The sequence below is a fragment of the Carettochelys insculpta genome, chromosome 2 (genome assembly GCF_033958435.1).
Source record: "Carettochelys insculpta isolate YL-2023 chromosome 2, ASM3395843v1, whole genome shotgun sequence".
NCBI classification, from domain to species: Eukaryota; Metazoa; Chordata; order Testudines; family Carettochelyidae; genus Carettochelys; species Carettochelys insculpta.
In genome coordinates, this window is record NC_134138.1 from 131,291,716 (window position 1) to 131,435,894 (window position 144,179).

At 41.3% G+C, this 144,179-nt stretch overlaps 3 protein-coding genes across 3 annotated transcripts in view; 1 reads left to right on the forward strand and 2 right to left on the reverse strand.

Annotated features, from left to right (window-relative positions):
* Window positions 1-280: 280 nt before the first annotated feature.
* On the reverse strand, window positions 281-40,134 carry LOC142009543 (uncharacterized). Its single transcript, XM_074987763.1, has 14 exons — window positions 39,386-40,134; window positions 27,234-27,324; window positions 26,216-26,690; window positions 25,311-25,405; window positions 22,789-22,894; window positions 20,127-20,220; window positions 19,217-19,326; window positions 18,143-18,284; window positions 15,456-15,526; window positions 13,964-14,092; window positions 12,787-12,939; window positions 12,347-12,425; window positions 9,317-9,392; window positions 281-6,758 (listed from the first exon to the last, which is right to left on the reverse strand). The coding sequence occupies exons 1-13, from the start codon at window positions 40,037-40,039 to the stop codon at window positions 9,345-9,347; spliced, it is 2,247 nt and encodes a 748-aa protein (XP_074843864.1). The 5' UTR covers window positions 40,040-40,134; the 3' UTR covers window positions 281-6,758; window positions 9,317-9,344.
* A 65,722-nt stretch (window positions 40,135-105,856) lies between these two features.
* On the reverse strand, window positions 105,857-127,230 carry LOC142009545 (myosin light chain kinase family member 4-like). The gene is made up of 3 exons (XM_074987765.1): window positions 127,114-127,230; window positions 108,737-108,995; window positions 105,857-105,991 (listed from the first exon to the last, which is right to left on the reverse strand). Exons 1-3 carry the CDS (start codon window positions 127,167-127,169, stop codon window positions 105,971-105,973), a joined length of 336 nt encoding a protein of 111 aa, XP_074843866.1. The 5' UTR covers window positions 127,170-127,230; the 3' UTR covers window positions 105,857-105,970.
* WRNIP1 (WRN helicase interacting protein 1) overlaps window positions 114,020-144,179 on the forward strand; it is a 31,337-nt gene continuing 1,177 nt past the window's right edge. Inside the window, exons 1-6 of the mRNA XM_074987764.1 lie at window positions 114,020-114,882; window positions 125,839-126,030; window positions 127,175-127,419; window positions 135,597-135,826; window positions 143,090-143,245; window positions 143,908-143,987. Of these exons, the coding sequence (XP_074843865.1) occupies window positions 114,163-114,882; window positions 125,839-126,030; window positions 127,175-127,419; window positions 135,597-135,826; window positions 143,090-143,245; window positions 143,908-143,987 (1,623 nt within the window). The 5' untranslated portion in view covers window positions 114,020-114,162. The remainder of the gene's footprint in view (window positions 114,883-125,838; window positions 126,031-127,174; window positions 127,420-135,596; window positions 135,827-143,089; window positions 143,246-143,907; window positions 143,988-144,179) is intronic.

Genomic DNA, 144,179 nt, shown 5'->3' on the forward strand with positions numbered 1-144,179 from the left:
TCCCCATAACAAGAAACCTACTCAAGAGCCTGTTGAAGGCAATAGAAAGATCTTGTTGACCTGAATGGTCTTTAAAATCAAACCCTAGCTGTACTTGCTGAGGGAATTAAGACTCTTATCAGAAAAGCCAAACAGGGATCTTCTGTGCAGACCATTATCTAATCTTACTGTCAGTTAGTCTTTATTTGCCATGTAAATTGCTTGTAAAAAAGAGCTTTTTCATTTTCTGATCCTCAGAAATGGACACACACATTAAATAAATACAGCCAACCAAAGAACGTCAAAGTAAACAAAACGAGCATTTATTCTAAAATGCATAATTAGTGTGCACAGTTGTTATATATTGTTTGCAACAGAACACATACTGTAGATACAAGAGTTACTCTACAAAACCATACTCCAAAAAAACCAAAATTAAGTGTTATGTAAGCATCCGCACATTTTTGAGTTCTAGCTCTGAGCATTACAACTAATGTTGAACTTTAAGAAAATGTTGCTGTACAGGATACAAACATATTCACTAATGCAGCTAAGTATGATCACACGAGTTTAGTGACTTTAACAATGTAGCTAAAACAACGTATTTACAAAGAGATACCTTTGTGCAGTTTTCATCTACTATTTTAAACAGGTAGGTAGTTGTTGAACTATAAGCCTTCATGGAAGGTGATACTGACAGTCTACTGTCACTAAATGGATTCATGAAATGTCAGCCTCATTCACACTAGACATTATCACAACTGTATGTTGATAGTGATCCAAAATGATGTGCGAAGATGCAGCATTCTTTCTGAAGGCAACAAGGTTGAATTGTTTTAACAGATTTTTGGAAGATTGGTGTGAGCTTATTACTGCTGTGGCTTTTGATGTTAAATGATAATTGTGTTTCCTGTATTTTGCTCACTTTCTCCTACTGCAAGTTCACAAAATGAGAAGCATTTATGTCACCCCTTAAGGTTATCAGATCTCTAGCAACTGAAACGTGAGGGTAGGAAGAGGTGTGCATCATTTTGCTGAGCAAGACCATCCTTATTTTGTGTGATGCAAGCAAAAACAGCTGCAAACTTGGGACACTGTAGAGTTTCGAGCCTGCTTTATACTAGCTTAACTACTGCAAAAATACATGTTTTAGTTAATCATTCAAATGAGTTTCTTGACATATTAAACAGTAAAGCTTCTTTTTTCAGACCATTAAATATGTACTCAGGCCTGGCATGAACTGGTACCTATTTCTGAACCTGCTTCCATACTGGTCGTGCTATAAAAGGTGGACTGACTACTGATATGATTTAGAACAGTGAAACTGCACTGATATTATTGTATCAGTCTAACTGAAAGCAAAATTTAATCCAGGATCTCAGCTCTCTATCATAAAGAAGCTGCTTCAAAAACAAGAATGTGAAAGCACTAATTTCAATAAAGAGATTCATCTTCTGTTGCAATATTCAGATTATCTCGTGGTCACTCTGTACTGTGCTAAACAAATGGCTAAAGGCTTTTAAAACAATTTTATGTTCAGTCTTTTTCATTTTTTTTTTTTTACTAAATCTCTTAGCTCAATATATATTTTCCTCATTCATAACCTCTGTGGTTTTCACCACATGTAACAAGTTGATAAGCTACCAGCATCTTGCCTAGCATGAGTGAGTCTGGGGGTTATAACCAATATGCTATTTTAGTTCTAATTCCAACTCTGCCACTAACTGATGTTCACCTTGGGCAAGTCACTTTATTTCTGCGCCTCTTCTGTAAAATAGAAATAAATAATTTCTAACTTGAGCTTCACTGAGGCTTAACTAGAGGCCATTTGTCATATAGGCTACATCTACACGAGCCCCTTCCCTTCAGAAGGGGCACGTTACTGTGTGAGTTGGGAATATGCTAATGAGATGCTGCCATGAATCTGCTTTTGAATCACACACCGCCTGTGTAGCTGGGGGCCTATTGAAAGGACCCCCAGACTTTGAAAGCCCCTTCTTCCTAAAACAGAACATTTTGAGGAGTAAAGGGACTTCAAAGTAGCCCAGGGACTTTGAAGTACCCGCAGGTTAGCCAAGGCTACACACAAGCCGGCACTTTGAAGTTGCTGTGCATGAGAACTGGCTTAATGAAGTGCTGCATATGCACCGCGGCAGTGCATTAATAATCTCCCGACACCCTACTTACCATGCTCCCTTCGAAGGTGGGAACTAGTATAGACACAGCCATAGTGTTTGAATATCTAGAGTACCATATTGTCTCAATCCTCTCAGATACTGAGCACGTTTAAGAGCCACTGAGTGCCCTTAACCCCTGTTGACTTTCCATGAATTGGCACCTCATAGTAGTTGTTCTGTAATACTATTTCTAGAATTGTCTAGATATGCATACGGGTTTTGTTTTCCTCTCCACAATCAAGGGTAGCACCAAATCCTCAGCTGATTTAATCAATGTAGTTCCCATAATCTGGAACTTAAATTTATTCACCTAGAAAAGGCATTGGTGTTTTGGGACAATGTGGGAGCATATATAACTGGATGCTGCATCTTGGTACCATTTGTTCCTTCATATCACTAGCGATGCTTCTTCTCCACTCTGTTTCCTGGTTACAACTACTGTAGCTGTAGCCATCTCTGCCCATCTGTGAATATACAGGCGAACGTAATTACAGCTACTAAAGTGCCCTTTGCACTCAAACTTGTACTCAACAATAGAATTCACAGTATCCAAATGAAACCTCTAAAAGCTTTATATAACAAAAAGCAACAAAAAGAAAACACAGACACTTGCTCTCATAGTCAGATTTTTAAATCCACTTTCTTAACCTAGTATAAAATAAAAAATTAAGTGTTCAACAAAAGAATAATTTAATGCAGCAATGTATAATTGTCACTTACTATGTACTAAAGCAACCAGCAAACCAGAGTGAAAAACAAGAGAGCATGCTCTATACCAAGTGCAATGAGACAAAACTGTCATTTCAAAAGCTCGACTCAAGAAGTTGCTTCATATTATTTTACTAACATTTCAACAGCCAGAAAACAAAATGAATCTCTCTAACATTTTAAGACACACCTTTATTATCACAAATGAGTTCTAGAAACTATTTAAGCCATTTTTATTAATCATAGTGAAAGCTATGTACAGATGGCATTTTTCTCAATAGCCCACACTCAACTGCAGAAATAAAAATTTATTTTATCAAACCTACAACCTCGACAACAGTGCTGTTGTTGTCTCCATGCCTGTAATTCTGAGGACCAAATTTTACTTTCAGCTGCACATATGAACAGCTGTTTGGTTCGCCCACCCAACCCTTCAAAATTTGAAGATATTGTTAATGTAAATTTAATAGACTGCAAAAAAAAAACCCCACAGCTACCAGAAAACTCATTTTTGTTCAGTAACTGTGGGATAATTAAATCCATACAATTTGTATTCAAACTGACATGTGCAAATGACACTATATAGCACATGGGACATAGAAAATGTGTGCTAATTTGTCTGAACATTGTCCCTAACAGGTTTATGAATGAAGAATAATATAATCTCTTGAACTTGTTGAATTCATGACCCTAGAAGTTATGGTGTTTGAAGGTGACTTTGGAACCATACTTTAGGTCAGTTCCTAACCTGCAATATCCAACTGCGCTGTTTGCAAGATACACTAAGTAGGTAAATAACTCCATTAGTACGCACAAGGATAATAGCAGATTTTCTGAGTTTCATGACTCAGTTCTGTGATTTAGGCTACACTACCATTTCCCTTCATTTCACACTGCTACTCCGTTGCTGGTACGGTCTCATCCGCACTAGGAGCACTAATGCACCCAACTGCAGGTGAGATACACGTAGTCAAACCCCCACCGATAGCAGGTTGAGATCACCCTTAGTTAAAATCCCTTCAGACGTCAAAAGACTGTTACAGCTTCCACCGTTGCCACAGAGAACAGGACATTTAAAAAAGGAAACACAAGCAAAGACAAAGCATTAGAATCTGGTCTTTACCTTGAATTTTAGCATCTGAGAGAAGGTCAAGTCCTTATAATGTATGTCTCAATATTAGGGGCCATGCTGGAGCTGGCCCTGCACACGTGCACAAGTGGAGACAACATTGACCACTTATACAGTCTAGAGCCAATCTAAGTCTTGGGCTCATAGAGCTCCAAAAGCATTTTAGACTTGATGTGGGCAGTGCTACCAGCCTTCCAAAGAGTGTGGAGAATGTTGAGGTCCCACACGCTTTCACACGCATACGGGTCCGTGCATGTCCATGTGGGGGGGTGATGGTAGTGAATTTTGTTCCCTGTAAAAGAGAGTACCAGAGACCACAGTCTCCTACCATCACTGTAAAAATTCTGGCTGACTCTTAATACAATCCCTCTACACCTGATTAATATGGGTCTGTTTCTTTACTGCCTTAATTAGCTCTTAATTTTTATTCAGCTGTATGCATCTTCAATCCCAGAAACACCAAATGCCACCAGCTGAATTTAGTATTAAAGCAGATAGTGGTTATAAGACTACCATCACACAGTTATTTCAGTATGATTATCTAGAGTCAAAATTACATGCAACTTTTGTAAAAGACTATTAAGAAAAAAAAACATACTGGCCCTGAATTGTAAAAGTGAACTTTCGTCATTCCAATTTAAACCTGCTGATCACTGAGTGAGCAGTAGTGAACAATATCAAGGATCTTACATGTAGCCAGAACAGCAACACATCACATACATTCTAGTTTTACAGAAAGGAGTTCTAGTGGCTTTCACTCATATTTTGCACGGACAAAAGAGAATAGAGACTGACAATAAACAGCTGGCAGGTCTCAAATCCTGCTTTATCTGAATCAGATTGTATTGAGCATTTTCACATACAAACTCCATTTGATGTCAGTGGGAATTTATTTGCATTAGAACTAGGTATGAAGATAGATTCACAGATTTCAAGTCCAGAAGAAGCCATTCTGATCAACTAGTGACCTCTTGGGTAGCACAAACCAGAGAATAGCCCCAAAATAATTCCTAGAGCAGATCAGTTAGAAAAATACATCCAATCATGATTTTAAAATGGTCAGTGATGATGAGTCCAGTAGGAGCCCTGGTAAATTGCTCTAATGGCTAATCACGCTCTCTGTTTAAAAACAAACAAACAAACAAACTATGCCTCATTTCCCATTTGAATTTGTTTACCTTCAACTTCCAAACACTGGATTGTGTTGCACCTTCTTCTGCTAATCTAAAAGCCCGTTGTTAAATATTTGTTCCCCATTCAGATACTTTAGCCAAGTGACCCACTACTCTTCTCTCTAATCCAAACAAATTGAGCTGTTTGCCACTATTACTATAAGGTATGGTTTCTAATCCTTTAATTGGGCCTCAAGATTCATCCTGTTGACTGGAAAGAGAAGGCTTGTACGTACACACAACTTTTGAACTCTGGACAAAACGAGATTTCTGTAATTGGCTGTCCAGGACAGCATACGCATATTGTTCAATAAATGTATGCATATGACTCATTCTTTGAAATTTTATATACACATCACTTCAGGAGGACAAAGATACGACTTCCATTATGTGGTGAGTATTTCCATTCTAATGTCAAACTGAGGGGCCTTTACTTTTCTGCCTTTTAACAAGATATGCCATTATTTCAAGAAAAATATACTGAACTGTGTTATGTTGCTTAATCAAAATCTGATTGTCAAAAAAAAAATTCAAACCCACAACAGTATTTCAGTATAATAAAGGAGAATAATAATGACATTTTGGATTTATCTAGTCTTTAATCCGAGAAGCCTTTGCATTTTACAGATGTGACAGTTGAGGCTCAGGTCGATTACATGACTAGCCCAGGGACAAACCGTGTTGGCAATAGAGAACAAATAGCCTGACTCCCAGTCCCCTCTTCTAGCCAGTTATTAGAATACCTTGGAATCTGGAGCTGCACCAGAAAAATTTTACTTTGAAATTTTTTGCAAGCTTTAAATGAGTGGAATTCCAGTGACAACAATGGAGTTAGCCATTTAAATACAGAGTAACTGATCTGAAGTTGTCTCCACTGAAGTCATGGGAGTATCTCTGGATTTATTCCACCCATGAGAATCTGGGTGCCCTGATAACAAAGTATTTTTTGGGTGTTATTACCTACTTAAATTAACTCAATTGAATTTATAACAGTAACAAAGTTATACATTAGGAGACACCAAACACATTCCTGTATGCAGCATATTGCAGTCTAAAGGTGTCCTAAGTACATTGAGGGGTAGTCTGTTAATACAGTGGTGTGGCTTCTTTAACGTTAATAGGGTTAGTCATTGCTGTCTCCACTGCGAGAGGATAATCCATTTTACATTTGCAGCCAGCTGTCTTTCAAAAGCAATTTTGAAATTGCTGCCATTGCAATTAAATGATCATCCATTTGTTGGGAGGAGATGAAAAATAAGTAATGTTATTTGAACCCCAAAGATCCATCAATAGCTAAATCAAGAAAGCAAAGACAATACAGATAATATTCTGAGCTCAAACTAGCATAGCAAGCTCAGACACAAATTACACAGTGTTCGGGCAGAGAGACACCTCCCTGTGAACAGCAGCGGTTGTTTTTCTTGTTTGAAAGCTGAACCAAGGAAAATGTAGCTCAGTAATGCTGGGACTTTCCTGCAGCTAGAGTGGTGTTGGTCCACTTAGTAAAAAAGCCTCAAGTCATCACAAGGTCAAAGCACCAGAACTGCTGATACCTCCAAATCTCTTACCAGCAGTAACCACACAGCAGCTTTTCTGCAAATAAACAAACCAAGAATCTAGTTAATGCAGCAATATACTTTTAATGTAATTATTCGGTTAAACTCCCTAAGAAAATCACTAGGTGGTTTCTATGTGTGAGAGAGAGAAAGCAAGGCAGAACGTCAATGCTTACAAAGAGTTCCAGCCACCTCTGATTGCAAAAGATCATTAAATACTGCTTACAAGAGGGAAACAAAAAAAGGACTAGGTCTTTTTGTTTAATGAAAACTGAGCTTACGAGCTCTCTCATGAAATACAGTAATGCTGTCATTTTGTCTCTACTGTCATATGGGATGGGAGTATGTGATTATCTCCATTTGCTGGTTCAATCAAATCAGACATTTACCATCCCATGTTTAAATCAAGTGCCATGTGAATATATTATCAGGGATTAAATGAGGCAACCCAAGTGGTGTTCTAAAAACAAAACAATGTAATGATTGAGTTCATGTGTGGAATAAATTGAAAAACTCAATTTTAAAAAAACTACCTGTTCCCATTAAGGTAGACCATAAGACTGTCTATGCAGCAGTATTATTCCTGAATAAACTATGCTGGAATACCTACTCTGATCTAGCGCAGTTACACACAAAACACATTTCGAAATAGGGCTCAGTTATTTCAAAATAAAGCATCTACACACACAGAGCCCATTTTGAAACAGAGCCATTGGATGAACTATGACTTATTTCGAAATAGCCTCTATTCCCTGTCTACACATCCCCTACTTCAAAGCAGGTGCTATTCCTCGTATAGCGATGTTTACCAATTTCAAAATAAGGCATCAGCAATTTCAAAATAATTTCAAAATAGCAGTTGCATTGTGTAGATGCTCACATGGTTATTTTGAAATAGCAGCTGCTATTTCAAAATAACTTTGCTGAGTAGACATACCCTAAGTTAGCTACTATTTACAACACTTTAAAAAGTGTGTGTGAACATTTTATTTTCTTTTTCATTGGGTAGCTGACCAATCATCAAGATGATCTCAAACTTCATTTCCTGTCACACAGATAATTGCTTTTCTGTAATAAAAATACAAAACTATTTTTCCATGTGTGGCTGTTGCACAGATGCGAGCTTCAAAAGAGATCTGAGCTTCCCAGGAAGCTCCAATGGAGCCTTAAGTCATCTATCTTGTAATTGATTCATAAAACTTCTTGAACACCACTAACTAAAAATATGCAGAGAATTAGGACTGATGAAAACTGGCCTTGTTCCGGTGATGTGAGGATCAGTACAAAGAAGGTCCAAAATGTCCCTCCCAAATATTTGATGCAACTACATTAACTTACTAAGACACCGTGTGGCTTTTGGAAAGAAAAGAGATGTTGAATGCAAAAACTGACAGTGAATCATAGTAGACTAAGAATTGTTCAGATCACTTGACCAATGCTTTATGTTTTTAAAAAAAGCTCACTGGACACAAAAGCAAATACCAATTACAGGCTATGTCTTAATGGATGGTTGTAACCTTAAAATTAGCACTCACCATGAAAAGTGGTGCCATTTTTATTTTGGTATCTTAATCTTGATTCATGGTGAAATTCTAAAAGGAAGTGGTTATTATAATGCATACGTTCTTAGCTTTCTTCGCATTGTGACCCACAACCAGTTGTCCTCAGATATGCCTCAAATCATTTGCACTGGTTCCCACAGTGCTTCAAAGGAAGCACCAGCCCTGTGGTAATTAATAAAAGAAGCTGTGGGAATTGGTACTGTGGTATATGAGAGGGAAAGGGGGGATTCTGCCATCTGAGAAAGCGGCTGAGTAAACTTCCAAGTGGCTGAGTAAGTATGATTCAGCCAAAGACAAGAGATGGACAATTAGAACAGACTTGTGTCACCCTAGCCCCCGTAGGAAAGGCACCTTCTAAGAACCACTGCCTAAGAACCACTAATGAAGTGTTAATGGAAGGGCAAAGACAGTGATCCGGGAAAAAGGAAAGAGACAGAAATGTCCCGCTCAAACGTGCTGTTTGGTACAGATTCCTCAACAGCACAGGACAACTTCATTTGGGGCTAGAGCCTCAACTAAGCTCAATCAGCTTGATCCTACTGAAGTCAGTGGAGCTATGCCAATTATACCAGTTGAGGTCCTGGCCCATAGACTTTTGTTAAGAAATTATCACACAAGCATATGACTATCCCCTTTTAAACCTGACTTGAAATCACTACAGAAGAAATCAAAAGCATTCAGCACTGAAACTGGGTGGAAACCAGGCTCTATTACAGTCAAGGGGATTTTTACCATGGACTTCAATAGAGTCAGATTTGAATCACTGAGTTTGCTGCATGTGCAGATTCATAAAAAAATTATGATTTTATTTCTCACTGTTCCTGCTCTTCTGTTGTGATGGTCATAATCAATGGTGCAAGCCTACAGTTTTGGTGCTTTGGTGACACACAGCCTGTCAAATGATTGTGCTGATGGTGCTGGTGAATGAATCTTCTAGCAGTATTAAATGTGCCTGGTGTTGGTATCCCACTGGTACCATCCAGAGATGCTGCACCATTTATTTCTGAAGGGAAACCTGGGAGCTGAGACAAACCTTCCACTTGGCAGCTTTCTTGGAAAGGTTATTGAGCCATAGGTGTTCGAGTCTCTGAGCAGCATTTCTTCTTCCTCTAGAAAAACAAAGCCAAGATTATTAGCAGAGTTAGTTCAGCTCCTTCACTTCTTACTTGTACAGAATATCATAGCAAAACACTGCAATGCATGCGTATTTAATACAGCCACTTTTTAAACACGTTTCGGTACATACAGGGAAACCATACGATGGAAGGTAGAGGGGAGGAAATCTCTGAGGTTCTCTGCTGGGGATAGGGGTTTCCCCCAACATAGAAGGAGCAACAGGCACCAGCCATTCATGAAAAGACCCAGTGGTGTGGGAACAATTTTTGGAGTGGGGGTGCTGAGTAGAACCCCCCTTACCTCTGTCCATGCCCCTCATTGCCTTTTAAAGCTGGGACCAGCAGCTGAGAACCTGCATATGTAACCGGTGGCCAAGACCCTGGGCCTGGCGTCTGGACAGGACCCTGCATGTGGGGCCTGGAGGCAGGGCCTGCAGCTGAGCATGGCCTGGAGCCTGTGGCCAAGCCCCTGTGCATGGGACAGCTGCTGAGTGGGTACTGTGGCTGGAACTGGAGACTGCAGGCAGGGAATAGAAGGGCAGGTGGCTGGGACCCTGTTTGGCAAGGTAATGGGGCAAGCAGCTTTGGCTGCAGGGGCACTTCCTGTGCCTATGAAGAGGTCCATGCTTCACACAGCTCTAGGTCACAACAGCCTCTTCCCCCATATCCAGGGTTCCCAGCTGCAGCCATATCAATGGGGGGTCACTGACCCTACTGTGCCTCAAAGTTAAAGTAAGCTCTTAGTTTTGATACTCCCTTCATATAACTTCAAAATTTGGTTTTCCATCACAACTTGTTGGGCACCTGCCAGGCAGTAATCAATATTTCTAAGTATCATCATTAGCTCCAGCACACCTGAGAATGCACATGTGTCTCTAGAGCAGCTCAGAAATTTTCCACGCAAGTGACAAAATGACAAGGAAAATGTATGTGAATTTCTTCCCTTTTCTGACCTGTTTTAGCTGTCACCAGGGGAGCTTTGGACACAGGGAAAGAACTCTGATCCACCCGCTTTAAAAGCGCAGAGCTCTGCCAATTGAGCTCAAGGAAGAGACCTGTGACCTACTAATGACAGATCTGATTTTGAGCTCTGATTCTGTCTGATAGAAGGCAGCACTGACACCTATCGGCTAGACTCAGTACCTTATGGTAATTTTATTTATTTTCATTTTTATGCTGTGTTTTCTTTGCTCTTTTCATGGAATCCTAGGGATGAAAGGACCTTCAGAGGTCATCTTTTTTAATGACTTTTGTTTTGATAACAAGCCTAGAGAAAAGCCAAACAAAGCTGTACTGTGCTCCAAATGCTGCAAAGGCTAACACTTTTGAATCCTAAATACAGTGCCTTTTTGTTTAGAAAAAAGAGGATCCGGTACTCAGCTGGCTCCCTGCTCCCTCCGCCAGCCAATCCTGCAGCTGGGGTGGCCAAGGTGCTGGTACTCAGTATTGGCAAATACTGGCAAGAAAAAACACTCTAAATGTATAACAGCCTCAGATATACTCTTCTGAAACTTTTCTGTTTGGGGTTATGAAGCCACGTGGCTCAGCCTCACCCTCACCCAATGATGAGACAGTCCAAAACCTACAAACCAATTAAGGGAGCTATAATCAAAAACAAATTTAAATCACATGACCCTATCTCAGCCCAATGGAATGGTTAGGCCAGGGTGTCTAATATGCTAGCTACTAGCCACAGGTGGCTCTATGGCGGGTTGAATGTGGCTAGTTGGCTTGAACAATAAATATATTTTCAGAATAATGAGGCTAGTTTGCTATACTGGTTGCTCTACTGCTGGTTGGAGACCACCAGTGGGGCCGAAAGCTGCTGCGGTCCCTGGGGCAAGGCGGAGGGGAGCCTGGCTCCTTGCCGTTCGAAGGGACAGGGTCAAGAGCAGGAAGGCCAAGCCCTTGGGCATCAACACTTAGTGCCACTGTAATTGCGGTGCTGGGCCCCCACCCCCTTCCTTCAGAGCCACGCAGAGGCGCGCTGTGGCAATTCAAAGGGGCCCAGATCTCTAGACGCCACTGCTGCCAAAGTAGCAGTGGTAGGGGGATAGAGCTGCAGGCCCCTTTGAAATGCTGGGTCCGGGGCAATTGCTCCGTCTGCCTCCCTATTGGTGGGCCTGGATACCAGAGTTTTAGAGCAAAGAGCTACTGAAATTAGCACAGGGCTGGCAAGCCCCAAACACACTGAAGTTGGAGAAGGTAAATGGTCCCCAGAAAGCTGTTTAAGTTAAATGATGTGTCTTGGCAGGAATTCCAGGTTCTGTTAGGAGGCAGGAAGGTGTCAGGAGGGAAAGAGCGGGATTATTTTTAAAAAAAAAAATTTGTTCAGGAGGCCCCCGAGTGAACCCAAAGGGGCTTTAAAAGTAAAACGTGCCCTTATTTGTTTGGAAACTGAAAGAAAGTTTTCAAACTTTGCACAAGCAATGCTTAACGCTTTGTTATAAACTGTCTGTTATTTTGCTAACAAATGTATCCACACAACAACAGACAATGACCTGCTGCATGTGCACTTCTTCACACAGCCAAGCAAGAGCCAGGGAACCCGCATACAGAAACATGCCAGGCTTAAAAAGCAAACAAATGGATAAATGACCAATTATTTAGCAGTATGACTGAATCAAGTGTCTCAGGGCAGGTCTATACTAGGAGACAAAGTCAAATTAAGTTACGCGACTCTGGCTGTGTGACTAGCCTGGCTGGAGTCAACGTGACTTAATTCGAATTTCTCATGACCCTGTGGAGTACTGTGGTTGATAGGAGCATGAGAAGCGATTGATTTAGTACATCCCTACTAGACCCGCTAAATCAACCCCCGGGAAATTGATCTCCAGAGCATCGCTCTATCCATAAGTGTAGACATGCCCTCTGACAAACACTGAGGTACCAAAACCAAAAAAGAATTGGCAAAGCTGCAAAGACCAAGAATATACAGAGTTGGAGACCTGATTGTACAGTCTGCAATGGAGTCTGCGGTCTGATAACCAAGGATGTTTTAAGGATGCAGTTGCACTCATTCTCCAGCTAAAGAAAAAAACAGAAGGCACGTAAGCCATACATATGGGATCTTGGGATTCCATAGTTATGCCCTCACTAGTGATGTGTGCTGTCTAGCCATTTGGTATTTCATGATCGTTGGGTTTGCAAGTTGCTTTGTGCCAGACAGCAGTTAAACAGTGGCAACTGGAACTGTTAACGCCTGTAAAAATGCATTCATGTAACCTCAGGGCCTTGTGTGGAATTTAACAATATTGTACACAGGCCTAACAAAATCACAAAGGCCACTGCAATTATTAAGTGTAGCAGTACAAGTGACAGAGCATTTTCGGTGTTCTATAATGGGATGACATCAAATGTACTTTTCAAATTATGGGAGTCCCAATACCTTTTCTCCTTTATTAGAAGCTTTGAGAGGAAGTCTTTGGCTTCTTCAGAAACATCTTGAAATTCCTCATTTTCTAAATCCCAGCTACAAGCCAGGATATTGTTGAGAGTCTCATTGTCATCATCACCCAGAAAAGGAGACAATCCACTGAGCCTAAAGTAAATGATATATCATATGATAAATACAGAGCCACAGAAAGGTATGGTTGGAAGGGGACTTGCCGACACACATTTGTCTAACCTGTTCTTTAAAAACAACCAGGGGATGGCAGTGGGGCCAAGAGCCACCATCAGAAAGCACAAGGCCAAGGGTGGAAGGGGAGGGGCTTAGGGCAGAATTTGCCGCTCAGCACCCCATCTCCCTGAGAGCCACGTGGAGTGGTGGAGCAGCACTGCAGTGGTGTTTCAAAGGGGCCCGAAGCTCCAGCCACCACTGCCAAGCCCCTGTGCAACTTCCTCTTTTGCTTCCCCCTGGCGGCAGGCCTGATGGATGAGGATTCTGCAACCTCTTTGCCTAATCTTGTCCAGGGCTTAACTATTATAACCCACATCCTCACTACTGGTGCCTACTTATCTGCATGGACACTGTTTAGGTTAATTCTACTGTGGTTCCTCTTTCCTACTCTTGATTTGTGATATTCTTTCTGGGATTGCTTCATTGCTCATGGTTGTGCTCCTCTCTCTTTACAGTAATTTTTTTTCCAATAAAACCTGATCTTGAGAGTTGCTCAGCACTGTTACAAATCAATGGAAATTTAGGGCACTCGGCACTTTGCAGGATTAGGCCTTAAATCATTATAGTTTTGTTGGAGTTGAATAAAACATGTGCCCCATGAAAAATTACCATGCACATTTGAGGAGCAAACTGTTACTCTGTGGTCTGCATGGCAGTTCTCTTCTCTAACTTGTGGAACCCTGCGCATATTCTGCACTCTGTTGTCTTGCAGAATTCAATGGAGCATGCACACAAAGAATGAATACAAAATATTCACTAGAGACCTGCCATCTGACAGGAGAGAACTGAAGTCAATGGAAGTCTTCCCCAGATAAAGACTTCAGAAAGACAAACAAATTTGCAACCCAGCTACAACTTGTGACAAAATTTCAGCTTAATAAAAAAAAAATTCTTCAGCAAGTCGATATAAATTACAGTTTGCACAGACAGAAGTCCTACTTACAGCATGTAGGCAATGACGCCTACACTCCACATGTCTGTGGGAAAGGAGACATAGTCATAGTTCACCACTTCAGGCGCGAGGAATTCTGGAGTGCCAAAGTTCACTTTAAGTTTTTCTCTGGGTTTATATCTAAATGATGGAAACAGAGAAAACCAGTGCCATTTAACGTCTAATACAGCTTCTAACATTGGTGCTTAGACTGCTGTAGGATTCAAAAAAGCACTGGACTTTTACATGGAAAACAAGAACTGTGGCACAACAGGGAGAATTAAAGTAGGTTTTCGTAAGGGATATAAATTATCATGCTCCACGGTAAAAGGCAATTTCTACGTAATCAGGTGAGAAAGAAAGTTAGGTGCCACAGATTCATGCTGAATGTCTACCTTGCACCCTTCTTTCAGAGACGTGTACTGTACGTACAAAGGCAGTCCGCTAGCACAGGAAAAGTCAGCAGTGTAGCTAGTGAGTTCCGGCTTAGGCAGGGAGACAGATTTGGGGGCCGGGCTCCAGAGCAAGTGGGGGCCCCGCTCACCACTGCTTGCTCCCCTGCAGGAGTGCTGGATGGGCAGACTGGGGCATGGGAACACCCATTTTTCTGGAACCCCCAGTTGACCTGAGATACCCTGTTGGGCCAGTGGCTAATCTGACACTGCTTATGCAAATAGAGCACAGATGCTCCTGAAAGCCTGTGGGCTTGTATGCACGTAAGTCGTGCCTCTCCGTCTCGTGTCTACTTTTTAGTAGGGTGGTGTCCTGAAGCTGGAGCCTTCCCCAGCTGCAGAAAAGGTTCCAGCGTCAGGGAGAGTCCCTGCCAGAGCCTTTCCTCACTACAGTAAATGGCTTCAGCAATGGGGAGCTGCTGAAGCCCTTCACCATGGCCTCTCCCATGCCAGAGCCTGTCACTGACACAAGTAGCTACACACCACAGTGCAGACACAGTGCACAGCTACCTGTACACAATGCACATCACCAGCGGTGTTTAATGCAAATGGAGCCATAAGGGCCATTGTGATAGTCTGACCTTCTGCATGTCACAGGCCATCGAATTTCTACCACTAACTCCAGCAGCAAGCCCACCATGAGCGCAGAGCTTGAGTTAGAGCATGTCTCTCAGAAAGGCATCCAATCTTAAATAAACACGTCAGGTTACTCCATAACTATGTACAGCAGGTTTCTGGCACTCTTCTTTGTAGTGGCGACAGTATTCTAGACTAGATAGACCATTGGTCTCATCTACTATGACTGCCCCTCTTTAGACTTACCAACTGAAAATAGGCTTTAAGCAAACATTTCTCTACATTCGTGTGTGAATATATCTTAACAGCTGTCAACTGACTATTTTAAGGGTGCTCCTCACTAAAAAAGCCACCTTAAATTTGTTTCAAAAGTTGTTAGGAAGTTATTCTGTATCAGCTTTGTCTTTCCAAAGCCATAACGCTTGAGATGGTTTCCAAATTCATGTGTTACGATGAGCAGGATTACACGTACATACCTTCTTGCCAATCCAAAATCAATAATTTTTATTTGATTAGCACCTCGATTCACACAGAGGATATTCTCAGGCTGTTGGGAGGAAAGAGAACACACTCAAATGAAATGACAAAGACAAACTGCATTTGTAGTGGATAGTAGTGGAATCAAAACTAAAAACATTGCAAAGCATAAAATAAGCATCTCAGCACTTTCATCTTTGGGCAGATTTCACTCTGTGAGCATTTCCTCCTGCAATCATGTGGCACTTGAGGTTTTGGATGCTGTGTCACTACTGCTTTTTCTTCTCCCTGGTGTCTCAGTTTGATATAATGCAGTACACCAGAGAAAGGACTCATTAGTGGGAGGGAGAAGCTGCTTCCAAAGAGGGCTTCAGGACGTTGGCGTTGTGATTTTACAACACTTAATGAGCTGACATTGGAACTTTTAAAAAATGATTTTATGGTGCTTTGAAGTTTATCTTCATGCCCTAGATGTCTGAGTTCACTGCTGTTCTGGCAGCAACTGCCTGATGATGCATTATACTAGTCAAATCAGCATTACACTTTGCTCAGATATTTAGAGGTGGGACTTGTAGGTTAAATCCTTCTCAATTTTATGGCATAAAACCACTAACATCTATGGCATTACACCAGAAGAAGTGTCAGCAGAATCTGGCCCATTATCTTTCAGGTACAAATGTCTACAATGCAGCCTTATGTTCATTGCCAGAAGTTTTATTCCCAGGTCTTGTTGCTGATGGTGTCCCCCTTGAAATAAAACAGCCCTAAACGCTGCAGACATTAGTTACCCACTGTCACCATTACTAATTAACTTTGAATTTCAGATTTAAAAAAAAAACCAAAAACCTTATTTCTCAGAATGGAATTTGTGTATCCCAGATGCTGGCCCTGATCACTCTCGTTAATTCTTCTGTTTTAACACCTTCCTATCACTAAGTAATCTTGGAGCAAGGAGAACTGGATAGAATCACCATTGAGGGCCATTATATGCCTGGATGAGTTTCTGTTGAGAAGTCTGGGGCTGTAAGCCTACCTACCTTTCTGCATTGTGAGTTCACACCAAAACCGTGCCAACACCAAGAAATTAATCTCAGTTAAGAATGCGGATGTCTTGATTAATCTACACAGTTAAAAGGGAATTTCTCTGAAACTGCAACTGACTTACACAAGTGTCTGTGAGATCCAAACAGGGTCTATGAAATATTTTGCTTTTAAAATATTGAAGGTACAATAAAGTCGCTTCCAGCTATTTAAGCAAATTACAAACCAAGAAAAACAAACTTCCAAACATGTTGTTTCTTTCTCCTTTGCTGTGAAGCTGGCAGATCAGTGGGAAGTTTTATAGCTAGTCATAAAATGAAGTTCTTCTCTTATTCCTGCTTTCAACAGAGATAACTGACAAATTTATTATTCAGCAAAAACTTGGCTTTGGATGGGGTGAAGATCTGCCGCAAATGTGTCTCCTTTCTAGACATCCTATGCAAGTATGGAGGTTTTGTACTTGACAATTAACCCAGTAAAAATGAACTGGTCTCTGCATATGTACCAGTTAACACACACATTACAGTAAACTCTTTCATATCTGGCAGCCCCAGGACCGGGAGGTTCCTGGATATTCAAATATTCTGGATGATAAGAGAGGTGTACCTAGCAATGCACAACACTAAAGAAAACAAGATTAGATTACATTAGAAAACAAGAAACAAACAAAAATATAAACAGAGTATTTTATTTTTATTACAACAACAGTAGTACTGTACACTGTAAACTTATACTGTATTTGGTGCATTTATTTGTATTTATTCTCACTATACTATACTTTTGAAAAATGTAACTAAAATTTACTTATGGTTAAAATGCCAAGTATTTTAGAGTTCAGGATAATAAAATGCTGGATAAGAAAGAGTTTACTGTAGTAGGAGTTTGTTTTAAATTGATCAGAGGCAATATACTGCAAATACTCTCTAGGGGTAGGTCTACACAACAAAATTATTTCAAAATAACAGCCATTATTTTGAAATAACTATCCTAGTGTCTACACAATGCAACTGCTATTTCAAAATAATTATGAAATAGTGGCTGGCTTATATCAAAATTGGTAAATTCATTCTTTGAGGAACAGCATCTATTTCAAAATAGGTACTGTTAAGACAGGGCAGAGAGCCTATTTTGAAATAAGCCACAGTGAGTCCCACGGCTCTATTTCAAAATGGGCTCTGCTGTGTCTACACTTGCATTCCCTATTGTGTTTCAGAAAGAAGGGCTCTTTTTAAGATGGGGTTTATTTTCAAAAGAGCCCTGTCTACACTGCTTTTTTTCTTCTGAAAGAATCTCTTCCAAAATGGAAATGAAGCATGAGATATGTAAATCAGTGCCTCAACTGCATTTTCAATTTCTTCATTTGCATTCCTCTTTCAAAAGAGGAACGCAAGTGTAGACACAGCCTATGTGTGTAGATGCTATACTTCAAAATAGCTAAATTCTATTTTGAAATACATTTTTGTGTGTAGCAGCTTTATTTCGCAATAAGGCTGCTGTATAGACATACACTAATTTAATTTAACCTCATTTTTGTCACTAACTACACCTTCCTTTGATGCTAGTCATGCCCATGGGAGGCAGTGTAGTCTAGACCTTAGACTAGGACACTGGGATTTCATTGGCTCTGGTATGTCTTGTTCTGTACCTTCAGGTCTAAATGGAGAATGTACATCTGATGCATGTATTGAATCCCTTCACAGATCTGTTTTGTGAACAAGATGGTATCCATCTCTGTCAAATTGTAGTTTTCATCAATAATTCGGTCAAATAATTCTCCTCCACCCACACTGCAAAAAAAAAAAAAGGTAGTATAATGAATGAATCCAAGTTCATGCCTTAAAATTAATGCAAAAGAGATACTGGTGATTAGTTCCAAATACCATTTTGCTAAGATGCCTTCACAGCTGAGCAATAGTGAGGGGGCCAAGAGGTACAATTTGCAGTTTGATCTGAATCTCCCTAGAATTCCCAGTGGGGTTAGTGCCTACAAACAGGTTCAGCCTCAAAGTGAGATGGCTTTCCTCTCTTTATACCCCTCCAGGCCTGACACTGGCCGCAGGTGAACCGGGGTGGGGCTGATTGGGCTAACAGGACTTGTTTAACCCCTGCCTTGCCTGGCCTCCCTTTCGCCCTCCTACGCTCCTCCATATGTATGATACATTAGGTTTGGCTTCTTCTAGAGTCTAGACAACCTTCACCCGACTACACGGTGCTCTGTAGCTGCTTTGTGCTTCACCACCACTGTAAACTAGCCCTCACAATAATTTAACCACCCTCAGGAGGAGCAGCTCGGTGTAAAGGCAATCCTCAGTGGCATGAAGCCAGCATGGATTTCTTGCCCTCTGGTAAGCCTGTGCATTCCTCTCATGTAATTGGAGATTTACCAGGCCTGTTTTCATGGATGACAGACAATACCACCTAATGGAAATTACAGAGAACTACATACCAGGGCACTCTCATCTAAAGCTCTCTGTAGAGCATGAGCGATGGTATACTGAGCAGGGTGCTTTAAATCATTGTAGCAGGGTTGAGCTAGGTGCATGAATGACTGCTCAGGAAAACTCTCTCTTTAAATATGATTCCCTGTAACTCACACTTTTGCATATGGCTATTTTTCATCCCTGGGAAGCTCCATCTCTAGTTTCAGGAGAAACAGGCAATGCTAAAAACCCAGGAAAAGGTGGAAGATCCAGAAAGGGAAGGCGAGAAATATACGTACTATTCCATAACCAGAACAATGTCATTTTTGGATTCAAAGGCATCATACAGCTGGATAAGGTTCACGTGGTTCAACTGGTTCATGACGTTGATTTCATTCTTTACTTCTTCCTGTGAAAAGGGTAAGGAATGTCATACTTGAGGCTTTAATAGCAGATAGTTAGCAAATTGGGGTGGGTTGGTGCTTGAAATGGGGGGAGGGGCTGGCAAATACATCATTTCCACATACTCACCTCTGTCCACCAACCCCAGCATTCTTCTTCGAGGGTTACTGTGGTGACAGGACTATCCAGACATGTTGACCATCAGAAGAGACCCTTAGGTCATTTGGTCCAACATGAATAGCACAGGTCATATACGGTGATGTGACACTCAGTGAGAATGGTAAACAGTGAGGAGAAAGAGCTCTTGGCCTTTGTGAGGAAAATGGAATAAGGCAGGCACTGGTAATGACACAACTGCCACACAATAATGCCTGCTTGATTTTCCTCATTAAAGAAAGTGGGGGAAGGACCCTGAGGTGCACAGAATGGCCAAACAAATCCCTCTCCACTCTTGCACACTGGTGACCGGAACCGAGAGTACCCTTGCTTATCAAGGACAATGCAACGAAATCAGATAATTGCAGCAGAGCATGCACTACGCTCCAGAGCACGCTTGCTAAATCAAAAGTTGGAAAACATTTTACTGTTTACGGAAATGATAAGAAGATTGAAAAAGGAGCAAAAAGAGGAAGATATCAAAAGACGTGAGAGTTGGAAAGGTGAAAATAAAAAGAAATGAAGAACTGAAAAGAAGGTTGATGAGCTGGTTCCAATCCCGGAAGAGAAGGGAAACGAATCTAAAAGCCACTTATTACCCAGCAGATCATCTGCTACTGATGGTTTGGGAGCCATGCAGCCTATGCCTACCTTTTCTTTAGCACCTCTGGCTTTTATAATTTTTGCTGCTAATTTGAGACCTGTTGCTTTTTCTTCACATCTGTGCACCTGACCAAATCGTCCACTAAGGGGAAAAAGAGAAAAAAAAAATCTCTCATTATATGGTGCTGACAATGAGATAGAGATCCAATCAGGAGTCTGGCTTTTCGACACTTCAGATTATTCTTTGTCCTTCACAGGAAAATCCCGACGTACACACTATGCTGCATTTGAGTCTTTGGACTGATGTTCTAGCCCACAAACAACATCTATATTACGTACATCAATATCACACTAAGGCCGTGTCTCTCACTAGCCCAAAACTTCGAAATGGCCATAGAATCATAGAATCATAGAACACTAGGACCGGAAGGGGCCTCGAGAGGCCATCCAGTCCAGTCCCCTGCCCCGACGGCAGGACCGACCACTATCTACACCATCCCTGATAGACATCTATCTAATCTGTTCTTAAATATCTCCAGCGAGGGAGATTCCACAACCTCCCTTGGCAACTTATTCCAGTACTTGACCACCCTGACAGTTAGGAACTTTTTCCTAATGTCCAACCTAAACTTCCCTTGCTGCAGTTTAAGTCCATTGCCTCTTGTTCTCTCCTCAGAGGCCAAGAAGAACAAGTTTTCTCCCTCCTCCTTATGACACCCTTTAAGATATCTGAAAACTGCTATCATGTCCCTCCTCAATCTTCTTTTTTCCAAGCTAAACAAGCCCAATTCTTTCAGCCTTTCTTCATAAGTCATGTTCTCCAGACCTTTTATCATTCTAGTTGCTCTTCTCTGGACCTGCTCCAATTTCTCCACATATTTCTTGAATTGGGGTGCCCAGAACTGGACACAATATTCCAGCTGAGGTCTAACCAGCACAGAGTAGAGTGGTAGAATGATTTCTCGTGTCTTGTTCACAACACACCTGCTAATGCATCCCAGAATCATGTTTGCTTTTTTTGCAACAGCATCACACTGTTGACTCATATTTAACTTGTGAGCTACTAGAACCCCTAGGTCCCTTTCTGCTGTACTCCTTCCTAGACAGTCTTTTCCCATTCTGTATGTGTGAAACAGATTATTCCTTCCTAAGTGCAGCACCTTACATTTATCTTTATTAAACTTCATCCTGTTTACTTCACTACCAGTGAACATTGTTAAATCCAAAAAAGGGATAGAATAATAACAATCAAAACTTAGGCCGTGTCTTCACTAGCCCCAAACTTCGAAATGGCCATGCAAATGGCCATTTCGAAGTTTACTAATGAAGCGCTGAAATACATATTCAGCGCCTCATTAGCATGCGGGTGGCCGCAGCACTTCGAAATTGATGCGGCTCGCCGCTGCGTGGCTCATCCAGACGGGGCTCCTTTTTGAAAGGACCCCGCCTACTTCAAAGTCCCCTTATTCGCATCTGCTTATAGGAATAAGGGGACTTCAAAGTAGGCGGGGTCCTTTCGAAAAGGAGCCCCATCTAGACAAGCCGCGCGGCGGCAAGCCGCGTCAATTTCGAACTGCCGTGGCCGCCCACATGCTAATGAGGCGCTGAATATGCATTTCAGCGCTTCATTAGTAAACTTCGAAATGGCCATTTGCATGGCCATTTCGAAGTTTGGGGCTAGTGAAGACACGGCCTAAGTTTCGATTGTTATTATTCTATCCCTTTTTTGGATTTAACAATGTTCACTGGTTAAGGAAAGCCAGCTTATGACCCGCTTAGTCACATGAGTACTCCAGGTAAGGCCAATGGGACAATTGTATGAGTAATCTTCCCCTAGCTGCACTATAACCAATCAGCTGAATGCACTCTTAATTTTTTTTTCCTTTGGAAAATTCTTTTAACAAAATGTAAAACATGCTCCTGTTTCATAATCTTCAGATAACCCATGTTCAAGTTCAGCACCTGCTTTTCTAAAAGAATCTAATGAATAGTCACAAACAGCACACTATCATTACAGCAGGCTGTGGTGATTTGAACCGTCGCTGTAGGATACTAGAGCTTTTTCAGTGTGACTACAAAACAGCAGTGAAGACTATGGAGACTACTAAGCTATCATTTGGGCACTATAATAGCTATAATTTTGTTTCCACAAAATGTCATAAAGCCAAAATATTTTGCAAAATTTCACAACTGTCTCTCTTCCCTTCTTCCTCTGCCACTTCCTTACAAGGAAAATGAAATGAGGCTGGCGCTTGTAGTTCTTGGACTGAAGGAAATAACAGTAATTTTTACAGCCTCTTTTGTACAAGAAGGGAGTGGGGTCAAGAGCCCTGTGTGGGCTGTCACAGAGTCCTGGTCTTAAACAGTGTTCTTGCAAGTGGCAGTCTGCCTGGAAATGCCTATGATAAAACCCTGTAGCAGAATGCACCATAATTCCCATCTGGCACTGGTGCTGCTGCCTCAGGAAATTGTTTACATACAAAATATAAACCAAAACATGAAGCCACCAAAACCTCTGCAGAACCTCACAAAAATAGCAGCCTGCTGATTTCAGTCCCTCTCCAATTTGCAATTAGACAGTACTTTCGTGAGATAGGCATGTGGCTTCCGTTCAACTGTGATATAAGCCTCCATTACAAGGCTACTGGCTACAATTTTCTGGAGCCCCAAGACAGCTTGTTTTTGTATTGACAGCATTAGCTCCACTTACCCTCCTAGGACTTCATTCCTGTTGACAAAATAAAAACTGCTGATCACTGCCTTTTTTGCTGAGACTATTCGGTGATCAAATGGTGCTGGAGGAGCAGGGCCATCATCTACAAAGGGCAAAACAGACAGCTGGCATGTTAGTACCCATATGCACCTACTAGTCATCACATTAAACCCTGGTTCCCAATCAATAAAATGATCTAAGGATATAATAAACGGGCACTTCAATTTATGACGTAGGGACATATCTTGTTCCCTGAGCATAGCCTGAATAAATGGGATGTTTGTAAGAGGGCTATCTGAGGGGTGAAAAGAACACGAGTCCACCCTTACAGATTATTCTGACCATCATGTTGCAGCAGCTAGCTTTTGGCAAATGGATCCGTGTAGAATTGGACCCCACTGGCTGTCCTTGTGCTCTATCCCAAAGTCATTCCTCCACAAGCCCACCGTAAAGCCACCATGGAAACATGTGACCCACGTGCTGCACCTTTTTACAGTGTTTCTGATATATTTGAAGCCCCAACCTACACCCTTTCTTGCCAAAGAGAATTTCTCCATTAGTGGGATGTCACTCATTTTGCTAACATACTGCCAAATTCTACACCGACAATATTTGTGTCCACCCCACTGAAGACACTACCCACCCAGGAGGGCATCTAGAGTTCATGTGTCAGCACACTGGGAGCATAAGTCATGTGAGGGCAGATAGCTGGCCAACACTACTTTATTCCCACAAGGAGCATGACCAGTGGATTGGGGGCATCACCATGTTTTCTCTCACACACTTACTAGTGCTTAGAGGTTTCCAGTAGGGGAACACCTTCTGCAACTTTTCAAAGGGCTAGTAAAAAACATTGTCCAACGTGCTCTCTTTTAGCCCCGCTTAGGTAATTGGCTTGCCTCTGCCATATAATGCAGAATGCCTCTAGCTTCTATCATTTCAGCGGTACAACTTTTCATTGTTCCTTGCATGGTTATTGTTCTGAAAGGCTGGAGAGTGTGCTTATCTACATTAAGGAGTTTGCACCAGATAGGTATGCAGATGTAAAGCTAACCAGTAGCATCTAGAGGCTCCAACAGTACAGTGCTTATACTGTGGATGCACATCCTACATTCCTGCCCTGAAGAGTTTACAGTCTAAATACAGAAGACAGAGAGAAAACTGAAAGGGACAGAGACACAAGGGTAAAATCACTTGCTGTAGGTCACATAGTAGGACAGCAGCAGAGCTAGAAATAAATCCAGGTCACCTGAGTTGCATTCTAGTGCACTAGCCATTGGACCATGCAGTTTGACTGGTACACAAGTCTCTTATGCAGACAAGCCCTTAGCCCCTATAGGGTTTTTAGATTTCTGTGGGGAAATAAAGTTTTATGTTTTATACCCACATTGTTTATCAATTGATTTATATTACTTGGAATGGCCTTTGGCTGACCAAGGTGACAAACATTTCTACCCAGGAGAAGAAGGGATGCAATGGTAGTGTTTCTGCATGATCTCTCTGGTTTGGAATGCTGGCTGTCTTTGCACGTGGACTTTTTAAGCAATTTTAAAACCATTCATTACTTCAGTGAAAATGATTTAAAAAAAAAATCCCATGACAGTATGTAGCTGGCAGGAATCCTCAGTCATTAATGTAAGACTAGATTACCCTTATTCCCAGGGCATGCCCATTTTTCCAGGACACCAGCTGTGTCCCCAGAATTTTTAGTGTGTTAACAACTTACATGAGCAGTGAGTTTAGTTCATGGTCAAGGAACTGTGGAAAGCGAGGGCTCCTGGAATTCTGCCATTTACTTTGGATTCTCCAGGATTTGAAATGCAGACTTTAAACATGGGTCTTTGTGTGTTACCTTGGATCATAAAATGCAAAGAAGTTCTCTTCCTTTTGAGATGGCATTAGACCCTGAAGGGCTACAAATGTCCAGTGTACAATTTATAACAACATAAGAAAGCAGGATTCCAAAAGAGATGGTCAGACTCACAAAACATTCCCATTTCTGGGCTAACCAATGTTAATTTCGTAAGTATTAAATCCTGAAAGAATCAGTCCAAGCCTCTAATCTGACCTGCAATGTTTTCAGCCAAATTTCCCCAAGATATTTTTGCTTTCCAACTCCCAGAACAAAATGCTATAAAAATAAAGGTCAGATCAGATCCTCAACTTATAAAAAAATTAACTTTAGCAAAGTAAATGGAGTGACACCAATCTGCATCAACTTGGGACCTGGCCCTGATGAACAAGTGGTTTTGTTCATAGTTACCACACATATTCCCTTTTTTTTAAAAAAAAAAATAAAAGGTATTTCCTACCAATTACAGTCAGTGAATCTTCTATGGATGCCTCTGCTTGCTTATCAATCTCTGTACAAGTGGAATCATCTGGCTTTGGTTTGTCTTATGGAGTATTTGTTTTAATGGCCTCTTTATATTTAAGTTTGTCACCAGCACTCTCTGCATCTACCCTGCTCTTTTTATTGTCAGCTTTGATTAGACCATCATCATTCACTGGACGCTTACTGCTGCCACTATGCTCAAGCTGGCAGGTCTGCTCAGACTTCTGGGGGAACTTCCCAGATGGCTTGCTTCCTGTGCCCTTTTCACTGTCTTTGCATCTGCAAGACAAAGCATTGCATTACATTGGCATAAACTTGGAACACCAGGTGAAAAATTCCAGGAGCATGCTGCATTTAAATAACATTTTTTTTTGTTATTGCGTAAAACAATAAGGGCAACTAACTAGGTGAAATTTGCCTTTGCAGAACAAAATAGTAGTTATGTTAATCCTGACTGCAGCCAATTTCCTATTTCTGAAACAGGTGCCTGAATTTCACTGATTTCATATTTGACCATCAACCTCATCTTTAAAGTAGTGGGAGAACATTAGGAACACTCTTTGTTTAGACTAATTCTTGAAAGCGTGAACTACTTCTCACTGATGGACTATAAAGAACACCACATAGAAAGAATTACAGTAAACCATCTTATCAATTCAGTTCTCTAGGCTAGTGTCACAGTTTTTGTTACCACTTGCATTATTAGATATTGAAATTTTATTGCAAACCAGCACACAGTCTAATCTAACCTTACTCCTGTCACAAGTTACGTGGTGTGGAACGTAACCATGACATAGAAAGGAAGGCTGCTTCTTGGAGATGAAGAACTGTTGAATATCCAGCTGTGCATTCTTTGCTCCAGACCTTCTTTTGGAGCAAATGGCAAACACAGAAGAAGGTAGTGGTTGTCCCACCATGGCAGGTTGTCAATTTGGAGCCATAGCCAGACCGCTAAACCCATCTTAGTTTAGATATTGGGCTGGATTTATGACAGCTCCCAAATAAATATTACTAATGTTTGAAATAAACAGCTATCGGGAATAGAGGTGTGTAAGAAAAGGCGAATGTGCTTTGAGTTTTACACCTTACCTTTGAAGCTGCGTGTCTTGTCCCTGGCTTTCTGGTGGACTCTCATCATCCTCTGCCTCATCTTTGTTTTGGGATGCAGTTACTGATTCTTCCTTCTCTTTTCCACAGTGGCCAGCTTCTTCCTCTTCCTCCTTTTGCCTTTCTTCTTCAGGCACTCTCTGTCCACCAGCCCTTTTCCCACCTTCCAGGGATTCACTTTCCTTCTCTTCATCTTGCCCTATTATCCTTTGGCTATCATTATCCACAGCTTCCCGTGCTCCTTGGCTCTTTCCTGTACTTAAAGATGTTTGAAAAGAGCGCTTTGTGTGCTCCTCCTGGCTTTCCAAAGCTAACCCCTTGCCCTTGTCCTTTGGCCCTTGAGATTTGGGAGAACTCTTTTGAACCAAAAAAGCACTTGCCTTTTCAGTATTTTCCTTATTGAGCATATGGATCATTTCTTTGTGAGAACAGGACTGGTTTTCCTGGTTGGCTTCCTCTGGAAACAATCAGAGAATATTAAGCATATTAACTAAGGACTTATGTAATTACCATGATTTCAATCATTTACAGAGTAGCCACCTGCTTTTCTCCTTCTCTTTACAAGGTCAATGGAAATGTTTCTTAAGCAAGAGCAATGGTCATGAGCTTTCAAGTAAAGTATAATTTTTTTTTAAAACTCATTTTAAAAAGCACCTACAGATGCTTGGCCTCTAGATGTAGCCCTTTCAGACATTTTTCTTACTTAAACTCTTGGTGAACTAAGTATAGTTTAATAAAGTATTCAGGCAAAAGTGCCTCCTTGGAAACTTTATGACCCCAAAGGCAAGGCAACACCTAATGCACAGAATGTAATAGAGTGAAAGAACTTTAAATATTTAGCTGCCAGCTGGGCAAGCTTAGTCATGTTGGCGAGCACCAGTTCACAAGATGAGCCCCGATGATTTCAGATGGAGTACTCACTTGAGCAAGTGCTCACCTATATGAGAAAGTAAAGGTTCTACAACTGGACTGAGACACCGAGCAGAGAGAAAGCTCTAACCTGCGGAATCAGGAGGTTTCTTCTTTTTTATAGACTTTGTTCCCTTTGCACTTAAACATGACTTCCCCTTTTCTTTCTGATCCCCGATGGCCTGTAGAAATGCAAGCAATACAGTAGTCACTGCGTACAGCATTCGTATTGTACTGTTTTTTGCAAAACTGCCTCTCTCTTACCAAGAAAATGAAACACTTTGCATGAATTAATTCATAATCAAAGCTTAAGTGTCATTGACAGTACTCATGACAGGTCCCATCAACCTGATTCTGTTTTTGCCCGTGTAAATCAGGAGTAACTTGCAAGACTGAAATGGAGTTACGCTAATGTAAAGATAGCATATAAAAGATCAGAATCAAGCCTCATGGGCTGACAAATAATCCACAAGGAAAATGGTTTACTGGCTTTTAAAAATGAGGTTGGTTAGTCTAAAACAAAGTTGTTATTTTTTGTACTGGTAAAATATTCAGTCATTGTCTTACTGATGCTTTAAGTAGATATGTGTGGTAAATCAACATCTGACAACTTTTATTGTTGAGAGAGACAAGTTTCCAAGCCACACAGATCTCTTCTTCACGTTTTCTTCAACAGACCTGGAGAAGAGCTGTGTGGCTGGAAATCTTCTGTCTCTCACCAACAGAAGTTAGTCTAATAAGAGATAGTACCTCACCCACCTTGTCTCTTGAAAATCCTGGACTAACACAGCTGTAACTACACTCCCTACAACATCTGGTAACAGCATTTTTAATAATTTATTGCAGGCTGATAAAACAGTTACCAGGAGTCAAAGCATACAAAGCCACAATCTTAACTTTGTAGCCTACCATGTCTGTATTCTACAATGTTATACTGACATCTGGAGGACTTCAGTACTGAACACATTTCCCATAAATCTTCACTGTTATTATTACAGTTATGGCTATGTAGTTTGTACATTGCCTTTTTCTTTAAACATTCTTTGCGTACTAGTAAAATGGGAATATCACAATCTGTGACATAAATAATTTACCAATATTCCATTTCCCTCTATCTCCCTCCTAACCTCCGCATTGTAAGAAAAAAATGTGTACATATAATTAATCATACCAATGGAGCAAAAAGAGTGTAAAGAATTAGACATTTCCAAGTAAATTTCAGAGGGATTTCTTCCAGACTAGAGTGTTACTCTGACTCTTTCTCTTTGATTAACCCTTTAAGACAACTTGATACTGGACCAGACACCTAAATAGGCATATCTTATTCATGCAAATAGTCCTATTGTTTAGTCATGGCAGCAAAATGAGCATGATTTATGCCAGGATTATATTCACTGTTTGGTAGATTCTTTACAGGATATTTATATATGTAAAACTAAACAGAACTATGCAGATAACAGGAACAAAGAAAAACTGGATGTACTTTCTAAAGATATTGTATCCAACGCATACTGAACTTGACAGGAAACAATAAATAAATAAATAAATAAATAAATAAATAAATAAATAAATAAGATGAAAAAATTGTGTGAAAGAAGTTGGAAATGATGAGATGCAGTTTGCAGCTAGCGGTAGGAAACCTATTTAAAAAAATCCTTATCCATGACATAAAAGTCAATCAATGCTATAGCACTATAGAAACCATGACTGACAACTGTTTTAAATACTGTTGTTCATATCAGGATTCAAGTTTTAACATGACGAGGGCTTAAATACAAACATTTAACTCCCCTCAGGAAACAAGCTGGAGCCTTGTCAGCTTAGCTGCTCCAGGAACCTAACTTTAAGAATGTTCCATGAATCTAAATTCTGAACTGATCATAAAGAACCAGTCATTGCTTGCTTTGGCAGTGAAAAGTGCTAAAAGAGGTAGGACAAAAACCTTATGTCAAGAAGTTAATGGTGTTACTAATGCACACTGATTCCTGTAAGTATGCCCGCCGTGCAATATTGATGAGAATACGGACTATAATCAAAGATAGTTAGCTGAGCAAATAACCATACAAATTGGCCTCCAGGGACTTTTAGACATCAAGACAAATTTCATTTCTGCATCCAAAAATAATTGCAGGCATACAGCACTTTCTTACTAAATATTCTTGCAGTCTGAAGGTGTGAAAAATGGTAGCCCGGCTTTTGAAACTTTGCCTGGAAGAGATTTGGACGATGCTGAGTACTTGCAACTGCCTGACAGCTGCACAAAATACTATATTGTTTATACAAACTTAGCTTTTGAATGACTACATTTTAACAAGGGTTGAGGATCTCATATCCTTTTCATTGAAAAAAAAATATCCAGCTAATAATGAGTTGAAGCCTTTACTTGCATCCTTCAGACTTAGTAAGTATTATCTGTTTGTGACCAATAAGGGGCAAATTGTAAGGCCACTAGAATGAAGGACAATTAATGACAAGACTGGAAATATGACAGAGAGTACCCATACTCCATATAGTAACTGAAGCTGCGCACCTGAGGTTTTTGCCTTTCAGGTAACCGGTGCCTCTTGTGTTTGACTTGTCAAATCTTAGCTCAATGGTAAAAATATGAACGCTCAGTTATTTTGCCTTTTCTCAAAGGGTCAGATTGTGCCTTGCTCCTGTCAAGCTGCCTGGGACCAGAGGGGAATAAATGAAGCATTCTGCAAAAAGGGTGGACCAGTTTCATTGCTGGTTTTTGATCAGAAAGTCTGGTTGAAAAGTGGACCTGACAGCGTCCGGTCAGATCTACTGACCAGACATCAAAATCTGGTTACTGCAGGTGAGAGAGGAAAGGAGATACTGCATAATCACATGGGCTAGCTCCTACTTGAAGTGAGTGGCAGCAGCTCCCAGACCTGGCTGTGTGGTTAAGTCCCTTTAAACCAAGCCCTTACAGGGAGGTTTTAGTCCTTCATTTGAGTAATTTCTTCTTCTACCTTTTCTACAATTACAAGAAACTGTTTTCCTAGTCTTAGGTTTCTAAAATCTAAAGTTTCCCAGACTGGCATGGAAATTATGCACAGAATTTATAAAAAAAGAAATTTATATGCACAACTAGGTTTACAACAGCACCTGTTCCCCCATCCACAGGAGGCCAAAGTTTCTAACGCTGTTTTCACTCTTCATCCAGAATTGCCCCAAAGGTAAATATTAAAGGCTCTATTTTGTGTGCCTAAAATTGTTCACAAGTAAGAAGATATGTGCAGCAAGACAAGTTGGAGTTATGCAGTTAAAAAACATTTTCCAGGCATTAACTTGTGGTTCCAGCATCCACTATGTTCAGAGTCCATGTCACACAGACAGTGGTAGGGCATACATGAGGGCCACTGAATAACACAGTAGCAGAGTTTCATTAGGAACTGTGTGATGAAAAAAATCTTAGCAATTAGACATTAAGCAATCATAAAAGATATAAATTCCATGTATTTAATAGCAATTTCACATTCATTGAGGAACAAATATCATATTTTATTAAATCTGACTTCTTTTTAAAGAGCTGTGCTGTACTTTACACTGAACCGGGATAACTTTGGAATGTTTTTCTAACTAACTTTCAAATTTTCTTATTCACATAATAAAACCCTTTGATTTTCTTCCCATTGCAGGCAACCTTATAATGAATGGCTTCATGAAGCAACCCTAAGGTTTTAGTTAAAGTTCCTTTATGACTCCATCACATTTTTTCTGATGCCAAATGGTACTACTATTTCATTGCTTCAGTGTAAACCCATTAAATAGATTACAATATGTAGAAATTTGCAAATGCAAAGAATACATTTTCTATCCATTGATTCCTAGGCTTACAGATTCTAAGGTCAGAAGAGATGATCATGATTGTCTAGTCTGACCTCTTGCAGGCCACAGAACCTCACCCACCCACTTCTGTAGTAGGCTATAACCAAAGATACAATTCAGTCCTCAGTATTTTTCGTAGAAGTCAGGGACCGGTCATGGGCAATACACACAAATTTATGGCTGTGACGTGTCGCTGCCTCACGTTATAAATACTCCTGACTAAATCTGAGGTGGAGTTTCGGGGCGGGGGAGGGCCGCTGCTGGGGGGGAAGCTGGGAGGCTCCTGCTGAGGAGAGGGAGGACAGGGCCAGCAGCACCATCAGGCACCACCAGCCACTGTTCCAGCTGCCCATGGACTACTGCTCAGGCAGTCCCCTGAGCTCTGGCTGCTGCTTGGCTGGTCCTGAGGTCAGCTGCCCAAGAACCACCTGAGCAGCTGGCAGCTGGTGTGGCTAGCCCTAAGGCTGGAGTGGCCAATGTGGCCGGCTGCAGACACACTCCAGTGCAACCCGTGTGGCAGACGCCCAGGCTACCTGAGCAGCTGGTCCAAGAGCCAGCTTTTTGGGCAGTCCTGGGGTCAGCCACGCAGGCTGGCTTCCTAAGGCAAACACAGAACCCTACCAATAACCTCTGGTTGAGTCAATGAAGTCCTCAAGTCTTGGCTTAATGACTTCAGGCTACAGAGAGTCCACCATTTATTCTAGTTCAAATCAGCAAGCAATCCATGCTCCATGCTGCACAGGAAGGAAAAACCTGCTAGGGTCTCTACCAATCTGACATGGGGGAAAACTCCTTCTTTGCCCCAAAATAGTGACCAGTTAGCCCCTAAGCAAGAGGGCAAGATCCACCTAGCCAGACTCCTGAGAAAGAATTCTCTTTCATGACACAGAGTCCTACTCGTCTAGTGTCACAACTCCAACAGTTATAGATATTTCTTAATAGCAGTAACGGATGGGCATATCATTAGTGCCTGTATCAGGGAAATCCAAGATAGTTCACGTAGGATTGGATATCCAAATTTTATGAGAGATATGAACCTCACCAATGAATAGACATGATTTAGTTACTTGAGCTATGCATTAATACTCAATAATTGAGTAAAGCATTATCACCCACTGTTACATCATGGATTTTGATATATAAGCAACAGTTTGTAGGTCACTCTCCGCGTGGACATGTTTCTAAATGTCACAACCTGTTGGATGTGACAGAATCCTCAACAGACTAACTTTTGGCATCAGAATGTGTAAAATGCCTGCTTTGCCCGCGAAAGTATTTGACTCCATAATTCTCTACCTATCCTGAGAACAGCTGCCATCCACTTTCTCCACTTCCATTTCCCTTCTCAAAGCACTCTTTGGCTGCAAAGATGGGCACTGTTAAATGACCAGTGAATGAAATACTGATTCTTATTTTATACATGAAACAATACACACATCAGCGTGCGTGCGCACACACACACACACACACACACAAAGGAACCCTACTCTACTGTCAAATGTTGAATCTGCTGCCATGTCTGAGAGCACTCAGAATCATTATTTACTGCCTGTCTACAGAGCCTGTAAGTATGTAAGTTTGGTCTTCTTCTCCCTTCCATGTTCTTTATAGTGCTGAGTGCACCTTCAAATAAATAATAATTCTGTATATGCCAATCTCAAGTCACAACATGTATGCTGTCACATCCAAGAACATACAGCCTGGTAAGGACAAGAGAAGGCATATAAACTCATCAACCATGAAGGAGTTTGGTGATAACAACAGAATTTACTATGCAGATAGTGCTGCAAGGCAATTTGCATCGTCACCCATTCCATACGAAGAAACCTCTGAATGTACTTCACTGTACTCAAATATCAAGAGGACAAAACAGCAAATATCTATGAGAAAAACAAAGATATTGCACTTCCTTGAGACTAAAATGATTCTCCTCTCTTGTTATTAAGGGTGTTAGTTCATCAGTGCCACGTACTTCTAATGCTGTCACAGTAAAACCACAGTTGGAATCACACCTAATTATAGCCCAATAACTCAAGAAGGAGGGTAGCAATGAGGCTGTGATATCAAAGATAGCCTGAAAGGAAAATAAGGACTTTTAGGCTGTGCCTAGATTGCCGAGACTGGGCTGCAAAAGATACGCTAATTGCACAACACCCTTGCGTATCTTTTGCCTACAGTTTGTCAAGAGAAGCTTTTCTGACATTTGGCCCGTCCCCATAGGGCCAAATGTTGGGAAAAGTCCCTCTACCAAGACATACTGTCTTCCTGGTGGAACAAGGTGTACAGGGATGTTGACAAAATGTTTTCGACCAGCAGATCTTTTCCATGAGACCTGCAGTCTGAATGAGTGCTCTGTGAACAGAAGCTTTGCTAACAGAAGCTGGCAGTCTAGATAGAGCCATAGTAAATTTGAACATGCCAAGATAACAATTAGCTCTATAATATTGTGTGTAAAGACTGTTTGATTGTGAACCTATAATTTAGACTCACAGAGGATGGAATTGGCACTTTGCAAAGCGGCTCTAATAAAGGTCAGCGCATAACTACACTAGGATTTGAGCTGGGACCGAGTTAAGAGTGAGAGTCACAGTTCCAGATCCAACTTGAAGGTCAAGCAATAGTGGCCACTTTCCTATGGTAGTATACTTAGCACTGAGTTTCATTTGGGAGATCATCCCAGGCAATCGTTTGCTACAAAAGCAATTAAGCAGCTGGCCTTGCTGTTAAGAGACATTTCTCAGTTTTTCTGATTCATCTGAGTCAGGCATGCATTCTCATGCATGGCAGGTATCTCCAGACTTCTTTTTCTGCACTTCATGGTTTGTTTCTGGGCAAGCTTGCTCTTGGAGTTTTCCAAATGGTTACAGACGTCAAAACCACCCCCAAGAGTTTTGATGATTCACTTTTAACTGGGTTTACATACACAGGCTGGGCTCCTAATAACATGCTCTATTTCAATAGAAAATGTTTGGTTTCCTTCTGTCTTTGCTTGTTTAGATGTGGGATTTCTTTCTTTTCCCTAGATATGCACACTTTTTCTGGCAGCACTTCACCATGGAGGCACCAAAACTCCGAATGGAATTTATTGGAAATGGCTTCAGGATCTGCTGAGGCTGCTGCCTTGCTAGTCTTTGTTTCTCATCAGTAGTGTCAAAACAAAAAAGAAGTCCAGTAGCACTCTATTAGGTGATGAGCTTTGGGTGTTTGTGCAGGAGGAAGAATGTTGCCAGAATGACACCAGATTAATTGAACTCAAAGCAACTACTCTTGTAAGTGAATGACAGCACAGTGAATGAGCTGAAACTGCACTGATAACCCAAATAAAGATGTACATATAGAATGAAATATTCAAATGTATTCAACATCACACACAGAGAACTGGCTCATTTCCAGGTGGACAGTCACCTGGGAACTGATTAAGTTCTAATAAAGAGCTGGTGGCCTGCTAAATGAGGATTTCTGAGAGGTGGAGCATATCAGGACTCTTGCCTAGACCAAGTCCATCCTTCTCCTGCCTCCTCACTTCATGGAGCCCTCTGTTTCCCAACTACTACTCTCCTGACATAACCTCCCTGCCTTCATTGACAGCTCCCTCAGATTCTTATGTCAGACTCTTACCTCAGAAGGGCACTAAAGGCTTGAAGAAGCATCACAAAGAACCCCAACAAATGGTGCCCATTTTCTCCATGTGCTATAAATTGTTTCACTGTGATGCCTCATGAAAAGCGAGGGAAATGAGCTCATAATCTAACTCTTCTCATAGTTTACTTATTCTTAATGTATGTCATAAGAGAAACTGTTCATAAGAGCGACATGTCCTCACATCAACATACAGAGATTAAGCAAAAGAATAAATACAGGCTGAGTCTATATTAAATTTCCCACAGAGCCATTTGGTATGCTGAGAAGACATTAAGGGAGTGGGGGGATTCTGAGGAATGCCTCAGGACATGGAGTTAAGCAATGTCACCAGGGGCTTTGAAGTTGGTGTGAAGACACAGCCAGATCTGAAGCTTGTGGACTGGATTTTCACTACTTTGGTGGTAAAAGAAAGGGGTAGTCTCCAACCTTGAAGAAAGAGTTTGAAGGAAGTTACCCTTTTGTCCCTCTAGTCTGCTTCCATTTAAACAAAACCAAACAAAAACCAAACAAAAAAACCCCAAACACAACTCACTTATGTATATAATCAAATTGTCTATTTTCCTGTCAAAGTAATCTTGAGACAGTCATTTGTTCTGTTCAAGAAAATTCTTCTCCACTGCTCAAAGAGTAGAGAGAATATATGTATTTTTCCCACAAATAATTTTAGCCAATCAGTGCATGACTTAAATTAGATGATGAATGAGAAGAGAAGAGTTTCTAGACACATTGGAAAGAAAAATAAAACATAACCTATCACATTGGTAATACTTCTTTACTGATTATTTTTCTAGTGTAATTTCTTTTGTTCTACTTATATAGGGTCCTGCATGGCCCCCATCAGTGTAGCATCTAAGCTCTTTCTCTTCTCATTTCTTTTAAAATATAGACTTCAGCTAGAAATAGTCCTACAATATATACCTATGAATACACTCTGCTTACTTTTTCCTCCTGTTATATGCTTCAGCCTTATCCCTGTTGACAAACATTGTGAGACATCTCAGCTGCCCCTCTATCACTGGGTAATGTCAAGTCATTAATGCATGTCACCACTACACTCCTTTTTTTCCATAAGCCAATATGTTACCTGACAAATTCATGGTAACTAGAACCTGGGGTTTCTTACCGAGTTCAGCTGGCAGTGATTTCTCTGCTTTCATCCATCAGAATTGGGCTCACAGACATAGAAGTTTGGATTCAAAATAAACCTGATTGTCTCAATGCCTGGATGTCCTTGCTACCTCCAGGCTCCCAGGGGGTTGTAAATGTTTATTCGTGTTCATAGGGGTTCAATGAGAGCAGAAATACAACTAGCAGCCATTTTGAAAGAGGAAAAAGGTCTGATGACCATGAAAAGGTACGATCAGCCAGTGTTCATCCTGTTTGTTCATGAAAGATTTGCCCTGGTCAAATTCCCAGTGCAGCCTAATCACTGACACATTCATGTGACTACTCTGACTACTCCTTCATTTAGGGGAAACTGCAGGGTCTCTAGAGCACCTGAGCTTTCTGCCAATTTCACCTGGATGCATAAAACATCTCTGGCTGCTCTCCCACAGATATTCATGGCTACATCTTTATAAGGCATAACCCTGGGCATGCCTGAGGGTAAGTAGTTATTTCATTCTCCATCCCATGACACCTTTTTTGGGAAATTTTCCCTTTGTTTTTGCAAGAACTTTTTAAGACCTAACTTGTGCATCCATACTCAATACACAGTGGATAAATGAGATAAACAGTGTTGCTACAATGCATGCTGCTCCGCAGCATTCAGTGAATGTATTTGTGCCCTGTCTAGGGGAGAGAAGATTCTATTTGCCCCCCAAAATCAATAAATGCCAATCCTAAAGTGACAATCCTACTCTGCAAAAGAAATGCGCAGCTGAAGGATCCTTTACGTAGTTCCACTATACTTAGCACAGAGCTCATTTAAAAGGTGCTTATTAAGTTCTGCCACTGTTTACTGGGTTGCTTAGTATATTTATGATGATTGTTTTATAATAAATCATGCACATGCATGGAATAAGGCGACAACAAGCCTATATAACATGATCTTAATGTGATCAGGGCATATCCAGACGTGCTTACTCGGGACTTAATCAAATTCCTATCCATTCCAATTAATGTCAATGAGTTGGCCTGTATACAGACTAAGTGTGGGAGTAAGGGAAGGAGATGAGGTTTGATGGACAGTGAGAGTCTGATGGGACAGACATATGACTTTTTGCTCCTTCTGCTTCTGGCAAGACAGGGTGCTGATGACTGATGTTAGGTAAAAAGTACAGCTGTGAGCTGGGGATGAAGCTCATTAAAACACCTCTGCTGGAGCAGCAGTAGACTGTCTTCCAAACAGGGTTTTCTCTTTAATACTTGGAAGTGAAATAGTGATCATGTCATAGTCTTACTCCACTGCTTCCCGCATTTCCTCTGGTTATGGTGGGGCAAGCCAAAGCAATACCTGTGACTGAGAGAGACTGGCAAAAGTCTGAGGAAAGGTTCTGGGCTGGAGCTTATTGTGAATTTTCAATATTCCTAAAACATCCATGCACTTGTTCCCAAATTTCAGACTGTCCTCATGACATCATCTGAGTGTCTCAACAGCAATTTCAACTTAGCATGACCAAAGCTGAACTCTTATCTTTCCTTCCAAGCCTCTTGTGCATACTCCCTCTTGCTCAGGCATCTAGCCTGTATGCTTATCTTTGAGTACTCCCTCCCTCTTGCTTCATACACCCAAGGAATGTCCAAATACTTCCATTTCTCTCTCAGAATGTTTTAAAAGCCCCTCAAACACACACACAGCTAATGTTCTTATTTGGGTCCTCATAATCTCCACCCATCAGCTCTCCCTAACACAACTCCTCGCCCCATCCATTCCATTGAAACCTTGGCTGTTGCTCCATCTTCCCGACCCTTAATCTGACCACATCACTCCACTCATGTGGGCCCCTTTTCTGGCTCCCCTATCTGACTGCATCCAATTCAAGCATCCATCCCTTCAAGGGCCCTAGCATCTCATCCTCTCGCTGCACGTCCTCCATCATCTCTTTGTGTCTTTCCATCTCATCTCCCTCACTCTGCCATGGATGCTGGGCTCACCTAACCATTTGTCATCTTCTTTCACACACATCCCCAGCCATCTTCCATGCTCTCCTTAATGTCTGGAATGCATCTATAAATTCATCAGTAAGGGCCACTATTCTCTCATCCTTTCTCTTACTCTTACTCCAGAAGACTTGGCATCACGGGGCTCTGATTCTAATTGGGCCCTATGGACACTACTATATTTTTTAGCATCTTGGGTCTCATTCTATTCTCACAATGATTTTACACAACTGTGTAATTCCACCAGCATCTATGTGGTTTTTCTCTTGGTTTACACTGGTATGTAGACAGTCAGGCCCTATGCGTCTCATCTTGTATCACTGCATTTTATGTATTTAAAAAAAAAAACTTGGAAAACATAAATAAGTAATGTTTCTTCACTCCACCAGCTTAGTTCTCATTAACAGTGGCTACTATATCAAGATGAAAGTCTTTGTAGAGTATTAGAATTTCTTCAGTTAGGGAGGTCAGTCCAACCTGACACTCAAAAATAGCCTATAAAAATAGCATTTGTTGTTCTATTATTTTATACTGCAGTAGTTTTCCAAATGAATTATGGATGTTCTGAAAATAAGTTTGCACAATTACACAAGGGAGAACTGGATTAACTGACGGAAAGAAAGAGCTTTATGAGTGGTCCCTCTGTGATTCCATTAACTTCCACTAAGTTACATATATTGGCTTCAGCATTACTTATTTAACTTGGAAGTAGAACTGTTTAAAGATAGCCAAGCTAAGAGCCATCTGGTTAGCCTCTCAGGGTATATTCTGAAGTAATGTGGGTTAGTTCTTAACACAACTAGCACCATTTCATGTTAATAACTTCATACATTATTTTCCTTTCCTTATAAGCTTGTGATATTCAAGAATGCTTCTTCTGATGTATGAGGTATTGAAAAGCTTTATACCTTTAAACAAAATAAAATACAAGACAGCAAAGGATTTGGGAATACTAATTTTAATTAATATTATTGTGGCTAATGTTGCAAAATAAGTTGTCAAAAGTAATTTTATAAATTGTCTAAATTTAAGAGGCTAATAACTAACGTTACCAGATCTAAGCAAAATGACACAAGCTTAGAGGGGTGATCCTAAACCCATTATTGTCAAGGGAAGCTGTTTCACAGACTCCAGTGGGCTTTAGATCAAACACATGGAAAACCTAGTGAACATCCATTTCCAATGAAGAGGAGTGAAAAGTTTTATTTCAGAGGATTGAAGTCAATTTACAGAGAATCTAACTTTCATAGGGCCAAGACCTGGGATTCTTACTCAGGTAAAACTCCTTTGGAAAATCACCAAGAGTGTTCGTACTGCAGCATAATGCATGTAATTAAGTGATTTGCACTGCTGCACAATATGGGACTGATCCCAAGCGCACCGAAGCATGTTAAATTCTTTCCATAAACTTCAGTGAGCTTTGAATCTGAGCACATAAGTTCTTCACTGGCCTGCTTTTCCCAAATAATTATAAACCCCAAAAATACCATTTATTATTGACTAGATTTTCTGTCTCATTTCCATTTTGGGCTGAGACAGTGCAATTTTGAAGCATACAGATTTGGTTGTGTTAAGATTAAATCAATTAAAATACCAACCACAAAACAAAATACAACCATACAATTCAACAGTCCTCAACAGAATGAAAAGCAAACCTGGGCTCACCTTTTCATTTCCATTGCTGGTCATGCCCGCATCCCTTTTGTCTGAGAATATCTGCATCCTGAAATTGTTTCCAACTTTGTATTTTTTTGAGTAACCACCAACCTTAGGAGAAGCTTTGTTTTTGAGAATTAAATCAGTTATTTTAAAACTTTTAAACTTCTCAGCCAAAAACCCCATAAGCTCTTGCAACCCCAGCACTATTTGTTCCATTCCTTCTAGCCTTTTAGCTTGCTGCTCTGCACTCTTGTTCATGCCAGAAAGGGTATTAGACATTTCCATGCACAGCCCCTTCATTTCAGACTTATTTAGTTCTTCATTTGTTTCTCTGGTGGGTCCAGGTTCAGTTGCTTTTGCCTTTAACATCTTAATATCTTTCTCAATGCAACACATTTCCTGGGAAACACTGTTTAGCGTCTGAAGGACATTGTCCTGCACAATCAATAACTTATCTATTTTCTGACCAAGGGAGGCAAACTTCACATCCAAGGTGTTAAAACTTTCAGAGGAGCTGACGGGTTTGTTTGCAGCAAGAGGAATTTGGGTGGTTTCCACTTCATTAGAAAGCCCCTGGTTTTGTAAAGCACACGGATCAAATATTTTGGCCAAGGAGTTTACTCTGGATGTAGCAGACTTCGTCCTACTGGAGGTGATCATTATGCCGGTTTCGTTAGGGGAACAAAATACTCTAATGGTCAGCTATTTAATACCAATATCTGCTCAGAAAGCTCCACATCCAATCTTCACAGACACAAAATCTGGGTTTGGCATATCAGACTCGAGCTATTTGAAAAACATCTGAACACATTTGACTACCACAAAGTCATGAGACAGCTGAACTACTTAGAAAGGAGAACTCTCCTGTTCATTTTTTTATTTGTTTTAAAGTGAAATGGATATAGACATAGACATTTGCTGAACAACCTAAATGCACTCTGCTCAGTGACGTAAACCGGAGGGAAAGGGAGGGAGAGAGGGAAAGAACTATCTGCACTTAAATGGAATTTGACAGTGTAAAGGCTACAAGATATCTGAGAAGCCACTATGGGTAAAGACACTTTGGCAGCAGGGTTACTGCTTGTCAGAAACATGCATCTAGTATGCAATGTGATCTCTGTTCTGAAGAGAATATTGGGCCCTTAAGGGGAAGCTAAATTTGGGCTCTTGAAATTTTTACAGCTTAATATAAATTGTTCAGATTCAACCTGCAGTTGCATGAGAAACCACTTATCAAAGACAGGATGAGAGAGAGAGATTTGATATACAAGTAATACATAAGAAAAAGTGGGAGAGACACTGGTACATAGTCACTATCACAGCCTTTTCCTTTGGGCAATCATCACAACCAAAAAGACACACTGTACAAAGACAATCCATAGTCTAAACGGCCTTTCCCTTATAACCAGAGCATTAGTTTAATCCTGTGCTTTATCCATGTGGTTAAATTTAATCCCAATGAAATCTCTGACCATTTACAATGGTCTGACTACAAAATTCAGAAAACGAAGTTTCCGAGCAATGATAGCTAGTTCTAGTCTTTTTATTGTCTACTACTACTCCCTTAACACCAGTCATTATATTACTATCACTAACAGTTTCCCAAAAGACTTCCATTCTTCATACCATTCGTGTGAGGTCTAGACAAAGAATTGCATGATAGGGATCTACGAAATCCCTAGGTTGCAATCCCAGTCCAGCTATGCATATTGGCTACAGGCATAAACAATGAGCAACAGTTCCAGTCCCAGTTTAGCTACACTACTAATGTGCAGTCAGAGTGGTTTTTTTTTGGGGGGAAGAGTATGGCAGGGCAGGAGTGTGCCCGCACTGATCAACTTGCAGGCTCTGTGCCTTATTCTGTGATGTGGATAAATCATTTCCCTTCCCTGCCTCAGTTTTCACATATGTTAAATGGGGGTAGTGAGGAATAGTTAGTTACCATGAGCAGAAACTATGTACATGTAAAGTGCTAAGTATTTTAAACTTGCCTTGTTTTCTGCCTGTAGTGTTTAAAATGCTATTTTTAATTGCCTGAGCTCTCTCTCATAACTACTCACAAATGGATTTTTGAAAAGGTTTCCACTGAAACCCATTTTAATTAGTTAAGAATTAACACACACTTAATGTTGATAATGCACTGAAAAATGATTCAAGATCTTTTACTTGCTTTCGAATTATCACATTTTTAAGAAAGGTTCCAAGGTACATTAGCCCCCTGTCACAGCAACTTGTCACCCTGACTGAAACCTGAACTGAGGCTAGGCATGACCCTGAAACTTGGATCAAGAGCCCCCTTTACACAGTCAATATTATTGGGAGATAGCAATCAAATGTTATAATTAACGGTGCCTCCTCTGCATTGATTTAAATGAGTCAATGATTTAAAAACAGGCAAGTGGATGGAAAAAGAGAGCTTGGGGATCCCTATTTCATGGAAAGAATAATACACCAGACATCACTAAAAAGAATGCTGAAACATGGAGATTCCAGCAAAGAACAGTTATGTTCCAGGCTTCAATTCTTCTTTCATTCATCTCTGCTAGAAACATAAACTAAATTCTCTTGACAGTTACACATCCGCAGAAGCCCCTATTAGTTATAAAATCCAGCTGAGATGTTCGCACCCCATCTACAAAATGGCCAGATTTGCAGAGCCATTCATCTCAGCTGAAACGTCTGTGCAAAGGTTCACAGTTGTAATTTCGGAGCTCTTTCCTTCTGCACACAGCAGACCAATGGTTCATTATATGTCATCACCCATCCAGCCAGGATGGCTGTGGTGAACGTCTCAGTCAAAGCATGTCAGTCATGAGTTTCTTCTTTAGAATGGATGTTCTTTGGCAGGAGCAGGGAAATGATAGAAAGAGGGGTCAGCTACACTGCTACTAATTCTAAAGTCTAACATACACTAAGCCACACGTACGAAACATTTAAATCTCTCATAACACTTGCCTGGGGAAATATCACAAGAAATACATCAAAATGATCCTTTACTGAGTACTTTAATAAAATCAGCTTAGTAAGTATGTTTAAAAACTTAGTAGGGCAAACACACTAATAAACCAACATGATGCACTTAAGCGCCTGTGGGTGGGGACACTATTTTCCTGTATAGAACTCTTATACGGATTGTCATTGTAATTCTGTCACCACAAAGTAGAAAGGTTGTTTTCACAAGTGCTCAAATCAGTGAACTCTATTAATAAAATAACATTATATATACTCTTTTATATATATAAAGCTCTTATATATACTTTCCATCAGCAGCCTCAAAGTGCTTTGCAAGCTCTTTCTTAATTTAATCCTATTACTCCTAGCTATGCCTGAATTTATTGTCATATGAAATGAATTTCCTTCCTGGGTGTTCACATCTTTCAATATTTGTAGGCTGTTCACCTTGCACCCTGAGTCTTTGCTTTGCTGGTCAATGTACAATTGACTCTTTCCTTTCGTGCTCATAAACTAACGCTTACAATCAACATGTTGCTAGCTCCAGTATTTTTGGGAGTTGTCCCTAAAATGCCACCCTTGTCAGTACCTTTTGGTAATGAAATGCCCAGAACTGAATGCAATGTTCCAGATTGCACCAGAGTCATATAGAGTGGGGCCTCCCTCTCCTGAGAGGCCTCCCTGTCCCAAGGATGCACCCCAAAATTGCAATGACCTATGTTGCTACCCAACACATTGCCCTATCAGCTCTAAGTCTCTTTCAGTGTTGTTGCTTTTGGATTTCTCTTTCCCATTGACTACTAGTAAACAATTTTTTTTAAAGAGACAAAAGTTTTACTTATTTACACCTGTTTTCATGCAAAGTAACTCCAATGATTGTTACCTTCCATGCTGCAAGCAAAGAGCAGAATCTGACTCATTATAGTCTTTTTTCTGCTGATTTCCTAAACTTAGGTTTAAGGGTATAACATTTGAATTGTCTGCACTGTCAAATTTCAATTATCATTTTTGTTCAAATGTTGCACTTTGATGAAAAAAATGATATGACATACCTCTTTTCATCAGGGGTGCGTCTACACTAGCCAGCTACTTCTAAGTAGCCGGCACAACGTCGAAATAGCAAGCGTCGCATCTACACGCGCCATGTGCTATTTCGATGTCGAAATCGACGTTAGGTGGTGAGACGTCAAAATTGCTATTCCCATCTTCAGATGGGAATAGCACCCTACTTCGGTGTTCAATGTCGTAGTAGGGTGTGTGTAGACGATCTGCGTCCTGCTACTTCAAAATAGTGGGGTCCTCCATGGCGGCTGTCAGCTGAGGGGTTGAGAGATGCTCTGTCCAGCCCCTGCGGTGCTCTGTATTCACCGCATGCAGCAGCCCTTAGCCCAGGGCTTCTGGCTGCTGCTGCTGCAGCTGGGGGTCCATGCTGCATGCACAGGGTCTGCAACCCGTTGTCGGCTCTATGGATCTTGTGCTGTGCAGGGCAAGTGTGTCTGGGAGGGGCCCTTTAAGGGAGCGGCTTGGGGCTTTGCTGGCCCCTTATTTCGACGGGGAGCGCTTGTGTGTGTGGACGCTCCACATTTCCTTCCGGGGCGGCTCCTTTCGACGTTCTCCATCGCTACTTCGACGTTGAACGTCGATGGCACCAGCCCTGGAGGACGTGTAGATGATACGCTTTGAAGTAGCCTATTTCAATGTCCTTACTTCGAAATAGGCTACTTCGACGTAGTGTGCTAGTGTAGACGTAGCCCTGGTGTAGGTGACACTAGTGGTGTAGTGCAAAAGCAGTAGACAAACTTCTAGACAGCCCATAAGAGATTAACTTTCAGCTTTAGCGTTGGCTGTATTTTGTGGATGTTGAAACAAAGAAGCTAACCCATATGAATATCATTTAAAAGAAAATTTTCTGTAGGTTTTGAACAAGTCATCCTTTTCCCATATGTTTTATATTATAGCTCAGAATATTAACACTCAGCCACCACAGCATAGAGGTGACAGTGTTGGCTGGAACGCTAGGAAATTTTCCACAGAATAGCAGCAAGACCCATGCTAAATAATGTCGTGTTAATTAACTGTAAAAATTCACAGTATTTAATACTCTTCTAAAAGATTTTACTTTCTTCTCTATATTTGGTGGTCTATTCCTGCTGCATTCTTTCAAATAGCTTTAATCTACAGGTTGAATCTCTTCTAGCCTGTTAGTCTCTCATCCTTCAATATCCATAATTTGGCACGATTTTAGTTAGCCTGAAAACCACTTCTTTTCCATGGTCCCATAAAGTTTGTTTACAGCCACCAGTCCTGGCTATCAGTGTTCTGTGCTGTTATTTAGCTGTAAGGTGCCCCTAAACATCTACTAAGAGCCCAGTGAGTAGTGGAAGTGTTGGTAATGCTGCTAGACAATATTGACCTCCCATAGATGATTGCCCAGAAACTTAGAGGTATTTTTGTGGTGTCATCTTCCTGGGTTTATCTTATTTCCCTCTGAAGGGACTATTCCAAAGTGGGTTCCCTCCCTTCTTCCCCCATTCCCCATGTCCTTTCAGTTTAGTTATTTCCTATTCATTACATGCTTAGACAGAACACCTCATAAATTTATGGCTGCTGGCACCAAACATCATAAACAAGGGCTCAAGTGGAAATGTTTGAGTAGTAGAGTCTGATTCCAATTTTCTCTGGCAGTAAGCCAAGCACTGGCGCGTGCTATAATTCGTGAACAACTGCTGTCTCTATACCTTATCATAAATAGAACAAAATGCCTTGTCACCAATACCAAATTGTTTTACACAGTATCTCTCCAAAGTTTCCATATCCAGCTCAATATTTTACTGTTCTCTTTCCCTTTCCTTTTCTCTTTCTTTCACTCCTCACCATATATATACACACACACAAACACAACACCAACACCTGTCACTCATGAATTTGCAGCACGTGTATGGTACACACCGCACAGTCCAGCCATGGCTTAGTCATCTGTGCAAGCAACACAAATCCGTCTGACATTTCTGTTCCTAAGTTCTGTCACAGATCAGTTCTGGAGGGATGTATATTAAGGAAAGTAACACAAGGGCAAGTAGCTCTGGTTTACAAGCCAATAGGCCACTATGACCTCTGCCTTCCACTCCTCAGAAAGACGCAGCAAGAGAAAAAACTCAGTTGCATAGACTTGCATTGATCAGTATGTTGTGACACTCACAGCGTAGATAGAAAGGGCCTGATCCAGCTCACATTGACTTCGATACCAAGAGATCAGGTCTATAGTTCACAGTTATGATCAAGGCTGTTAGGGAGAACCTTAGTAGAAAACATGCGCTTTTTAAGGAGCAAAAAGATACTGCACAACAGGTAAAGTATCTGAAGTACTATAACACACGCAACAGCTCTGGATGGTTGTACTGCATATAGTGCACATTTAGGTGCATGTATCATATGTATACTACTATTGGTCAGAACAGGTAAAAATCTGCCATATAGTCATTTTTAATTAAGAATATGAATTTTTAAAATATTTTTAAGGTTTCATATTATGCTTTCCATAGTCCTGCCCTCATGCACAGTTCCTTGCTCAGTTTCTGATGACTTCCCCTACTCTTTTCAGACCTTCCATTTCACTGCTCTCTGAGTCTTATTGTCAGTTCTGTACCTTTTATCATGCTGCCCTATATACCTAGAACAGCATTCCTCTTCTCCATTTAAAATCCAATTCCTTCAGCAATCCCTACTACCCCTTTCCTTCTAGCTCTTACCCTATATCTTGGTTTGTATTTTGTCCATTTTGTGAGGCCTCAGTTACAAACTATTCAGAAGACTAAATGTACCTTAATCTACCTTTGTGAAGTGTGGTATAAATAATCAAAATATTATAATTAAAAATTCTTATAGACGTAGGTAGTCTTTTCTTTAACTTTATCATCTTCCAATAAAAAAAGGAATCTACATTTTGGAGTTTTGGGTGTTCTTGGTATTTTTTAAATTTTGAAAAATTATACTAACATCTATAATGTTAGAAGCCCTAGATGTGTTGCTTGTATAAATTAGGGCTCTGCCATATTTTCCTTGGTCACAAATTTTATAGGTATCTTACAAAGAAAACTGTTTCCTTTTACCTTCATAAAAGAGAAAGACATTTCTGAAAAAGCCCTCCATATGTTTTACTGACTTGGTTACAGAGAATTGTAGGGTCTCATATGAGAAGTTCATTTGAACTTTTAAGCACAAGTGATCCACTATCCAAAAATATAGAGTTGTATATGGTGGAGCAGCAGCAGGAACTATATACAGTAGTGTCATAAAGATAGATTTGGTTAAAGCATGTCTGCTCTTGCTGTAATATGTGGCAACGGCTCCCTGAACAATATAACCTTGCAGAAACTGAAAGATGAGAAAGAAAGTATGAAAGCTATGAAGCAGATTCAGAAAGTCATGCTCTTTCCTGAATGTTCACAGATATCGTCAGCGTTCTCACCCCACCCACCCCCGAAATCAACCAGCAACTAAAACAGACCAATGTGGATCAAGGAATTGTCTGTCCACATCAACTCATTTCAAACACCAACAGTTATATGAGGTATCTCAATATAGAGGGTTGAAATAATCATACACCTATTGAGTCATACTACAGTGTCACAAGTGACATATGTTTATGGACCCTGTGAGATCCACCCAAAATTCATCTGGAACTCCAATTAGGATCAGATGATTCAGGAGCATATAGATAGAAAATTTTGGCACTGAGCTCCATGAGGTACGACTAGGGAATTTACAGCCCTGGAAGGCTCTCTACGTACGTCTTTATTTATTACCAGTTAATTATGAATTCTGACCTCTCTTTCCATTATCTCTCTGGCAACAAGGTATCCTACAGATACCGTTGGTGTCAAATCACAACAGCAAGCACCTGAAACAAACTTAAGGGGATCATCATTAGAATGCTCAGATGAATCTTTAGAAAACACCTAATAACTGGAAGACAAATCTTTTTTATTGAAAAGTCCCTACATTAATAAATAGGGAATAGTGTCTGGTAATCGTTGTCAATGCAACTGGCTTGATTTCCCCATAACATTGTGTCTTTATTGCCATGGTGTCCAACATGCTAGTCACTAGTCACCTGTGGCTATTTGGCCAGTTTTGTGTGTGGCTAGTTAGCTTGAACAATGAATATATTTTCAAAATTATGTGGCTAGTTTACTAATGGCTACTGCTTCAGAACTGGTTGGACACCATGACTTTATTGACTCAAATCAACTTTAAAAGGCAAATACAAAGACACATCACTATAAGACACAGAGAGGAGCATCCTTGAAGGATACGCTTGTTACAAAATGCCTACATTTAGCTTCCGAATCCTTCTAAAGGCTTTTAGAATATAACATTTTACAAGAAGATGTTTTCATAATATGTACTTCTCTTGAGCAAATGCTTGGCTCCCAGAAGACTATAACAGAAGATACTGAAAGACAAGCTATCCTAAGAATATAGTCTTCTACGGCCTAATACTACAAGTCTAATGCACACTGCTTTTACTCAGGTGACTTCCACTGCAGTCACACCAAGAAGTAATTATTCAGTTCAAGCAGAATTCACGGACACTAGGCACTCTACCGAAGTAAATGGAACTCCTTGTGCGAGGAAATGCTGCAAAGGTTCAGTAAGGATTGTAACATCAAGCCCCTAATCAGCAGTTTTACATACAGAAATAAGCTAATGTCTGATACTAAAGCATAAATGGACAAGTTGGTGACTCCTTTATTGCAAGTTAGCCTCCACTAATGATGTCCCCAGCCACCTGAGATGGCAGAATCTGTATGAAGATTCTTACCTCTGCGTAGTACTCTCTGTTTTTCCAGCCATTAAAAAAAAAAAATCTCAAGGCTGAAGAACGTAGTGTGATAAATTACCCAGCATAGTGCAGAACTCTATTTCCAGGAAGGCAGTTTAAAGTAAAATTACTGACTTTTTGAGGCTAAAGCCATAGCTCTGAAATGGGAGAATGAAAGCAGCAGTGTCTCCAGGTGCACCAGTGTTGTACTTCATTTCATCTGCTAGGGAGACTGGTTAAAATCTTTGGTTGCCTTCCAAAACTTTGCTGGCAGTTAGCATCCTGTATTAAAAATTTATAAACCACAAAAGGCTTTTTCTTACCAAAAAAAAAAATTAATGCAGGATGGATAGCCTGAAAAGACTTAAAAGGGACTGTCATCAGAAGTGGTTATATGGAAAATGGGCTGTAAATAACTCCTTTCACTCCCTCAGAACAGTCTAAAAACACAGTGCAAGTGAAGTCAGTGAAATGGAAAACTAGATCAACGAACGTTTCTTTAACACAACTGTAGAGAAAAGTTTCAAAACTGCCTCTTAGCCTTTTGTGGGGCAGCCTCTTTCACAAAGGAACCTAGCTGCTCTTCAAAAAGAAATACATTGGGGAATATCAACAGTGAGTTTTTCATTCATTTTCAAAACGTCTTCACTCTCCAGTCCATAACTGTGCAGCCAAATCAAAATTTATGGACACTATGTAATGACCTTTTACACACAGGCAGTTGTAACAAGTAAGGGTGATGCAGACAGAGCCTCAATCTATTTTAGATTATCAATCTCTCTCCAGCTGGCTTTGTGCAACAGTGAAATCTGCATTCACTGGAAACTCCTCTGATACCTTCAGTAGCTGTAAAAATACCTGAGACAAAAACTACCTAAACCAGTGGTTCCATGAGAACTGCTCAAGTGTGCCACCATAGGGAAGGGGCGTGGAGGAGGGAAGGAATTGATGGACCTCACAACAGTTGGGGATCAAGCAGCAAGGCTGCCTGAGTCCCAGGTGGCATGTGGTTTGTCAATTCTCGCCCCCTCCCCCCGCCCCCCAACAGAGTGACTCTTTGCAGAACTACTGTGAGGGGAAATGCCAACCCCACAGGATCCTGTTTGTGCTGGGAGGCAGCAGAAATGCTGCTTCCTGGACTAAACAAGCTGGCAGGGAGCCCACCCCCCACTCCCTGCTATGGCAAGCAGGAGGGAGGGTGGGAACCCATTGGAACTGGGATGCAGTTTAAATTCTGCATCCTGGCTTCAACTGTCTGGTGGGAAGGGGAGCCTGCTTTCAGTGGTTACTTGTTAACTCAACATTCCTAGCATGGTGTTGAGCAGGTTTTAAAATGTATCTGTGCTCGCTGTCTAAGGTGGTGAACTCTGTGGTGGATTTGAAACATTACTGCATTTGATCCTTGTTTAGCTTGTCCTATGCACTACTATGTTGCAAACCTCTCTAGTAAGACTGTAAACTATAGTAAATGTAAGTAAATATGATATTTATGAGCAATTGATTCAGCTGAAGAAAGGGGGTGTGCCATGGAAATGTTTGTCTCATTGAAGTGTGCCCTGTTACTGAAAAGGATGATAACTACTGACCTAAACAAGCAAAGGTATGTGGGTGTGGCAATACAATGCCATGCCACCAGCGGGAATTAGTGCTCAACAATAACAAAAAAGACCAATTTCCAGGCATTCTCTGAAATAGTTCTTCACCTTGACTCTATCTGCCTCTATATTTATAATATATTTTGAAGAGAGTTATGAATTGTAATAAAACAACCACATTTCAAAATGTGTGTGTTGGATCACAAAGGGGAATGTATCAATCCTGCAACTGTGTGGCAAGATAGTTAGTTTACTGACAGAAGCTAAGTTGATACAAATACCTTTATATATCAGTATGACTGCAGCCACAGTAGGGAGTTGTGTCAACTTAGCCAAATCATTTTTTTCTACCAACTTAATTAAATCAGTGCAAAAAATGGTGTGCTATCTAACTACCATACTTCACCCCTTCTTTGTATGGAAAGTCTAGTGCCAAAAAAGTGCAATAAATGACACATTCATATTTTACATAGATGTCAGGGAACATGATTTAGTAGGTGGTGGAAGAAGAGCCATTATTTTAGAGAAAGGAGAAGGGTAGCCTGATGCACACTTAAATTGAGAGGGCTGATGGCTTTGGTGTATCTTTGTATGCAAGGTAGTTGTAGCTATGTCAATCCCAGAGTATTAGAGACATGGTAGTTAAGATAATATTTTTTACTGAACCAACTTCCATTGGTGAGAAAAACATGCTGTTGAGCTACACAGGGCCCTTCTTTAGGTCTGGGGACAGATAAGGTTCAGGTCGATATACATTTGTTATTTTAATAAAACATAACTTGCCTCTGAAGGAATAGATTTATTCAGCTTGAGGAGGAGAAGAGTGCACTACGCTATAATGTCCTCAAATGCAGGAAACCGCATCACATATTTGAATGTCTTCCCTTTTATTTGTTTTTTACCCCCATATCATTACAGTTCCAAATGATGATATTTATGGGAGTGAGGCAGGGGCTTACAGAAACCCTCCTCCTCAGCTGTATGCACAAATATATTCTTTAGTGGTTGGGACCTACTGTTGGTGCTTGGGACTAAAAATACCATTCAGATATACTTCTCCTTTAGTTCCCATTATTTTTCGCACAGTGCATCCCATCAGCACAAGGTGATGTTACTTAATATTTTTTCAATTTTCAGATGCGTCACAACCACCATCTCCTATTTTTTATCTACTTTAACCACTTCATGGTGCATCTAAATGATGGCTCCGGATGGCAGGCCACAAGACTGAAAATGTTATCTATAGTAGAAGACCTTACTTCAAAGACCACTTGGGAAATGACCAATGTCAGGGGCTTCCTTTAGAATAAGCAAAACTAATGGCATCTCTTGAATTTCTAATAGAGACTCTGAGCTAACTTGAGAGGTTCCGCAGGAGACCTGTTAGGTTCAAGAACTTCAAAAGATACTGTAATAGTTAAATTCATCTGAAGCTTCCACAGTGGAGGAAAATATTCTGTTGCTAATCCAAGCAATTTAAAGTTGCTAGTACTTCTTAGAGCCATGGGCTGTGTCTGCACGTGTTAGAACTTCCAGAGGAGGATCTTCCGGAAGCCCTGTCAGGAAGATCATTTCTGGCAGGCAGCGTCTACACACGAAGTGATGTCTGAAAGAGCTGGCTGGAAGATTGTGTCCACATGTGCAGATGCTCTCCCAGAAGAACGGGGCAGGAAATGCCTCAGACGGGGTCACGTGGCTGGAGAACCCTTCTGGGGCACCGGCCACACAACCTGCTAAAGGGCTCCTCCCCAACAGCCCCTCCCTGCACAAGCTGCTGAGGCCCGTCACGCTGCCCACAGCACAGCTCACTGTCTCACTCTCCTTCAACAGCCCACGTGCTGGGCATGGACCCCGAGGTGCTGCAGCAACACAGGCTCGCCCTGACAAAAGGCGCTGGGGAGTCTCTTGGCCACCCTCCTCAGCCTGCTATGGGACTGCAGCGTGATCTCCAAGGTCCCTGACCCACCCCTGCCTCTGCCAGGACCCTGACAGCCCATCCCCCATGTGTGGACCCACGGTGACAGCAGTGACTGGTGGGACCAGGTGGGGATGGACCAGTGGGATGACGAACAATGGCAGCAGAACCTGCACATGCTGAAGGGTACATTCCATGAAATCTGTGTCTGGCCGGCCCCCCTGCTTCACTGCCAGAACAAAGGATGTGGCCAGCCCTCCTGGTAGAGAAGCGCCTGGCCATCACCATCTGGAAGTCGGCCACCTTGGATAGCTACTGCTCCATGGAGAAGCAATTCAGGGTGGGCAAGTTCACTGTCAGGGCTGTCGTACTCAAGGTAAGCCACATGCTGGGCCCCAGCCTGGCTCAGGGAGTGGGGAGGGAGTGTCGGCCACTGGGGACCCCAGGGACATGTGGGGGGAGGGCCCAGACCCAGGGAGGCCCACCACAGGGAACTCCAATGCCCCACCCATACACAGGCCTGCTCCTGGAGGGGCACCCTGCCAGGTGGGGCTGCAAGGAGGGACGGATAGAGGGAGGAAGGGGTGGGCTGGCGACTGGCCCGGGGTATCCCAGGTACACCCATGAGTGTGCATGCTTTCTGTCCCCTGCAGGTCGTGAGGACCATCAACGACGTGCTCATGTGGTGGCTTGTGCATCTCTGGGATCTCAACGCTGTGGTGGTGGGCTTTGCCGAGGTTGGGTTCCCCCAGTGCTTTAGGGCAATGGACGGCACCCATATCCCCATCAGGGCCCCGGACTGCCACACCAGCCAATACGTGAACCGCAAGGTGCACCAGGTGGTGGTGCATGCTCAGGGCTGGTTCACCGACATCAGGGGTGTGGCACGGCTGCGGGGGGTGAGGCAGGGGTGGTGCGGGGGTAGTGGGGGAGGGCAGAAGGAGTGCCACAAGGGCCCTGCACACCTGGCGGAGCTACCTCATCACCTCCCCCCATGTGTCCTGGCATCACCGTAGCTCCTCCGCCTCCAGGGCCAGGTGCTTCTCTGCCATGTCATTTTGGTGGCGGAGGGTGGCAGTGCAAACCACTGTCTCCTCCACTAGGCTCTGATGATGGACCCTCTGTGCCTGCTGGGCTGCAGCTGCTCGGGAGGGTCGTGGCCTGGCTGGAGGATCTCCTGCACCTCCAGCCTGGACACTGCTGGCAGGCCCTGGGCTCCTCCGACGCCTCTCCCATCCCTGGCAAGGAGCTACTGAAAGACGGGGGGCGGGGCGGGGAAGGAGGGGTTAGGCCCCAGCCAAGCCCCATGTGGTGGTCCTCTGATCCTGCCCTGGGGCACCTCCCCGCAGGCCAGACCCTAGGGACAGTCGTGTCCAGGGGAGGCCTTCATAGTGCAGGCCCATGTAATGGGCCCAGTGGCCTGGGCAGCCCCTCACCTTGGGGGCGCTGTCACCTGTGAAGAGCCCCACCCAGAAACGGGCCACCGGGTGAGGGGGGTACGGTCAGGCACAACTGGCTCCCTACTTGGGGAGCGGGTAGGCTGGGCACGGCTATTCACCCTGGGTTCCCCCCAGCACAGACCTGCATGTGCTGGGGCTCCTGGGGGTCATGCGGGATGACCTGCAGCTTGCCTGCGGCCTCAGGGTGCACTCTGGTGTGGGGTGTGGGAGGTGTGGTAGGGGGTCACATGTGCCCCCACTGGCGGATGCCCCATGCCGCGCACTTACCTGGGGTGACCTTGTATAAGTCCAGTGATACTTGGCTGGAGGTTGCCTGGCTGCTTGATGCCGAGGGCACGGCAATGACCAAGGACCCCTCGGGGATGAGTCCTCTGAGGGTTGCTGGGGCTGGCTGCTGGGCTGGCGCTCCTCCTCAGCTTCTTTGGAGGAGCCCTCCATCTTCTCCCTCCAGTGCAGCAGGGGTCTCCATGGATGCCACGTCCACGAGGTGGGGGTGGGGAGGTGTCTTCCCCCCCACCAGGATGCCCCAGATCTCCCTGTAGTAGGGACACCTAGCTCAGGTGCCACTGGAGTGGCGGCTGCTGTCCATGGCCCACACATAGCCATGCCATGGTTCTTTGGTGTGCAGTCTGGGCAGGGTGGTAACGGGTGGCCAGGGCCATGGCCAGGAAGGTGCAGGTGGGGGCATTCCTGTGGTGCCCCTGAGGTGTCCCAGGGTGTGAGGAGGTCCCACAGATTTGGCTCGGTCCAGGCTGGGGCCCTCCTCTTCCTTGGCTGCCCCCCTTCTGGACTGCCCTTGTTGGAATCCCTGGGGGTGCCCTGGGGGACACGGGGGTGGGGGGTATTGGCTGCTTGCTATCCACATCCCGCCATGGCTGCAGGGGTGGTAAGAGTCTGGGTGAAGCAGCCCAGCATGTGCTGCCAGCCTCCACAGTCCCTGCTTCCTGTTGCAGGATTTCTGGAAACTTGCAGTTTTAACTGCTGCTGGAACCAGGCACCATAGAGCCCCCAGGTGCTTCCTAGAGTGTCTCCATGCTCTGGCAGGGAGCTGCCCTAGTGGACCGCTTCTTCCAGAAGAAGTGGTCTTCGAGTGCCCATGCATGCTTTCTTCCGGAAGACTCTTCTGGAAGAAGATGCTATTCCTGTTACAGAACCAGCATTAAGAATCTGGAAGAAGTGGTGAGTTCTTCTGGATTCCTTCCAGAAGAGCGCCTTGCTCATGCATCTGACGAAGCGGGTCTTTGCCCACGAAAGCTCATGCTCCAAAATATCTGTTAGTCTATAAGGTGCCACAGGACTTCTTGGTGCATGTATGGACACTGCACGGATCTTCCGGAAGTATTGACACATTTTGACGCAGCCATGGAGTCTAACACACTAGCCACTAGCCAAATATGCCTCTTTGTCTGGTTGAATGTGGCTAGTTGGCCTGAACAATAAATATATTCTCAGAATAATGTGGCTGGTTTGCTAGTCCAACACTCTTTGGAGACCTTGGCCTTAGAGCATCTTTGTGTTAGTAAACTCGATTCCTAGTAGAATCACCCTCACTGTTTCATTCTGGAGGTCTAAATGTCAAGTAAATGAGGAATCAGGGAACAGGCAGGAATCAGGGACCACAAATTGTTTTTAAAAATTCCAACTTTTAATACCGATTATGCCTGCTTACTTATTTATATAATAGCCTCTTTGAGGAAGGGGTGCTCAATGCACAGACTACTGAGATTGCTAGATTACACATTAAATGCAAGGCTCAACTGCAGACCTTAAGGAATCCACCTTTCTAATAACTTTCAATATTACTATGAACATCAAGTACTCTAAGACAGAGTCTGCAACCAGAGCCATATGACGATCTTTAAGGACATATTTGTAGCTCCCAACGCTATAACTGCAAAGTTTAAAAAAACAAAACAAAACAAAACAAAAAAAACACACCACCTCCCGATTATTTTCAATAAACAGTGAACATTTGAAAGCCCAACAATGAACAACACATATCTAAATAACAAATGACACATGATCTCAAAGTGTGAGAAAACCCCCTCTTTAATATGTGTAATGCGTTGTGGGATATGATACTGTATCTGTGTTTTGATAGTGTTGCTAATAAAGTCTTCATTTTGAAAAGGAAAAAGAAGCTTGCAGCATTCCTGCTGTGAAATGCAACACACGTTTTAAGAAAGAAAACTGAAATTAAAGGTGAAGTAAAATTGGCATAATTAAAGTGGTGTTGGAATGGCTTCAAAAACGAGGAAAATTGAAGATGAAACCAGAGAATTTCAAACTGAATGGACACAATATTTTGTATTTATATTGAGTTCAGATGGAGTTCCCTTTATATCTCATTTGCAATGAGAAGCTTGCCAACAAAAAAAGAAACCTCGAGAGGTATTTTCTCAAAAAACACACTACTTTTGTCGAACAGTATCCAGCTGGAGATGCCTGAAAAAAAGCCCTGGAGGAGCTGTTATGCAAAGCAGAGCAAAGTAAGAACACATTCGCTAAATGGGTGAAATCACCAAGTAGCATACTTGTGGCTAGTTCACATGTGGCAAATATATAAAAGAGTGCTTTCAAAGCATGAAAGCAGCTGTACAGTGATTTCAAAGCCAAAATTGTTCAGTAAATAGCATCCTCCAGAGAGAAGGTACAGGTGTGAAAGTCAGGAAGACTAACACACACATGTAAAATGTGAGGAAATAGATTATGTAAAAAGTTTGTGAACATTCTGCAGTAAACGTGTATCGAATTACAAAGCATCATGTGTGTGCTGTTCTTAATAAAATAGGGATTACAAAAAGTATGATTTAACATTATTTATTAAGGACTGTCTGGTATTCACATACATTGTGGCTCTTCAATTATTGAGTTTTTCGCTGAATTTGAAAAAGTGTCTCTTCTTGCCATTTTGGTTGCCAATCCCTGGGCAAAGGTGTTTAAAAGTGGAGTTTAAAGGGGACGAGGTATACTTTGCATTCTGTAATCTTTAAATTAAAACAAAAAAACCCACCACATTCTTAAAAAAAAAAAACTATCAAACTAATTTGCTTGAGGAGTAAAAAGAGAATGCAGGTAGAAGCCCAGCAGCAAAGTGGCGGCTCTTCAGTTTATTGCATCCCATGTGGCATATATCATTACTTGCCCCCTATAGGCAAGTTGCTTATGTGTATATTCAATGCAAGGAGCTGTTGGCCTTCACAGACCATATACAGACTTGGAGACCAAGGTGGCTGAATTGAAGAAGCTAAGCAAGGGAGAGAGGTACCTAGATGAGACTTTCTGGACACAGTAAAACAGTCCTGTCCCTGGTCAGACAGCCTCTTTGCTATTGAGGAGGATGAAATGCTCAGGAAAGAACATCCAACTGGAGCAGAGGGAAATGATCGCAAAGTTGGGACTGTCCTTCCAGATGATGATGTGATATCCTCTCACATGGTGAGATAACTCCAGTTATTAGGAAAAGACAGGTGTTAGTAATGAGGGACTCAATCATTAGAAACATAGACAGCTGGGTTTGTGATGACCAGGAGAACTATATGGTGACTTGCCTGCCTGGTGTGAAGCTTGTGGCTCTCTCAAGACATCTTGATAGTCTTATGTGTAGTGCTGCGGAGGAGCCAGTGGTCCTGTTACATGTAGGTAGCAATAACATGGGGAAGGATCAAAGGGAGGTCCTGGAAGCCAAATTTAGGCAGCCAGGAAAGAAATTGAAATCCAGGGCCTCAATGGTAGCATTCTCTGAAATGAAACAGAGAGGAAGCTGTGCTAGTCTATACACTATCAAAACAAAAAGCAGTCAAGTAGCACTTTAAAGACTAGCAATATAGTTTATTAGGTGAGCTTTCGTGGGACAGACCCACTTCTTCAGACCATAGCCAGATCAGAACAGACTCAATATTCTCTGAAATGTTTCCAGTTCCACACGCAGGCCTGGGTAGTCAGGCAGAACTGAAGGTTTTCAATGTGTGGATGAGATCATGGTGTGGAGAGGAAAAGCTTAGATTTATAAGGAACTGGGGAAATTTTGGGGGAAGGGGAAGCCTACACTCTTTGGGTTTCCCTTGTACCAAAATGTTACTACGCTGCTCGTACTGAAAGTGGTCAAAGAGTAGTTATTTTTACTAAGAGCTGGGGAAAAGCCAAGAGGTACACAGGAGTACATGGATTGGACAGACATATCCCAAAGAGCAGGGTCTATTCATTGAGATTCTCTATGTCCTAAATAAACAGGACAGAATGGAAAATGGTAAGATATGGATAAGATCAGATGAGAAACAGTCAAATGAAAAAGAGTGCCATTCAATCACATCAGGTAATGGCGAAGATCTAAACACTGGTGGAATGAAGATAATTAACATTATTAGTGAACGATGATAATCAATGGGACACAGTCAAACCAGGGTACACAATATACTGGAAGGACAGAACAGGTCTTGCTAGTGGGGGAGTGGCAGTATATGTGAAAGCAACCACAGAATCAAAATAAATAAAAATGTAAATGAATCCAACTGCTCCATAAAATTTTGATGGATAGTAAATCCATGCTCTAATATGAATACACCAATATATTACCAACCACCTGACCAGGATAATGTTATTGACTGTGAAATGCTATGGGAGATTAATGGTAGTCCGTCAGTCCGATGATGACAAATCTGTGCAGATCATCTGTTATTGGTCTCATGGTGTGCCCTCTGGTGACCGTATAAACCAATTCTAGAGGTGCACATTTTGCCGCAGATGGTGCATGGGAAGTTCGCAGTCAGTGGGTTGTGCATTGCTGATGCTCTGTGATGTCGTTCATGTGCCTCTTGTAGATGCCGGCAGTGGTCTTCCTCAAAGGCAATGAAGATATTTCTGACTGTTGCACGCCACTGTGTTCTGTCACTGGCAGCGTCCTCAAGGTCCCTAGGTTTGATACTGCTGTACTTCAGATTGGCTTTGATGGTATCCTTGTAGCTTTTCCGTGGACAACCTATACGCTGGATGCCCTGGGAGAATTCACCATACAGAAGTTGGCGAGGGATTCTGTTGGCATCCATGTGGCTGACATGACCGGTCCAATGTAGTTGTGACTTCATAATCATCATTTCAATGCTTGTCATCTGGGCTCTCTCGAGGACCTCAAGATTGGGCACTTTGTCTTGCCAGCAGACCTTCATGATGTTATGGAGGCAGTGCGTGTGGAATGCTTCGAGCTGCTTGATGTGATGCCTATATAGTGTCCATGTTTTGCACCCATACAAAAGAGATTAGAGAGGCTATAAAAATAAAAAAAACTTAGTAATATTGGCAGATTTCAACTCTTCCCATTTTCACTGGGTACACATTGTTTCAGGATGGGATGCAGAGATAAAGTTTCTTGACACCTTAAATGACTGCTTCTTGGAGCAGCTGGCACTGAAGCCCACAAGAGGAGAGGCAGTTCTCTATTTATGCCTGGTCTACACTTGGGAAAAAAGTCAGTCCCAGGTATGCCATTCTAACTACACTATTAGTGTAGCTAGAAGCAATGTATCAGGATTGACTTTGTTCCCTAGTGTGGATCAGGGGTCTTCGGGCTCATGCTAGCGTCCCTTACTCCATGCTATTGCATGGAGTACCACAGTCGATGGCCAAGCCCAGAGAGATTGATTTTGTCACATCTTCACACATACAGCAAAATTGAACTCTGGAATATCAATCATGACACTTTGGATGGTTGGTAAGTAAAGACATACCCTAGTACTAAGTGAAACACATGATCTTTTCCAAGAGATGACTGTAAGTGGACCTCTCAGAAATAGTGACCATAATATAATTAAATTTAACACCTGTTTGGTGGGGAAAACACCAAAGCAGTCCAGCACTGTAACATTTAATTTCAGAAAGGGGAACGACACAAAAATGGGGAGGTTAGTTAAACAGAAATTAAAAAGTACAGTGCCAAAAGTAAAATCCCTACAAGCTACATGGAAACTTTTCAAAGACACAACAGAGTCTCAACTTAAATGTATACCTCAAATTCAAAAACACAGTAACTGAAATAAAAAAGTGCCACCCTGGCTTAATAACCAAGTAAAAGACACAGTGAGAAATAAAAGGTATTGTATAAAAAGTGGAAGTTAAATCCTAGAGAGGAAAATAAAAAAAGAGCAGAAACTGCCAAATGAAGTATAAAAATATATTTAAGGCTAAAAATGAATCTGAAGAACAGCAAACCAAAAATTCAAAAAGTAATAGCAAAATATTTTTGAGTGCATAAGAAGCACGAAGCCTGGTAAACAAGTGGGGCCACTGGATGCTAAAGATGCTAAAAGAGCACTCAAAAATGATAAGCTTGTTGAAGAGAAACTGACTGAGTTCTTTACATCAGTCTTCAAGGCTGAGGATGTAAGGGAGATTCCCCAACCTGAAACATTTTATTAGGTGACAATAAAATCATCTTCTGTCCCAAATGATTGGAAAATAGCTAATGTAGTGCTAATTTTCAAAAAGGGCTCTATAGGTGATCCCTGCAATTATAGACAGGTAAATCTAACATCAGCACCAGGCAAATTAGTTAAAATTATAGTAAAGAACAGAATTGTCAGACACCTAGATGAACATAATTTTTTGGGAAAATGTCATTATGGTTTCTGTAAAGGGAAATCATGCCTCACTAATCTGCTGGAATCCTTTGAGGGGGTCATCAAGCATGTGGATAAGAGAGATCCAGTAGAGAGTATGCTTACATTTCCAGAAAGCATTCAACAAGGTTCCTGACCAAAGGCTCTTAAGCAAATGAGCTGTCATGGGATAAAAGAGAAGGTCCTCTCATGGATAACTGGTAGGTTTTCAGAATGGAGAGAGGTAACTATTGGTGTCCCACATGGGTCTGTACGGAAAACATCCACTCACTGTGTAGAAGTAGTCAAAAAAGCAAACAGAATGTTAGGAATAATTTAAAAAGGAATAAAGAATAAAACAGAGAATATCATCATGATATGCCCACATTTTGAATACTACATGCAGATATGGTCACTTCAAAAAAGATATATTGACATTGAAAAAGTTCAGAAAAGGGCAACAAAAAATATTGGAAGTTTGGCACAGCTGCTATGTGAGGAAAGATTAAAAATGCTGGGACTTTTCATCTTAGAAAAGAGAAAAAGCAAAAGACTCTCTTCTTCTGTGGTTTCTCTTATGGGCCGTTTCTACACATGCCACTTTCTCCGAAGGGCTTCCAAAAGACCCCCCCACCACCAGGTGACGCACTTCTACACATTGTTTTGGAGTCCGGAAGAGTATCTTCTGGAGTCCAAATTGTGTGAATTTATGCTAATGAGGTGTGGGGAATTTGCATCCACACCTCATTAGCATATTTCGGCCATATATTAGCATGCCACTTTCGGAGAAAGTGGCATGTGTAGAAATGGCCATGGTGCCTAAGCAGTCTAGGAGAAGAGACGGCAACAGCCTGCCTAGACTGTAGAATGTTGAAGAATTGGTTTGAGTGATGTGCAGTAAACAAGAAATTTGGCCACGCAGTGAACAGTGATGAAACAATATATTTAGCAGCTGCTCATTCAGGAAGCATCATGAATCCTATGTATTGAATGAAGCAGAATCCTGTGGAAAAATAGTATGTGATTATGAAATTAAAGAAGGTATCATGATTCCTAAACATAACTAGGCAAATTAATTGCATGTGCAATTTTAATTCTGGCACAGGCAACCTTAGTTCTGGAATTTCCTAACTTTTGAGAACTTGTCTGTGCAACCTTCATTTCTAATGTTGTATTTTGTGTGCCATTTGTTATTTATTTATCATTTAATTTCCACAATTGTGTTTCTCATGGAAAGAAGGCATTTTTTACTACTCTCATGGTATTGAAATAGTTTCTCAAAATGAAGTTTAGTCCAATAAACCAATGCATTTTGAAAAATGAAGCACCTGCAACTACCTATTTAGGTCAAAACTAATCAGCATAAAAACTTTTTATTAAAGCATATGTTGATATTCACTGCAACAGGAGGATAAGGTAATCTTGTCAGAGAGCAACAGTATATATGAAATTTAACTTAGCCTAGTTAGAGTAGTGCATGTTTTTACTCAAGAAAAGTTGTGTCATTACACAGTAGTTTACTGAGCTAGGCACACAGTCATATGTACAGAAAAGAAATAGAATTTAGAGTGGTGGTTCTTCCGTGGAGGAAGAAAAACAGGGGCACCACAAAGCCCTTCCTTGAGATATGATGGAGAGATGTAACAGTGCCATGCAGCAGATAATAGCTGCGTCTACACGTGCACGCTACTTCGAAGTAGCGGCACCAGCTTCGAAATAGCGCCCGTCGCGTCTACACGCATCGGGCGCTATTTCGAAGTTAACTTCGACGTTAGGCGGCGAGACGTTGAAGTCGCTAACCTCATGAGGAGATAGGAATAGCGCCCTACTTTGACGTTCAATGTCGAAGTAGGGACCGTGTAGACGATCCGCGTCCCGCAACGTCGAAATTGCCGGGTCCTCCATGGCGGCCATCAGCTGGGGGGTTGAGAGATGCTCTCTCTCCAGCCCCTGCGGGGCTCTATGGTCACCGTGGGCAGCAGCCCTTAGCCCAGGGCTTCTGGCTGCTTCTGCGGCAGCTGGGGATCTATGCTGCAGGCACAGGGTCTGCAACCAGTTGTCAGCTCTGTGTATCTTGTGTTGTTTAGTGCAACTGTGTCTGGGAGGGGCCCTTTAAGGGAGCGGCTTGCTGTTGAGTCCGCCCTGTGACCCTGTCTGCAGCTGTGCCTGGCATCCCTATTTCGATGTGTGCTACTTTGACGTGTAGACGTTCCCTCGCTGCGCCTATTTCGATGTTGGGCTGAGCAACGTCGAAGTTGAACATCGACGTTGCCGGCCCTGGAGGACGTGTAGACGTTATTCATCGAAATAGACTATTTCGATGTTGGCTGCACGTGTAGACGTAGCCAATATGTGCTATATATTTTGTAAGGCAGGTCTTGGACCCTTCTCCTCCAGCAGAACTTTTGGTCATGTTTAAATAGAGGTACTTATTTCCAATTATTTCTATTTTTACTTAGTTTTATTTTCTCTACTGTGCCCTATAAAATAGAATAACTTAGGACCAGAGCCATAGGCTCTGGCAAATAGACCAAGCCTATTAGGAGGATAACGTAATCTCATGGTTACACCAGACACTGGCACTCAAGATGCAAGCACTATGAGTGACCATGGCAAATTACTGAAACTGCCTATGCTGTGGTTTCCTGATTTCTGTTTAAAAAATGAAACAGGGCATAGGAATGCCCATCTTTGAGATGCTCTGATAAAAGGTGATGTATTTTGTATTCCGTACCAAAAACCTGTTAAAAGAATGTTATTACTGTTACAAAGTCAAGTATTCAAGCCAGGAAACTGTTACTTTAAGATCACTTAATTCTGCTGTTTAGTGCATCTGAATGATGATGAAGTGTAAAAGTTTCAAAAGTGACACGTCTAAGTCAAATTTTTCAAAAGGGACTGGTCAATGGGACTTAGGATCCCAAGTCATTCAGGGACTGCACTGTAAATGTATTTGTATTCATAAATGCCTTAAGTGCCAATGTAACTAACTCCCATGGGAATTATTGTACTCAGCACTGTTGTATCTAAGTACCTCACAAATATTATTTTTCTTTACCACTAACTTTGTGAGGCAGTGAACTGTTATTACTGATACACAGAGATTAAAGGTGAAATTTTCAAGAGTGTCCTGTAAGTCTGGGGGTCTCAACATTTGACTGACTAATTTGAGCAACAAATAAAGAACTCACTATTAGTGGACAACTCTGGATATGTTGGCCCTATTGATTTGCCTAACATTACATAGGAAGTCTGTGGCTGAGCAGAACTATTTCTCCCAATGCCCAATTCAATTCCTTAATTACAAGACCATCCTTTCTGATTTGGCAGCCCCCTACCTCGCATGCTGCAGATCTTCCAGCTTGTGCAACAGAGGAGATGAGAGTCTTACAATCAGTTGTGTCATTAATTACATAACTCTGCCTCTTTCATCAGCCATCTTGTGCACTGATGGGGTGGTGTGGCAAAAATAGCATGTGCTTCAGCACTCTGTATCAGAATCCAAAACACATAAGTTAATACCTCTGTCATAATGTATTCAGCAGTGCTGTGCGACTTTGAGCAGAACATCACCTGCTACATCCTTGGAAAAGGGCCCATCTGTGAGTCCGACGTCTGTCACACACTCTCCGATAGCCAGAGAGAAGGGCTGTGGGGCTAAGCCCCATTCACTTCTCTTCCCTTCCCTCCCTGCCCCATCTAAGATTATTGCTGCTATTGGCACCTGCATTAATCAATCCTAGCACTTGAGAGGGTCACAAACTGTGATTCTGACTAGCCAACGCAGGTTTCTTACTCCTGCTTCCTGCATGTGCATCAACACAAGGCTAGCCACAATCTATCCCTGTATTTACATAGTTAAGACAAGTAATAGAAAAGATTAAGGCTTCTGCAGCATCATACATCTGATCCCACTGAAGATGGCTTATTTGTTGTATATGCTTAGCACGTACACCCCAGCAAAATCTAAAACTACAATTTCAAAAATGGTAGGAATAAGAAAGACTGAATTTGCAATGTAGACTGGTTAACATTGCTGCAGAGCCCACATTTGTTGCATTTCCTCATGTTTTTCAGTGCAAATTATTAATTTTTATAGGAAGCAAGAGGAGTAGACTTGAGGTGGCTTTAAATGTTTGTTGCATTGATGTTAATGAAAGACCAATTTTAGATGCCTGGGTGTCCAGTGACACCATTCTTGGGACCAGGAAACATGAGAAGAGCAGAGTCTTGTTATGAAACATACTCTCCTCTTACCTCAGAGGCCCTCTTCTCCCTTCCCTGACCTATCCCCATCTGCTCTCTTCTTCTATTTGCAGAACTAAAATAATATTACTTGGTCTAATTCAACCACAAGTTGTTAGACTCGGTGCAGGAATCACTGGCTGAAATTCTATAGCCTGTGTAAGAAAGAAGGTCAGAAGAGATAATCATAACAGTGCTTTCTGGAGAAAGCATATAACTTTTTTTGATTTATAAAATGTAACAGCTCTGTAAGTTCACATAGAAAAATCCTACAATTTTTAGTCGCTTGGGAAGAAAAGAAGCAGAGAGACAAGCCTGATTGACATGGCTGCCTCATTCTCTATTCACCAGCCTTTAATGAACATAAGAGATGCTATAGTATCAGACCAATGATACATCTAGCCCAGTATCCTGGCTTCTGGCTTCTGAGCAAATGAACAGACCAGGGCAATTTATCAAGAGATCCATTCCCATCATCCAGTCCCAGTTTCTGGTAACTGGAGATTTAGGGACATCCAGAATAGGGATTGCATCCCTCACCATCACAGCTAATAGCCGTCAATAAACTTATTCTCCAGAAATTTATATAATTCCTTTCTGAACCCAGTTATACTCTTGACCTTCACAGCATCAACATGGCAATGAATTTCACCAATTAACTGTGCTATGTAAAAAAGTATTTCTTTGTTTGTTTTAAACCTGATGACTATTAAATTTATACCTCGACTCTATGTTATGTAGGGGGCTAAATAACATTCCCTAGTCACTTTCTTCACAATTCTTTGTTATTCTACAGATCACTACAATACCAACTTTGCCCTAATTTGTCTGTTTTCTAAGCTGAACAGTCCCAGTCTTTTTAATCTCTATTCATATGGCATGCGTCTACACTTGCATTCCTCTTTTGAAAGAGGCATGCAAATTAGGGAAATCAAAAATGCAAATAAGGTGCAGATTTACATATCTGGAACCTTATTTGCATGTTCCTCTTTCGAAAGAGCTTCTTTTGAAAGAAGAAAAGCAGTGTAGATGCTGCTCTTTCAAAAGCAAACACCATCTTTGAAAGAATCCTTCTTCCCAGAAAAAAGGAAAGAAAGATTCTTTTGAAGATGGGGCTTAATTTTGAAAAAGCAGTTTCTGCACTGCTTTTCTTCTTTCGAAAGAGGAATACGCAAATGAGGTGCCAGATATATAAATCTGTACCTCATTTGCATTTTTGATTTCCCTCATTTGCATGCCTCTTTTGAAAGAGGAATGCAAGTGTAGACGCACCCATGGGTTGTGTCTATACCTGCCTTCCTCTTTTGAAAGAGGCATGTAAATGAGGGAAATCAAAAATGCAAATGAGGCACTGATTTACATATATGACACCTTATTTGTATATGCTTTTGGAAGCACTTCTTTCGAAAGATAAAAACCAGTGTATATGCAGCTCTTTCAAAAATAAACCCCATCTTCAAAAGAACCCTTCTTCCTGGAACAAAATAGGAAGAAAGGTTCTTTCAAAGATGGGATTTACTTTCAAAAGAGCAGAAAGAAGGCCTTTCAAAAGAAGAATATGCAAATGAGGTGCCAAATATGTAAATCAGTGCCTCATTTACATTTTTATTTCCCTCATTTGCATGCCTCTTTTGAAAGAAGAATGCAAGTATAAACACAGCTATGTAATCTGGTTTATATCCTTCATCATGCTTATTGCCCTTTTTCTGTACCTTTTCCAATTCTGATGTATCTTTTTTTGGGACGCAGCAACCAGAACTGCATTCAGGATTCAAGGTGTGGCTATATCATAGATTCATACAGCAGCATTATCATATTTTCTGTTTTATATTTTGTCACTTTCCAAATAGTTCCTGACCTTGTTCACTCTTTTTAACTGCTGATGCACATTGAGCAGTTATTTTCACAGACCTATCCATACTGAGTAGTTTCATGTAAAAAACAGATGTAAGCAGGAGAAGAATCAGACATTAGGTTTGTAAAATATTTTGTGGCCCATATTTAAAATGATTATAGAAGTCGTGCTCAAAACCATGCTGTAGTGTCTGCTACGCAGGATTTTAAATTGAAACCTTCAACATGGTTTAAAATTCAGATGTGAATAAACTGGGTTGCAGCACAGTTTGGCAGGCCATTAGGGTTTTATTTAATTTTTATATAAAATATAAACATATAAAAACAAACATACATGAACATGTACACAAAGTGGAACAAGCATATAAATTATAAAGTTCAATGCTCATTATTTACAAAACCTGCAAAGGGGGGAGAACTAATTGTGTATGTCATACAAACCATTAATTATTAAACTGACTAAAAGTTAAATAAGTGAGAACATAGCCTATGGCTCATCTACACTGGAGAGTTTTATAGACAAAACTGGTGTTTTGTTGACAAACTTGCAGAGCATCTACACACAAAATGCATTTTGTCTACAAAAACTGTTGACCAAAAAGCCGTGTAGATGCTCCGGGTGCCCTTTTGTCAATGGAGAGGATCAAAAGATCAATCTGCTTTTATGTGTAGATGTGATCTGTGGACAGAAGTTTTGTCAGAATAACTCTTCTGACAGTAACTTCTGTAAGCAGATGCTTCTAGTGTAGATGTAGCCTATGAGTAATGGGTACTAACAGACACTAAATTGCAAAGGTTTGCAATAACCAGACATCCTTACTTTTTCCACATTTCTATGAATCATTTTTTCCATTAATGCAGTAACAGAGAACTCTCTCAACCAGTATGCACACGAGGGAGAAATTGCAGATTTTGATTTTCTCAGAGATATCCCTTTTGGCCACTACAATAGTTATTGCAATTCATTTCATAATGGTAACTGGTAATTCCAAGTCATCTCACACCCCTAAAGTGCACAAGTAGAGAGAAAGGAAAATAGTGAGTTTTGAAGTTTTTCGAAAGAGCACTGAATGTGGTGTTTTAGAACACGTGCATTTTTTTGACAGAAAGGAAGTATGAAAGACTGATATGGGGCGGTTTGCATTTCCAAGACTCACTGGCTACATCTACACTACAGTGATCTGTCAACAGAAGTTACTGACAAAAGAGATCTTCCAGCAAAACTTCTGCTGACAGATCACGTCTGCACACAAAACTGGATTGAAAGAGCTATCTCCTCTGTTGACAGAGAGCAGCTAGACTGCCCGCAACTCTCTCGACAGAATGGCCAACCAGAAGCTCAGCAAACAGGGCTTCCCAGTTAACCAGATGTCCTGTCTGTCCAGAGAGGGCCCGTGGAGCATTTGCTTGTCTTTTTTTGTCAGCAGAAACTGTCGACAAAGGTGTTATTCCTCATTGCAGTGAGGCAGAATGCTGTTGGTGGAAATGCCGAGTTTTGTCAACAGACTGTTGACAAAATGCATTTTGTGTGTAGATGCTTTGTGAGTTTTGTCAACAAAACCCTCAAGTGTAGATGTAACCATTGTGTGTTGGTAATCTAGCCATAAAACAAGTACTGTCAAGTACAGAATTACCTGTTTAACAGTGTGTTGTGGAAGAACTACAAGGACAAAGAACTTGAAACCAGCTACCATACTAGGCTTCTATTCTGACAGTAAGGATAAGTTCTTTTTCTTTTTATAAGTAAGTTCTTTTTATAGGTTTTATAAGTTCTTTTTATAAGTGTATAAATAAGGACAAGTTCTTTTTATACTTATGCTGCTTTTTTTTGTGACACTGAGATTGAGAAGGCAGTGCAAAGCATTAACCAACTAAAAGTAATTCCTACAAAGTGACTTTTGTCTTCATGTTTCTTAATACTTTATTCTAAAGGAAAAAGAGTTGACACAGACCATCTGTCTCCCACCCAGATATGAAGATATGAGTATAGTCAAAAAGGAATTGTGAGATACTTCTTACATGTGTAATTGAAACAGGATAGTCTATCATTTTGTATTAACTCTTTCAATTTTGTTAATTCTTTTTTCTATACACGTTGTCTGAAGTGTGCAGTTGGCCTTGATTCTGAGAAATGGGTTATCCCATGATGGTATGAGAGGAAAATTAGGGTATGTCTTCACTATGTAGAAAATCAACCCAGTCAGGGTCCATCTTCTGGAGCTTGATTTCACACACCTAATAGGGAGGTGCCAAATTGTACTATCTGGGGTCAGCAGTCGACCCCTGTACTTCTCAATATCACAAGGAGTAAGAGAGGTTGATGGGAGTTTCTCCTATTGATGTCCCTCTGTAAGGATGGCTAGGTAAGTCAATTTTACGTAAGTCGATTCTAGCTACGCAGTTGCCGTAGCTAGAGTTGTGTATCTACAATTGACTTTAATGTCTTGTGTAAACCTGGCCATAGTAAAATTGGATTCTGTAGCCATCCCAATATATTGCTGTATGCCATGTATGAATGCAAAGATTAGATTTTTTTCCTTAAGGAGGTAGGTATTTCACAGGAAATTTGTTTTAATATACAGGTGGAAGCTAAACAATCTGCTAAAATGCAAACTTCCTACATTCTATAATCAAATCACAATATAGATACACTGAATGTTTAACCAGCTAAATCTAATTTACCCAAAAGAGGGTCAACAAAGATATTATGAATGGGGAGATAAAGCAGGTACTCCCCAGAATGCTTTAGATTCAGGCGTGTACAACCTGCAGCCCGCGGGCCGCATGCGGCCCTGGACAGCTAGCAATGCGGCCCCACAAGATCGTAAACTTTTAACATTATTATGTGATTTATATACATTAACTATATTATATATTTTATATGCTGCCCAAGCCAATTCCTCTTCACTCAATGTGGCCCAGGCAAGCCAAAAGGTTGGACATCCATGCTTTAGATGGATTAGCCAACAATCATACTTCTTCCTTATAGGAAGATGGGAACAGCAACCTTAAGCCAACAGGTATAAATAATCAATTCTATCCAGCTTTATATAAAACAGACAACCAATCTGATGCTCACAAATTTCATCATTTCACTGAAGTCCTACCTCTTAATAGTCTAACTACAGAACACGTGTTAAGCATGAACAGTAATTTTGCAAGAAAAGAGATCAAACCTGCTTTAAAAATATGATTTGCTGAAAATCTCTTGCAATGGAGACCTTTCCAGTGGATGTGTGCAAAATATTTTGTAATCAGTTATCTTCTATTTTTGTCAAGGACTTTCACTAGAACACTCCAAAAAGGAACCACATCTAATTGCATGGCAAATGCTGTAATTAATTTAATATTGAAGAAGAACAAGGTTGATTGCAACTGTGTCAACTTCTGCCCCAGATCTCTATTGTACATAAATTGCAAAAATGTTGGCAGCACAAGTAAATAATATTATCTGTCAATTATGCATGTGTAGCAATTTGATTTCATGAACGGATGGACTGGTTGCTGATAATAAAAGAAAAATCTCTCACTTGATCCAGCAATCTCAGAAGTCAAATATTTGTTCCACAACCTTATATCTAGTGGCAGAGAAGACCTTTGAAAGGGTTGAATGGCCTTATCTGTTAGCTATCCTTAAAAAGTTCATCCTTAAAAAGGATCAATATTCCTTAATTGGATCAGTGTCTCAAACTGCTGTCCCCTGGCTTCACTATTAATGAATGAATCTTTGCTTTTCTGCATTTCAACTAGAAATATGACATGACCGGGATAACACCCAGACCACCTACTTTTTAATTCGTCTCTTGAACCCACTAAGCAATGCACATATGCCAGCTCTCCACAACTGAAGATGGTACAATAAACAGGCAAGGATACAAAATCAGTATATATGCTTACTGAGGAATCCATCACCATCACCATAACTTCCGTCACTACTGAGAAATATCAGAGGGATAGCCGTGGTTGTCTGCGTCTGCAAAAACAACGAGAAGTTCTGTGGCTCCTTATAGATTAACAGATTTATTGGAGCGTAAGCTTTCATGGGCAAAGACCCACTTCGCCAGATGCATGGAGTGCAAATTCCAGAGGTAGGTATCAGTACACGTGTACTTGAAAAGAAGGGAGTATCAATCAAGAGGAAGGTCAGAGTTAACAAGGTCAGTTCAGTCAGGGAGGATGTGGTCCACTTCCAGCAGCTGATGTGGAGAGTTATTACAATGTGTTATCATTACTGAGTGTAGTTGACAATTTTGGATTAAATGGAACACATCACAAGTAATGGATGCACCCACAAGACAGAATCTTTTTCATTTTCAGCACTTTCCATTTCAAATATGCAGGAAATCACTTAATTTGGTGTTAAGATTTGTCTTAATCTTCCCAGAATTGTTTCTCTAAGCATGGACTATATATTAAAACAAATTTCTAAGACCCGTATGTTTTGAAACCAGGCTCTAGAATAAATCTTGGGGGAGAGCAAAGACTTTATAGCACCATTTGTCTCTTTTAAACTGGCTGGTTAAACAAGACTATTTAATTTTGGTTCTAAATCTGGAATCTGTGGGACTATAGATTTGTTGAAGCATGTAAGTAAGGATAGTATTTGGCAGTTTCTATCAGTACACATTTTTTAAAAATCCACTGGTGCTGGACAAAGAAATGGTGTTCACAACAATCAAGTTGGAATAGTTTTTGTAGTAAGGGTGAGACAGGTTAATAAGAGATTGGCTGTTATGTCTAAGGAACAGTTGCATGAGAGCAGTCTGAGTTAGAGGTTTTCACCCAATCAAATAACGATTGTAGCCATTGCATCCTTCATTTCCATTTCACTAGCCTGCCAGAATCCACATTCTTAGCAAAGTCAAGTCCATTTTACACAATATTTGTGTTTTGATGTGGTTGTCAGTCATACTGCCTGATTTGTTCTCGTTAGTTTGTCAACTATCAGCTTTAATATGGACGATTTAGAGTCAACATGGAAGTCACTGTTAAACAATGTTCAGTGGCCTCATGAGGCTGCTCATATCTTGTAAAGAAACAGCGCCTTTTCTAAGTAACATTCCCCTATGAATAACAGTACTCTTCAGTCTTCCCTTAAGACCTTACTGTCTTCTTTATGCTCCCACTGGGATGTCTGGAGATATTCAGTGCCCTAAACCTGCCAAATTAGCAGCATGGAAGTTCTCATATTGTTTGGTTTCCTTTCAATACTATTTGATTCTGGAAAAAGCTGGAAGCCCTATAGCCATGTCCTCTACTTGTCTGCCAGGTTCCCTTGCAGACTGGTGGATCTGGGGCCTTCAGTTTTTTCACGTTTACCTAAGATTTGATTTTCTTTTAAAATCATGCAATAAAGTCAGCAGAGGAAATGAAATGCCAAATGTTGAATTTTACAGGTATCCCTGCTGTCCCACTAATTGCAAATTGTTGCATATTTGTAGTGTCACCTTGCATGCAGGAACAGGGAGAATGTAGATACTGTTATTCACAAATGTAAGTCCTTCCCGAAGGGCTTTGTTTATTACAGCTAGCTCATTGGATGGCAGAACAGATGTTACACAAATGAATTCTGCTGAAAGCAGCATTCGGGAAATTTTGGGGTTTAAGTATATGGGATGTTGCCTGGCTTGGACACTTCTGTTCTGTATAATAGTCTCTCTTCTGAGATAAGGCTTCCACTATGCCATTTTTAATTCCAGGATGGTAAGAAATAACAAAGCTGAACTGCGGAAAAAAAGCCAAAGTCTACTGAAGCTGTTGCTCTAGCCTGACCCAGATACTCTAAAGTCATACAGTCAGTAAAAAGCTGGACTAGATGCTGCAAAGGAATGATGCAATTCCATCAAGGTTCTTTCTCCAAGATTTCTAATTCTTCTCTTCAGGCTTGCGCTTCTGGGAGAAATAGGCATAGGGATGTAAAACCTTAAGTCATCAAGGGAGCAGAACATTCCTTCAGAGAAGGGCTCTAAGAGAAGTGATCCACTTTGTGAAGTTTAGGATGAACAGACAATACAAGTTGGAAAAACCTAGAAAGCAGTGTTTGTCATGAACATTTTGGATTCAGCCCAACTGCAAACAGCTTGGACCTTATGTGAATCCCTCTTACTTCCTTCAGAAGATCGGACAAAACTCAGGAAACTAGGCAAAATTAGAAAAACGTGCCTCTGATCAAACCACTATAAAGACCATATTGTCATAGACAAGCTATGGGCTGCATGAGTGGTCCTCATTGTCTCAGATGAAGATGATCTTGTTGCAAGATTGAAATCAGTCATGTGCACTAACCATGACCCCAAGAATAAGACTTAATACATCAGATGATTCACGACATTGAAGCTCTGGGAGGGAGCGGGGAAAGCAGGGATGGGGCATGAATTAGCTGATTCATGGTGGTCTGGAAATGTTGGGACAGAGGGGGAAGAGAATGTAAGTGCAGGCCCACAGAGGTGTGGGGGAAGAGGGAAGAGAGGGGAGCACACAGGCCACACATTGAAAACTGATGGGCCATATGCAGCCTGTGGCTGAACATTGACCAGCACTGCCATAGTTTCTCTAGGACTGTCCTGATATGAAAACTGTGCTATTCTGTTGAAAAAGCAGAAAAGATAGACTATATATCCTCTAACATATCACTCAGGAAATGTCAGACAAGTGACTGGGGTGTCTGTTGAGGTTAACCAGCATTACTGAATACTCGAAGTGGCCATAATTGGTCCTTAATACCATGTTCTATTCATCACTAATTCTAATATGCACAAAATTGAATTCCACTCCTGCCCCTTGTAAATATTTGAGCTGTCCCCACGTGATCCAACTTATCAGGAATAAGATGCTCAGGCTGGTTCTAAGGATTTGTCTAAACTTGTCCCCAACTGAGATGGGGGGCATGTTAATCAGGGTGATGGGAGATTACTAATGAAGTGCTGCAGTGAATATGCAGCACTTCATAAGGTTAATTCTCCCCTGTGGCAACTTCAGAGTGCTGGCATGCATGTAGCTGTGGGTACTTTGAAGTGCCCGTGCTACTTCAAAGTGCCTTTACTCTTCAAAAAGTAGTGTGGGCACTTCAAAGTACCCACAGCTACATGCATGCTGGCACTTCGAAGTTTGACACAGGGGGGATTAGCCTAATGAAGAGCTGCATATTCACCACAGCACTTTATTAGTAATCTCCCTGATTAACATGCCCCCTTCGAAGTTGGGGGCAAGTTTAGACAAGCCCTTAGACTAACAATTCCAGAATGTAATTTCATTCAAGGCTCACTAGTCACCCCAGAGCCAGGAGTGGGTGTGAGGGGTTCTGCCATGGGTTTTGATAGTGGACCCACCTGGACAACCACCCATTCCTGTGGTTGTCTTGGGTTGGAGGTTGAATCAATGTCAGCTTGTTCTTGGCAGTGTCAGTGACAAACTTCTGATGGGAGGTTGATTTCCTGTGTTTGCCACTAAATGAGGAGATTGTTGAGGACCAGCCAAAAAATCTCATGCAGTAGTGGAAAGTGCTAAGGGTGTGTCATAGAATCACAGAACACAACAATTGGAAGGGACCTCAAGAGGTCATGGAGTCCAGTTCCTTGCTCTCTTGGCAGGACCAAACACTATCTAGACCATCACTGATAGGTGTCTGTCTAACCTGCTCTTAAATACCTCCAGTGATGGAGACTCCACAACTTCCCTAGGTAACTTATTCCAGTGTTTAACTGCCCCAACAGTTAGGAAGTTGCACAACTCTTCGCTGCACAACTCTTTGTGAAAGTTAATGACTTGTACAGATGGCCAGAGGACATATACAGGCAGCAAACAGCGTATGTTTTTAACCATAAGTAGTGATTTAATTAATTCATAACCATTAGTTAAAATAGCATCGTATCACTGCATTCCTGAATAGCAATACTTTCCTGTGCTCCTGGACAAAGCCATCCACAGAGCCTATCCTCTGAGTAATGATTCATAAGAATAGGAGTGAGCCATCAACAGTCTCAATCAGATCCAGGTCTGCCTTGGGTTGTAGGGGAGTTGCAGCCATAGAACACTGTGTTTCTTTCTATTAGTGACATTCTAGGTTCAATATTGCCAAGACCTGAATGAATGAGCAAGAGGAAGGATAAGGTGCAAGGAGTCACACTCCATTGTACCCTTGTGCGAGGGCCAGAGATAGTGCAGTCCCTTCTCTCTTTAATAGAAAGGACCAAGAAAATTCAGTGCCAACAACGGCTTGAGAAAATCCAAAGCAGACTTGGGGGGAACCCTAAATGAGCTGGCTGAGGGGAAAGCATCCACTAACAAGTGTAATACTGACTGTACTGTGCATGGTTTTCTGTGCTCCTGGAGTCCCAGGCCCTGACTCTAATCATGTTCATATACTTGAACTAATCCCATCAACTATAGTACACTTACCCAGATTTATGGCAGTGTAAGCGATATGAGAATCAGGCCCACTCTGTGCGCCTCCAGAACCGTCCAACATCTATGCTCTCTATCATTTAAGGCACAATATAGCTCTGTGGAAGCACATTTTGAAGCACTATACAGGACCGACGCAAGATCCCACTGCAGTAATCAAAAATACATCCAGACTTACGTTGTGATACATTTTGATAGTATTGGTATTTATGGCGACATCTATAGGCCATCTATAAACCTGACCTATTATTAGAACAGATGTAAGAGCATACCTTAAAGCCATAGAAGGACACAAAACAATAGGCACCAACTGGAGTTGTTACACTTGACATTCATGCCACTGTATATCATGGTTACAAATCTGTCTAGCAGAGAAACTGGCATCATTTCCTGCAGATACTGCCATTTTCCAACTGGTTGTATTTGTAAAGAGACTTACAAGCCATAGCAGAGGAGCCAGTCACAGGCATGACAGCATTACATGTCACATTGCTGGTTTGGACTACATTATACCAGCACCTGCTTCTCTGTTGAAAACGATAGACTTCTAAATTTCCATGATGCCCTGACACTGTCAGTATCAATCCAGAGGTCCATTACCTCTTACATGGGCATGAAACCTGATGTCTATGTTATGCTACACAAAGATTACTGATGAAACTGTACAGGGAGAACGACATATGTTTGTCACTTCAGAAGCAACCACAGCTAGTTATATTACCAGCTTATCATCCTGGCTCCAGTACAAGCTGTTTTCAGTCTGCCTTGAAAGTTGAAAGAACACACTATTCTTAGTTATATTTAATTGTAAACTAAAAATACATTCCTAAGTTTCGAGAAACTGTATGTTTTTTAGGAGCAATCTTAAAATAGATGACTAGGAAACTAAGTAAGATTAAGATGAGTATCTGGCACTGAAAGCTTCATATCATTTGGAGTCTGAACTTTCAGTGCTTACTCACAAGGATAAAAATCACACTGAAGTAAAATGTGAGGGAAGTGGAAGTTTGATCAAGAAAATTGCTAACCCACAACCTTTACAGGGAGGACCTATCAACTTTAATACATACACAAAGCAGTCAGGACATTGGTTTACAAAGTCACAATAAAATGCACAGTACTGATTTTATCTGTCTTCCAAGATTTAAGCCTGAGTCTATCCTGCCAGGATTTGAACCTTCTATTTCAAGGAGTCCAGGCATTTCAAGGTTGATGCTTAAAATACTAATCCATCTTTTAGACAGGGACTGCTGTAATGTTTTATTTTTTTTTCTTGCAGAATGCAATCCAATTCAGTTTCAGGTACAATAATACAACTAGTCAGATCTCAATGAAATCATCTTTGTTTCCCTAAGAATTATGACTCATAACAATTAACAAAAATTCAACTTAGAAACTCAGCAGCAGCTCCACTTCTACAAATTCTAACTCAGATTCATTGTTTCTGTGTTTGCTCCTCTGTCTTCATCTTATAACAAGAGTCCACAGTATTAGTATACTTGCTAAAGAAAACCAATAAACTTTCTGTGTTATGCAGTCACAGTGTTATATTCAGGACAGCTGGCTGAAGTCTGATGATTTTAGATCCCACACATGCATACTTATTTGGTACATTCAGTGTTAGAGAATGAAAATCATGTTGGAAAGGCACACGATTCCTGTATCATATATCCATGCAAAACTCCATCTGGAATAAAATCCCCTGAGAAACAAGAGCATGAAAGATCAAGAGCTACAAATAAAGTACAATGTTTACACATTTTTGTATAGTTCAGCATCATTTGCATTTTCTTGTAATGATTGACTGCAGATAGCTTTGCATGGGGAAGACACAATGCAGTCAATGAGAACTGAGTACATACTAAAGTTATTTTGATAATAATCATGTTAGTTACTACCTATCCACTCCAATCACAGATGGCACAGATAAGATATTTATTCATAAACATTTATAAAGTGCTATAAATGCTACATTAAAGATTACATACAAATCTTTGCCCCCAAAAGCTTATAGTCTAATGCTCCCATCCTTCAAAGATGTACTCATGAGTGAAGTGAGACTACTCATGTGGGTAAGGATTACTTAGATGAGTAAGATTTTGTAAGCAGGTCTCAATATAAGAAATATAGAGAACAAGAAAGTGGAAAGTATGATTGGGTCTGTGTGGGCCATATCCCCTTCAGTGTTTCCAAGGTGGAGTTCTGAGACACTGGTCCAGGTCCACTAAATGGAGCCTCTTCCCCTTGGATCTTATGTTGGTTTTCCATGGATTCCCTAGGCAGGGATTACCCTCCATGGCCTAGGCATACTCAGGGTCCCCCTTCCTCAGATTTGAGTTGTCTCTCCTTTAGGTCTCTCCTGTGGCATTTGGGGCTCCATGGTTTAGAGCTGAATGTCAGGGGCCCTCTGTGTTTTAGTAATCCTCCATCAAGGACACCAACTCTGTGAGAGCTGTCAGCCAGTGTCCTCTGACCCACTCCTTCCCCTTTACCCTCCAGGCAGAGGATCTGTGTGAACTGCTTCAGGATGATGGCCTCTGCCACTTGACTTCCAGTCAACTTCTCAGGTTTCAACCACCTCCAACAATAGTCCCAGAGCCACTGCCCAAGGGGGCAGTGATGATCCACTCAAATGCGACAATAAAGGCCTTCCTATTTCCGAACCTCAGCTCAGCCCAGCAGATCCAGGTGATCCCATCAATTATAGGAATGCTACTATCAGCTGAACTAGTCACTCTTGGTGAGCTTGGGTGCTGTGCTGATGTTCATGGTGCTAGGCCATCTGTTATTACTGAGTGGCCAATTGCTGTACGTGGGGCTTGTTGTTGATGCTGCTGGGTTGCCTGTTGCTGCTGGCTTTTCAGTATCCATTTTCATTTTTTGCTGATAATCACAGATGCTGTGACGTTTCATCTCCTGGCACTAGTCCTCTTAGCAGGACTTAACTGCTACCTACATCCTCCACCATATGCAACATGGTCTCTGTGCACCAAGCTGGGCCACTGTGGGGTTTGTATATCAGCCATCAGGATTCCTTGCTAATTCATGGAGTTGCAACCAGGTGGGCTCGAATCCCCCCACAAGGCCAAGTAAACAAACAGTCTGTAGCCCCTGAGCTCCCAGGCTGGGACTAACAACCGTAACTGGAGTTCTGACCCACTGGACAGTACAGAACCAGAACCACTCTGTAGCCCCTGGGCAGGCAGAAGAAATAGTCTGTGTAGCCCCTAAACCTCCTGGCTGGGGCAGGCAGTAGCAACTGGGGAATGGGCCCCTTGGGCAGAGCAGAACAGCAATCAGTCAGTAGCTCCTGGCTGTGGCAGGACAAGCTATCTGTGGTTCCTGAGCCTCCCAGCTGGGACTGAGCACAAACAGCAACCACAGCTTGTGGTTCATGGGATATGGTAAGGGTCCCTCTGGCTTCACCAGGTTCTGACCCAGGGTCCTAGGAAGCCAGGGATTTCCCCCTAAAGTTTTAAGCATCTGCTTCTACTACCTCCCTGGGTCAATTCCTCCCACAAATTGTGTCACAAGCATCTTCTCAGCTGGCGGTGGCCTGGTGTCCCCATCAGTCTCTGTGGTCGGTAGCACACACACATAGCATACATACACATTTGGTAGCATGCATAACATAGTCCAGATCCATGAGGTTTACTATTTGGACTGTCCTCAGCATCTCTGGAGGAGTCTGCAGCACACATCCATCCTCCTTCGCACCTAGCCCTAACTGAACTGGACTGCCTCCTTTTACTTGGCTCTTTTAGTCTTTCCTCTGGAGCAGGGAGAAAAGTGACATGGTTTCCTGGGCCCACAACATTTGTCCTGGCCAAGTGTGGGGTTGGACAGTTGATACACCTAGAAGGAACTACAGGCCATCTTACAAAGGATTCCTGGAAGAGTGGGATTTTAAAAGGGAAGAAAAGGTCCTTGGTAAACAAAAAGTCAGAGACACTTTGAAACATAGGGAACAACTTGAATGAAGGTACAAAAACAAAAATGGGGAGCTGAAGGAAGCAGGAGAGAAGGAGAATTAGAAGCAAGTAAAGAATATAAAAATGAGAGAACACAAAGAAATTAAATGTTGGTGGATTTGGAAGATTTAGGAACGAAACACGCATTTAAAATGATTCCATGCCATTGAACAAGCATAACACAATCACCAGATGGAGAGTATATGTTTCAGAAAAATACGCAGCAGTGCTATGATATCATGGGTCATTGTCTGGGATGCATCTATAGAGAATCCAAAGAATGCCATCAGGAAAGGGGAGAAAAAGAAGAAAAACAAAAGATTAAAAAGAACACTAGATACTGACGAAGAAAAGAGATAAACTCTGAGTATAAAAGTTCTTCCAAGAATGAAACTGTCCGTTGAAACCCTCAGCTTAATGCAGTACCACATTACTACGATATTGCATCATTTTTCCAAAAAATGAAAAGCAGTCCTGTAGCACCTTAAAGACTAACAATCTAATTTATTATGTGAAAGCTCATCACCTAATAAATCATATTATTAATTATATAGCTAATCTTTAAAGGTGCTACAAGACTGCTTTTTGTTTTGTGAAGATACAAGCATGTCTACCTCTGAGACATTTGTCCAAAGATGCTTTTCACCACTAGAGGTCACTGTAAACTTTGGTTATAACAGCTGTTCCTCAGTAATAAGGCAATCTGAGGGGCAGTAAAAGTTAAAAGCCGACAACTAGGGACAAAATTAACATGGAATATCACTTATTTCAAACATCTTTCACATATCCATACCTCAGGAGATGGGTTTTTTCCCTTTTTATTGGATCTCTGTTCTAACTTATTCTAAGTAAAACAATTAGCAGCAGTAACAAAGAGGAAGCCGTGCTAGTTTATACACTATCAAAACAAAAAGCAGTCAAGTAGCACTTTAAAGACTAGCAAAATGGTTTATTAGGTGAGCTTTCGTGGGACAGACCCACTTCTTCAGACCATAGCCAGACCAGAACAGACTCAATATTTAAGGCACAGAGAACCAAAAACAAATATTGAGTCTGTTCTGGTCTGGCTATGGTCTGAAGAAGTGGGTCTGTCCCACGAAAGCTCACCTAATAAACCATTTTGCTAGTCTTTAAAGTGCTACTTGACTGCTTTTTGAATTAGCAGCAGGTTACTTTAAACTAAACAAGTAGTTGTATATATGTGGCACACAGTTAACCATTTTGTATTTGCTTCTACATCCATTGGATGCATTACAGGCTTACCAGAATAGTATCAAACTGCAGGTTGAACCTCTCTAATCTGGAAAGCTCTCACCCAGCAACCGTAATCCAGCATGATTTTAATTAACCAGATGATCACTTATCATGAGTGTGGCCATGTTTCCCATGGTCCGATAAAAATCTGTTTCTAGCCATCAGTCTCAGTGTTCTGTGCTGTTATTTAACACTAATTTACAGCTAAATGTCTTCTAAGAGCCCAGTAAGCAGTGAAAGGGCTGGTAATATGCTAGAAAATATTCACCTCCCATCTTCTGGCAAACTCTCTTGTCCGCACCAGTCAGGTCCCAAGAATGCCAGACGAGAGAGGTTCAACCTGTAGCAGCTGGCAGAAAGGTAACTGAGAAGTTTTCCTTGACATCTCATATGATTCCCACTTTTTCAAAAACTGAATTCAGAAGAATTAGAGAATTCAAAAGGTGGAAGTCTAGGAACAGATCCCAGTAAAACAATGAAATCCAATAAACCTCAAGTTCTAAATCCTGCATGATACAATATGAGCAATTTTCTTTGTTTTTTTACTTGACTTAAACCTTTGTACTCTGGGTTATCTACAACTCTCCTCCACTGCACTCTGTCTCAGAATTCATCTCTCCCTCAGATTTCTTTGCTTCCTTGCAGAAAATGATGGCGAAGCAAAGGAAAGCCGGAGAAGCAGTCATGCATACCTCCCCAACAGCACAGGTTAATAATTTGGGACACCCAGACTGCCAAAGAGAAGAATCACTCCAAGCAGGGGGCAATGCTTGTTTGGTGATGCCCAGTAGCTCATACCTTACGCCATCTCAGCTGCTAGCCCTGGCTAGCCTGGAAACAGGAGGATGACAGGACTCCTTCTCTGCAGAACAGAACAATCCCACTGCAGAAACTTCCCACTCTGCTGGAAACTCTGCACTCCCATCCACTGCTTTCTACCCCCTTTTAAATGCAGAGTGGTAAGGGAGGGAGCGGGGGTGAACCTGATCCTCATGGCGGGGTACTGGATAGCATCTGGCACAAGAAAGCCTCTAACAGATCCCACAGTTGCCAGCACACAAGGCCCAGGGAATAGTAACCAGGAACTTCTGTTCTAAATCACACAGATCTGCCTGGTGAGCTAATGACGAATCTGTTGGCGATTTTAAGGCTGACTATTGTTGTAATCCTGTTAGAAAGTGACATGACCAAAAGTGCTTAAGCAAGTATGACTCCCTCCATTAGAGGGCAGTGTTCCATATATGTATCACTAGCCAATACATTATATGCAGGTGTGGAATGATTTGCTTTTTAATAGAAAAATGTCTGTAAACATTGATTTTACCACACACACACAAACTTATGAAAAATATTTCAATCAATAATCAAAATTTACAGATGAAACAAGAAAAGTGCTGCTTAAAAACCTCTTACTTTGATTTAAAGATAAGGTAGAACATCACAGTTAAGAACACAAAGGTTACAAACTGAGCAGACAACCACACATCTTATTTGGAACCAGAAATAAAAAATAAGGCACCATCAGAAACAGCCAAACAAAGGCTAATACAATACAGTACTGTGTTAAATATAAACTACTAAAAAGGGGTGAAAGTGTCATTTTTCTTCCGTACAGTAAAGTTTAAAATCAGAATTAATTTAATGTTCAGTTGTAAGCCTTTGAGAGTTACAAACAATCTCCATTTCTGAGGTGTGCATAACTCTGAGGTTCTCTTGCATTTACTTGGCATATTTTGAAATTTATACCATCATTAACCAATTATTGTCCAGCCCCCACCCATTTTCTTACATTATCCTCCACCCATAATCACCATGCAATTGTGAAAATGTACATTGATAAAAAGATTTTAAAAAGCCATACAACCAATTTTTGGACAACTATGAAAATTTAAATTGATAAAAATTTTAAAATTATCTAAACTAAACTTAAATTTTCTATAACACTTCTAAAAAATAAATATTGTATTCAGCCAAGTTAATTATATATACACATTAACCCAGCATATTTTTCCTTGAGTATTTTATAGTTGAGGATAACATTTACCTTACACCAACTTGCTCCTCTAATACTTTATTTATATCTGATTTCACATTTTAACTTTGTATAAATTCATCCCCAACTTCCTGAGGCATGAAAGGCTATCAGGTGGCATGTTCATGAATGCAAAGATTACCTTAAGTTACTCTGGCTACCTCATCGATCAAACACGTAGAGAAACAATGCTGGACCTCACAGGGAGTTGCATCCAGCATTTTTGACTGGAGAGAGGTTTGATGCAACACAAGCCCTCTAAGGATGGGGTAGGTAGAAGAGTTAATGTAGTGTCATTCCCCATTAACCCCACGCAACAAAAAGATATAATATCATGTCTGACTTGTTAAATCAGATGCTTCTAAATTATTTTGATTTAATATTTTGATTACAGTTTAATGTAGCCTCAGCCAAGACCATGGCTCCATTGTGCTAGACACTGTAGAGGTAAATGATAAGAGAAAGTCCTTGCACAAAAAAAGTTTACAATCTAAATAAATAACAGGAAAAGGGGCTAGGAGGCGAAACAGAGGCACGAGGATTTGCCCAAAGTCATATAGTAAGTCAGTGACAGAGCAAAGGATGACTCCTGGCCCTCTCACGCTCATTCCAGTGCCCCATCTGCAAAGTCACGCTGCCTAATGAGGGGTGTTTTTTATTGGAATTGAGACGATCTCATCACCAAGCCTCCCTTTTGAAATGAAAGATTTCACCCATCACACATGTTTTTTTCATCTGTGGCTGTATTCTATGATTCATGCTCCATGAAAGCCTTTATGTTAGTAACTAATATTTACCAACTATGTGCGAGATCTTGTTTTTCACAGATTCTGCAGTCAGCTCTATTTCAGGGGTATGTGACCTTAACTATGTAAGTATCCAACTAGCAAAGTAATAAAGATATCAAATGATGCTAGATGAGAAATCTAGGTCTAATGGGACTAATTAGGAAACTCATACATCAGAGCTTTTCATCAGAAAAGTTTGTAACTCATAGGAGAGACTTATGCCAAACCTGGAGCTATCAAAGATAACTGATTCACGGTTTGCTTTTTTTTTTCTTTGATTGACAAACACACTTGAGAAGACATGAACCATAACTCTACTACAACCGTAGCACTATTGAAGTGATCAGTGCATCCACTTTCTGCCTTATGCCGCTCCCCAACCCTTCCTCTCCATAGCCTCTGGAATAAGGTTGTGCCAAAGGTGGGAGGGACTATTTCAGGAATTATAAGGGAAGTGGCTCGAGTGATTTGCATTCCAGCAATTCTGAGAGGCAGAACAGCCCACAGGGAGCTTGGTAAGGCTTTGTGTACATGTAGCCATTTAAAGTGCACCATGGCAGAGCTCTAAAGTGAAAGTGTCCACTGCACAAGTGCTAGGAAAGAGCTCTCCCAGTGCTCTCTGTAAACCACCTGGTGAGGGGCATAGCTAACAGTGCTGGGAGCACAGTGCTGATTCACACTGGCACTGTAACTTGATGCATTCAGAGGTTGTGGGGGGCAGGGGCTCACACCCCTTAGCCAGAAAGTTACAGAACTATGAAACACTTGTGGAGACTTGGCCTAAGACTCTTAAGGCTACTATCCTATTCCAGGGTCTGTATTGACCCAAAACAGGGGAAGTGCAAAGCAATCATTGTTTTTTATCCCCTTCCTTGACTGATACCGAAAAATCTGAGCTATTAAATATGAGGCTAAAAGGAACAGGAATACTTATATACAAATTAGTGAGGTTTTACCAGGAACAAATCTGGCCCCTCTTTGGAAGTTCACTCAACCTCCTAAGACAAACACAATTTATCATTTTAATGTGTGAAATTCTTGTTTGTGAAGGTAAGTGTCAAGCTGCCTGGAGTGGTTCAGGAACATGAGTGCCAGCCTCTGGACAGATTGTGACAAAGCAAAGTGCAAACCCCAAACTGGCTGTTAGTTTAATATTGTCCTAAAATCACAGAATACTAGAACTGGATGGGGCCTCAAGAGGTCATCAAGGCCAGTCCCTGGACTTGGTTAGATTTCACCAGCCAAGTAACAAATGTAATCACCTCAAGCATTGTAATAGTTTTAACATGGAGTCATGCATAGTCCCCTTGATACTATGGTCTATCTTATTACCTAGCCAAGCATGTCTTGTGAAAGATGGACCCAGACAACTAGAAAAATCCCACAGTATGCCAACATTTTCATGGTTGACCTGGAACAATGCTTTCTCAGTTCTCTTCCCCTAGTGCCCCTCCTCTACCTGTGCTACATTGATGACGTTTTCATCATCTGGACCCATGGGAAGGAGGCTCTTGAAGAGTTCCACCATGATTTCAACAGTTTCCACCCCACCATCAGCCTGGACCATTCCACACAAGAAATTCACTTCCTGGACACCACTGTGCAGATAAGCGACGGTCACATAAATACCACCCTATACGGAAAACCCACGGACCGCTATGCATATCTACACACCTCCAGCTTCCATCCAGGGCATACTACGCGATCCATTGTTTACAGCCAGGCACTGAGGTACAATCGTATTTGCTCTGATCCATCAGACAGAGACAAACATCTACAAGACCTTTACCAAGCTTTTCTCAAACTACAATACCCATCTAAGAAAGTGAGGAAACAGACTGATAGAGCCAGACGGGTACCCAGAAGCCACCTGCTACACGACAGGCCTCACAAGGAAAACAAGTGAACACCACTGACTGTCACATACAGCCCCCACCTAAGCCCTCTCCAGCACATCATCAGTGATCTGCAACCCATCCTGAACAATGATCTTTCACTCTCACAGACCTTGGGAGGCAGGGCTGTCCTTGCCTATAGACATCCTGCCAACCTTAAACAAATCCTCACCAGCGACTACAAATCACAAACCATTGACTATAGGCCTGGATCCAGCCCCTGCAACAGTCCTCGCTGCCAACTACACCAGTGACATCACCACAGGACCTAACACCAACTATATCATCAGGGGCTCCTTTACCTGCACATCTGCTAATACAATATATGCCATCATGTGCCAGAAATTCCCCACTGCAATGTAAATTGGCCAAACTGGACAGTCTCTCCGTAAAAGAATAAATCAGACATCAGGAACGGTAATGCACAGAAGCCTGTGGGGAAACACTTCCATCTCCCTGGACACTCTGTGGCAGATTTAAGGGTGACAATTCTGAAACAAAAAAATTTCAGAAATCAAATGGAGAGAGAAATCTCTGAGCTGCAATTGATTTGCAAATTTGACTCCATTAACCACAGATTAAACAGAGACTGGGAGTGCCTCACAGTTTACAAAGGCAGTTTCTCTGTTCTGGGTGCTAATGTCTTCCCATTAGACTCTGACAAAGGTTCACATGTACCTGTCTGATCTGACTTGTGTTTTCCTCCTTTGATAAGTACTGTTGATACTGGGCCATTTCCACCTTGTTGAATAGACCTTGTCAGCTCTGGCCCTCCACTCTTTAAATACCCCTCTGAAACCATCTCCCCGACTCATGCATCTGATGAAGCAGGTCTTTGCCCATGAAAGCTCATGCTCCAAAATATCTGTTAGTCTATAAGGTGTCACAAGACTTCTTGTTCTGGAAGCTACAGATGAACACGGCTACCTCTGATAACAATATTCAGGTTATTTCCTGTCCCAAGCAACCAGTCACTTATCTTAGGTCAACTGCACCTTAGAGTTTACACTAAAGACAATGCTAGTAACCTGTCCTACATTAAAATTAGTAAAGATATATTAACCAAGACATAAAAGTTATTGACAAAGTTAAAGACAAATGAGTTGCAGTTTTCTATGTTCTGAAAGACAAATAGAATCTGCTATACAGTAAACTTTCATATCCGGCAACCCCGGGACTGGGAGGTTGATGAATATGAAAACATGCTGGTTTACAGAAAGCAGCTGTGGAGGCACAGGCAGGGCTCAGGAGAGGCAAAGCTGAGGGGCCTCCAAACGGGACCAGGGGGGATGCCAGCAGCTATGAGACAGGGCAGGGGAATGCCAGCAGCTCCAGACCTGGGGGAAGGCTGGCAGCTCCAGGGTGAGGAAGCTGGATGGGGCTGGGGTGAAGCTGGCAGCTCTGGGGCCGGGGTAAAGCAGGCAGTGTTGTGGCCAGGAAGCCAGCCAGGGTACGGGAATGCCAGCAACTCTGGAGCCAGGGGAAGGCCAGCAGCTCTAGCACCAGAAAGCCCACCAGGCCAGCAGTGATGGAGCCAGGGGAACTTTGACAGCCCTGGGCCTGGAAATTACTTCCATGCTCACTTTTGCTCTCAGAATGGAAAGCAGCATATTTGTGTAGCTTACCTGAAAGTTCCGCTTGAAAGAATACCGAATAAAAGAGAGTTTATTGTATTATGCAAGTTCTCTATGTAATTTAGGGATAATCCAGACCTGGCCCGGGGCAGCTGTTGCTTATACTTGCAAATCTTCACCCCTCATAATTCAAGCAGCACAGAGATACAGTTCCTTCTTTTCTGGGATTTTTATTTCCTTACCTAAGAATTCAGGCTGATGAAACTAATACATCATCATCATCAACAACAACCACCACCATGGGCTCAGCACCCATTGGTGTCTGATGCCTCTCTTACTATTTCCTTCCATCTTTCCCTGTCCATGCAGAGTGGCTTAGTTTCTGTAGACTAGTTCCGCACCAATCTACTATACCATCTACCCATTCTCTGTGGGGTCTGCCTCTCCTGTTCAAACCGCTCATTATGCCGAATATCAGGGTCTTGATTTTTCGTTCACCGTTCATTCTGCAAATATGTCCGAATAGCTGTAACTTCCATTGTATAACCTTCTGCAGTGGGTTCTCTTTTGGCTGTATCTTTCTATATAATTCCTCACCGGTGACCTTCTGCATCCATCTTTCTATAACAACACCTCTTGAAAGCCAATATCCTTTTCTTCGAATCTTTCATTAACACCAATGTCTCACATCCGTACAGCATACTGCTGAATACACACGTTTTCAAGATACTCAGCTTCGTTCCTAAGCTAACTGCTTCACTTTTCCAGATCTTATCCATCTCCTTCAAGCTCGTTTTTGCTTTCACTATTCTAGTTGCTATTTCCTTCTTATGGTCTAGATCATATGTTATTTTGCTCCTCAGATATGTGAGCTTCTCTACGTTCTCTAGTTCAATCCCTCTACACTGATCTTCCTTCCTATTTCCTTATCTCCAAATACCAGTGTTTTTGGTTTTATCGATATTCATAATCAGTCTGTACTGCTTCCCTGCCTTGTTTAGCACTTGCACCATTTTCACTAGCTTCTCCTTATCTTCCTCAGTGACAACTATATCATCTGCAAACCTCAAGCTGTTAATCCTTATCCTGCACACAGATATCCCTTTCTACCTCTTCCTTGATCTTGTCCTTTGCTCTCTCTAGATGCGTGATGAGGTTACTTGGCCATATCGGATGTCCTTGTCTCATACCTCTTCTCCGTCTAAACCAACTTCACAACTCTTCGCACATTCTCTAAGTTGCCTTCGTGTTGTTGTTGATATCCTTCAACAACCGTATCAGTCTGCTATCCACTCCAAACGACTCCAGCACCACCCAAGTCACTTTCTGATCTATACTGTCAAATGCTTTCTGAAAAAATCAACAAACCAAGTGTAGATATTCTTATTCTTTCTTTGAGCAGTCTCCGCTATCAGTCTTAGTGCCAATATCTGCTGTATAGTACTTCTATCTTTCCTGAACCCCACTTGCTCGTCTGCTAGATGTTCTTCTCTCTGTCAGTATCATCATCAGCACCTTATCCAGATGACTCATTAGGGCAATCGTTCTGTAGTTCTTGCACTCCAATGCACTTCCTTTCTTGTGTATTGTCAATAGCACGGATCCTGTCCATTCTTTAGGTGCCTTCCCTTCTTTCCATTCTTTCCCAGCTATATTACATAGTCGGTGTATTTCCTGAAACATACTTTCTCAGCCGTATTTAATCATCTCTCCTGCGATCTTATCCTTTCCACGGCTCTTGTTGTTCTTTAGCCGTTTCACTGCTCTTTCTACTTCCTCCTTCAAAATATCGGTCTTGCTCTCAAAGCTCAGTGAAGATATCTTTCAGTTCTTTGGTTAGTCTCTGACACACTTGGGTAAAATTGTGCTTTGTACAGATGGGTGCAATATTTCGTCCATCACTGCACAATCTTCTCCTTGTTCATGAGCACCTCTTCATTTTCATACTTGATCACCATCTGCTGCAGCTGCCACTTCCTATTAATATTCCTAATCATCTTATACACCTCCCTGGTCTTACATTCACCGTAATACCTCTCTGTATCTTCATGCTCCTCCTCTAAGTATTTTGCCTTATCCTTTCTGACTGCTTCCCTTACCTCATTGCATTTCACCCTATATTGCTATTCTGCCCTCTCGGAAACATCCCTTCCAATCTTCAACACTCTCTTCTCTTGCACCAACTTCAGTGTCTCCTACATAATCCACTTCTTATTGATCTTCTCTTCCTCCGGAACAGTCTTTTCAATTGCCTCTTCTATCCCCGTGTCTATCCCTTCAATTCTCTTATCTCGATCTTTCTCTGTGGCCTCATTCCTAAGCTGCTCTTTGAGAGCTACTCTGTAGGCATTCCCTATTTCTTCCTCGCCTCACATCAGCACATCTCTCCTTTTCTTAAACTGTGTCTTACACTTTCTCTTGGGTTTCATCTTGATGTCTGCAATCACTAGACTGTGGTCCGAGTCCACATCTGCTCCTTGGAAAGTTCAGCACTGCTATACTGATGTTATTCTTCAATATCTTATTCTTATCAAAATCATATCTATGATGTTCTTAGACTTTCCGTCATTTGATCGTTATATCCACTTCCTACAGTCCTTTTGTTGGAATCTCATGTTGCAGATCACCATTTTGTGCTCCGTAGCAAACTCTAGTAGTTTCTCGCCTCTTTCGTTTCTTTCTCCATATCCAAACCTTCCCATGACTCTCTCCCAACCTTCATTATCTGTTCCAACCTTCACGTTCCAATCTCCTCCAATGATCAACAAAACAAAAAGCAGTCAAGTAGCGCTTTAAAGACTAGCAAAATAGTTTATTAGGTGAGCTTTCGTGGGACAGACCCACTTCTTCAGACCATAGCCAGACCAGAACAGCAAGTATCTCCTCCGACATCTTTGTCAAGTCCTTATAGAATAGCTCAATCTCTTCCTCCATACTGTCCAAAATGGGTACATACAGGTGAACGACCAAGATGTTGAATGGTTTTGCTTTGAATCTTGCTACCATCATTTTTGCACTCACCGGTTTGTATCCTAACAATGCTCCTCTAGCTCTTTTGCTAAGAAGGAATCTGACTCCTGCCTCATGCTTCATTTTGTTCCCTGATCAAATGACTTCGCAACTGCACATCTCTCCTGATGCCGTCCAACGCATCTCCGCCAGTCCACGTGTATCGCATCGGCATCTCTCCATCTCCTTCTGAAGCAGCTCTAATTTTCCAGTTGCCCGGAGTGTTTCGATGTTCCATGTTCCAATTGATATTATATGTGTCAGTTGTAATTTTCTTTCGGTAGCCAACTTATCAACCCAACCCCAATCACTTGATTGGTTTAATGGACCTTGTTTATGCAGGTGACATCTGAGCTGGCATCAGATTTCATTCACATTGTTTCACGGTCAGCGCATTGTCACTCATCTGACCAACACTCCTCCTTTATCCAGACTAATGAATGTCTCCTCTTTATGGGGCAGAGCGGGTTGGTGGAGCGAGGGGCAGGCAATCAGCAAAATCTTTGTCCTTTGATGTTTCATAATGACACATTTGGTTTCAGGGGGACTTCCTGATGGGCAGGACCTAACACCTTGTAAACAAAATCAGCATTTCTGAATTAATTCATGCTCCTTTCCTGTTGGATCACTTACACAATTCCAGAGTATTGTAATGCAAATGTTTAATATAACCTTATCACATGGGATATAGATATGATACATAAGATCAAACACATTCAGCATTCAACTAGCAATTCAGAAGTCTAACCATATTTTCATACATCCAATACCTATTTAAAGAACACTAGCCCAAAGGTGAGGAAGATAAGTTTCCAGTCATGTACTTCTTTAATCAGGCCTCTGCGCTTTGGCATGACCTGGCTTCAGGTCTGCCAGTATCACAGAAGGGGAGTTACCATGCAAGCTTCCTTATACTGGTCCAAAATGGGCCCCAAGGAGAGACTGCCACTAGAACTAAACTGTTTTTGTGAATCAAATATTCCACTAGGGACTTGGGTAAGAACACCAAATAAATGTCTTTTGACTGGTGTTCTGAACCCATGAATTCCAAGCTGAAGATTTTGATTTTTCTTCTTCCATGTAGCCTCCTGACAGATGTATCCTTCAAGAAGTTTTAATGACTGAATTAGTCATCTCTACACACAGCAGAACTAAGTCCAGAAGTGAAGTTGGGATGTGTCCTCCCTAGGATGGGGTCAAGTCTCATGCAACTGCATGAAAGACAGACAAAGAGCAGCAAACCTGCTGCAGTTCTTTAAGCAGAGAGAACAAAGCCCAGGTCTGCGCTAATGGGGAAGACTAAATTAAGATACTCAACTCCAGCTACATTAATTACACAGCTGGAGTGGACATACCTTAATTTGCACTTCTGCGAGGTCTTCACTATGGCAGGTTGTCAGCAACGAACACTCCTGTAGGCATCCCTTACTCCTTGTGAGGATCAGGAAGGAGTACTGGCGCTGATGGGAGCGCCCACTGAGTTTGCTTTAGCACATCCCTACCAGACACGCTAAATCAAACTCCGGAAAGTTGACCATGACAGCATTGATATTCCACTGAGTGTAGACAAGCCCTAATTGTAGCACTTTGGAAACTCTGAATTCACAGAAAGGAAACAATGAAGAAGACTGCTTTATGGGCTGGAAAAAATAGCCTCATGCTAATGAGGGGTTGGGATCAGTAATATGAGGAGACACTGATATAATTCAGCTTCGGTGTACAAGTGTTATGTCACTGCAGCCTATTAATCTTTTTTACCATGAATTTTTCCACCCGTCAGTCTTGTAACTGATTCTCAGTCACACAAAAAGCCCTTTGCACTGGTATAACATTGAAAAGAGGCCTTCGTGTAAATGATAATGAAGCTCTAGGTGAGCAGTTAAAACCTTGAGATAGATTTCCATTTACATTTTTGTGGGACAGATTTGTTTTTATGTACAAAGGATGTATTCTTAGGCTGTGTGCACACTATCACTATCCTTAAAGGGTGATAGTACTGTGTGCATGCTGTAGGTAACCAATAAAAGATTACAGGATGGATGGTTATAAACAATTATCCTCACATCTCATCTCTAACTGTCTGTGAAACCTGAAAATGAAGGCAAAGTGAACTTTCATGCACGTTTTCCCCCATTTTAAAATGAGGGAAATTATTTTTTAAATTACAAAAAAGCAAGTGGTGAATCAAAACATGAGTTTTTATGATGCTAGGAGGTCCAGAATGGGAGAAAGATCTTGCTTTCCAATAGGTACAAAGGCACTGCCTTCAAATATGAGATAAAATAGGCGGCCATACTTTGTTGATCAATGGAACCCACTGACTTCATATTTACACTTGAGCTTCAGATATATTCATAACCCTGCTACACTGCCATACAGTAAGTCTCTGTCTGTATGCAAATTACAATAAGCTCATGTTAATATCCGAATTTACGACTGGAAATATATATAGAAGAACAGAGGCATCTCAGATACACAGGCTCTGGGTATAGTAACAGAGAGAAAGCCGTGCTTGTGTATATTCCATCAAAAAAAAAAGCAGTCCAATAGCACTTTAAAGACTACCAAAATAATTTATTAGGTGATGAGCTTTCGTGGGACAGACCCACTTCTTCAGACCATAGCCATATCTGGTATGCCTATGGTCTGAAGAAGTGGGTCTGTCCCACGAAAGCTCATCACCTAATAAATTATTTTATTAGTCTTTAAAGTGCTACTGGACTGCTTTTTTGTTTTGATAGGATCTGGGTATGTTTTAAGGAATTTCTTCAGGTTCAGACATATCAAGCATGGGCCTTGCAGAAATTTTGGTAGATAAGAAAAGTTATTCTTTAGAAAAACCAAAATATCTTTAGGTTTGTATTTCCCCTACAAGAGTAATAAAGATGTTATGACTGTAGCATTACCACAAGCCAATTCGAAAACAAAACAAAACAACCGTGAATGCACCTTCTATTATTTGTCAATCACTAATTAAGCTTTCAGGACAGAGTTTTCTGCTATAATCCTCAACTGCACCCAATATTTAATATAAGATTTCAAACGCACATACTCATAAATAGATGGCATGGCAGATAAAATGAAATATCTTCACATGTCCTTTCAATGACTGCTTACTTTTGACTGGGATGTAGGGAGACTTTGTGTGGTGATATGAGGCAGCACAGGCTGCAGTTAGTTAGCTGGGATGCTAAAGAGCTAAGAAGAAATACTGGGGGTTTGTCTACACTAGTTCCCTACTTCGAAGGGAGCATGGTAAGTCGGGTGTTGGGAGTTTATTAATGAATTACTGTGATGCATATGTAGCACTTCATTAAGCAAATTTCCCCCCCACACCCCCCATAGCAACTTCAAAGTGTTAAACTTCGAAGTGCCGGCTCGCGTCTAGCTGTGGCTCACCCGCTGGTACTTCGAAGTGCCCGGGGTACTCCCTTTTGAGGACTAAATGGACTTGGAATTACCCCAGGCATGGAGAATTAAAATGGACAGACCATTTAAGGGGAAAATGAGAATTAGCTTTTGATGGTATTCATCACCCAAGAGGAAAATTCATGCCCTGCCTAGTGTGACTGGAATGTGACCTCTCCAATGTGAAAAGCCCTTGGTTGGAATCCTTGACCGTGCACTCAGCATTAGAATGCAATTTTTACTGCACCATGGCCATCATTAAATGTGTTCAGTCACACATTGCACAGCTATAATGGGTGCCAGAAAGAAAGGTCATACTTGGCAATCTGGATATATCTCCCAGTGTATATTACAAGTTGGTTGATGAGATAACTGAAAAAGGATACTGTTGATGGCTTATGGGGGAAAAAACAATCACCTAATGGTCATACCAAATTGCACCTCTCTTTACATTCATAGCAACATTCATGCTTTCTTGATCTATGAAGCTGGCAAACATTTGGGAAGTTATATTTTCTCCTCAGTTGTTTGTGTGTCTTATTTCACTAATCCAGGAACTGCAACACTATCTAGCAAAATTGATGTGAAGAACATGAACAAAATATATTTATATGTGTAAAATGGATTGGATAAAAGATGAGACCTGATAAGCTAAGAATGCCTCTTCCCCACGTATTTCCCCTCCTCCTCCTCCTCCTCTCCAACAACCCCTGCAGGCCAGGGAACAACTGTGAGAGGAAACAAGTGAGGAAAGATCTTGTGCCATCTGAGGAAAACTAAACTAAAGTCAGTGATCAAATGAAAGCATAAAAGTCACCGTGTGCCACAGTGGCTTAACAACCAAGTAAGAGAAGTAGTGAGGAATAAAAGAGCATTGTTTAAAAAGTGGAAGTTAAATCCAAGTGAGGAAAATTAAAAAGCACAAATTCTGTCAAACGAACTGTAAAAATATAATTAAGAAGTCTAAAAAGGAAAGAGGAACAGTTGATTGCAGGGGCCTCTGACAGGCGGTACTGGGAGGGGGAGGAGCTTGACTGCCACTAGGTAATTTGTTTATTTTCTGACTAATTTTTCTCTGTGGGTGCTCCAGCCCTGGAGCACCCACAGAATCAGCACCTGTGTTAGAGGCACAGTCCCACCTATACCTCTCTTTCTCACACGACAGCTAGGTCACGTGACTAAATCACTCCAGGGCCCAGTGATAAAAAGAAGCCTCCTGAGAGTCAAAAGAGGAGTGAGAATGACCAGATAGCTTGGAAGAGAACTGCCAAGGGAGAAAAGAAAGAATTAAAAGGGATTAATGCAGGAGAAGCTGATCAAGGATGCAGCTGGCCTGAGGTACTGGCACTAGACCCAAAAGGAAGGCTGTCAGATGCCTGAGTTAAGGAGGGGAAGCATGTGGGAAGCATTATACAAAGATTCCGGGAGAACTACAGGACTTCTGGCTCAAAGAGGGGAGCAACTGAAAGTAATAGTAAAGATGACTAGTGAGAGGAAAGATCTTGCATATCTGAGGAAAACTAAACTAAAGTCAGTGGACAAATGAAAGCATAAAAGTCACCGTGTGCCAGGGTGGCTTCACAATCAAGTAAAAGAAGAAGTGAGAGACAAAAAGTATCATTTAAAAAGTGGAAGTTAAATCCTAGTGAGGAAAATAGAAAAGCACCAACTCCATCAAATGAAATATAAAAGTATAATTAGGAAGCCCAAAAAGGAATTTGAAGAATAGCTAGCCAAAAAACTCAAAAAGCAAGAGTCACATTTCTGAAGTACGTTAGAAGCAGGAAGCCTGCTAAACAACCAGTGGGGCCACTGGGTGGTCAAAATGCTAAAGGAGCACTCAAGGATTATAAGGTCATTGTGGAGAAACTAAATTAATTCTTTGCATTGTCTTCACAGCTGAGGATGTTAGGGAGGTTCCCCAACCAGGGCCATTATTTTAGGTGACAAATCTGAACAAATTTTCCCAGACTGAAATGTCATTAAGCGAAGGTTTTGGTACAAACTGATAAACTAAACAGAAATAAGTCACCAGGACCAGATGGCACTTCACCCAAGAGTTCTGAAAGAACTCAAATGTGAAATTGTGGAACTACTATCTGTGGTTTGCAATCTGTCTTGTAAATCAGCTTCTGTACCAAATGATTGAAAGATAGCTAACGTGATGCCTATCTTTAAAAACGGCTCTCTGAGTGGTCCTGGTAATTACAGACTAGAAAGCCTAACATCAGTACCAGGAAAATTACTTGAAACTATAGTGTCTGACTATTCTGTTCTTTACATGGGTGAACATAATTTGTTGGGGGAAGGTCAACATGGCTTCCGTAAAGGGAAATCATGCCTTGCTACTCTACTAGAATTCTTTGAAGGGGTCAACAAGCATGTGGACAAGGAGGATCCAGTGCTCACAAAAGTAGGTGACGGCAATAAAATGGCAGATGAATTTTAATGATGACAAATTCAAAGTAAAACATAATCCCAAATATACCTAGGAAATTATGGGACCTAAATTAGCTCTTACCACAGAGATCTTGGAGTCGTGGACAGTACCCTGAAAAAATCCATTCAACATTCAGAAGTAGTCAAAAAAGCAAAAAGAATGTTAGGAATTATTAAAAAGGGGATAGAGAATATCTTATTGACTGTATATAAATCCATGGTACACCCACATCCTGAATACTGAGTGAAGATGTTTTCTCTCGTCTCAGAAATATTATATTGGTATTCTAAGAAGTTCAGAAAAGGGCAACAAAATTATCAGGTATTTGGAAAGGCTGCCATATAAGGAGAAATTGAAAAGACGGGGACCTTTTCAGCTTAGAAAAGAGGAGACTGTGGGTTGCGGGGGGTGGGATATGATAGAGGTCAATAAAGTCATGACTGCTGTGGGGAAAGTAGATAAGAAAAGGTTATTTACTTGTTCCCATAACACAAGAAGTAGGGGGTCACCAAATAAGATTACTAGATAGAGGTTTAAAACAAACAAAAGGAAGTATTTCTTCATGTAATGCACAGTCAACCAGTGGAACTCCTTGCCAGATGATGTTGTGAAAACCAGGACTTTAATATGGTTCAAAAAAAAGAACTAGATACATTCATGGAAGTTAGGTCCAACAATGGCTTGCTGATTACCTGTTCTGTTCATTCTTCTGGGACACTTGGCATTGGCCACTGTCAGAAGTATGGCCGTTCTTATGTATGTATATAGAAAAGCACAGTAAAACAGTCCTGTTGTTTCTAGGCTTCTCTCTCCGAAAACACTCAAGCTAAGGGCAGTGGATGAATTTACAGCTGGGAGAGGCAAGTCCTCAGCCCTACCCCTGCTACCCAAGACCTCATCTCTGAGGTCACACATCCCACACACACACACCCTAGCAGGCAGCTTGCACCTCCAGCCTTCACTGGCCCCCGAGCATGGGCGGCCTGTTCTCCAAGCCTTACCCAGCCTGAGAAGTAGGGGCAGTGTGCAACCCTGGGAGCACAGGGAGGTCTGGCAGTGAGCAACCCCAGCCCGCCCCAGCCCAGGAGGCCTGGTGCAGGGCCCTGCCTCAGTGGGTATGAAGCCCAAGCAGCTTCAAGAGACTGGGGGAGCTGCACTAAATGGGGTGAGGGTTGGGGACAGACTGTAGGCAGGGCCATACTGGCAGTTGGGAAAGGTATTACCTTTCCCTGTCTCTTACACTTGCTGCCCATGGGGCTAATTCTGCCCCATATATATTAGGACTATCCTCATTGATTTCAATGAGCGTTATACACATGTATTTGAGGAAAGAATTGAACCTTCCTCCAAATGCAACACTTGCTGAAGTAACAAATGTGTAGTTCAGAAATGATATATCATGCAAACAGACTCCCCACTGCATCCCCCCAGTGATCGGATTTGACATGGGGAAGGGGAAGTGGAAAGTGAATCTGAGTGAGAAAGAAGCAAAGCGCAGAGCAGGATCATCAAAAATATGAAGGAAAGCAGAAAGAAAGAAGTCTCATGGGGGCAGTCTTATTTGAAAACAAGGAGAAGAATTCTCTGAAGATGTCTGTATATCTTCCAGTGCGTGGGCTAGAACTCTTAACTCACAGCTCTCAAAATAGCTGTACGTTGGCAAATGGGATTATTGTATCACATCAATATAATTTGCAGATATGATACCCAACACTGAGGGAATGCACAATACAAAGTTCATCAGTCAGTTGTTGCTCAAGATGAGAAAATCTGGCACACAAAGTACATACATTACAGGGCAAAAATGTCTAAATTTTTTTTTGCTGTTCTAAAATTCGCAGAACAAAGATTTCTAATTTTATCTTTGCAAAAAGTAAGTCTGTATAATGCAAGCATAGATAGATGAAAATGCTATAGCACAATATATCAAATGTTTTAAAATGACAGGTAAAGAACATGCCAATAATATGGCTTTGAAGAGATAATATTAAATCAATTTTTCCAAAAGATTTTGGAAAAAGTATAAACAAATCAAATGTTTTCTTGATTCTAACATACTCCTGCAGCATTTACATTCAAAACCTGCAGTATTGTGCTAGTGCATGAGAAGTATAAAGTCAAAGGCTACGGCTACATTGGACGCATCCGTCAACAGACTTTCTGTCAGAAAAGATTTTCCAACAAAACGTCTGTCAACAGAGTGTGGTCATACACAAAGGCGGAACACTGTTGATTTGCTCTGTCAACAGAGTGTCTGGACTTCCTGGCTGCTCTCTTGACAAAACAGCCAAGCAGAAGCACAGCAGACAGGGCTGCCCAGTGTCCCAGAAGCCCTGTCTGTCGACAGAAGGCCCCAGTCCACACAGGCTTTTGGTCAACAGAATCTGTCAACAAAGGTACTCTTCCTCATCTAGGAGGGGCAGAAGGTTGTCAGTAGAAGTGCTAAGTTTTGTTGGCAGACTGTCAACAAAACACATTTTGTGTGTTGCCATATGGTGAGTTTTGTCGACAAAACTCTGGTGTTGTCGAAAAAAACTTGATTGTGTAGCTGTAGGCAAATTGTTTGGAATCTGTTAGCAAGGTGAAATTAATCTGTTTTCACTTAATAAACAGCATGAGATAAACAGAACACAAGTTGAAAGTAAATACATTTCTAAATGGTGATAGTAATTACAACTAATCAAACATGAAATATATATGTGATGAATAGTATCTTTTTGCCTCATATGTCCTTCAAAGGGTATTCTTCTATCAGCTGTTAAGCTGAGCAAATAATGCACATGCACAAAAGAATAAAACAAAGTAATTGATAAAAACAGTATATTATTCAACATATAGTATTTGACCAGATTTATTTATCACTGGAACAATACATAGTAAGTGTACCTTTATTCTTTTTTTCTCCTAACAATTGTCTTTGAAGGAAAGCAGCATAAATTGAAGAATCACGCTCACCTAACTTATTTTAATATACAATATCAAAAACTTTCATAGCATAAGAACTACTTTTATTTTTAATGAAATTTACTGAGTGTGATCGATACAATGTTATGAAAATGTGATGAATAAGACACAGTTGTCATTTCAGCTTATCACAGAAATTATATAATTATAGAAATCATAGAAAATGTAAAGGCTTTTAGGAACAATTTCAGTTGACTTTTGGCTTTACTTTCTGTTTATAACAATTATACTGTTTTTAGGTTTTTATACACATAGTAAGAGAGAGACAGCCGCGCTAGTCTATATACTATCAAAACAAAAAAGCAGTCCAGTAGCACTTTAAAGACTAACAAAATAATTAATTAGGTGATGAACTTTTGTGGGATAGACCCACTTCTGGTATGGCTATGGTCTGAAGAATTGGGTCTGTCCCACAAAAGCTCATCACCTTACACACATACATGTGTGTATATCTATGCACATACATACACACCCATACACGTGCGCACGCACGCACACACACACACACACACACAGCAACAACATAAAGAGATTTAACTATACACAATTTAGCTTATCCTTTAGCTATCCCTCTCCTCTGACCTTCTTGCCAAAAATGTAAAACTGTGGTATGAACCATGATAACTGGAGCTTGGTGATATTTCAAAATTTAAAGACAAAAAGCAGGATGCCCTTACTTTTGCTTTTTAAAATCTAAGTGCATGTTTTTATTTAAGCCATATTTTCTATTGCATGTTCCCTTTAAAAATTCTCAAGCTAAACCCCAATTGGTACATGCCATACTCATTTCCTCATTGTAAAATCACATGCTTAACTTAGTGTTTAGGTTGCAACAACCAATACTATAATCTACTACAATCAGTCAGCTCCTGGATCTTTGGGGAGATTTTGGTATCTTCACCTGCTAATAATGAGAAAATAATAGATGTCAACACAAACAGCTGGGACTCTCGCAACCCTCTTTCAGGACCTTCTGTGTGTCCTTGCATTGGTCATATGATATTAATACCGCAGCTAGTAGAGGTCTTAACCTGCTTATTGAGGCAATAGCCAAAGAAGACAAGGGATACTCTTTGTATCACCCAGCAGAGATCATTAGAACAAGCTTTCAGTAGTAACTAACAAATAACATGAAGAAGGAGATGTAGCCATTTTAAAAAATTACAGTAATACTACTAGGATTTACTGTAGATTATGAAAGAAGTGAATGTAACGTAAGAGAATGATGCTCTTATATTTCTCTCTGTCTTTATTGTTTAAGGAAAATATATATTAAGGGGATTAATAGAATATACATTCTCCCTTTACAAGCAGCATTTGCCTGGTTAAAAACGTCAAGGCTAATATGTGAAATGAAACCACCTCATTTAAAAGTATTTGTACTACCTGTGTACCTTCAGTTGGAGAGATCTCTCTGTTTCTTCCATGGGTTAGCACAGTCCAGAACACGTGCCACAGGAATGAAGCTAAGACGCAGAAACTACCTGCAATCCAGACATCTTTTCCCTTCAAGGGCAGATCCATTTTTAAATCTGACTTACTTTGGTTAACTAGAAATAATTTTCTGAACACTCAAATGCCCTCCCCAGTTCAGCAAGCACTACCTAGCTGGAGAAGGCATGAATATGCTGCTGGCTAGGTTGGATCCTGTCACACAATTCTACACATTCCCTGGACCTATAACGGGAAAAAAAAGTGACAGCCTGCTGACAAGAGAGAAACAGGTGTGGGGGGCCTGCGGACAAGACTGCTTGCAAGGTAGTTTACTCTGACATTGCAGCACTTCTCAAATGAGCCAAAATTATTAGCACTAGCCATAACATTTGACAGGTCATGCTGTCCATCATCTGCTAGTTCCCTTCTGCCTTTTAATTTGCAAGGGATAAAATAAAAATATAGCAGAAAACAGCAACATTTGGATGGCAAAACTGTGAGAAAAATGTGTCATGTAATTAAAGACCATCATAATGCTTATGCATGGGGGGTGGGGGCTGAATTAAGGTTGCATAGCCATTTCCTCACTTCTGAGTGCTTGACTTTGCAAACTCAACTTTTCTTCTAATACAGCTTTTGCTATATCATTTCTTATTAAAAAACAAACAAAATAACCCTCCTCAAAATTGGAAAAAAAAAAAGTGCACCAGAAATTATATCTCATTGCACTATACCAGTGCCCACCAGTAGGTTCGGATCTTTAGAGCAACAGTACAGACCTTTGCCACTTGAGCTATTGGTAGAAATAGTAGGCTGTTACCTCCTATGTGGATTAGCCACTAGAGAGGTGTGAGAACATATATTCCCTGTGAGTTTCATCACTATTTACTGTCCATAGAGGACTACTGAGAACAGTGATTCCTAGGTTCCACCCCAGGATCTTTAGGGGAGTATTTTCCAGTGGGTATAGATCCTTCTGTCCATATGCCCCTAATGTATCTCTCCTCTCCTTCTCTCCACCTCCCCACATTAACTCCTGCCTCTCTCATCCTACCTGATAACTACCTTCCTGACTAGTTTAAAGTCCCTGCTCTAAAGCACAGAGATGCTGGAGCTTCTCAGCCAAGCAGATGTAATTTTTTTTTTAAACACAAGCAAAACAACACATTAATACCATTCTCAGAAACAGCTAGATTGGTTTAGCTGAAATGAAAAAAAAAATCAGCTTGACACAGATACCTGGGATGAAAATTTTTGGGCCTAAAACAGTTGGTTTGGTAGTTGTAAAAACAGTTAGAAAGAATCAAAATGTTTTTGGCAGTTATAAAAAACCACAAGCAGGGCCTTTTAAAGCCAAATGTTAGGCAACCTTAACAACAGATGGTGTACCCAGATTTACCTGTAATAAGAACACAGAAATTGCTTGGATGTTAGGGAACGGAAGCCAGAATTCGAGGACAAAAGATACCATTTGGCATTAGATAATAGTTGCAGTGCAGCTGGCTGGACCTAACGCCTTAACTGGTGCAGCAGGTGAATATAAATCAAGTATATAAAGCACATGAAAAAGGTTTCTTTGGGAAGGAGGCAGCAGCGTGAATGTGGAATATTGTAGTTCCCTCATTGTCAAGTATTTATGTTTCTCCAGAGGTTGGCAGACAAAGGGCTTAACTATCTTCTCTACCTGCAGTTTTTAAATGAATTAAAGGTAGTTACAAGGAGGAAGATGAAAAACTGTTCTCATTAACCTCTGAGGATAGGACAGGAATCAGCGAACTTAAAGTGCAAGAAGGGAGATTTAAGGTAGACATTAGGAAAAAAAATTCCTGTCAGGGTAAATACAAGCCAATTGCTTAGGGAGGTTATGGAATCTCCATCACTGGAGGTTTTCAAGAACAAATACCTGTCAGAGATGGTCTAGTTCAGGGGTCAGCAACCCCCTGCACGGGTGCCAAGAGTGACACGCAAACTGATTTTCATCGGCATGTCAGGTGGGAGCTCAGTCCCGCCCCTCATCCCCCATGCAGCCAACAGCTTGCTCAAAGCCAGGCCACCTGTGGATTAACAAAAGACCAGCTACTGCTACCAACCACCACCTAAACGGTAAAGCTCTGCATCTTAGCTTATTTATTAATGAAACTGTTTTAAGTAGCACTAGTAGTGACTTTAAAAAGTATCATCAGCACTTGGACTATACATAGAGGTCAAAAGGTTGAATTTCAATACCAAACCTCAGAAAGGTTGCTAACCCTTAGTCTAATTAATGCTTATTTCTGCCTTGAGTGGAGGGAGAACTGGACTAGATGACCTTTTGAGGTCCCTTCCATTTCTACGATTCTATAGGACAATATTTCCAGTATGCCAATCCCAAACATTGAAAAATCATGACTATGGCCCCCCAAAATGATAGGGTTGGCTTAAAAATCAAGAGATTTTTTAAAAATAAAAATGTTGCATTATTTTTATTTGCCTTCTAGCTTCTGATCCTTTATTGCGCACTCAGGAAACCCTGGGCAATGCCCATTAGACAGAATGCAGTCAGCCTAGATGGGCCATTGGGAAAAACAATAAAATTCTGAAAATGTTAATTTCCCACCTTCCTGAGAAGTTTCCTGGGATGCTACGTTGACACTGCAAAGCCACGTGATCTTGGTCTTCTAATATTTTTCCTCTGTGTGTGTGTGTTCGTGTGTGGCAGTGAGGGGTGGGGATGTCAAACTGGGAAACAAAGGATTCACACCATATGCAAATCCTACTTAAGGCTGAGGAGTGTGTTAATCTTAGTTCATTCTTTACAGAATATAAATCCAGGATGACTGCTACTAAAATTTAAGAAATAGAGATAGAAGGGAAGGGTGGAGGAGGGAGAGTACTAAACCCAGGATAAGAATAGCATTTGCCCCATGAGGGATATACCTGGAATTATAAGATGCAAGCAAGATAAGTTTGTCTTCAAGAAATTCTGCAGCTTACCTAAAACACTATTTAGGGTGAGGAATCACTATTTGTGATCAATTTCTTTAACATATAGGTTGTACCTCCCTCATCTGGCATCAGTGGTCCAAAACAAGGGGGTTTGCCATATCACAAGAGGTCAGGCCTCCTAGCTGCTCTGGGGAGTGAAGGGAGGGGGACACCAGCCTGCTGTCTGGGCTTCCCTGCTGGGTGCTGTGAGCTCCCTGCCTCCAGGCTGCTTTGGGGGGCTCCATGCTGGCTCCCTGCTACCTGGCTGCTGGCCAGTGCTCCCCAACCAGGCACCCTGCAGCAGTGCTCTGTGTCCCATTTGGGCTCCCCAGCTGGCTCCCTGCTTCTTTGGGGTTCCCTGGCCCTGGCCAGATTCCCCACTACCATGGAGATATTCACAGTGTCCATGCCACAGCTGGCCTCCCCAGTCAGCTCCCCTCTGCAGGGCTCTGGGGCTCCCCTGGCCCAAACTCCCTGCCCTAGCCGGGCTCTGTGCTGCAGGTCTCCTGGCTGGACTCCTCACAGTGGTGCTCCCAGACTCAGAACCCTTACTTGGGGCTGCCCTGGAGATCCCCAGAGCAGGGTGCCAGCAAGGCTCCTTGCCACCAGCAGGGCTCTGCTGCAGTGCACAGCTGAGGCTCTCTCTCCAGGTACTCTCTGGTCCAGCAACATCTGTGTTCCTGCCAACCCAAGGATGTTGCCAGATGAGAGAGTGCTGGATGAGAGAGTTTAAACCTGTACTGAGTTTAGTTTACGTTCTTGTTTTATTTGCTCAGTAATCTGATGTGATCTGTTGAATAATCACATAAAATCTACATTTTGTTTTTAATAAACTTGTGTTTGTTTATTCTAAAACCAGTTTGGCTGTGTCTACACTACAAAAATAACTTCAAAGTTGCTTACCTCGAAGTACAACTTCAAGCAACTTCAATAGTAAGCAACTTCAAAGTTGAGTATCCACACACACCCTACTTCAAAGTTAAACTTCGAAACAGGGCACTACTCCATTCCTGGGAACGGAGCAAGGACCTCAAAGTTGGGCTCCCTGCTTCAAAGTCAACTTCAAAATGAAGGAAAACATGTGTAGACTTTCTGCTGGCTACTTCAAAGTTAGTTCCTAATGTAGACACACCCTTTGTGTAATTCATAATTGGAGAGGGTCAAAAAGCTGTGCTAATCTTCTTCCACATTGGAGGAGATAGATTTCATGAGCTTAGGCAGTACAGACTTCTGTGCAGCATAATGCAATATAATTTTGGGTTTACACTCCAGAGGGTGTGTGCTGGGCAGCTCCCTAGCTAAAAGGTAAAGCCTTCCCAAGCAGTACTGATGTCAGTATTGGTGTGATGAAGCAGCTGGGTGCATCGCTCCCTGTGTATGTGCACAACAGCGCAGCGTGCTGGTGAAATGGGCAGACTCAGTGGCCGTTTCTACATATGCCACTTTCTTTGAAATTGGCATGCTAATAAATGGCCCGGAATATGCTAACGAGGCATGGATGCAAATTCCCCGTGCCTCATTAGCATAAGGTCACGTGGTTTGGAGTCTGGAAGGTGTTCTTCTGGACTCCAAAATGCCGTTTAGAAGCGTGATCCCTGAGCAGTTTTCCGGAAGGAAGTCCTTCTCCGGAGGTCCCTTCTTCCCAAAAATTTTTGGCAAGAAGGAGCCTCCGGAAGAAGGACTTCCTTCTGGAAGACCCCCGGGGGGGCCAGACTTCTAAATGGCATTTTGGAGTCCAGAAGAATGCCTTCTGGACTCCAAACCACGTGACCTTATGCTAATGAGGTGTGGGGAATTTGCATCCATGCCTTATTAGCATATTTCGGGCTGTTTATTAGCATACCACTTTCGAAGAAAGTGGGATGCATAGAAACAGCCAGTGAGACCTCAGTACATGCCAGAAGGGGAGACAGCCTGACCCAGGGGCAATTAAGTAAAACAAACACCAATGTTGGACTCATCAAGGTGACAATGTTAAATGACTGCTATTATCATAGGAGTTTGCAAGAGAGTTCTGGCCCTAGCTCTTTATTTTCTGCAATAGGTAAAGTTGTGGAAAGAGACTCTTTGCTTCAATATTTCCTGCAACCATCAATGACATGAATTAAAAGACAAGGACCCATGGTCATCCACTGGCCTCTTTTCACATACAGGATGTAAGATGTCAGAATGATAATCGGCTGCGTCCTTTCCCCCTCTGCTCCTGCACCAATGGAGCTGCCAGTTTGAATTCCAACTGGCATGTGCACTAGCTACAGTTAGGTCCTAGAGCTAAATATTGGTACTAGATCTGGATGAACAACTGTTAAAACAATTCAACAGAATATTGGGATCTTGATTAAATAAATTTTCCCACAAAAGCTGTCTGCTTTTTTGTAAAAAAAAAAATGTTCATCTTTTTATAGGAAAACAGACCAAAAAACTCTCCCAAACATTACAATTTTGGGGGTGGGTAGAAAAAGTCAAAATTCTCTACCAAAAGTTTCAATGAAAACTTATTCTGGTTGCTTGTCAAGGAGAAAAAATAACATTTGCCAACTACCTCCATGGTGGACTGCCCTGGCAACTGTCTACCGAGGTGCGGATGCAAATTCCTCACGCCTCATTAGCATAAAGTCACATGATTTGGAGTCCAGAGGACCGTTCTTCCGGACTCCAAAACACCGTGTAGAAGTGTGGCCATGGGGAGGCTTCCGGAAGGAAGTCCTCCTTCTGGAGGCCCTTTCTTCCAAAAAATTGTTGGGAAGAAGGGGCCTCTGGAAGGACTTCCTTCCGGAAGCTCCCCCCAGGGCCGTGCTTCTACATGGTGTTTTGGAGTCTGGAAGAACGGTCTGGACTCCAAATCACGTGATGTTATGCTAATGAGGCATGGGGAATTTGTATCTTTCACTCCATGTATTAGCATGCCACTTCCAAAGGAAGTGGCCTGTGTAGAAACAGCCAAAGAGAGCGGGAACCCAAGCTAGTGGGTCACAGAAAGGCTCAGTGGTACCTCAGTTCCAAGCAGCACCTCAGGGGAGAATCCACAACACCCATATTATTTAAAACAGTGGACTGTTTTTGTTCTTGTTACCCCTCCTTTTGGATTTCGGTAATCATTTTGAACATGCAGATTTCAGCTCTATTTGCTGTCAAACTACACTCCCTTACCAACAGAGAGCCGGGGTGGAGACCAAGGGTAAACTCCTGGGACTACTGAACTACTATGAAAGAGCTCCCATTAAATTCAGTGGGGCAGGATGTTATCTTGTAATAAGAGCAGTCTGAAGTCAACCAAGTTAATCAGACACAGTTGAGCTTGACAGTGATTGACTAAAATAATGAGACTATCAGTTAATGCCAAAGCTCTTGAGCTGTGTGCTTCATTACATCTTCTTCTTGATGGTCACTCAATAAGGAGTAGGATGTCTTCATGTCACCCTCCTGTTTGTGAATCTGTTGATGGCTAATCAGCCCAATTCTGCAGCTGCAAATCTTAATGCAAGGCTATAGCAGGTCTTCAGATACAGATATAGTTTGAAGGGACAAATTCTTCCTGACTGCAGTTGCACAACTTTATGTGAAGCCAGTGGAAGCTATGGTGCACATTTTCAAAGGCAGAGTTTGAGACATAGAAATGTAATTCTAGGTACGCTGATTGAGGGAAACAGAACATTCTGCATATTAAAGTTGATCACAGAACTGCCACACACTTTTTTTCTTATTAACGCTCATGCTTTTAGTCTCTTGCCATTGCAACTGAATATTCTTTAAATTAACCCCATATGTTTGCAAAATTAACAGGAAGGGCCTATTCTGAACCCTGGATCAGAGGGAACAAAAATATATGCAAAAACAGAGAAAGAATATGTAATTTGTCATAACCCTTTTTTAATTGAGTTAGGAACATGTCATCTCTTCCAGGGTGTGAAGAAGACTGCCAACGAGAGGGATTGATTTTGAGCCAGTTCATGAATCTGATCTTGCAGCAGTTACTTGTTTTCCAAAGCTTTGTTCTAATGGTGCCTTGGGTGTTTATCTTCAAATTAGGCTTTTGTTTTTCTAAAAAGAAGTTATATTGAAAATAAGATAAGGTCCTCATATTTATTTAGAAAAGTGACATCTGTAGAAACACAACTGTTTCCTGGGGGAAGTGTTTGTTCTTCTGTAATTAATCCACTTGGCCTCTGATAATGTTCACCTCTCAAACAAACATATTATTTATGAATATTCTGAATATGTATATTCACCTCCCCCGCCCGCTAACCTCACAGGTATGTTTTGTGGGCTTGGTACTGCTTCCACTGAGTTCAATCCCCCACACACTTTCTCCTGCACATCCATGCGTTCCCGCCAGTCCAATTCCAGCTGTCCTGACTATTTTGGCAAAAGTGGGCATTTGTCCCATTTGCTCTTGCCAACTGGTGAAGCAAGAGCAAATGCCCAGATTTGCCAAAGTGGGGTGAAGGGAAACAAAATGGGGAGCACAGAAGCAGCTCAGGCCACCTCTGGAGGTGAGGAAGGGGGCACTCAGGCCAGACCCTGCAGTGTCTCATTTTCTCTTTGGGAAATATGGACGCCCTCACTCAACAAGTTCAGCTAAGTATTTAGGCACTACATTTAACAACATGTCCTAAGCGCTGTGTTGAATAAGGATCTAGGAGTGTTGCTACAGACTTTTGGGGGAGTTAACTTGGGACTAGTATTAGGAAAATCATGATTTAAGATGGTATTTTTGTAATTCTTGGTCCAAGGAAGACATCAGAATGGTACTAAAACTGAACTACACCACCTTTTAACTTGAGGAAGGTTGTTCTTTTGGACAGACTGTTGGACAAGACAAGGACGACAGAATCTTGCTTACTTCTTTTCCTCCTGCATTCTTGCCATCAGACACACCTCTTCAAATGAGCCTCAACATTTTTCACACAGGTTCCAGCCACACGTCTAGCAAAGCACCGACTTTTGAAACATGTCAAATGTGATGAAGCAGGAATCAATGAATAGACACATTTCTCCCCATCATGGGAAATAAGCTTGCAACCACTCAAGACTACTACTTGATATTTGTAGGAAGACTAAGAAATTCTAGCTTAGATGTATGGCTCTGTGCTGATTAGAAGAAGACTTGGTTTTGATTCTTTTTTGACTCTCTCAAGCCACTAGGGAGGGAGGGGACACTAAGCCATGGGTGTCCAAACCTTTTGGCTTGCCTGGGCCGCATTGAGTGAAGAGGAATTGTCTTGGGCCGCATATAAAATATATAATATAGTTAATGTATATAAATCACATAATAATGTTAAAAGTTTACGATCTTGTGGGGCCGCGTTACTAGCTGTCCAGGGCCACATGCGGCCCGGGGGCTGGACACGCCTGCACTAAGCAATGACCATGGCATGTAAATCACATTCTTTAATTCCAAGTTATTGTAAAAATCTCCACAACTAATTTTGTCCTTGAACAGTATCCTATGCAATCAGCAATATTTGTAAAATATATATCCACCAGCAACAAATTTACAATGCCAATTTTGTATGGACAATCTGTTTGCAATAAACTGAAGATGATAGAAATGCTGGGTTTACTGTAGTAGTGGCTATCAGTTCTGCCTTCCTATCCCTGCCTTCTACATTCTTGTTATCTGACAGTGGATTGAAATGAAAGAAACCTTACTGTAACAACAGGAAACCGCTCCATTCCAAGTCCCTGAAGATAAGGATGTTGTAGCAGGCAGAAAAAAGGGAAATGGACAGGGAGGGGTGTATGTTAGCAATACTGATTTTAACTTCCCCATTCCATTCTGATAATTATGACTTTAATACTGACGCAACCCTCATTTTGGAGAGTTAGTAGATTCCCCACCATCCAGAAAATAGCCGTTTAGTCATGGGGACTAGTAACTTTTGAAGCTTGCATAAGGACCCAGAAAAACCTAAGAGTCTTGATTTTACCTTGAAACTGACTGGAGTTAAATGTATTTTATACATATAAGAGGAATTTTTTTATAACACATATAGTATTTTCTTTTTTAAAATACTAACAACAATAGCAGCACACCTAATGATAAAAGAATTATTTTCTCCTAAAATGTTATGATGAAAATAATGATTAAAAATAAATTAAAAACAAAATGTCTTGGTATTAAATATAAAAGCAAATATCTCGTAATAGCTTTAAAATTATATTAATGTCTCTCAGGTTGCCATCTATAAAATTTGAATATTTAACTTTTCCCTGAATTCTACTCCCACGGATAAAAACTAAAACATATGTAATTTTTCACAAACTGGTGTGCGAACAAATGATTTCTCATTGCACTGGTTCTGAGTACTGCTCCCCAACTATTGTCTGAATTACAAGGCAGTAGACTCAGAATATCCTCTTGCTTTTGCCCTTAGTAAATAACTTGTATGCTGTGGGTCTATTACCGCTGCTGTAGAAGTCAATAACCTCCCATTTACATCATTGAGTGGCATGCAAAGATTTACATATTTCTGAACAATATTCCAGAATTTTCTAACTTGGAAGCCTGCTAAACTAGGGAATCAAGTAAATAAAGACTTAAATAAGCAGCCTGCTTTTTCAGGGCTCTTCTGAAAAATCAGGCAGTGTGCCTAAATACAGATTTACTTGCCTAACTTTAGGCATCCTAGTTTGAAAATCTCTCAAAACTACAGTAAGTGCATTATACTGAAATAAAATATGAAAAGTATCATGAACAGTGAAATTTAACTGTACTAAGACTTGTGAGAGCAAGAGAGCGCATGCACACAAAGGAGGGAGGGTAATATTTCTGTAGCTGGTTACCTCTTTATCTTCTGTGCTGGGCTCTGGTTCACTGATTCTTTCTTCCCAAAAGCTTCTCACCCTCTCCACCTTTTCCAAGCACTGAAAAAAAGCCATTTTGCCTAGTTTGGTACTCCTGTATTGTGAATTGATTTCTTCCAGCCTGGTAATCTTAAATAGCTTTGTGTTGTACCCGATTAGGTTGCCATCTAGATCGCTCTCCAGCTTGGTTTCATAAATTAGCGAATACTCCTGATGTCTGACATCTTCCTCTTCTTGTCTGTAATGAGGAGAAAAAAATGAAATATTAACATGACACATTTTAGTTTAGAAACAAATCAGCCATATAATACAAACCTTGTACATTTTTTTCCTCTTAAGAACTGTGAGTGGATTTAGTTGTTAGAAAAATACAGGATTAATAGCACTAGCTAGAACCACGTATCTTCTGGACTGATAATGTTCATCCTATATATCGAGGTTCAGGCAATAAATAATTAAAATGAATTTCTTTACATTTATTCATTGTTATCATATGCTGTTTTGGAGTTTATCTGGAATATTTCAGAGAGTAACTAGAAATTTGAAATATTACACCTGAAATAACTTTTTTTGTAGCTATTACTAGCTAAGATTGAAAAAGAAGCATAATGCTGAGGCTGGTCATCGCTGCCTGTCTTAGATATTATTACCAGTTTTTTAGTGCTTTAGGATCCTAAAGGCTTGATTTCACAAGGAAATTGGCTAGAATAACTATTGCAGACTAAGCTATTCTTCAATATCTATTCCAAAATAGCTCACCCTATCAACCTTCTATTCTGGAATAAAAATGATTTTATTCCACTTTGGAAGAACACTAATTATTCTGGAATAAAGTAACTATTATTCTAGAATAATGTTCACACAGGGAGCTCTTCTGGTAAACTTCCCTATGTAGACAAGCCCAAAATTCCATTTTCACGTCTGCATAAAAAATGTGTTGCATTTACACATTGAAAAAAATGTCTCCTTGTATTATAAACTTTGATGGGTGACAGTGGAATCTAACATTTCAATAATAAAGGAAAGGAACTCTCAACTTAGTCTAGACCTAAAATCTAAAGTGAATAAAATGTGTAAATTATTTCTGTAAGCCTTGCCTTGCAGTGGCATAAACCCAAATAATACAACACCTTTGTGCTACTTAATGCACATAAGAAAGCCGAAATACACTGCTTAGTTGCACTGTTTATTGTTTACATTTTGCTTAATCTGGACAAACACCGTAAATTATACAAAGTAAACTATATTTTAAATAGCGTTCACTATTATTAGTAACACAGATACTTAACTTGGTATAATATAGGAGTATGTAAGTTATGAAACGTGATTTTCATTTGGTCACTTTTCCTTTAAATAGAACATTTATTTGAAAGTGTTTAAATTAGATGTGTGTGTACAGACGTACAGGTTGTGCTAGATCAATACATCTTCCAGTCAACCTTGTCCCACCCATTCCTGGAACAGTGCGTTGTTGCTGAGTTGTGAGTCCCCAGTGGAGGACAGAGATTCTTGGAGCCTTTTTCCTTCTCTAAACCCTACTAAGTAGGCTTTCTACCTTTGCTATGTGCATGAACTACTTGAGCTGGTATATTTCAGGACTGAATATAGTCCACAATATATTCTGAAGATTGCTTTAAGCAAGTGTTTGGAGAAAAAAATTTAAAAGCTATTAGACCAATTACAGGCTGCAACCCAGGTATACTTCTGTGGTGCCCATTACACAGTTTCAGATGTTCTGAGATGCTTTTTAACTACAAAATGCAAAGAATGCTTCATCCTGTGATAAAAGCATCCCAATTGGCAAAAAAAACAAAATTAGGCCCTCTGTAATCACGTAAGACCAAATCCTTCCCCAGCTCACGATTACCAAATGTGTCGATCTGTCTAAGGAGACTGGCATGTCCTAATAAAAAGGGAACATTGTTCCCTAACTTGGGGTACGCAAAGTGGGGGGCGCGCAGAGTGTAAAATTTCATAAGCATGATCGGCTGCTGGGACTTAGGCTCATCCATCTCATTAAAAATGTTGAAATATGTTACTCTTTTTATGTATGTGTAGTCATGGTTATATACCAATTAATAGAGCTTTTACATTCCATGCATTTATTTTCTTACACATGCCAAAAGGTGGGGGTTTTTTTATATATAAACATAACTAAAATTTCCAAGGATTTGGCTCACATTGGACAGAAAGAGGGGGTGTGAACTGCTAATTGCAGGGACAAAAAGTAGGGTCAGACATAAAAAGTTTGTTCACCCTAGCTAACTGATGTTCATTCAACCAGGGGAAATATTGAAGCTGTGACCAGGCAAAAGATGCTGTGGATCTTGGCTCACGGCTAGAGCACTACCAAATTCATGGTTCACCTTGGTCAATTTGCGGTTACAGGATGTAAAAAAATTGTAAATTTCATGCTTCAGCTATTTAAACCTGAAATTTCACAGCACTGTATTTGTAGGAATTCTGACCCAAAAAATAAAGAGATGTGGAGAGAAGAGCTACTGCAGGGGGTACTGCAGTAATACTACCCTTACTTCTATGCAGCTGCCTTCAGAGAAGGGCAGCTGGAGAGCAGTAGCTGCTGAAGGCAGAGCCACCGGCAGCAGCACAGAAGTAAAGATGGCCTGGTATGGTATTTCCACACTTGCTTCTGTTCTGCTGCCTGCAGAGCTGGGCACTCAATCAGCAGCTATCTTTCCCCAGCTCTGACAGTAGCAGTGCATAACTAAGGATGGCACGGTATGATATTGCCACCCCTAGTTCTGTGCCACTGCTGGAAAGGTGCTGCCTTCACAGCTATGTGTCTGGCTAATAACTGCAGCTTTCCATCTACCCAACTCTGAAGACAGCACAAATAAACCTTCTTGTTCCCCTGCAACACCCTTTTGTTACAGGATCTGCAGTTTGAGAAACGCTGGTCTCATACAGATTTCACGATCTGTGATATGTTTTTCACGGCCATCAACTGGATAGCACCCTATTCAGGTTAGTGTTACAGAGGGCAGGCAGCAAAGAAGGAAAAAGAAGAGGGCCCATTGCCAACGTACTAGTTCACTACTCTCCTTTATTATCTTAACCCTTCCCTGAAACAACATGGTAAACAAAGGAAGGCTTCCAGGATTCAAACAATTATGGATTTCAACAGCAGTGACCATCACTACTACCCTGATAAGATATACAGCAGAACGCTACCAGCACACTCTGGTAACCTGGAGAACCAGAAACCTGTGAGACTGGTGAGCCTTCTCTTACTACAGAAACGGGATTCCTCGGTCCTAATTCTACCTGCTAACTTTGTGTACTGGGCTGAGCTGGTGAGAAGGGAGAAGAGGGACCTAGAACAGCTCTTCAGCTAGAACTTGCTTTACTCCACGTTCTGTTAAGTGCTGTGCAAACTTTTGGGCCTGGTGTTAAAAAGAACCAATAAGCCTTCATCACAATTTTTAACCAAAACTTCATCAGTTATCTTTTCTACATACCAGTATTTTGCCAGATACTTTCAAGATTTAAGTCAGAAAACAGCTACTATTTTACAGTAGCCAGACTTGTTTACATCTCAGTTCCCCAGCACAGTACATCTTAACATTAGACAGACCTGGAAAGTTACAAGATAGGAACAGTTAAAACAATTAAAAGTAAATGTGTAATAGGAAAAAAAAACACCACCATATAACTTGGAAAGATTTACCACTGGAACAATTTTAGCTGATGAACGATGATGCTAACTATACTACTTATTAACCTTTCCTGTTTCGTAAGTAAAAAGCTATGTTTTATACAATGTAAGGTATTGGGAAGACTTTAAAAAAAAAACCCTAACTTTATTTAAAAAAAAACTAACAACTGATTCTTCTCAGTAAAAGAAAAGAAACAACAACCTTCAGGTGTTTTGATAAATGGCCTGTGAATTTAAAAAGGCAAACACATGGGGCCCAATTCTGATTTTATTTATATGAATGTGAAATCAAAGAAACTCTATGAAGTAACAATTATCAGAGGGGTAGCCATATTAGTCTGTATTCACAAAATCAATGAAAAGTCCTGTGGCATCTTACAAACTAACAGATTTTTTTGGAAAATAAGCTTTCATGGACAAAGACCCACTTGGTCAGATGCATGTCACGAAGTGGGTCTTTGCCCACGAAAGCTTATGCTCCAAAAAATCTGTTAGTCTATAAGATGCCACAGGAGTTCTTGTTGTTTTTATGAACTTACAGTTCACAATTTGCTTGCAGGACTCAGGATTTATTTTAAAAATATCTTAAGTGCACAGCCAGAACTTAAGTTTTTGGTCAATTTCAATAGTGATATTACATATCTCAGAGATGTTTAAAAAAGTAAATGATTTTTTCAGTTTCACATGGAGATATGATATTGATATAGGAATTCATAGTAGCAATGGTCATTGCTAAGAAGTGCACTACATAATAAAAGAAAAAAGAGGTGATAAAAAGAAATGGAGAAAAAAAAAGTAGGACCACTTGCATATGCAAAGTTAACCATGTACAACTGGGTGGATCAGTGCTTTAATCTGAGACAAATTATTACCAGAAATATTTTGGTGACAAAAGAGTGATTTTTTTTAAAAAAACGAACAAATAAGAATCTTTAAAGGATTCTTATTCCTAATTTTTCAAAATACTATCCAGTAACTCCAGTGACGGGCAACAGCAGACACCCAAACAAAATAATCTGGAATAAAAATATGTTTGAACACTTTCCAATAATATAGATTTTCACATGCAATCCAACAATTTTTAAAAGCAAGTAACCCCTCCTGGACTGCACCCAACCATCCTCATTACTTTGGGCTACACAGGGGAAGCCACTAGTAAGTCACACCCAGGATGTCTCAGGAGTGAGGAAGAGCTCCCTACAGTAGGAAAGCCGGCCTCTGACCAGCAGACACTTGTCTCAGGGTGAAAAGACACACAGAAACAAGCAGTCCTGGAGCAACACTTTTCTTTACTTGATAATGAGCTTTTGTGGGTCAGACCCAGACATATATATCGGCTTTTCAGACCCGTGAAAGCTCATCGCCTCATAAATAAAACTGTTAGTCTCCAAGGTGTCACAGGACTGCTTGTTTGCGACGCTCCAGACAAACAGGGCCACCCGCTGGCACAGCCTGGGATGCACAGAGAACCAGAGGCCGCGAGCAGAGACACTGGGGTGTTGCCAGACCCCGGACTGAAGTGGGTTCCATCCTACACAGAGCTCGCCCCATTCGCATTGTCCCAGCAGCGAAGAGGCCGCCCCGGTGCGGGGTTTGCGGGGCGCAGGGCTGGAAGCGCCAGGGGAGCAGGAGAAACCTGGCTACAACTTCCCGCATCTGCTCCCGAGCAGGGAACCAGGTCCCGCCGGCCCGGCCCGCACCGCAGCAGGACTACACCTCCCGAGGGGCTATGCGCCGCAGCCGCCCACGGGAGGAAGAGACGGGATGGTCACTTCATTTCCCGCCTTGCGGCGCTTGCGGAAGCGGCTGCTCTGCCCGGGCTTGCCGGAGCCGCGGGGACATGGAGTGGAGCGGGGCGCAGGCCGCCCCGCTGGTGCGCTGCCCGGTGTGCCTGGGAGAGCTGCCCGCCGCGCACATCAACGCGCACCTGGACGGCTGTTTGCAGGAGGCGAGCGATGGGGGCGAGCAGGAGCGGGGCCCGCCCCCCTCCAGCAAGAGGATGCGGCTCTCCATGCCGCTGGGGGCCAGCACCAGCAGCAGCAGCAGCCAGGAGGAGCCGGAGGAGGGTCGCGGCCCCCCAGCTGCCCCTATGTTCCCCCTGTTCAACAAGGGCCGGGCGCCCACCCTGGGAACGCCAGGCAGGGCAGCGGGGTCTGGCATGGGCGGAGCCGCCGCCGCTGCAGCCCGAGGGCCGGAGCAAGGGGCAGCCCCGGCGCCAGCCTGCCCACGGCCGCCCGCCAGCCCTGGGAGCCACGCGGCTGCCCTGAGTGGGGAGACCGTGGCCCAGAAGCTGGAGGGGAAGCCCCTGGCCGAGAAGCTGCGGCCGGCTGCCCTGGGGGACTACGTGGGGCAGGATCAGGTGCTGGGCGAACACACCCTTTTGCGGTCCCTGCTGGAGGCCCACGAAATCCCCTCGCTCGTTCTCTGGGGACCTCCTGGCTGCGGCAAGGTGAGTGGCGCCCTGGCCGCCTGAGTGGCTCCCCGCTTGGGCCCCAGGCAGCGCTGCCTCCTGCCCAGAGCACAGCCCTGCTGCCACCCCAATCCGCGCACACTGACACCGGCCTCGCAGATTCTGCCCAATGCTGAGCCGGAGAGGGAGGTGGCAGTTCTACAAACCACTTCCCTCCTGTTCTCTGCTCTGGCTTGGAGATCCTCTGCTCACCCAGTTCAATAAATACTCAGCAAAGCAGGCAAAGGGATGAGGCAATAGGATTTATTGGACCACCATCTTTTTGATGAGCGAGTCCAGTTTGTGAGCCAGACAGCACACTTCCCCTGGGCTGTGTGGCTCCAAAATGGGTCTCTGTTACCCCCCCAGAAGCTGGTCCAATAAAATATACGGTCTCACCCACCTTATCTCTCTAATAGCTGGGATGGACAGGGCTATAATAACCACTGTGCCCTTCCTTGCAGTCCAGCTCTTCTAGGTATTCTGTTTAGCCTGTGCATTTCCCTAGGTCTGAGTGATGTTGTCAGTGCTATAGGGCAGTGCCTACGGGGCTTATTATATGGCCTTCCCTGGCACTATTTCTGGTGGTAAGCAGGATGCCCATCAGTGTCTCTGTCAGCTCTTGGTAGGACATTGTGGCTACATCTACACTTATGAAAAACTTTGAAATAGCCATGCTAATGACCAAATGGAAGAATACTCATGAGGCGCTGAAATGAACATTCAGCATCTCATTAGCATACCACATTTCACTTGCATGCAGCTCATCTACACAGGGGTCCTTTCCAAAAGGACCCTGCAAGCATCAAAATCCCCTTGTTCCTGTCAACTGAGGGGGATGTCAATGTTTGCAAGGTCGTTTTGAAAAGGAACCCCGTGTAGATGAGCTGCACGTGAGCGAAATGTGGCATGCTAATGAGGCACCGAATATCCATTTCAGTGCCTCATTAGTATTCTTCAGTTTGTCCATTAGCATGGCAATTTTGAAGTTTTTCATAAGTGTAGACGTGGCCCTTATAGAAGATGACTCCCTTTTAGCTTTTGTAAGTTGCAGAGCAGTATGCTTCTGGAGCTCAGCAAATAATAACAAACATGTTCCCTTACCTCAAAAAGTCAGGTAGCAGATCAGTTATTAGCTTCTGATTCATATATTCTAAAGCCAGAAGAGATCATTGTGATCTACTCCAGTGGTGAGCAATTTGCGGGCCACAGCTGGGCCATCAGGCTAATCCACTGTTTGGCCACCAGACATTTTGCTGACGTTAATCATCTGTAGGCATGGTCCTGCCACTGCTTCCAGTGACTTTCACTGTTTCTGGCTAGCGGGAGCTACTGGAAGGGGGGCGCGGTGACAGGGATATGCTCATTGCCCACTGCTGATCTAGTCTGACTGCATGTATAAGAGAGGCCATAGAACATCCCCAAAATAATTCATAGAAATTATTTTTCAGAAAAAAAAATCCAGTCTTGATTTAGCAATTGGTAGTTGAGATGAATCCACAGAGGTGAGAGTGGGTGGGTATGGCGTACAGGTAAGAATCAACTAATACTAGCCTGTACATGACCGCACTGTCAAAACAGCGCTTTAATGTTACTACCCCCTTTGCTCCCCTCTGTTGGTGGCCCTGTTGGCAGGGTTCACCAGTGCTTCCAGACCCTAATATGGGGTCTGCTAATGGAGGGCATTGGGGAAGAGATAAGGGTCCTGGGGTAGCTGCCCCTTTTGCTCCTAACAATTTAAAAAGCCCAAGTTTCTCAGCTGCCAGTGCTGCAGCAGCTGCAACAGTGACTGGGAGACCCGGGTACTTCAAATTATTGCTGGAGCCCCTGGGCTCCCAGCTTCCACTACATGAAAGGCTGACTGGAGGAATAAGTCCCCAGCTCTGCCCCTTCTGCCCGAAGCCCCGCACCGCCCTGCCACTTCCAGGAGCCTGGATCCCCGCCCCCTTGCCAAGCACTCTGGTGTTCCAGATAGTGTAGGCAATAATTTTCACCCTTGAGAATCTACCGTGATCTTTGATAAACTGTTCCTATGATTGGTTGGTCCTGTGATTAAAAAATATGATCTATCAGAATTTACATCTTATAAATGCCATCTCATTGTGAGAAGAATAATATGGTTTCTATTAAAAGTGGGACTTGAAATGCACTCTAAGAATCCTTAGAGTTTGTTTATTTTAGGGAGTGGGATTTATGATTTATTTCTAAGTTAGTTAACTTTCAGCTTTCTCTGATCTCACAGTTCTCTGTTTCTTCCTGCTTCCATACTTATTCCATCCTTTTTATTCACTGACTGATTAATTTAAAAAAGCTACCTGTCTCATAAACTGTTTTGAACTGGGACTATAGGGCTACGTCTACACGTGAAGCCAACATCGAAATACCTTATTGAAATAGGCTATTTCAATGAATAACGTCTACACGTCCTCCAGGGCTGGCAACGTCGATGTTCAACTTCGACGTTGCACGGCACCACATCGAAATAGGCGCTGCGAGGGTACGTCTACACGCCAAAGTAGCACACATCGAAATAAGGGTGCCAGGCACAGCTGCAGACAGGGTCACAGGGTGGATTCAACAGCAAGCCGCTCCCTTAAAGGGCCCCTCCCAGACACAGTTGCACTAAACAACACAAGACACACAGAGCTGACAACTGGTTGCAGACCCTGTGCCTGCAGCATGGATCCCCAGCTGCCGCAGCAGCAGCCAGAAGCCCTGGGCTAAGGGCTGCTGCCCACGGTGACCATAGAGCCCCACAGGGGCTGGAGAGAGAGCATCTCTCAACCCCACAGCTGATGGCTGCCATGGAGGACCCGGCAATTTCGACGTTGCGGGACGCGGATCGTCTACACGGTCCCTACTTCGACGTTGAACGTCGAAGTAGGGCGCTATTCCGATCCCCTCATGAGGTTAGCGACTTCGACGTCTCGCCGCCTAATGTCGAAGTTAACTTCGAAATAGTGCCCGACGCGTGTAGCCGCGACGGGCGCTATTTCGAAGTTAGTGCCGCTACTTTGAAGTAGCGTGCACGTGTAGACACAGCTTAGGTCTGCAGTGCTGTAACATTTTTCTGTGTCTACGCAAAGCCCCATTGCACTCAAATTATCCACTGTCCTTGTGTTTGGGTCTGCCTAACACTATTTCCAGGGTAGAGGTAGACTGCATCTCTCTTTTTATCCTTCCTTTGCTGAAATCTTAGGACGTCTCGATCACTTCTCATTTAAATGGCTGGAAATGCCTTTTTTAAAATATGTTCTCGAAATTCCTGATCTGTAAACTTCAGGTGGTTACTGCTAAACCAAGATGATTCTGTAATGGTGAGAAACAGGATGACATTGCTTTCTATCATCCTCCTTGGGTTTTTTGTCCTTGGTACACCTCAGTATTACCTAGGATCTTATTTTATAAAGAATAATGGGTGACTTGTACATGTGGATACTCTATTTTAGGAAACTAGTCTAATAGGGGAAAGCTAAGAGACAGGAAGAGAGAACCTAAATCAGAATTCAAAGTCAAAATACCTGAGGAAGAAACATGTTTGCTCGTACCACAGTTACTGGGCAGAGGGGTGAAAGCTTTCTGTTGCTCAAAGGTCTGTATCTATCAAAAAGCCCCTCTCCAGGATTAAAGGTTTCTTGTCTAGCTTTTAAAAATCGTTTTAATTAAGTTATTCAGCATCAGTTTACCAAGACAATATAGCAGATAAAAGTAAAATCATTTGATGCATCAAGATCTTATCAAAGCTTAAAAGACCTCCAAATTTTTGAAGGGGGGAAGAAAGTGACCATTTAAACTATTTAGTGATAATCTAAGCAATAAATCAAAAGCTGTTTTGGAGCAAAGAATTGGATAATTTTGCATTTCCCTATTTTTCAGAGGAGTACTTGCCATTATTAATTCCAGTAACACAAAAACCAAAATGTTATCATAAACATATTCCTAATACTTTTTGCTGAATATTATTTAGCTCTATTTTGGGCAAAGGGATATGGAAACAGAAAATATTAAAAGAATAAGCTCATCCAAAACCAATATAATTGTTTCTTCTAGCTTCAGTATTCTTTGAAACTTTGGAAAGATGTTCACTTTTTGTATTAACCTCGTTATGGTTTCTCACTGTTAATTGATTTTTGCATCATCATATCTGAAAAAGAATTAGTAAATTTAAAAGACAAAAGCACAGGAGCTTTTATTAATAATCCTGAAAATCTTTATTAGCCAATGGGAAGTATCAGAATTGTCTGAGGAGTTCAACAAAGCCTGTAGGAATCACAATTTCCCCCTTTTTAAATGTCAAATGAAAACATAACATATGGATATTGAAACTTCAGTATAGGTTTGATGTATTTGTCTTTTTTTTTGGAAGGAGGAAAAGGAAGGGGAGCAGAATTGCCTTTAGTCAAACGTGTCCACTAAAAGCTTTTCTGTCCTTTTGGTCTTATCTCCAGTATGGAGATTCTTTCTAGTGTTTCCTTAAAAATTGCTCTACCATCTTAGTTGTGTTTTTCCATGGAAAAATGTTGACACCATGTGTAATTTATCTTTAAGTGTATCAAACCTTGAATAGACCCTGGATGCCAGAGAAATCATGTCAGGTGAGTGTGTGTTCAAATAGGAATACAGTCAGAGATCGTAAGCTAAATTCAGAAATGGTCATAAGGAGATGTAAATTATACTCCCTTAGATCTGATAACCTCTCTACTCATGTCTCAGGGAAGCCAGTTGTTGCTGCAAGATCATGCAGCAATTTGTAGGCCTCTTACTTGTCATAAAACCATCAATTAGGATTTTTCTGAAGATGCGCCATTGTTTTTTCAGTCCTTTGAAACAGCACAGCAATTCTGCGTTACCTCCTTAAATTCCAAACTGGCAATATCAAGAAAGTGTAACAAACTGTAAACTTCAGAATGGGCTGTACCATCTATTCAAAGAAAATTAATATTCTTTTGGCTAAGAAACATAAGCCTGCCAACCCAATAAATAACCACAAAATTAAAATCCACATGAGCCCCAGTCATGTCATTCAGCTGAAATTAAATATGAGCATACAATTAAGGTATATGAGAAACACTCCATAAAGAGATGTGTCTCATTGTTTTTCTTCAAAAAGTAGAAAAAGGGGTATTCAGTGATACTATTAATATCCACCCATTCTCAGGCTGCAGATGTTCTGTAACATTACTGAATTTTTTTTTTATTCCCTCTACATTAGCAGTTAAACAGTTTTCAGTCCCAGTTCAGGGGATCTTCTGTTGACTGCTGTCAGCAGGAGTGTCAGGAGTAGGGTGGGGTGAAGGTTGAAAGACTAGACAAATGATGCTGAATTCAGCCCTGACTGAATTTATATGTTTGAGGGGGCGTGGTCAGAACTGATAGGACCTCATTAATTTGTCATTAGAAGGGATTTTTTTACTTAATACTGAAAGGTCTGTTGTGTTTTCCAAAAGAAGAACTGTCTACGCATCTTTGTCTCATGGCTCCATTTTTTTTTTTTTTTAAACAAACCAAACAACTATCAACTCTTTGGTAACCCACTTCATTTTATTATGTATCATTCATATTTTACAGCACCCACAGGTATGCTGGTAACTTATTACAATTTTTAATAGTATTCCTAACCTTCATAAAAAATGAGCAGACGGCATGTAAGTAGACAGCACTTTGAAAGAAATGCCATGCTTATCTAGGAGTGGATCCTGACTGTTCAAATTTTTTTAACAAAAAAAAAAAAAAAAAGAATGTCTTATGAATGTGTGCAATGACCCAGCTGCTTAAATCCAAGCTTGCAACTTGAGTAAGCTCTGCTGTGATTTATGACACTTTAATGTAGGGATTTAGATTTTTGCTTGTCTGCCATGGGACACCCAATTTTAGTAAAGAGACAGCAGAGGGATGTCCACACCAGTAGTTCAAGCACAGAATTACTTTGGTCTTAAGGATAAGCTTTGGGGCTGCAAGAATCTAAACAATTTTCTATTTCAGTGTGGTAACCTTCCTTTTCTTTTTTTAAGGCATGATATTTACCTGTAGGAAAAAAAATATAGGTAACTGGGTATCTGGGACACTGTTGTTTAGAAAATTTAGGGCAGAGAGCATGTAGCCACTGCTGCCTGGGTTTGCATGTGCAATCCTATACTACGTTAATGTAGGTAGTGTTGATAGGACTGTGTAACACCAAAACATAGCAAGCTGTCCTTGCAATTTGTATTACATTTCATTGGGCTTATTTTTATCTGTTTTTCACCAGTCACTTTTTTTTTGCTTTATTCAAAACTTCATCATGACAAAATGCAAAATAATTGCAGATTGAAATTCTTGTTTCTTGGGTGTAAAATATGTTGTAACTGATTTCACGTACAACCCTTTTTCTATAGAGTAATGGGGTTATCATCTGAACTATCTAAATGTTTGATTACATTTTACGTCACCTTCTAATCCTTTTCAGCCTGAGCTAAAGCCCATTGAAGTCAGTGAGAAGCTTTCCATTGCTTTCAGGGAGCTTTGGTTCAGGTCTTAACTAAGAATCAAGATGGCTTTTGTAACAGCACAGAGCTTAAAATTAAAAGCAGATGAAAAGTGAGTATCTCACTGTCATTAAGAGCCAGTCTCCAAATGTAATGGATTCAATTCTGATCTTGGTACTGGTGTAAGTTAGGAGCAAAGTTGTGCAAATAACGTTTGTTTGTTTGCTTGTTTTTTAGTTTGCAGATATTTTTCGAGGGTGCGGGGAGAACATTTAAGGTCAGACTAAAACCAACATTTTTGGATAATTGATAAATTGGGAATAAATTGCATTTGGGATTGACTGAAATGTGGTCAATACAGAGTTAAATATTTCCTTCAGATCTTGAGCATTTTTTCATTCTTGATTTTTTTTTTAAATAAAATTGAAGGAAATTTTTGAAACAGAAGGCTTAATTTTAAAAAAGTTTAAAGAAAATGTTTGTGCATCAATTCACAGAACGTTCTGGAATCACCAGTTCTGGTTTGTTGTTATATTGCTTTTGTTTCATTTTGTTCTTTGTCCCCGTCACCCTACCCACACCTCCCAAAAAGCTGCCAAAATTTTTTAACCAGCTCTTACTAGGAATAACTTCATTGACATGAATGGAGTGACAATGGTAAAAGTGAGATCAGAATTGGCCCCTTGTGTTTGTAAAATAGTTTGAATATAATGGGACAAATTCAGCTTTTAGGTAAGCAGACACAACTCTGCTTTCAATAAGTATGTTCCAGTAGCTTTGCACATCTTTACACCTATTCTAAATTGGCTTCTGTAAATGCTGTCTCTAATGATTCTGTCTCCAATGGCAAAAGGATTACCGTGAGGCTAGTTCAGTACCTGCTAACACTCGTTGTTTGACTGGGGCCGATCACAGGTTTAGTAAACCCATCACAGGGAACTGCTCTCCTGGCTGGTGTCCTGGGCTCTTGGCGGGGTATGTATCTATGGCACAGCTGTGAAATGAGCACATTCAGCTCCTTTCCACACTGTTCCATCCCAGTTGGTGGTCTTGCACTGTAATAGCAGTCACTCCCAGTGCCACACTTTGCTTTAATAAGCATTGGTTCTGAAACTGTAGACATCAATCTATTGGACCCATCCTGTTCCCATCTAAGTAAATGCCATTGAATTAGATAGGTGTGGGAGCAGGGCTCTAATTGATTATTAGCGAAGAAAACTATCTAAACAAGACATACTTGTACACTGTGCCATTATGAGGAAGCAGACTATTACTTTGCTTAAATGTCTCCTCCAATTTGGGTTGTGTTCTGATGAGAAATATCTTTAATTCAGCTAGTAAACAGGCTTCTGTGTAACAATGAAATGTATCCTCCTTATGTTGTAAAATCTGGGAACTTAATTTCATTTCATATGTGCATATAATATCTGGAGCTTTTTCTCCTTATACCACATTGGATTTTAATAGTGTTCAGATTTAATGTCATCCTCAGAGTGAGCTATTGCTAAATTTCTGGAAAGTGCCATAGTAGTTTGACACATTTCCCTGAGCTCATCTGTGCAAGCAACTGCATTCTTGGGAGCAATTTGTACTTTGGGGTCCTGTTATGTCTCCACTGCAGTATATATCTCCTGGCTTCATTGTAGTTTGATATGCAACAAAAAATGTACAGTATGTTTTTAGCTCTGGCTACAGGCATTTTATCAAAATACGTAAATGAAAAAGTGAACTCATAGCAAACTAATGGGGAAATCTGGACACATTCTATACTTATGAAATGGGCAGTTTAATTCTAGAGGGCCGATGGCATGGAATTATTCAGGCAGAGGCCAAGAAAATGATGATTCCTTTGAGCATTAATTTTGAAATGCTGTGCACCCTGACCTAATGGCAGGACCTCTGCCCTTTTGGGGAGAAGAGTATAGTATCTAGATTCACCAGCTTGAAAACTGTTACCAAGTTCTCAGTTGAAATCTGTGGTCCTCAAGTTTATTCCCCTGAAATGTTTTCCTTTATCCAAATAATTTTTCAGAATATGTAAAAGATTTTATATGCCGGGGGAGAGGTTTAAGGATCCTGGCTCAAATTTGGTTCATAGGAAAATACAATAATTGAAAACTTTTTTGATACCAAAATGAATGCTTTTTAAACAAGTGTCTGATTTGACTTGCATTTATGAATCCTGAATGGATCCTGCATCCTGGCACTTATAGAAGGGAGAAATGAAATGAAAACTAGCTCCCCTGTACTTAGTAAGGTACTTAAGTATATGTCAGTCTTAAGTGTATAAATGGTCCCATTAACATGTTGAATCAGAACCTAAATTCATTGTGACATATGGTTCTCTGAGTGGAGCTGAAGGACCAGTTCAGGAAAGTGAACAGCCAGCTGGTCAAGTCATTCATTTTTTCTGCCACTTTCAGAGAAAATGGGAGATCAGTTTTTGTTTTCAGCCTTTAGATTGAATGAACCAGTGTGTCAGTGCATCCAGTATTTCAAAGTTCAGGTATAATGTCCTGCCACGTTTTCTGAATCATTCCAGTTTACAGGGACCCACCAAGTTCAGTTTTACTTTGGCAACTTATTTCTAAGGTGATTGTGTGTGTCTTTTTTTTCTAGTTTTTTGTTCTGATGTCTTTCCTTCCTGACTAAAGGCAGGTCTGAGTTGTAGCTTGGGTGGTGAGCTCCTGAGTCATCTTACAGAGTTTCAGCACAGTGTTCTAGAGATGGGGTGGTCAAACTGGGGGACGTGCCCCCTCAGACGGGGTGCAAAATTTCAAAAGGGGGGCACAGCACAATTCCCCCCCCCCCGCAGGGGCCCTCTGCTGCCTCCCCACAGCTTGTGCTTATCTACCACACAGCCTGCCTCCCTCCCTCCCTGCCTTTGGCAGAGGGATGGCTTAATTTCCACACACCCCTGTGGGGACCCTCCATTGCCTCCCTGCAGCCGCTCTTGGCTCAGCTGCCTGCCTCCCTGCCCCCACAGTCTCTGCTGTCATTTCTGGTCCCCCTCCCAGTGAGGGGTAAGCTTTTACCAGCACAGCCCCTTGTTTCAGCTTCCCTCAGAGAGTCGGGCTTTTTTTTCTTTTGAGTGCAATTATGTTGATTTTTGTTTAACTTTAACAAGGCTGTCTGAAGGAGTGCGGAGGCCGTGGGGGAGGACATCGTTAAACAGCAGGGAGCTGCTTTCTCCCTCCGCCTCCTGCCAGCTGGGTTGGGCTCTTAAAACAGCAACATGAGCTACCTGGGACTGCTGAAGTTGGGAGGGCTCTTTAAACAGAGTGGGTTTTTTGCTGTAATAGCTGCCTGGGAGGGCTGGGAAAGGTCGCTCCTCAAACATGCTGTGCCTCCATCTGTATAGCAGGTATCCCCTCACCCACTGTGTGCATTGTCCTTGCACCTTTGCAGTTTGTTACTGCCTCACATTGACTGGCACATGCTGAAAAGGTTTTTGTTTTTTTTTATGTTAATGCTACAGAAATTTCTGTTGGTTTGGATTTTATTAGACAGGCTGGGGGCCCCAGCTAATTGCAGGGATGAAATGGGGAGGCCTGAAGTAAAAAGAATGCTCACCCCTGTTCAAGAGCACTTACAAAGGGAAATTAATACTCCTCCCCTTGTCTTTCTCCTCCAGTGAGCCAGCATACTAGGACTGAGTGGGAGAGGTGTGGACTCTGACTCTGGATTGGCTTCAGAACATAAAGCGCACTGAAACCAAATCTAAAGGCACCTTCCATAAGCACACTGACTAGAGCAAGCACGAGATACCTTGTTGCTCCAGTAAGGGTATTCTCTCCCCTTAAGTCACACCTCTCTTACCTGAGACTTAGAGCCAGCTTGGGGACAAGGAGAGGACCTATGTAAGGAAGAGAACATGGTCACTAAAGCAACCCTCCAACAGGTTCTTACTGGCACCATGGGTCAGTCTTAAACTTGTAAATGACTCTTTTTTCCACATCTTTCCCTGAAAGATCAGGTTCACTGCAATGCTCCACTAATTTTGGTCCCTTGGAATATATTTTCAGGATAATCTTTTGGGTTTGTAAGCACTTGTCCTACACATCATTAGTGACATATGTACATCTGTGCCTTATTTGCATTTTTGATTTCCCTCATTTGCATTCCTCTTTTGAAAAAGGAATGCAAGTGTAGACATAGCCTTTGAAGACATGGGTTCCATTTCCTTCAGCGGGTGAAAAAGATAGCTTTCCCAAAAGCTGTGCTAAATTAGGGCATTAACCCTTTCTCTGCTGATACCAAGTCGGAACTTAATATGCAGCTCTGGAAAATGGAAGATGGGGAGTTGGCTGACATCTCTAGTGGGATGTTTTCCCATCTTCCCTGTGCTAGAACAACATAATCTTGCTGTTCTTGAATGTGTCAGCACCCTCTCTAAGTTACAATGCTGCCTGCTTCTTAACTTCTTTCCTTTAAACAAATATTTTCAGTCCAGAATGATTTCAAAAGGCTAGTTTTTTTTCCTCTGTTTCAGACTACCCTAGCACATATCATAGCCAGCAACAGCAAGAAGAATGGTACAAGGTTTGTGACTCTATCTGCGACAAGTGCTAAGACAAATGATGTCCGAGACGTTATCAAGCAAGCCGAGACTGAAAAAAGACTCTTCAAGAGGAAAACCATCCTCTTTATTGATGAGATTCACCGTTTCAATAAATCTCAGCAGGTACTGCTCAGCTAGCTGTCAGGAACAAAGTTTTGATCAACCTCTTATTGCCTTAAAATGTACCTTGGTGCTGGACAGTAAATATTTTGTCTGCCTTCCTGTTTTAATTAACTGCTTGATCTACTCAGAAACTTCATTGGAGAAGTTAAAAGTTAAATTAAATTACTTATTTACATGTCTCAGTTGTATATTGCATGCCTTTCAAGAACTTCAGTTCAAAACTTGATCTGGTTTTATAGCTTTATATGCATTGTCACATGTTACTCTTTTTATTTTAGCCTGAAGAGGAACCTTCATTTCAGTGGTAACATTACATTCTTTTTTAAATTAGAAGCATAGCACTGAGAAGCCTATAGACATTCCTTGGTTGTACATATCCACTCTTTTCTATTGAGAAAAGAAAGCAAACCGAAATATGAAATGTACTTAGATATAGTGCCTTACCACAGTCAATACGGGTTTTTCCTTCTTGGGCATAGTTTCCTTTATTCATATTCTAAATTTTAATTGTGTACCCACAGTTTCAAAACTTCAGATGCTCTTGGTAAAAAGTTTTATAAAAACTGGTAGACACCAACCCAATAGGGTATGACAGGAATAGAATGTAGTTTATATAAATAATTCATAAAACGGATAGGTTCAGAGTTTCCAGTAAAACTTTCTGTAGGCTTTTTAACCTATTCTGTAGAATTTAATGGAGTATTGTCTTTTCCACTGAATTCTAACCGCAGTTCAAAAATTATGGGAAGTATTCTGGTTGGCTGTTAAATTCTTTAGGAGTTTCCATAAGGACAGCTTTTCCTGGTTTTCACTACTCACCAGAGGGAAAAACAGAATCACAGCACTAAATTGTAATGGATTGCATTTTTGTAATGCTGTTCTTTTCAGTACCCCAGTTCATTCTTGGAGAAAGGATCAGGTTATTAAGGTGAACTGATCATGTACTGTGTAAATGAAATGAATTCATTTAGGCAACTGGCTGTTGAACTGTCTAGTCAGTAAGCTTGTAAGGCATATCAAATGGAAGCCTGGAGAACTGCAAGACATTAAAACGTACTTTAAAGTGCCTCATAACATACTCACTTGGGATGATTCAGGTTGTCGTTGATTAAGATCAGTTTTTTCTGTTTCCCTCCCATTTCAGGACACTTTCCTTCCTCACGTCGAGTGTGGGACTGTGACGCTGATTGGGGCAACCACTGAAAACCCTTCGTTCCAGGTCAATTCTGCTCTTCTGAGCCGATGTCGAGTTATTGTTCTTGAGAAGCTTTCCGTTGAGGCGATGGAAGCGATTCTGATGCGGGCTATCAAGTCCTTGGGGATCCGACTGTTAGGCCGAGATGAGCAACACACTGGTTCTGCGAATGGCAGCAACAGCAAGAGCTCTGAGTAAGTGCTTTATGAACTGCCACTGCTGTGTGTTAACACATCTAGCCAAGGAATCTATTGACAGGCTGCCAGAGAGAGCTGCGGGGTGGAGGGTGGGAAGGAAATCTAACCACTCCTAATAGTAAAGAAAAAAGTAGAAGCATATGTTGGATGCTATCAAGGGAAAAAAAGAATACAGAGCATTAGCTACTGGTGAATCCAGCAAATAATCCTACTGTCTGAATTAGGATGGAGTTTTATACTTGGATTTGTAGGCGCTGACTCACTCACAGGATATGTAAATCTGTTCTGCAGCTGAGAGTTTCCTTTGGAAGCCCCTGTCTGGGTCTCTGTCATACCCTTATGCAGTACTTTTTGTTGTTGGTTGTAAAAGCATCATGTTACCGTGAATTGGTAGGTAGGGCATCGCGTGTTACTGATCTTGGGCCCATCTGCCAAAAATCTGCTGTATTTTGCATAATTTGTTTGAATGAGTTTGGAGAGGGAAGCTTTGAGAACCTGTACAGTAAATGAACTGGCTATGTGCCACACAAGACTTTCTCTTCACTTTGTTGAGTGATCAAAATATTAAAAATCTTTCTGTTTCCCTTTTCTAGTTGTCCATATCAAGCACTTTAAAGAAAAAATGTGCTAAAAGTTTGATGATACCCAAGAAACTAAAACCACAATTTCTTCCAAGATATTATTGGGGATATATTATTATTTTAAACATTACAATAATTTCTTGGTAAGCTCAAGCATGAAAATGGTAAAGAGGAGTTGTAATGTTTTCTTGGAAAAGAAATTATCTTTTTTGCTTCTTCTTTCGCAGACTGGAAATTATTTGCATTCATTGTTTTTAAATGGGCAACTAGTGTATTCAAAACAGTGCTTAATGCTGTTCTGCACTAGTTCGTAACACAGAAAATGAGGAACTGTGCAGAAACACCCCTGTAGATATAGAAAATGAGAATGCTGTGTCCCTGGAGAATGTATTTTGTTCTTCTGTTATATTACATGAGTGGTGTGAATTCCTATATTATACAGTTTAGGTCAATGAATGAGGAAATTCTGTTACCTTATTTAGGGCACCATGCCTGACATTGCTTACCCATTTGTTGCTTTTATATATTACACAGGGATGTGAATTATATCTTGGAGAAGGGATGGCTGCCTGTCAACTTTAATATAACAGCACAGCTGTGTTTGCAGCTAAACTCTGACTGGGTTTTGGAGACTTTCCTTTGTGTATGAGATTAAAGTACAAGGCATAGTTTCAGTTGCGTATGGTGAGGGTTTGGGTTTCACTTGACTTCGTATCTGTAACCTTCCACTAGCTCTGGATTAATTAAGCAGTGCAGAGTCAAAAGTCTGTCTAGCATAGTTTCAGGATTTTTTCCACGCGGGGCAGGATCCCCAGTCAGTGACAGAAATGGGGCCCCAGTTTTTAAAAAGTTTAAAAAAAAATTCTAACTTTAAATATTTATTTTCTTTAGTTGTTTTCTGGCATTTCCTGCTTCTTGTCTGGCTGACAATGGTGCTCTTATTAGTCCAGAAATATCCTTTTCTATACATTTTGTTCTTTCTTCTGATTTTTCTTTTCTTCTGTTTGCTTTTCTGCTGTCCTTCTAATTTACTTTTCAATGCATGTTCACTCTTCCCCTTATTCCTGCCACTTTCATCTCCTCCCATCCCTGGTTGCCATTCTTCACCAATCCCATCACCCCAGAATACATCTAGCAGCAGATGCAGCAACTTGAAATTTTATTGTGCTGTCCTGAGAGATAAGCACGCATATTTGAATGTAGTCCAAAGGCCTAAATGTTTTCTATGGTGGTTCCATATAAAAATAAGTTTTCCCTAAAACTGAGGGAATTTTTAGATTAAAGCAGAACTTCCAAGAGTGTGGTAGGTGCCCCCTGTTGCGTGAGGTGTGCTAGGAGGCACAAAAGATGCATAAATTAAGAGGTTTCCATCCAAATTTGGTTTGCTGGTTGGGTCATCATAACAGTATGTGCTGGAATTTCTGTAGCTGAAGATCCTCCATTCTTGGGAGATGGGCTGCTTCTGGCTGCAGTAATGGAAGTGCCCCTGTAGCCCCTTGAAGGATGTCCTGGTAGAGTTGCCTCCAAATTTCATCACCATGAAATTGTATCTGTTGAGGGCAACTTTGAAAACCCACTTTGGACCATAAGTGACCCTTGAGAAATGAAATTGTTGCACCATAGACCAGAGTGGTAATTCAAGCTCTTCATTCTCCTGCAAGCATTGGATGGACTATTTAGTATTGGGTAGGAACTTGGGTCCTAGTGTAGTCCTTGTTCTTCTGGTGGAGAAGTAAGACCAGTACTGGTAAGATCTATTAGTTGACCTATACTAATGCCCCCCATTTTGATTATGAGTGTATGCACATAAAGTATATTGTACTTGGCAACAAAGGAAGCTGTTGATGGGACAACTCTAAACACACAAGTGGAGATTAGTCATAAAAAAGCACAAACAAAAGATTTTGGTGTTCAGGATGATTCTCTCATGAAGTCACTCTCTTATGTGATGTGAACACATAGGAGTCAAGATTTTCAAACGTGGATGCATGAAGTTATACTATTAAATTCACGTGCACGCTCCTGTATGTAAACTAATTTTCAAATATGCAAAGCAGCTACTGTGTAGAACTATAGCAAGTGGCCCTGCTTATGCCAGCTGTGAACATAAAAGCTGCAACATTTTTCATCTTAGCATTTATAGCCCTGGTTCTATGCTTAAAGAAACTGCTCCAGGTAAAGCATTCCCTTGCAAGTTTGCACCATTATCTCAGCAACTGTAAACCTGAGCCAGGAGGAAGAAGGGAACTGGGGGAGAAAAGTAAAGAGGGGAAAATAAGTCCATACCAAAGATGAGACATGTTGCTGAAATGTAATGAGAGGCTACCAACACTGTCAGTTGTTGGACTCTTACTAATATACAATGGCTATGTCTACACTTAGGAAAAAACTTTGAAATGGCCATGCAAACAGCCAAATCGGAGAATACTAATGAGGCACTGAAATGAATATTCAGTGCCACATTAGCATGCTGCTGGCCGCAGCACTTCAAAAGTGCCACGTTTCGCTGGTACGCGGCTCATCTACATGGGGATCCTTTTCAAAAGGACCCTACAAACATTGAAATCCTCTTATTCCTATTCTGCTTATAGGAATAAGGGGATGTTGATGTTTGCAGGGTCCTTTTGAAAAGAATCCCCGTGTAGACGAGCAGCGCACAAGCGAAACGTGGCACTTTTGAAGTGCCGTGGCCGGTGGCATGCTAATGAGGTTCTGAATATTAATGTCAGTGCCTCATTAGTATTCTCTGATTTGGCCGTCAGTATGGCCATTTTGAAGTTTTTCCTAAGTGTAGACACGGCCAATGTGACAATAAAATGTGTTCATTCCTGTTTTGTTCTACATACAGTAATATATTCACATATACAATGTAACATTAATGTCAGGAAATTAAATCACTTTACAAGTATTAATTTTTAAAATCTTCTCAATTTTGTTCAGATCAGTGATACTCAGACAGTGACTTTTGAGCTCCAAGTGGTTCTTTAATATGTCTCTTGTGAATTTTTGCATCTTATGATATTAGAGTACTGTGTGGTTGTTTAATAAATCAATCAGGATGCTTTTACTATGTTTACAACCAATTGTAGCTCACAAATAATATAGTTGGTCAGTCATTTTGCTGCTAGAATAATGTATCTAAATACTACATATTTCCCATCATGCTGCATTAATATGAATATCCAGTAGTATAATAAATGAAACAATGAATCACACTATTGTGGCTCTTTTGTATAGTGGTGATTGCTAATTTGGATCATTAACAACCAAAGTCAGAGAACAACAAGAAATCTTGTGGCACCTTATAGACTAACAGATATTTTGGAGCATAAGCTTTCGTGGGCAAAGACACACTTCTGTCACTGATTTAGATAAAACATGTATAAACAAACATAAAAAGATCACATAGCAAGGTAGAGTCCAAGTCAAGCAAAATGTAAGAGTCCTGATTTCTTGTAACCTAGATGCATGCAATTCATTCTTGTAATTACTATACTGTAATCAATGAAGTACATACTAATTTTATCTTAATCGTCTTGATGAAAATCTCTCTTTTGGTCTCAGGCCTTTTAGAAAGTTGTCCCCTTCTTATCACAATAGTCTTTCGTACTCTTTCTGCAGACACTTTAGCTAAGTTGGTGGGCCAAATTCAGAAGTGATCTTGTCAAGAGAGAAAGCTATAAATGGTCACGTCGGTTATTTTTTATAATTATTTTTATAAGAAACTATTTATTTGAAAATGGTGTTCCAAAATCGATGTTAAATGGTTCTGTTGATAAGGGGTTCTGTGCTAGTGTGTATGGTTTCAGGATATACATTGAAGAAATGAGAGAGACTTTATATTGCACCCTGCTTGTTTTTATATTTTCAGTCCTTCCACAAGTAGGTTACACTAACTTTGACTCCCTAGTGCTTGTTTGTAGCATTTTGCACCTCAGAATTTGGCCTGATGACAATTTTTTAGGGTAATTCAACTAAGATTCAGATGGATTGAAGGATTGAGACAAGCCAGCAGATATTTACTCTTGGAAAAAATGTCTAGCTGTGGGATTTTTCAACTTACTTGGTATACCGGCTTGTTGTCAGTAAGTGATAGTTCCTGGGGGGGTGTCCCTGTTTGTTTGTTTATATTTTTGTCTCTAAGTACTGCTAGCTACAAGGTACGAACATTGAGGCTTGGCATCTAGTATGTTCCCTGTTAATTTTGGAGGCTGGCAAAAATACTAGATAGTCCATTTGTAAGATGAGCATTAATGTGTTGAGAGGTCAGAGTAGTATTCCTGTCTTGCAATTGTAAAGGCATGTAGGGTGAGGGATGAGTCTGTATAAAGACAGAATGGATTTGAACTTCTGAGAGGCCAAGATTTAAAAAAAAAAAAAAAAAAGAAAAAAGATGAAAGTTTGGGTTTGGAACCAAAGTGTTGACCTTATTAAACCCACGGCATTCAGTGCGCTGTCCGTTTGCCACAGTGGCAAAGCAGCTCATTAGAGCTGCACAGGTGGTACACCGTCTGCCCCTCTACGCATGTGCCCCTCCACTTGGTGGGACAAACATGTGGTGGCGGCAGAGGCGGCTCCTCCTGCGGCTCACTTGCGGAGGAGGGTCTTGGCGCGGCTCATGGCATCTTGCACAGCGTGGCTCTGGCGAGTCACTCTTAGTTTGCTTTGGCGGGAGGGGGTACGGTGGGTAGGGTCCCTGGCTTGGGAAGTGGCACTTGACTGGTGGGAGGGGATGTGGTGATTGTTAAATTTCTTTTGGATACCACAGTATTGAGCACTGCTTTGTAATCAGAATCTTTGCGAAATTAGCAAACTGTGTAAAATGCTTAAGGGTGGAGGCTCTGGTCACAACCACACTTTGTACTGAAACAGAAATTCTTCAGGGAAGAATGCAGAATTTGTCTGTATTTGTTGTAAGTCGCAGTTTCCTCTGCAGAGGGGGTGCTCCTTTATACTGAAATATTGGGGTGGGACAAGATGGTGAGGAGTCCCAGTAAAACCACTGACTGTACTGAACCGTAAACACAACTACGAACACGGCTGCCTCTCTAATACTTGTAAACACAACTGCTCATGCATGGCTGGTTCCCCACTCGTTTCTAATGTTTAACGTTCAATAGGCAAGAGGTTTTTTTTTTTAAATGTTCTAAGTGAATATAGTATTCTTCAGTCTTTTACCCCGTTTCCCTTTTCAAGCAGACATTTCACATCCTCATCTGCACTCTTGTTGCCCTGTTGTGGAGTCCTATTGCTGCCTGACTAAAATCCCTTCACCTGGAAATGAGAAGAGCAATGTCATTTTGATACTCATGGCATTAAGGTGCTCTTCCTATTCCCATGGTGGATTTTGGCATGATAAGAAGTAAGCAATATTAAGCTTTCTTTTTCTTTTTCTTTTTCTTTTTCTTTTTCTTTTTCTTTTTCTTTTTCTTTTTCTTTTTCTTTTTCTTTTTTTGGGGGCTGGGTGGAAGGAGGGGGCAGTGAGCCTGTTGTCTCAATCATGTTACAGCATTAAGCATGTTTTTTTACTTTTATTAAGTAATAATGGAGCTGGTAAGTTTTTTTTATATAATAGAGTAAATTTCTGCAGTGCATTACTGAACCTGTTTATTTAAAGTAACTATATTGGGCTTCATTTGATACAATGTTGCTTCCATGGAATTAAGACTTCTACACCATCTGTAGATCTCAGAGCCATTTACCAGGAAGGATAAGGATTGTTGTCCTGACCATTGCAATGGAGTGGGTTATGTAAGCACCTTGTCAGTAAAAACATGGCATTGAGAGGCTGAGGTCATAAAATGAGGCAATAGTAGGGCCAAGAATAGAACTCAAATGTACTATTCTTTAACAATTAAACTGCACTAGAGCTGGTCAGCCTTAACAAGCTTGGGGCCTATCCAGACATAGTAAAGATAATCCCTGCTCATAAGAGCTCTCTTGACTCCCAGTCTGATGTGCCTAGCCACTGGATATGAGTTCTGTTTCAGCCTGTATGTGAAAGCAAGAAGCCTGAAATGCTGCACGCTTTTTTAAATCAGGCAAACCCCTGCTTTTTTTAGGAACTATTCTGTGAATCCTCCTCTCTAATCTTCCCCACTGCGGAATCCAAAGTATTTTGTTTTTGTTTTTTAAACAAGCAGCATGCTTTTTGCTCTTGCCGTCCATTGACGTAGATGCTTGTAGTATAAGTGCTTTCGCTGCCTGCAGTGCTTTAAAAATAACCCTTTATTTAGATAGGACTGATTAGCACCTACCGTATTGTTTCAAAATGTAACAAAACCCAGGGGCCAAGTGTAGCTCTGAAGGATGAATCCTGATACCCGATATTTAAAGAGACTGTGATGATGTATGATTACAATGCAATGTACTGTACAGTACTTCCTTCATTCCTCCCTTCCCCCACCCCTGACAGGTTATTGGAGAAAGTAGTTATCTCAGTGTGGCGGATGTGCATTCCCTGCTCTGTGGGGCTCCTTGTGCGCTGTTGGATGAGAGAGTATGGGCATGATGTGGACACAAAGATATGCAGATCAGAAAGCCATTCCCAATCCCTCAGATCCACCATGTGTTAAAAAAAGATGGGGCAGAAGAGCTACAGAGTACACCCCTGAGGCGTTAGCAACACCTGTTTAATATTCTGTATTGCCATGCCTCACATAAAGGTACCAAGGTGCAGAGGAGGCCGACAGCAGAGGACACGTGTTGTTATATTTTTTTATTAGCAGAAATAGCCATCTGGCTTGGGAGTGTGCACCGTGCATTTCCTATGAGAGGAATAAAAAACTTGATCTATGTATCTGGTGTTGCTCTTCTGTGCTGCTTCTGACAAGGCTAAAATGAGAGTTAATTACTGCTGCCCTTGCACCTGTAACTTCAGAGCCCCTTGCAGCTGTTCTTCACTCAGCTAAGATATTTATCGTAACCCTATAAAAACACAGGTCGAATAATAAAGATTAGCAGATCAGTGTGCCTGGCCATGCTGGCATTGGTAACTGGCCTCTTCTTACATCATTTCTGATAATAGTAATAAATCTTTCAGTGAATTAAGTGCAGAGCTGTGGGTGAATCCAGAATTGTTTGGAGCGTCAGTGCCCTAAGTGCAGAATCGCCTCTGTCTCCTGTCTGTATGCGTTAATCCCCAGTTGATGAATCTATTGCTTTTCAGCTGAGTATTGGGAATGGCACAGTTAGAGTTGTTTGTGCTGCACGTACAACTACAGTAGCTTCTGCTTGGTGTTGGATATGGCACTTGATTGAAAGTCAGGAGGAGAACTGAGCTCTCTTTCCAGTTTACCGTTGATATGGAGTAGGATCTGGGTCAAGTTACTTTACTTTGTTTCCCTTCCTCCTCCAGCCCTTTGTTGGTCCTGACTGTTTATACTCTTTGTTCTTCAGAACTGGGAATATCTTATGCTGTGTGTTTGTACCAGCAGGGCCTACAGCCACCATGGGTCCTGGGACAAGCTGAGAGGGGGGCCTGGCTTCACACTCCCAGGAGGGGCAGGGCCAAGGGAATGCTGTTAAAAAGGTAATATTGTGAGTAATTTACAATGAAAAGAATATGAAAAGAGTGGGCTAATTCTGTTGCAGATCCCCTGTGTACATAGAAGAAAAAGCTATAAGCACGCTAGCTTACCTTTGTGATGGTGACGCAAGAACGGGACTGAATGGACTCCAGTTGGCTGTCCAGGCCAGATTAACTGCAGGGAAAACTTCTCATCAGGCTAGCACACAAGGTCGCTGCGTGGATGGAATTTTTATAACCGAAGACCACGTGAAGGAAGGACTACAGCGGTCCCATATCCTGTATGACCGAGCAGGTGAGCTGCTATCCCAATGGTAGTGCTATGAGGCAGAGAAGGATTATGTAATTTTATGTTTTATGGATTATTTCTTCCTTTTCTCAGCAGTCACTGATTTAAGATAATTAGTCTTGAATTGTGGTTCTATGCTGAAACGGTCTGGTTTCAGTTGAGTAGTTCAACTGCTGCTGGGAAATTCAGGGAGGAGTTTGCACATCTTTGGCACAGAGCATGTCCCATATTAAAGCATATTTTTGAGTTAATGTTAATTAACCTTCATTTTTTTTTAAATGTCATTTGGGCAGTTGAACTCCAGCCACTTGACCTTAATTAGCATGCGGGTCTCCCAGAAGAAGGCACCAGACAGATGTCTGGAACACTTTGTCTAGTGCAGGTACTGAGAGCCTTTGAACCAAACTGTAAACTCTATGTATAATGGAAACTATATCAAGCCTTCAGTCTTAATTCCAGCACCTATATTGGCCCCTGCTTTCAGGGGACTACTCCATTGCTCATATCAGATCTGGGTGCTTTCGTTGGTGAAATACCAGTGCTCCAAGTCCCAGCCTACTCTCACAAGTGCTGGTTTCTGAAGGCCAGCAAGAGTTAGGAATCTTTCAGGTTCCAGTGAGGGAAACTTTCAGCTAATTCTAGGTCTCATCTGCGCTCTGGAGAACATTGTATCAGGATGGTGCATAAGGTCTGTAATGCAATAGCTAGAATGGCAGAGCAGCGCCCTTGTAGCACTGTTCAGAGCACCATGCCAGGGCTGTCAGTGCTTCTATTTTTGCACACCTTTCAGTAAAGAAGAAGCCAGGCCTGCCTGTCACCAGGACTCCTTGTCTGGGGCATTCGGATCCTGCTGTTCTTACCTAAAAGATCTCTAGGGAAAGGTGGGTGGAGGGTGGGAGATAAAGGGGGTGGCAGAGCAGAGAATTTAGTCTTTTGCACACGAGTGCCAGCAGGGAACAAAGTTAAGAGGACAATAAAATAAATTCCAAATGTCCCTGGGGACTGTTAAATAAAATTGCTTTGCTGTTAGCTATAAATATTTCCTGATATTGTACATTGCCCATATATGTTGCTTTGTCTAATACACTGCAATCTTAAGACCTGATATTTTTTGTAATTTATATGCATTGTTTTTAACATAACAGTTAAATATACATTTTCATGCAGTAGTAACTGTGTTGAAATATTGCCCTTAACATAACCACATTACTTTTCTTAACCAGGATTGCTACATGTCTAAATCTGTAGAGCAGTGGTTCTCTACCTTTTCTCTTAAATCAGGATCCCATGGTGTTCCTCCCTCTCCCTTTAAGCATTGTTGGAAGTGCAGGTTGGTTGTGTTCTTTGGGTTGAGAAGTAGACAGTAGAGTAGTATAAGACCTGCTATCATTGTAAGCACTTTAAAAGTAATATCATTCTGAAGAATGAAAAATCAAATGTCTATGGAAAACACAACTACTACTTGACATAGGATCCAGAAATAGATAAGTGACTGTAATGATGCAAATTGTCAGGGTTTTTTTAGACATTAGTTGACACATTGACATTCCTAATGGTCATTAAAAAATCTACAGTAATTATGTTGTTGCTGTTACGTATTTTGTGTGATAGGTGTTTTGGAGAAAAGGGTTTTTTCATTACATGTTTATTTTGTGGGCAAGTTGGATTCAGTGGCATTTTATTCAATCTGAAAAGTCTTCAAGTGTTCATATTCACAATAAAATGCAGTTTGAAAATCTGAGTGGTTCACTTTATTTTTAGAGTTGCTTTATAAGGTAATGAATTTTGTAGTTTGCTAACGTCATGCCATGTACGTATAACTGCGTATATGGATTCCTAATTTGATACCAGCTCTTACTAAATTCGTGACTTGGCAACATTATGTGTCTCAAATGCTGGCTATTTGTACCTTTTTATGTTGTACATGTGGGAATTAGAGTTTTGAGGATTAAATGTTTCCTTATACTTAACAATTTATATGATACCATGTTGAAAATATGTGAATGACGCTGCAACTTAGCTTCTAATAATTATGTCAAGAAAACCTTGAAAAATGACTTAATTTTGCAATAGATCGAATATGATGGTTATCTCTAATTAGAACCCGTACCAGATTTTTGGCTATAGATATGTGGTTGGGTTTGTAGTTTAAAAAAACAAAACAAACCTTATATGGTTTTTAAGGTTTCTGTTACAAAGAGAAACTTGTCTAAGAAAACAACCTTTATGTAAAGTACACAGAGCCACCACTTGATCTGCTGGGCGGTCAGGGTATGTGTGAAGTGGAAGACAAAAGACAGTGGTAAATAGCAAAAACAGCAGTGGCTAGAGGTAAAAAGGAGAGGAAATTGTGACAGTAAGGAGACGAATGCCAAATTTCACATGCCTGTGTACACTAGTATATTATAAACCTTTCCCACCCTGAGTCAATTTGCTCTCTTCTTTATGCCTTGATCCTTTGAAATGCTCAGCACATCTTATGAGGTGTTGAGTCCTCACCTTCCTTTCTCTATTTTGAATGTATCCAAATGCCATAGTATGAGTCTCCCCAAAGCTACTAATTCAAATATGTTAGGTCAGCTGCTTATCCACGTGGTAAATACACTTGGTTCCATGCAGTTTACCTGTTTAAGTTGATCAGATATTGATTTTTAAAGGTACAAATTGTGTGCTCCATATGCTGAAGAGCCCATGCTGTATTTTGTAAGAGTCAGGGTTTGCCTTATTACATCCTCATCAATGTTTTCCCTCTCACTTCTCTGTGAAATGTCATGTATACTGCTTGCCCATTGTTCTCAATTCTAGAGTCACTGCAGCATAGTGATGCTTTAGGTAGGTACTGTGTAAAGTGATATAAAATTTCTTACAATATGCTTCAAACTGGGACATGCTAAATCAAGATTGTCCTTCCAGTAGATTATGTTCCAAGAAATTTATTTAGCCTAACAACAATGAAAGGTAACTATTGTTGTTTAATCATGATAGCAGTAGCATAAACTCTGAGTAATAGTTCTGCATTTAGCTAATGGTAAGTAAGTAGGAAATTGAGCTCTATTGTCATCTTATGCAAGCGTGGCCAAATAAATACCAAGTAGTATTTTCCTGCATATTTTACTTCCACCAAGCACTACCCAGAAACCTAGAAAGCAAGCCACTCTTAACCCAAACTGTATAAACCCTTCCCTTTGTGGGGATGCTGCTCTGTCTGTGTGCACAAACCAGCAAAGATACAGTTTCACAGTGCAGCATCCACATAAAGAAATGGCTGTTGCCAGACTCAGTCACCGGTGGAATGCTACAGCCTTTGGAATATACCAATATATCATAGAATCATAGAATTCTAGCGATGGAAGGGACCTCAGGAGGTCATTTAGTCCTGCCCTCTGTCTAAACAGGATCAATCCCAAATAAATCATCCCAGCCATGACTATGTCAAGCCAGGATTTAACAACCTCTAGAGACAGAGGTTCCGTCGCATGTCTCGGTAACACATTCCAGTCCTTCGCCTCCCTCCTGGTGAAATAGTTCTTTCTAATATCCAACCTATACCTCTCCCTCTGAACTTCAGACAGTTGCTTGTTCTGCCGTCTGTCATCATTGAGAACAGCCTCTCTCCATCCTCTTTAGAGAACCTTTCAGGAAGTTGAAGCCTGCTATCAAATCATCCCTCACTCTTCTCTTCTGCAAACTAAATAAGTCCAAATCTCTCAGCTTCACCTCGTACGTTATGTGCTCCAGCCCCTTAATCATTGGAAATGACCACCAAACACACATTGAGCCATTGATCGCTACCCTTTGTGCCTGTCCATCAAGCCAGCTTTCTGTCCATCTTGCAGTCCATGTATCCAATCCATACTTCCTTTACTTATGGGCAAGAATATTGTGGGAGACTATCAAAAGCTTTGCTAAAGTCAAGGTAGATTTGAGGGGAGCAAGTGATTCTGGTCATCTTGTAGTTTTTAATCTTGATTTCTTTTCCAGTATGTTTAAAGGGGATATAATATCTGATAAAGTACTCACTTTTGTACAGTGTCCATCCTGTGTTATTGATTATTTGTATTACCAATGACTGTCCAGGAGTCCGAGTCAGGTAGCAGGACTCTCTTAAGCATGGCACCGTACAAATCCAGGTCAAAACGGAGATATCTGCCTCTAAGAGCTTACAGTCTCAGGGCTTGTCTGTACTTACTGGGAGATCGACTGATCTTCTGGAGTTCAATTTTGCGTGTCTGGTAAAGATGCATGAAATTGATCTCTCTGGGTTTGTCAGCCGTCCCTCTAACCCCTTCATATCGTGAGGAGTAAGGGTGGTCAGCAGGAGAAAAACTCCCTTCAAACTCACTCATTGAGGACAGACCCTACACTTGACTGCCGATACGTCAATTCTACCTACGCAATTGCTGGAGCTAGAATTTCATATCTGCAGTCAAGTGTGGTGTCTAATGTAGACCTAGCCTAAGTATGCTATGAGAGAGACAGATTGGGGCAAACCAGAAAACAGTGACGCATTATTGGTCTTAATGGGTGAATTGGTACAACAGTGCCTTTCAACTATTAATTTGTATGTTCTCTCATCCCGTTTTATATTTTATTTTCTTATTTCTAATTGTTGTTTTCAGTTAAATCAACATCAGTACAAAGATAATCTCTGTCACATTGTGGTTATTTATGGCGCATTCATTGCTTGGATTAATACAGCCTTTGACCTCTGCATTTATTTAGCCCCAGTACTGGGAATATTTTATTATCTGGAAACCCCTCCAAATTATTTTTTTTTAAAACTCTTCCTTCTTCATGAAGTTGCAAAGAGTCCACCCATCAGATATTTGTAGGCCATAGGTTATGCATTGGCTTTTTGTGCTTTCTTTCAAGTCCCAGGCAGAAGAATTCTTCTCATCTGTTCTTTCACTTTGGTCCCCCTTGTTCCATGTACTTTGTTATGCCTTATCCACAGGCTGGCTACATTCTTTTCTGGCTGAAAAGGACAGGAGACGAGTGATGCAGGCTGTAGGCCAGGTGCCGACCTGGTAGAAGTCTTTAGCTGTGACTGTTATTGTAAATGTGGAACAGTAATGTGGCCTTTTCCATGCCTGCTACCAACAGGATTTTGATTGGCTCAAAATCCTTAATTGCTATGTCTTTCAGGCATACATTGTTAGGATTGGCTGTAGATTGAACTGTGGGTTTCAATATGGTTCTGTAACTTGTTCTGAAGCCTGCTGTAGTTGGGGATGGAAAAATTGTAGGATAGTCAATGACGACAATAACTTCAGGAGGGAAGAAAGAAAACCACTTTTAAATTAATATCTTTTTAAAGTAATCTGTTGTGAAATACACACTTACTGTGTTCCCAGGCTTACATATACATTTTGGGTTCTCCCCCTCTGACCTACGACAAAGCAAATGCACACCCAAGCAACCTAAACAGCACACGAAAGCACTTTCATTAACAACAGAAAGGCAAGTATGTTGTCTTTACTTTTAAAAAGACCAAAAGACGCCTCTTCCAAGAGCTTGATGTGAGTTCAGCTGCTTGGGTTTATTGCTGCCGGCCACAGCTGAAAGCTTGAGTGCTATAGTGGAGCACAGATATGCTGTGTATGTTGGCATGATAATGAGTGCATACCAATAGACTCTGTGTGGAATACTATTAAAAATAGCTGTCTGCAGGCTCGTATGTTCCAGAAGACCACACTTGGGAGTCTAAATTCCAGATGGAAAGACAAAACGATAATTACAATAACCATATGGGACATGGACACAGTCATTCTCCCATGAACATCTGTATTTGTTCTGTCTTTCAGTTCAGTGGCAGAAGGTTTGGAGCCTCCATATAAATAACTGATGATCAAAGCTTTTATTATGCAACACCTGTGAATGTTCAGGACATATTCTGATATGGCCCTGTGCTTGTGATTTAGGGGGGCGGGGGTGTAGAGGAAGATGAGAAATGGAACAATTGGTTTTATATGTAATCAGATTTCTCAATAGCATATTTCATATTTATGGTATCTGTGAACCAAAGCACACCAGGCAATTAATAAAAAGTAAAAAATGCAGATGACAAGGAAAGTTAAAACACATGCACATTTAAAACAAGAATAAAAAACCTTGCTAACCAAGTGTACATAAATGTGTAAATATAAACTGTTTCCCTTTCTTAATTTCCCCCTTTTATTCTTAATTATATTCATCTTTGGTTTTGTCTCAAAATTCCTTTTCCTCAGTTTTATCCCTAGAGTCAGGCAGTCTCTCTTTGTTCTGTTTTCTTTGCAGTTCAGTCCTTCTAGCCCCATACCTAATTAGCATCTTTCCTACTGAGCTCCCTTCCATTTGTCACTGTCTTTCTGGTAAAAAAAAAAAAAAAAAAAAAAGTGCGTGTAACGGAATCCATTGTTTCAGGGTGCCATTGCTCTAGGACTGCAGAGAAAAACTATTTCCTCTAGACTTTATGATATGATACCTCTGTGTGTGTATTCATCATAAAATCACATTGGTGGTGGTTGTTAGTATCTAACACTGCAAAATTACATCTGATTTACTGATTTCTATGATCCCTCAGTCTCTGTCAGTATTGCAGCGTTCCCGGTTGCTCCCCATCATGAATTGAAAAAATATTGATATAGGAGTGAAATGTTTCCTCTTAATTTTTGGTGTAGGTCATCAGAGATACTGATCAATTTATGGGAACATAATTGCTAGGCTCCTTTTCCCTTCATTAGATCAATAGCACAGTGTTTGACTTTTGTCCAGTTTTCTGTTATCTCCGCCAAATTTCCATGAATATTCAAGTATGGTAGCAAAGTAGGCTTGTTGACTAATTCATTACCCAATAATACTAACTGAGGAAATAAGTTTTCTCTTCCTATTCTTCATTAATAACTCTTTTGTGGTGCCTTTCCTGCTTCATAATTCCCCTAAAACTTAATAATTAAGTTTAATTAATTTTAATTATTGATGACAGACTACAAAGAGAACTACTATAACAATTTTGTTGCTCAGAATATAAAGAGCAGGAAAAAGCTTTTTTTAAAAAAATTGAATAAGCCTGCATGTCAGACACACTTTTTACATGCAGACTAAGAGTACTGGATTTGGAGTTTTGGCCCATCTCTAGTTATTACCCAGTTAAAAATAAGTTTTTATTAAAATGTATTTCCCAGTGAAAGCACAATTAATAAGTGGAGATTTGATGGGTTTGTTCAGTTAAATTCTTGTACAAAACATTTTTCACTGTTCTTTTTTTATTTTTTCCCCCTCTCTAAATAGGTGAAGAGCATTACAACTGCATCTCTGCTCTTCATAAATCTATGCGAGGCTCTGATGAAAATGCTTCTCTTTACTGGCTTGCCCGAATGCTTGAAGGTGGTGAGGATCCATTATACGTGGCAAGAAGGCTGGTGAGGTTTGCAAGTGAAGATATAGGTGGGCATCACACAAACATTACAGGGACATTGTAAAAAGTAATATGTACATAATAACAATTAAAATAATTTCTTCAATTTGAATGGATTACTTTTGGAAACATTTGCTCATTTACCAAAAAAAAAAAAAAAAGTCGCCATGGTGTGAGTTCAGTTTTGCAGTAAATGTTATCATTAACATCTCAGATTAAGTGGGGGACTGCATCCAGTATTTCACATTGCATGGCAGATCACTGAACTTGGGTTTCAGCAGATGGTTAAAATAGTTTATTAAATTCTCGTTTGAATTTCAGTTATACAAGAGTTCTTAGGGCCACCTTGTTTTTCAATAATTTAGGAAAATAATTCTACAAATCACTCTGACTTCAAATATTAAAGTCTGCTAGCTGGTTGGCCATTCATATGCACCAAGCTGGCTTATTCACGGCTTGTTGATTCACCAAATTTCTATTATAATACTTGAGTGAGGACATGATGGTGTAGTCTTGAGGAAACTGTCTTGCATATATTATTCCAAAATAACTTAACTGAAAAAGCCACTCCCAAATACACGTTCATACTTTCAATTCAGTAGCAGAGCTATGACTTGGTAGTGTAGCTGAAAAAAGTGCTGGCTATTCTTTGGTATTTCTAATTATTTACGTATGATCCTTTTTGTTGTAGGGCTGGCAGACCCTTTGGCATTAACGCAAGCAGTAGCTGCATACCAAGGCTGTCATTTTATTGGAATGCCGGAATGTGAGGTAAGGCTGTCACAAGCTTGTTTGTATGAGCATGCACATATTTTTAACAAGATTTATTTTGCCCTGTCACTCTTGGTTTCCTTGTGTAACATTTGCAGTTTTGTATTCTAAGTTAACTATTCATTTGATTTTTAATCAGCCAAAAGCAAAAGGAAATTTGTTTATTTGTTAGGAAGGATTCATAGTACGGTA

What these genes read in the sequence shown, in the direction of transcription:
- LOC142009543 (XM_074987763.1), bottom strand. Translation starts at nt 40,039, where the DNA reads ATGATCACCTCCAGTAGGACGAAGTCTGCTACATCCAGAGTAAACTCC. An exon ending in CCAGCAATGGAAATGAAAAG is followed by an intron (nt 27,325 to 39,385) that starts GTGAGCCCAGGT and finishes GCATTTCTACAG; the next exon opens with GCCATCGGGGATCAGAAAGA. An exon ending in GAAACCTCCTGATTCCGCAG is followed by an intron (nt 26,691 to 27,233) that starts GTTAGAGCTTTC and finishes GATTGTTTCCAG; the next exon opens with AGGAAGCCAACCAGGAAAAC.
- LOC142009545 (XM_074987765.1), bottom strand. Translation starts at nt 127,169, where the DNA reads ATGGGAGGGAAACAGAAAAAACTGATCTTAATCAACGACAACCTGAAT. An exon ending in GACAACCTGAATCATCCCAA is followed by an intron (nt 108,996 to 127,113) that starts GTGAGTATGTTA and finishes TCCTCATTACAG; the next exon opens with ACAAGAAGAGGAAGATGTCA. An exon ending in CCAGCACAGAAGATAAAGAG is followed by an intron (nt 105,992 to 108,736) that starts GTAACCAGCTAC and finishes ACTTCTTTTTAG; the next exon opens with AAAAACAAAAGCCTAATTTG.